Below are 144,179 nucleotides of genomic sequence, written 5' to 3'. Positions count from 1 at the left end.
CATTCCTGAAATATTAAGGATTGTCTGTCTGTCTGTGTGGAGGAGTGCTCTGCTGGCTTTCTTGATACAGCGCATGCTATACCCCCTTTCCTTTAGGCTCGTTGTTAGTTCCTTGCTCTGGATCCTATAGGTTTCATCCTCTGTACAGTTTCTCCTGAGTCTCAGGAACTCTCCTCTAGGTATGTTTTGTATTGTAGCTGGAAAGTGGGAGCTGGTGTTCAAAAGTAGGCTGTTGCTAGCTGTCTTTTTCCTATATAGTTCTGTTGCTAGCATGTCATTGGTGTCCCTATATATTCTTAAATCCAGGAAGGGAATCTCATCTCTACTGATTTCAAATGTCAGTCTTAAATTGAGGACGTTGTGGTTAAGTTTCTTGATGAAATCCTCCAGATGTTTCTCTTCTCCATCCCAGATGATGAATATATCGTCTATATAACGCGTCCATGAGATAATTCTCTTGGTGAACATCTAATTTTCTTCACAAAAAACCACTTCCCTTTCCCACCATCCTAAATATAAATTTGCATACGTTGGTGCGCAGGCTGCGCCCATCGCTGTTCCACGTATTTGTGTATAAAATATATCAGCGAATGTAAAGATGTTCTTGTGGAGAACGAAGTGTAGTAGTTTCAATAAAAATTCATTAAACTCGTTGGGACCTTCCATATTAAGGAAGTATTCAACAGCAGAGATGCCCTTCAGATGGTCAATACTACTATATAGAGATTCCACATCCAGACTCGCTAGAAGGTAGCTATGTTCCAGCTTAACATCATGCAGTTTCATAATGACATCACCAGTGTCTCGTACATAAGATGGCAAGCTTGTGACATGTTTGCGCAAATGTGTGTCAACAAATATACTAGCTTTTTCAGAAACCCCTCCAATCCCAGAGACAATTGGTCTACCTGGGGGATTCTTTAGATTTTTGTGCACTTTGGGCAACAAATAAAAAGTGGGAGTTCTGGGATGTTCCTCTCGAAGAAATTCTCCTTCTTGTTTGGTTATTACTTTTTCAGCCAAAGCTCGTTCGATGATACGATTCAGGGCCAATCTGCAGTTGTCAGTAGGATTGAAGAGAGTTTTGGTGTAGCATAGAGGGTCATTTAATTGCCTCATAGCTTCTTTTACATACATATCCTTGGGCCAGATGACAATGTTGCCCCCCTTATCGGAGGGCTTGATGACCACATCCTCCCATTCACTGATTTCATTCAGGGCTTTCCTTTCTTCGCGTGTCAGATTATCTTTATACCTAACTCTGCGTTTACGAATCCTGTCCAGATCACGGCTTACCATGTCCATAAATATCCTAACATCAGGACAAATCTGGTCCTGTGGAAAGAATGCTGACTTGTTTATACAGATAACACGTCCTGTTATATCAGGATTAGTGTAACTGGTACCTGATAGCTCCTCCAATATTGATATCATGTCATGATCTTGGTCAGTGAGATCTTCCAGAGATGACATGGCCCCAATGTCACGTTCTACCGTTGCTAGTTGTTGAGGCAAGGGCAAATTATCACTTTGATTTGAGTCCCTTTGTGCATGGTATTTTATCAATAGAAGTTTACGGCCAAATAGCCTGATATCCTTCTCCCATTGAAAGCGATTAAAGCTTTTCTGGGGGGCAAAAGAGAGACCCTTCTTTAAAACTGCATCTTGTTCAGGTGTGAGTATGTGGTTTTATAAATTGATTATTTTCAGGAGGGAATCTTCTTTTAGTATTTCTTCTTGTAGTTCACCTTCCTTTTGGAGTATCGGTCTGTTACTGGGGTTTCCCATCTCTGGGATACATATCTGCCTCTTTGTCCCCCTCCTTGTCTTTCTTTTGCGGGCATTCCTCTTCCTCCCCGCTTCCCCCCTAAAAAAGGGTCCTGCTCAAAATTATACTGTTTTCTGGGATCTAATTTCTGAGGTTCATGTGTCTCTTCCCCTCCTGAGGATTCTATCTCTGATGATGTGCATGACTCCTGGAACAAGGGATTTAAGGACCCTAATAGAAAACAGAGATACCAGGAGTCATGCACATCATCAGAGATAGAAGATTCTGCCTTGATAAACTCAAAATGGGTATTAGAGGGGGTAACTTAGAAAGAGAATTACAAAAGATGGAAAGCGAATGGATCCTTAAATTGAATACGATGGCCCCAGGTGGCCTAAATGAGAATATCAATTATAGTGTTTTCCTACCAACATGATGCTTTTCCACTCCAAAGCACTTTTGCACTTATGTGAATCCCTTAATTGGGAGCAACGTTACATGACACACCTCCTCATGAATAACAGGGTCGCTGCACCTACCTGCTGTGTCCTCACATGCAGGTGATCCTACTATACTCGTATTTTCATGCTGCACCCCTACTTGGGGGATTCTATTGTCATCACCAATGAGATCTATGCAATTTAGGTACTTAAGTAAAGCATATCTAAATTATGATATATACACACATGTAAATCTATGAATATCTTTAATTTATTATTGTTTTACGACCTCTATATATCAGTCTGGTCAATCTAATTATTTAAGTCAGACCTCAGTACCAAATAGGATGTATAACAGGTCTTATAAATTACTGCCAAATTAACTTCTGTTAAGGGTATGTAATATCCTTCCTTTGCTTGTATTCTTCTGTTATCACTCGTCACTATTAGTTCTGAGTTTGAATATAGGGACACCATCACCGGTAAATCATCAATTTTACATATACAGATCATTATAAGTTGGGTTTAGCACTCATATAGAGAAGAAAAAGCTCTAAGTGCGTTTGATTTTGATTATCATATCTATATATTAATGACTAACAGAAATAATTCCATATACGGTAGAATTATGTATAGGAAATTAATGCGGTGATTGGTCAATCTGGGCCCTCCCGACTATAAGATATTGGGGCTTTTTCATTAATATACCTTCTCTTAATAATCCTTATTCTCTCCTATATCTCCTATAAGAAGTTGTAATATACTCAGATTGCAACTATTTTTCCTGTACCATATTAACATATTAAATAAATAAATTATACTAATGAGTTTATTTGGTATTGCTGTATGGATATTATGCCATTTGTATACAACTGAATTTTGGGATCTAGCATTCCTTGTAGATGCTCTGTGATATAGCATTACTTACAGTGTTTAATTGATAACATAATTATCCCAAGCTATGGACGTTAATAAATTGTGGACATATAATTAAGAGCGGACTAAGAATATATATAGCGGGGATAAATTTCATAGCATGCGATACAGGATTGTTTATATTTATTTACTTATCAGTTACTCTTAATTTTTCAACCAATCTCTCCTAGTAGTTTAATTAATGCACCTGATTGAAGCCACGCCTGCATTAAGTTACTATTTATACAGCTCTGAATAATGGAGCTGTTAGACACCGATGTGAACAAGCCTTTGTGAAACGTACGTCATCGGCATACCAGACGTACACTGTTTCCGGGGGTGTGGAATCTCAAACCCGACCCGGCGTCTGGTCACGTGAGCGACTCCCTGCCTCAAGCTGTGCATACTCGATATGGTTTTATATACACGCGCCTTATAGGTCTCAGAGCGGCTCTCTCATCCACGGGAATTCTCCCACTGCCTCTGCACTGTGGCGCTCACATCAGAGGGGGGGAGCTTTTCCTCGGGGACAGCAGAAGCAATTTGCACTTTTTTCTTCTGTCCCGGTGCCGGCGGGACCCTGCTCTCATCAATCCCATTCACTGCTAACATGCACATGGGACGACAGTAGAAAGAGAAACCAGCCTTACGGTGTCGGGACGCACTTTTCTCTCTCCAATATTTCCACATTTATATTAGCAACTGTGGCTTGAATTGGCTACTCAACACATGGAAATTATTGTTTAATTCCAAGACAGCTCTTTAGCCTGCCTATAAGAACAATGATATATTATTTCTAAAGTTTGTTGTGGTGGAATTCGGTACTATTGGCTTGGTGAAAAGAGGGTTATATGACAAAATAAGGGTCTTTTTGAAGTTTAAATTGAATTACCTTCATTATACCATACTCTACCGATGAATTTATTTCAATTGACGACATGGTAGTAAATACTATTGCTTGCTATTTGAATTTTGTGATCCTCCATGATCACCGAAGGATATTCCAGTTTATCTATGGATCATTGCGATACATGGTTATGAAGGTATAAATGCTTATTGTCCATGCTTTTCAGATTCGGCAATTTAAGACGCTTACGGTGAATACATATACATTCCAATTGCAGTACCATAGTGTGTCAACTTCAGTGGCTGAAGCACTATACCTAACATCATATTACAGGCATTTCAGGTTTGCCTGTAACCGGTGAAGACTCTCATCAATTAAGGAATGATGGGTGATGCATTTGCTTCTCACAGTTTTATAACAGGTAACTAGATATGCAATACAATTGTTGATGACGCTTTTGAAGAATTACCTATGTTATAGCCGTTTCTGACTTTTGAATTAATTGTTGGATCAACCCCAAAGCCAATTAAGCAATGGGTTGTTATCTAACAGGATAATTGGGACCTTTTAAGGTGCATGTATAATTGGCTATATAATGTGTCTACGGATACAATAATAACAGCATATGTATGTTTCTTGAACAAACAGGGGTTTACTACTTAATTTTGTTTATGGTTTAGTTTTCTCAATATAGTATAAAGACCCCTATATGCACAGTGATTGTAGCCATATCACTCCTATTATTTTTTTCAGGAGATTTAATTATTGAATTTAGAGATATGCGCGCTATTATTGCAGGCAGTCGCCACTAATTGGGTATATCCTTAGTGTGAGATCTAATCAACTTGTGAGAGAGATCTCCTTCAGTTTGGAATTACCCAATTATTAATATAAATTAACAGCAGATATTTTCACTTTTGTTCTCTCTTTTATAATTATGATGTGTCAGAAATGCCTATTGAAAGGTCAAGTTGTATTATGAACGTTATAACTTTGGATTTCTAAAGATTTCTATTCAGTTCAATTCATGTTGTTTGTGTCTTATTGCTCACATTATTTTAATATTTGAAATAAATGTTAAGTTTTAATTCTATAACAATCACTATTCATGTTGAAAAAAAGAGTGCGCCGCAAAGTAAGCCTTCCTTAGAGGACGACCCTCTTGTGGTTCTTCCCCTATCTTTTCCTTTCCTAAATATTGTACCATGCTTACTGGCGCACCTCCAGCGCAACTTAATCTAATGTAGGATATTTTTCCTATCTAATTATCTTTTAAAGGCTGATTCCCCATAACATTATACTAAGGTAATTTTTCCTATCATATTATCAGAACCTGTGCATAGTTCTCTAAACTTTATGTCTTTCTTTTGTTAGCTTACACAGTGTAAGAGCCAAGGGTGGTGCAGGGTTGGTGGCTGACAGCCTAGCAGCGCTAAAAATGACAGATGGTGTGGGACCATTGATGGCGGAAACCCATCTGGTTCTCTGCTATCGATGGTAAAAGTATTCTACATCAGGCATAAACCATCAATGGTTCTGAGTCATTAATGGTCGATGTCCATCTCTAGGCCCTGAACACAGGGCCTAATACAGTGGTGGATGCAAATGTCACTGCCGCTGTGTTTTTGTGCACAGTGACTGTGCGAACATTTGCAAATGGCGTAGGAGTCTTGTGTAAAAAGAAGGCGCCCACTTGATTGCGTCTCTGATATGCTGTCTGCATAAGAAGATGCAGCAGTCAACATCATAACCATCAATAACAGCATCGGACCTCTGAGTAACCCACAGGTTACTCAGGATGTTCAGCAAAACTACACTGCTGGGGCCACTGATACTGTGTCCACGGATGCAGCTACTGGCATCAGCATATCCAGAATACAAGACCAATGCCCTGAAACGATTGCAGCTGGTCAATCAGGCTGCTGCTAACAGTTCACTGCGACCAGAACCACAGCACCATCGCTGGACATACGCACTGCACCTCCTGAAAACATTGGTCAGCTGGAATTGAGACTTGGGCTGAATCAGCCCCAAAATACAAACATATATTGAAGATGGGAAGGACTCGGTGACCACGCAGAACACAGAAGCAGGTAATGAACACTCATTTTTATTCTTTGGGAATGATATTGATTCATATGGGGAATAAATACTGTATATGTACAGAAGTATTTAAAATGTAACATTTTCATATATTTTTGTAGAAATTAAGTATCAGGGCCATTCATTTTAAAGTTAATACAGGAGCTAGTATGGATATCTCCACCAGGAGTGTATCTGGGGGTCCAAGCGCCCCTGGCAAAGTAAAGGACTGGCACCTCCCCCCCCCCCTCCATATTTGAAATAGTGAAGGCACATGTGCCAAAAAAGGGACATGGCCACTCAATAGAACCCCAATTCAAAATACACCACACAGCAGTGTTTCTTACTCACATTACACATCACGGTAATGTCTGTTATTCACATTATGCTACACAGTAGTACCCCTTATACACATTATGACACACAGTAGTGCCCATATATATGGGAAGGTGCGTACGCTCCTGGGAAAGTGGGCATGTCTTCGCAATTTTATATTATGGTATCAAACTATAAATATATAATCACACTCCCCCTACACATGCACACACACAATTAGCAGCCTTACACACAATGGGGGTAATTCCAAGTTGATTGCAGCAGGAATTTTGTTAGCAGTTGGGCAAAACCATGTGCACTGCAGGGGAGGCAGATATAACATGTGCAGAAAGAGTTAGATTTGGGTGGGGTATTTTGTTTCTGTGCAGGGTAAATACTGGCTGCTTTATTTTTACACTGCAAATTAGATTGCAGATTGAACACACCACACCCAAATCTAACTCTTTCTGCACATGTTAAATCTGCCCCCCCTGCAATGCACATGGTTTTGCCCAACTGCTAACAAAATTCCTGCTGCGATCAACTTGGAATTACCCCCAATGCCCACAGTAGTGCTCCTTACAGATAATGTCCCTAGTATAGTGTCAGATACACATAATGTTCCAGTACAGCACCAGGGTGGTCATTCCGAGTTGTTCGCTCGCAAGCTGCTTTTAGCAGCTTTGCACACGCTAAGCCGCCGCCTACTGGGAGTGAATCTTAGCTTATCAAAATTGCGAACGAAAGATTAGCAGAATTGCGAATAGACACTTCTTAGCAGTTTCTGAGTAGCTTCAAACTTACTCGGCATCTGCGATCAGTTCAGTGCTTGTCGTTCCTGGTTTGACGTCATAAACACACCCAGCGTTCGCCCAGACACTCCTCCGTTTCTCCAGCCACTCCCGCGTTTTTCCCAGAGACGGTAGCATTTTTTCACACACTCCCATAAAACGGCCAGTTTCCGCCCAGAAACACCCACTTCCTGTCAATCACACTCCGATCACCAGAACGAAGAAAAAACCTCGTAATGCCGTGAGTAAAATACCTAACTGCATAGCAAATTTACTTGGCGCAGTCGCAGTGCGAACATTGCGCATGCGCAGTTAGCGGAAAATCGCTGCGATGCGAAGAAAAATACTGAGCGAACAACTCGGAATGACCACCCATATGCACATAATGTCCACTGTATAATGCCAGATACACATAATGCCCCCAGTATAGTGCCAGATACATGTAATGTCCCCAGTTTACTGTAGTGTCTGATGCACATAATGTTCCCAGTATAGTTCCAGATGCACATAATGTCCCCAGTAGTGCCAGATGTGCATAATGTCCACAGTATAGTTTCAGATACACATAGGATGAGATTCAAATGATATATCACGCCCAATTTCCTTTCTAAAATGATCTCCGTTATCGTGCATATTGCGCTCATAGGGAGTAATTCCAAGTTGATCGCAACAGGATTTTTGTTAGCAATTGGGCAAACCCATGTGCACTGCAGGGGAGGCAGATATAACATGTAAAGAAAGAGTTAGATTTGGGTGGGTTATTTTGTTTCTGTGCAGGGTAAATACTGGCTGCTTTATTTTTACACTGCAAATTAGATTGCAGATTGAACACACCCCACCCAAATCTAACTCTCCCTGCACATGTTAAATCTGCCTCCCCTGCAGTGCACATGGGGGGTCATTCTGAGTTGTTCGCTCATTATTTTTTTGTCGCAACGGAGCGATTAGTCGCTAATGCGCATGTGCAATGTCCGCAGTGCGACTGCGCCAAGTAAATTTGCTATGCAGTTAGGTATTTTACTCACGGCATTACGAGGTTTTTTCTTCGTTCTGGTGATCGTAATGTGATTGACAGGAAGTGGGTGTTTCTGGGCGGAAACTGGCCGTTTTATGGGTGTGTGCGAAAAAACGCTACCATTTCTGGAAAAAACGCGGGCGTGGCTGGAGAAACGGAGGAGTGTCTGGCCGAACGCTGGGTGTGTTTGTGACGTCAAACCAGGAACGAAACTGACTGAACTGATCGCAGTTGCCGAGTAAGTGTGGAGCTACTCAGAAACTGCTAAGAAGTGTCTATTCGCAATTTTGCTAATCTTTCGTTCGCAATTTTGATAAGCTAAGATTCACTCCCAGTAGGCGGCGGCTTAGCGTGTGCAAAGCTGCTAAAAGCAGCTTGCGAGCGAACAACTCGGAATGAGGGCCATGGTTTTGCCCAACTGCTAAATAATTTCCTGCTGCGATCAACTTGGAATTACCCTCATAGTAATCAGGTTTACTGTGTAAAGGGTTGGATGCCTCGCTACTACGGGGGTAGCGAGCTGAAATAATGATACAACGTCCCTGAGGGCAGAAACAGAATGAGTGTGGAAAGGGGTGAAAAGAACTGAATCCCGCCCATAATGTCCCCAGTATAGTTCCAGTTACACATAATGACCCCAGTTGTGCAGTGCCAGATATACATAGTGCTTCCCACTATAGTGCCAGATACACATATGCCTCCACAGTGTCAGATACACATATACCCCCACAGTGCCAGAAACACATATGCCCTTATAGTGACAAATATACATATGCCCCAGCAGTGCCAGATATACATATGGCCCCATAGTGCCAGATATACATATGACCACATAGTACCAGATACACATATGCCCCCATAGTGCCAGATACACATATGCCCTCATAGTGGCAGATACACAAACTGTCCTCACAGTGCCAGGTACATATATGCCCCCACAGTGCCAGGTACACATATGTCCCATATTGATTTCAGTATTAGAGGCAGCACTTTTAGGTAGATTCTCTTATAGGCAGGTGCTATTTCCCTACCCATGGGTAGTTCTTCACCGGCAGTGAAGCCAGTAACAATCACAGCATGCAGCAGTGGCAGTCACTGTAATTGGTGTCAGGGTCCAGCACTGCACTGCCAGGAGCTCACTGCAACAATGGCTGCTGGGAGGTGTAGTTTATGTAGAGTTTCTTGATTGTAGTGTGGTGCGGTGCTGGACCCCGGTGCCAATTACAGTTGCTGTCATTGCTGAATGCTGTGATCATTACTGGGCTTGCCTGCGGGTGAGGAAGTACACAGGGGTGGGGGGATAGCTGCTGCCTCTAAAAGACAATCTACCTACTGGCCGCGGATGGCCGCGCTGGATGGCGCCCCTCCTTGACTGGCGCCTCTAGCGAGTGCCATGCTGGCCAATAGGTAGATACGCCCCTGATTTCCACTTACCTTTCAGCCCCAATCTGGTTCATCATCCCCATTCAATACAGTAGTATGGCGACTGAAAATCAATAATACGTTTTCAGAGCTTTACAGCGGGAACCTATGACATCTTCAGATAGTGTTGGTTACCGAACCCCCACCCATCCCTATAAGAAGGAGATCTGAGTTAAGAAAAGGGATGGTTTTGGAACCCTCTGCTGGCATTAGCACTGCAGAGTCTAAGAGGTCTATATACAAAGCCTTGGATTAGGATGGCCAATCCCGGGCCATTTTTTCAATCCCAGGATCCAGAATGAAAAATGGTCATTCCCAGGATACCCGGGATTGGCTTTCTTCACTGTGTGTTGGCCCACCCGCACTCTCCCCACCTGCCCTGCAGACAAATCAACTCACCAAACTGTTGGGGCGGGTGGATGAGACACTTCCTCCAGACAACACTGAGGGCAGCGGGCGTGGGGAGACGGTAGGAGCCGGCGGGTGACGGCCACCGCACCATCGTTCTCAGCGGTGGCCGGCAGGTGACTGCGCAGCGTGACCTCAGAGTCAGAGGTCATGCTGCGCAGGGGGAGGAGGGAGCCGGGAAGCGTTTAGAGGTCACACTGCGGCTGCGCAGGGGGAGCCGGGAGGAGGGAGCCGGGCAGCGTTGAGCGTCCTGAGAACGCTCAACGCTGCCCAACATTAAAGGGCTGCCTGTTCCCTCAATCAAGGGGATTGGAGCTTCTAATCCCGAGATTGAATCCCGGCCTATTTTTGGCCTAGATCCCGGGATTGGCCACCCTACCTTGGATGGAGATAAAGTACCAGCCAATCAGCTCCTAACTGTCGTGTCACAGGCTGTATTTGAAAATTGACAGGAGCTGGTTGGTTGGATCTTTATCTCTGAGTACTGTATCTCTATCCAAGGCTTAGTAAATAGACCCCTTTTTTGTGTCACTACTATCAATGCAAGAAAAACTGGAGAGCTGTATCATACAGTGGCGGATCTAGACTTAACTTTTAGGGGGGGGGGGCGGTTTAAGAATTATGACTCCTCCCCCTAATCATAGCCCCTCCCACTTAGTAATGCCCTTCCCGTTCGCTTCTAAATTTCCTATTGTTGCCATTACTAATAAAATGTTGCCAGTTAGTGGAGAGAACCCTGCGCACTGGTGATACAGACTGGCGAATCGCCATTCCTTCCATCAGGGGTGGTAGAGGCTAAGACAGTAGGGCAATTTAAACATGTATGGGATAGACATAAGGATCTCCTTACAAAGATATAAGGATCAGATAAGGTTAGAGATAAAAAATAATGTAAAAAAAAAAAAAGGGGGCAGACTAGATGGGCCAAGTGGTTCTTATCTGCCGACAAATTCTGTTTCTACAGCACACAGAATGAGCCGAAATTCACATTATAGCACACTGTATGAGCTGAAATTCACATTGTAGCACACAGTATGATCCAAAATTCACATTATAGCACACTGAATGAGCCGAAATTCACATTGTAGCACACAGTATGATCCAAAATTCACATTATAGCACACTGTATGAGCCGAAATTCACATTATAGCACGCAGAATGAGCCAAAATTCACGTTATAGCACGCAGAATGAGCCAAAATTCACATCATAGCACACTGAATGAGCCGAAATGCACATCATAGCACACTGAATGAGCCGAAATGCACATCATAGCACGCAGAATGAGCCGAAATGCACATCATAGCACACTGAATGAGCCAAAATTCACGTTATAGCACGCAGAATGAGCCAAAATTCACGTTATAGCACACTGAATGAGCCGAAATTCACATTATAGCACGCAGAATGAGCCAAAATTCACGTTATAGCACACTGAATGAGCCGAAATTCACATTATAGCACGCAGAATGAGCCAAAATTCACGTTATAACACACTGAATGAGCCGAAATTCACATTATAGCTCGCAGAATGAGCCGAAATGCACATCATAGCACACTGAATGAGCCGAAATGCACATCATAGCACGCAGAATGAGCCGAAATGCACATCATAGCACGCAGAATGAGACGAAATGCACATTATAGCACACTGAATGAGCCAAAATTCACATTATAGCATGCAGAATGAGCCAAAATTCACGTTATAGCACACTGAATGAGCCGAAATTCACATTATAGCACGCAGAATGAGCCAAAATTCACATTATAGCACAATGTATGAGCCGAAATTCACATTACAGTACACTGAATGAGCCAAAATAATGCATGGACACATACACTTTAGTTAGGAGAAGAGGGGGGAGACATGGAACACAGGCACTTTAGCTAGGAGCGGAGGGGGGAGACATGGAACACAGAGGGGGCACACACACACACTTACTTAAAGTTTGGAGGGTAGGAGACATGGCTGGCAGACAGTGACACCTGCTGCAGCCAGCAGCATGAGGAGTCGGATGAAGGCCGGGTGCCGCCGCGGCATTGGGAACGAGGTGGAGAGCGGGCAGCACAGCGGGGGATGGGGAGAGAGAGAGAGAGCGTCCTGTCGCGCGTACAGGAAGGAGGGGGGCGTGGTCAGAACAGAGGCCGCTCAGCCGCTGTATGCGCGTGAGGACGCTCTCTCTCCCCTTCCCCAGCCGCGCTGCACCGCTCTCCACCTCGTTCCCAACACCGCGGCGGGACCCGGCCTCCATCCCGGTGCCGGTATGTGTAGGGGGGGGCGTTCGCCCTAATTGCCCCCCCGCTAAATCCGCCACTGGTATCATAATACTCCGTAAAATTAATAATAAATCATTGTTCCCATTTCTATAAATAAAAGGGGAAAAAAGAGAGTAAAATTAAACAATTAAAATAAAATGAAAGTTGCAGGAAGAAATGTACCCAATACAGGAATCTGAAGGCGGAAAACCACTTTAAATATTTTAACGTTGTATATGACAAAATGTGATTAGACACAATTCACATTGTACAATGGCCAACATAATCTATAGGTTTCTTTCAATCACATTTGTCTACTAAAACTCAATTTGTTCCTGAGTATGAAACATTTGCTGTAATATCTAATAAATCTCTGCTATGGAAGATTAAAGTTATCTTTAATTTACAAATGCAGCAATCGCGCTTTTCTGCTTACGCTGCAGTGTTCTCAGAGTTTAGCAAGACAATACCAAGCTTACAATCATTCCTTTAACTAGAATTTTATCTTTCTAAACAGAAATATTCTTAGGAAAGAAGCACACTGTTTTATATAAGCTACAAAGTCCCAGATTTACTAAGCTCCATTAAATCAGTGCATGTAATATGCTGCTTTTGAACTGAAAAAGTTGCTGGTGTCCTCATTCGGAAAGTTAATTTATTATTTCACAAAGGATAAAGAAAGAAAGAAAACTTAAACAATTAAACTTAGAAGCGGTGGAATACCCGAGGTTTGTGCTTTTGCACTTGATGTTGGTGTCATTTACACTGTAATACACACTAAGAAGGTAAGTTACAAAGCATAAAGTTTTGTGGAACAGGATTTGTGGCGCAGTTTCAGTTTACATGGGTTGCGGCGGGGAGACCAGCACTGGGATATTGGCAGCAGAATGCTGACTGGCGGGCTGGTAAGTGAGCGGGATCCCAGCATCGTCATGGTGACCGCCGGTATGCTGAGCGCCAGTCACATGACCGGATTCCGTTTACATGGGTCAAGTGTGTTTTGTCGACTTTCATCATGTGTCCCAGAGGTGCAGCAGATTTACTTACGGCTCCTGAGTTGCAGCAGTGTCTTCTGAGTCCAATGACATCTGATCCAGTGGTGGTGAGTTTGAAAGGGACTTGCGTTGAGGTAAATGGCTCAGCAGGCCCTGGATAGAACCAGAGCCAGATTTACACACAATATACTGTATGAGCCAAAGGATTCATGTGGGCATTATACACAGGTGCAGCAGTATAAACTCCTGGAAATTTGGTGCGTTTTGATCAGAGATGTGAGGAAAAGTTAGCAAGGGGGGGGGGGGGAGGCACTGCCTCACCTGCCATAGAATTTTTACTGCAGAGTTTTGGCTATAAAACTGATTAGAATAATGCAAAGAAGATATTTCAAACAAATTCTTTGTGTTTTCCATATACATTATATAGTCAAAACTCTGGCGCAAACAATAGTATGACAGGAAAAGCTCTGCCTCACCCCACCGCACGTCACTGAACGCTACATTTATCCCTCCCCCTCCCCCGCAGTCTAACCCTCCTCCTAGTGCCTAACTCTCCCCTACCTTTTTGGCATATTCATTATCCTTTAAATGTCACAATTTCTACACTCCCTATACTATAGTATGGGGAGTCTAGAATGTGTAGTATGGGGATGTAGAAATGTTGACATTCATCAAACCCTGGAAAAACATTTTTTCAGGAGTTGCACGTGAAACTGTTCGCCATCCTGAGATGGCAATCAGTTTCCTGATGACCTCCAGCTCCACCTTCTTTTCTTCCTCCTTCCTACAGTAAATCCCCAGTGTTTTATGTTTATGTTGAGGTTAGGTGCCACTGGGCATATAAACACCTGGCAGGTTCAGGAGGAAACCAGCCATTTACCTCATAGCACTATGGTGGGGCAAAGCAGGCAAGTGAGTGTGAGTGAATGGCTCCAGGCAAGGAGGTCCAGCACGTCACTTCTATGTGGAACTCCCCTGCTGGCTGCCATGCACATGTTCACTCACTCATGTTTTTTCACTCAGTGAAAATATGTTACAAATATCGGCAAAAAATAGAGAAGTGATCTAGCAATCAAACCCAATGTTAACGCCTTTTAATATACACTGCTCAAAAAAATAAGGGGGAACACTTAAAAAACACAATGTAATTCCAAGTCAATCACACTTCTGTGAAATCAAGCTGTCCACTTAGGAAGCAACACTGATTGGCAATCAATTTCACATGCTGTTGTGCAAATGGAATAGACAACAGGTGGAAATTATAGGCAATTAGCAACCCCCAATAAAGGAGTTGTTCTACAGGTGGTGACCACAGACCACTTCTCAGCTCCTATGCTTTCTGGCTGATGTTTTGGTCACTTTTGAAAGCTGGCGGTGCTTTCACTCTAGTGGTAGCATGAGACGGAGTCTACAACACACACAAGTGGCTCAGGTAGTGTTATGCACACCAGTGCCTGCAGGAAAGTACTGGTGTCAGGACTGTTATGCACTCCAGTGCCTGCAGGAATGTACTGGTGTTTGAACTGTTATGCAAAACAAATGGACTCACAGACAGACTAGGGAATATGACATAACGTACACAGAAGGTGGTAGGGTAACAAAATACACACAACGTGAACAGAGAAGCCCAGAGGCTAAGGAACTGGGTATCTCCCTTGTATTAGAACTGCTCAGATGTGAAAAGCAAGATGTTGTGTTTTAATACATAGAAAACCCGAAATGCTGTTGCTAAGGGCAACAGCAAAACCCTAAAGGGTTACCAACGGGTGTGGCAGTAAACTCCTTGGTCAGAGATGGAATGATAGACACAAGGAGATTCTCCACAATCCTAATTCTCACTTGCAGTGCACAGGTTCGGTTTACTGCCACTAAACTGACCCCTGACACCTAGCACAGTGAGACAGGATTAGACAGGCAAGTCTTAGAATACAGCCGCAAACTTGCTAAGTTCACAGAGTAGTAACAGAACCCCAGCAAGCTAAACGACTGACTCCAGTCTTACTGCTAGGTCTGGATTGGCAGAGTGTAATACCAAATCCCCAGGCCTATTTGCAGTAAGCAACAAACAAATACAAAGCTACACAGTACTGGCTAACTTTCAGAAACTGACTAACCAACAAAGATTCAGCAGCATCTGCTTACCCTGAAAAGAGGCCTTATAAAGCAGGTGCTGTCCACGCCCCACTCAGACCTCACAGACTGTGAGCACAAAAACCAGCACCGGATCCCCTGCCATGCACAGAGCCTATAACCACTGCACAGCAAAAGACCCGGACCGGAGTATCAGCTGCGCTCAGGTTACTCCGCTAGCACTTGTCTCCCGGTTGCCATGATGACGTGGCAGCACAGGGCAGGAGACCCTAACAGTACCCCCCCTCTGACGAGGGGTCAAAGAACCCCTACCACCGGGTTTATCGGGGAACTGCGAGAAGAAAGAGCGTATCAGTCTGGGGGCATGAAGATCACAACTGCGCACCCACGACCGCTCCTCCGGGCCATACCCCTTCCAGTGCACCAAAAATGACAGCCGACCCCGAACCACCTTGGAGTCAAGAATCCTTTCAACAACAAACTCCCTCTGGCCACGTATCAGAAGAGGGGAAGGTCTTCCACTGGAAGAAGGATTGCTAATCGCCCGTTTTAAAAGGGAACAATGAAATGTTTTATTGATACCCAAAGAACGGGGCAGATCTAACTGAAATGCCACCAGATTGATAACCCTGGTGATCTTATAAGGGCCGATGAACCGGGGGCCTAACTTATGAGATGGCTGTCTCAACTTCAAATTCTTGGTAGACAACCAGACGAAGTCTCCTAATTTGAAGCTGCAGGGTCTTTTCCGCTTATCAAAAACCCTTTTGGTCACTAATGACACAGACACAAGGGCTTTCTTCACTTTCCGCCAAATACCTCTAAGGACCGAAACCACAGAGGAACCACCAGGCGTGGAGTCCAGGGGGTCAAAAGAATTGGCCTTAGGATGATGCCCATACACACAAAGGAAGGGAGAGATCCCTGTAGCAGAGTGAGCCGCGTTGTTATAGGCAAACTCCGCCATGGACAGATGAGCAACCCAGTCAGTCTGACACTTGGAGACATAACACCTGAGGAACTGCTCCAAGGACTGGTTCACCCTTTCAGTCTGCCCATTAGACTGCGGATGGTAGCCCGACGACAAGCTGACAGAAATCTGGAGATCGGAACAAAATGCCCTCCAGAATTTGGCCACAAACTGGGATCCGCGGTCAGAGACCACATCAAGTGGCAACCCGTGGAGACGCACAACATGCAGCATAAATAATTCAGACAGGCGTCTGGCCGATGGCAGCCCAACCAGTGGAACGAAGTGCGCCATCTTCGAAAACCTGTCAACGACAACCCAGATGGCTGTCATCCCCGAGGATTTGGGCAAGTCCACCACAAAATCCATTGAAATGTGGGTCCATGGCTTAGATGGGATAGAGAGTGGATGTAGTGGGCCAACAGGAACCCCTCTAGGAGTCTTATTTCGGGCACAGATGTCACATGCCCGAACCCACTGATCCACATCCTTAGCCACCGAGGGCCACCACACCGCCCTAGATAGCAACTCCCGAGTTCTGGCAATACCCGGGTGACCTGCAGACTTCTTGGCATGGAATTCCAGGAACACTCGCTGTCTTAACCTAGGAGGCACAAACAAAAGACCTACCGGAAGGTCTGGAGGAGCCTGCTCCTGTGCTCTAAGGACTAATGATAAGAGGTCCTGGGTAATGCCCACTTTAATACATGATGGGGAAACAATGGGCAACGGCTCCTCGGTGGTCTCCTGGATTGGAGCAAAACTCCGCGAGAGCGCATCAGCCTTGATGTTTTTTGACCCAGGGCGATATGTTATCAAAAAATTAAAGCGAGCAAAAAACAAAGCCCATCGTGCCTGCCTGGCATTGAGACGCTTCGCTGACTCTAAATATGCCAGATTCTTATGGTCAGTGAGAATTGAGACCACAAACTTAGCCCCCTCAAGCCAGTGTCTCCACTCCTCGAGTGCATCCTTAATAGCCAACAATTCCCGGTTACCCACGTCATAATTCATCTCGGCAGGTGAAAATTTACGGGAAAAGTAAGCACAGGGATGAAGGCGATTATCTGACACTCCCATCTGAGAAAGCACTGCCCCAATACCCATCTCAGAGGCATCCACCTCCACCACAAAAGGACGCTCTGGATCTGGGTGTCGCAGCACCTTGGCCGAAACAAATGCCCTTTTGAGACGGGCAAAAGCCGCTTTAGCCTCACAAGACCAGTGAGCAACATCCGCCCCTTTCTTAGTGAGTGCCACCAAGGGCGCCACTATAGACGAAAATCCAGCGATAAATCGTCTATAAAAATTCGCAAAGCCCAGGAAACGCTGAAGCGCCTTCAAACTAGTGGGCTGCACCCAATCCAGGACTGCCTGTACCTTGGAACCCTCCATTTGGAAACCTTCTGGGGAGATAATATATCCTAGAAATGCGATTTGCTGAACTTCAAATTCGCACTTCTCCAGCTTCGCCCCAAGCCGGTGGTCTCTGAGTTTCTGGAGGACTAAGCGTACATGCTTCCGATGTTCCTCCAGGGAATGGGAGAAGATTAGGATGTCATCTAAGTATACAACTAAGAATCTATCCAAATATTCCCTGAGCACATCATTCATGAAATCCTGGAAGACTGCCGGGGCATTACAGAGCCCAAAAGGCATCACCAAATATTCATAATGCCCCGAGTGGGTATTAAAGGCAGTCTTCCATTCATCCCCCTCTCTTATTCGGATTAGATTGTACGCACCGCGTAGGTCAATCTTAGAAAAACTGGTGGCAGTACGAAGCTGGTCAAACAAGACCGAAATGAGAGGCAGTGGGTATGAGTTTTTAATCGTGATACGGTTCAATTCCCTGAAGTCGATGCAGGGTCGCAACGAACCGTCCTTTTTACCCACGAAGAAGAACCCCGACCCAACTGGAGACTGTGAAGGTCTGATAAATCCCTTAGCCAAGTTCTCCTGAATGTACTCTGCCATAGCCTGAGTCTCAGGACGTGACAGGGAGTACAACCTGCTCTTGGGAAGCTTAGCATTTGGCAACAAATCAATGGCACAGTCATAGGAGCGATGGGGAGGTAGTACCTCTGCAACTTTTTTGGAGAACACGTCCGCAAAATCTGCATAACACCCTGGCAATCCTGGCAAACTTAACTGCGAGAACCTGACTGGAAGGCTCAAGCAACTCCTGAAACAATCAGTACTCCAACTAAGAATCTCCACAGAGACCCAGTCAAATTGAGGATTGTGGGCCCTTAACCAGGGTAACCCCAACACCAATGGGGCAAAAGTACAGACAGTCACATAAAAGGACAATTTTTCAGAGTGTGTGGCTCCAATAAACAAAGAAATCTGGCTAGTGCAAGAGGTAATTTTACCTTGGGATAATGGTTCCCCGTTTAACCCACAAATCTCAATTTCCGATGCCAAGGGTACTAAGGGAACAGAGTGTTTCAGGGCGAATTGGCGGTCCATAAAAACCCCGTCGGCCCCACTGTCCACAAAGGCCTCAGTCTTGACAGTTTGACCGAGGATCTTCAAGGTCACCGGAATGATAAAAGTCTTCTTGGGAAATTCTGACTTCTGGCCTGACAGGATATTTCCCATCACCCTCAGGCCCTGAAGTTTTCCGGCTTTTCTGGGCATGATACTACCACATGACCTTTATTCCCACAGTACAAACACAACCCCTGCTGTCTCCTCCGCATCTTCTCACGCGAGGAGAGGCGGGTAGCCCCAATCTGCATAGGCTCCTCGGAAAATTCCTCAGAGTCTGAGGTTCCCTTGGGAAGGAAGGAAATCTCAGTCTCCCTTTCAAGCCTACGCTCTCTCAGCCGTCTATCCACCCGGATGGATAACTGCATGAGCTGATCCAAGCTATCAGGCAAGGGATGTTGTACCAGTTGGTCCTTTATCTGGTTAGAAAGACCTCTTCGGTACTGGTGTCTCAGGGCTGGGTCATTCCACTGGGTATCATGGGCCAACCTCCGAAACTCCGTACAGTAAACCTCAACTGGCCTTCGCCCTTGCTTAAGGATCGAAATCTGAGCCTCGGCTGAGGCCATCTTGTCAGGGTCATCATACAACATGCCCAGTGCCGTAAAAAAAGCATCAACACTTTTAAGCGACGGACAGTCAGGCTGCAACCCATATGCCCAGACCTGTGGGTCTCCTTGTAGCAAGGAAATCACTATGCCCACCCGCTGAATCTCCGACCCAGAAGACTGAGGCCTAAGCCGGAAGTATAGCTTGCAGCTCTCCTTGAAACAAAAGAACTGCGAGCGATCTCCAGAAAAACGATCCGGGAGATTTACTTTCGGCTCCTTAACCCCTGCAGGTGCTGCTGCTGCGGGAGCTCCGCCAGCAGCCTGGGAGGTGTGCATTTTAATGGACAAATCATTACATTTTTGAGTCAGGACCTGCACCTGATCAACCACCTGTTGCAATGTATTTTGAGGGGTATGCTCCATATTCCCACAAAATTTCAACAGGAGTATTGGGCTGCTGAATATGTTATGCACACCAGTGCCTGCAGGAAAGTACTGGTGTCAGGACTGTTATGCACTCCAGTGCCTGCAGGAATGTACTGGTGTTTGAACTGTTATGCAAAACAAATGGACTCACAGACAGACTAGGGAATATGACATAACGTACACAGAAGGTGGTAGGGTAACAAAATACACACAACGTGAACAGAGAAGCCCAGAGGCTAAGGAACTGGGTATCTCCCTTGTATTAGAACTGCTCAGATGTGAAAAGCAAGATGTTGTGTTTTAATACATAGAAAACCCGAAATGCTGTTGCTAAGGGCAACAGCAAAACCCTAAAGGGTTACCAACGGGTGTGGCAGTAAACTCCTTGGTCAGAGATGGAATGATAGACACAAGGAGATTCTCCACAATCCTAATTCTCACTTGCAGTGCACAGGTTCGGTTTACTGCCACTAAACTGACCCCTGACACCTAGCACAGTGAGACAGGATTAGACAGGCAAGTCTTAGAATACAGCCGCAAACTTGCTAAGTTCACAGAGTAGTAACAGAACCCCAGCAAGCTAAACGACTGACTCCAGTCTTACTGCTAGGTCTGGATTGGCAGAGTGTAATACCAAATCCCCAGGCCTATTTGCAGTAAGCAACAAACAAATACAAAGCTACACAGTACTGGCTAACTTTCAGAAACTGACTAACCAACAAAGATTCAGCAGCATCTGCTTACCCTGAAAAGAGGCCTTATAAAGCAGGTGCTGTCCACGCCCCACTCAGACCTCACAGACTGTGAGCACAAAAACCAGCACCGGATCCCCTGCCATGCACAGAGCCTATAACCACTGCACAGCAAAAGACCCGAACCGGAGTATCAGCTGCGCTCAGGTTACTCCGCTAGCACTTGTCTCCCGGTTGCCATGACGACGTGGCAGCACAGGGCAGGAGACCCTAACAGGTAGTGCAGCTCATCCAGGATGGCACATCAATGCGAGCTGTGGCAAGAAGGTTTGCTGTGTCTGTCAGCGTACTGTCTAGAGCATGGAGGCGCTACCAGGAGACAGGCCAGTACATCAGGAGATGTGGAGGAGGCCGTAGGAGGGCAACAACCCAGCAGCAGGACCGCTACCTCCGCCTTTGTGCAAGGAGGAACAGGAGGAGCACTGCCAAAGCCCTGCAAAATGACTTCCAGCAAGCCACAAATGTGCATGTGTCTACTCAAACGATCAGAAACAGACTCCATGAGGGTGGTATGAGGACCCGACGTCCACAGGTGGGGGTTGTGCTTACAGCCCAACACCGTGCAGGACGTTTGGCATTTGCCAGAGAACACCAAGATTGGCAAATTCGCCACTGGCGACCTGTGCTCTTCACAGATGAAAGCAGGTTCTCACTGAGCACATGTGACAGACGTGGCAGAGTCTGGAGACACCAAGGAGAACGTTCTGCTGCCTGCAACATCCTCCAGCATGACCGGTTTTGCAGTGGGTCAGTAATGGTGTGGGGTGGCATTTCTTTGGGGGGCCGCACAGCCCTCCATGCGCTCGCCAGAGGTAGCCTGACTGCCATTAGGTACCGAGATGAGATCCTCAGACCCCTTGTGAGACCATATGCTGGTGCGGTTGGCCCTGGGTTCCTCCTAATGCAAGACAATGCTAGACCTCATGTGGCTGGAGTGTGTCAGCAGTTCCTGCAAGATGAAGGCATTGATGCTATGGACTGGCCTGCCCGTTCCCCAGACCTGAATCCAATTGAGCACTTCTGGGACATCATGTCTCGCTCCATCCACCAACACCACGTGGCACCACAGACTGTCCAGGAGTTGGCGGATGCTTTAGTCCAGGTCTGGGAGGAGATCCCTCAGGAGACCATCCGCCACCTCATCAGGAGCATGTCCAGGCATTGTAGGGAGGTCATACAGGCACGTGGAGGCCACATACACTACTGAGACTCATTTTGGCTTGTTTTAAGGACATTACATCAAAGTTGGATCAGCCTGTAGTGTGTTTTCCACTTTAATTTTGAGTGTGACTCCAAATCCAGACCTCAATGGGTTAATAAATTTGATTTCCATTGATAATTTTTGTGTGATTTTGTTGTCAGCACATTCAACTATGTAAAGAACAAAGTATTTAATAAGAATATTTCATTCATTCAGATCTAGGATGTGTTATTTTAGTGTTCCCTTTACTTTTTTGAGCAGTGTACAATAACATACATGTTAGATCATGTGAAAGAAACACTATTGTAAATTGTAACCAGTCCATGATACAACATTCACCTTTCAACAATCACCTGGCTGCTAATCTCTTAAAAATCTTGGTTGACTACAGGAATTGTGTAAATCGATTGAAAAATTTGGTGAGGAGATTGCACGTCTGGTGTTCTGATAAAGCACGTTATTTTACAGTAACCCAAAATAAGGAAAGAGCCTCATACCAGAACATAAATGAAGGTATGCTAATTTGTTACTTGTATTTATGTCCTTGTCATAACGTCCACAGAGACCAGTTTGGTCTAAATTAATACAACAGAGAAGATTATATATATGGTGTAATACAGCAGTTTAAGAAAAACATCTCTACTAGATTTTAATTTATCAAATAGGAGCCTCACACTAGATGTACAGCAGTTCCTTATAGAAGCTAACATATGGACATATACCCTAATATGAGAAAAAAAACCCACACACACATATACAGTATAGGGCTGAATTCAATTACTCACAGGTTGCAGTTAATGTGGATTTCATTAAAACAAAAATTACTTGATTATCTCATTGTTACTCTAAGGTAGTGGTTCTCAAACTGTGTCCTGTGAGACCCTGGGGTGCCTCAGGAGTCCGGACACCTGCAGGGGTGCTTTGGATTGGTGGTCTAGGACCATTTTAAATAATTTATGGTCAATGTAAAAGGCACAACCAGTGCTGGTGGCTGTCAATCATAAAATATGTGGACAAACAGAAGCAAATCTTGTCCCTCACCACTCAAATGAACCTAAGGATGACATATGAACACAATTTACATGATTTAATATTTATTTCTAATTTTTTCAATAAGAAACTTTTGACCTAGGGGTGTCGTGAAAAAAATTCTAATACTCTTGGGCGCCATGATTCAAGAAAGTTTGGGAACCACTGCCCTACGGTTACTAAACCTATTCGAACAAGCAGAGAGAGACAAGAATTAAAAGTGTGCAATAATCTGAAAAGTATGATCCAATCCATTTTATCTGGGCTTTATCAGGAGATGACTGAATGTAAGGGTTGGTGAGTTTAGCAATTTCACTCTGCATATGGGGGGTCATTCCGACCCGATCGTTCACTGCAGTTTATCGCAGTGCAGCGATCGGGGCGGATCTGCGCATGCGCCGACACCGCATGTGCGCCGGTGCATGCTGGATGGCCAAAGGCCGTTGTTCCCTAGCGATCGCCTCTGCCTGATTGACAGGCAGAGGCGGTCGCTGGGCGGGAGGGAGCTGGACGGCGGTGCGGTCCAGCCAATGCAGGCGTGGCGGGACCGTTGGGGGGGGGGGGGGGCGGGCTGCAACGGCTGCGTGACGTCACACGCAGCCGCTGCGACCCAGGCAGCGAAGAGGTTCTCCCGGCCAGCCGCAGGAGCTGCTCTGGCCAGGAGTTACTCCTCAAATGCAAAAGCATCGCCGCTGTGCAATGCTTTTGCATTTCTGCGGGGGCCAGCACTGACATGCGGGGCGGACTAACCCTGTGCTGGGCGTCCCCCCGCATGTCTGAGTGCCTGATCATAACTGTGCTAAATTTAGCACAGCTACGATCAACTCGGAATGACCCCCATGGTCCAGTACCAAGCATATGCAAGTGTGAGTGATGCAAAGGCTTATGCATTTCAAGCTCATCTCCACTTGGGTTTGAGGCTACATACAGTAACTGGGTTGTAATGGAACATTCTTATTGTGAAGGTGTGTTGTTGCAATTGTAGACCATGCAGAGCTGGATGGAAATGGAAATATGTTGTGTTTCCAGGCATTATTATTTGCACCAAGTATAGGCTGGTGCAGGTTCCTGCTGCTGATGATAACTGTAAAGTCTCAGACAACTTTGCATACTTTCCCTATTGTCTGCACTTAGTGTTGTTTTGGATTTGTATTTTACTTTGCTATGCCCCTTCTGTGTATACCAGACCTTTATTTACAGTACTAGCATAAATGAACATTTATTTATATAATGGAGACAACTTTTTCTACAGTACGTTTTCGAAGAATAAAAATAATTTAACTGCACTGACTTTGAATGCTTCATATTATTACATTTCTGAGTTTGATATAAATTAATGAAGCCTTCTCTTAATACCAAAAACAATATTTACAACTGTGTATAAACAATATACAATAGAAACATAAAAAACACTAAAATATATATTAAAAAAATTCTGTATGTTTCACATTAATATAGTTAATACTGCAAATCTTATAAAAGTAGGCTGAAATGACAGATAAACAAGGTGATAATGGTAGATATTCTTGTGTCGCCCTATTTAAAAAAAATGCATATAAGGTCAAATGTTTATTACAAGGATAAGTAGAGGAGATTCTATAGGGCCATATGGAGCTCATGTAATTAGTAGAGATGAGCGGATTCGGTTTTACTCGGTTTTACTCGGTTCTCAAAACCGAATCTTATTGGCTATCCAAAACACGTGACATCCGTGAGCCAATTAGATGCCGTTTTGAGAACCGAGTAAAACCGAGTAAAACCGAACCCGCTCATCTCTAGTAATTAGAGGGATAAGCTACAATGATAGTAGCAAGTCCCAATGAATGCAGTCCATTTGTTGAACAGTTCATTCTATTCTCAGGGAAAATGCTGGTCATTCTGGACTGCCACTCCACTATAGTGATAGGCAGCATGTCTGGTATAGTGCAAATTGGTTTAATATGTCTGGTTCACACAGTGATTAAATAATCAAGTTCTGGTTTAATATAATAGTAGGGCTCTGTTCATTAACAGTCAATGGTGATAAGAAGGATACTGTATGCAGCTTGGAATGCTCTTTGTCAACGCGTTTCATTACTTCCCAAAACATTATCAAGACATTTTCTGACTGTTTGGACTTCCTTTTATTTATTTATAGTTGCAATATTGCAATCAGTAGGATCCAATTAAGCTTCCTGCATTCCACATCTTATTGTCAGAGTCTTGTAAATAGGATTTTTAACATGCTGCCATTGTATCCAACAGTATTTAATACAATATTATAAAATAAACTACCATGAGACAAATACAATATATATACAGTATTAGAGATGTGCGGCGGCACTTTGAGTTTTGTGTTTTGGTTTTGGTTCTGGTTCCATGCTCATGTTTTGGATCTGTATTGGTTTTGCCAAAACCACCCTTTCGTGTTTTGGTTTTGGTTTTGGATCTGGTTGATTTAAAAAAAAAAACAAAACATAAAAACAGCTAAAACCACAGAATTTGGGGGTAATTTTGATCCTATGGTATGATTAACCTCAATAACATTCATTTCCACTCATTTCCAGTCTATTCTGAACACCTCACAATATTGTTTTTAGGCCAAAAGGTTGCACCGAGGTGGCTGTATGACTAAGCTAAGCGACACAAGTGTGCGGCACAAACACCTGGCCCATCTAGGAATGGCACTGCAGTGGCAGACAGGATGGCACTTAAAAAAACTAGTCCCCAAACAGCACATTTTGCAAAGAAGTAAAAGAGGTGTAATGAGGTAGCTGTATGACTAAGCTAAGCGACACAAGTGTGCGGCACAAACACCTGGCACATCTAGGAATGGCACTGAACTATTGGCGGATACCGGACGCACGTCTAACACCAGCATAGTTGTTATGGCCTCAGTAATCCGCTTTGCAACAGGGTATATATACGGCAGTACCACTAGAATTATATGGCAGTACCACTGGACATTTACGGCAGTATCACTGGTATTACTGGACTGGATTTATACACCAGTACCACTGGACTTATACGCCAGTACCACTGGACATATACGGCAGTATCACTGGACTGGATTTATACGCCAGTACCACTGAATTTATACGGCAGTATCACTGGACATATATGGCAGTACAACTGGACATATACGGCAGTATCACTGGACTGGATTTATACACCAGTACCACTGAATTTATACGGCAGTATCACTGGACATATATGGCAGTACAACTGGACATATACGGCAGTATCACTGGACTAGATTTATACGCCAGTACCACTGGACATATACGGCAGTACCACTGGACATATACGGCAGTATTACTGGACATATACGGCAGTATCAATGGGCTGGATTTATACGCCAGTACCACTGGATTTATAAGGCAGTATCACTGGACATATACGGCAGTATCACTAGACTGGATTTATACGCCAGTACCACTGGATTTATACGGCAGTACCACTGGACATATACGGCAGTATCACTGGACTGGATTTATACGCCAGTACCACTGGATTTATACGGCAGTACCACTGGACATATACGCAGGATCACTGGAATTATACGTCAGGATCACTGTTCTTATACGGCAGTACTGCTGGACATATACGGCAGTATCAATGGACATATATGGCAGGATCACTGGACATATACGGCAGGATCACTGGACATATACGGCAGCACAGGGACACCACCACTGGACTGATGCAGGACAACACAGCACCACTGCAATGGACTGGACTTATACAGCAGCACTGGACATATGGCAGCAGAGGACACCACCACTGTGACTGGACTGATGCAGCACAACACACCATCACTGGACTGTTGCAGCACAACACAGCACCACTGGACTGGACTTATACAGCAGCACTGGACATATGACAGCAGATGACACCACCACTGTAACTGGACTGATGCAGCACAAGGCACTACCACTGAACTGATGCAGAACACTGAGGACGGAGACACGTCCTCTCGCTACACTCTCCAATGCCAGAGTGAAAATGGTGGCGACGCGCGGATCCTTATATGGAATCCAAACCCCGTGAGAATCCAACAGCGGGATGATGACGTTTTGCCTCGTTCTGGCTTACGGGTCAGATGTTCTGGTTTACGGATCCGGGCTCGGGCAGTGAAGTCCAGTAGGGTTCGGTTCTCAGGGAACCGATCCCGCTCATCTCTAATATATATATATATATATATATACAGTGGCGGATCCAGGGGGGGGGGCACTCGGGCCCGTGCCCCCCCCTGTCATTTGTGGCCTCCCCCCGTCCCCGTCCCCCCCGCGGCGTAGGCGCCGCACAGGGAGATGACGGACGCCCGCTGAGATTGTGTTACCAGCGGGCGCCCGTCTCCCTGCACAGCGGTAGCCGGAGCTCAGTACTGAGCTCCGGCTTCCGGCGCTGTCACTGCGCCGTGCGCTATGGGAGAGACGTCAGTCATGACGTCTCTCTCATAGTACTGAGGAGAGGACGCCAGCCAGGAGGAGGACTGCAGCGGCGCGGGAACGGGGCTCGGTAAGTATTATGTTTTTTTCTTCCTTAATGCAGCGGGGGCATCTCCTGGGGGAAAACTACGGGGGGACATTACTACTGGGGGGGCATCAACAAGGGGCATTACTACTGGCGGGGGGATTACTACTGGGGGCATTATAACTGGGGGCATTATAACTGGGGGCATCACTACTGGGGGGGCAGCTACTGGGGGCATTATTACTGGGGGGCACTTACAGGGGGCATTACTACTGGGGGGTCATCTATTGGGGGCACCTAATGGGGGACATTTTTACTGGGGGCATTATTACTGAGGGGCATCTACTTGGGGCATTACTACTGGGGGGGTCATCTATTGGGGGCAGCTACTGGGGGCATTATTACTGGGGGGGTATCTACTGGGGGCATTACTACTGGGGGGTCATCTATTGGGGGCAAAGTCCTAGGGGGCATTACTACTGGGGGCAAACTACTGGAGGACATTATTACTGGGGGACATCTACTGGGGGCAAACTACTGGGGGGCACCTACTGGGGGCAAGCTACTGGGGGACATTATTACTGGGGGACATCTACTGGGGGCAAACTACTGGGGGGCATCTACTGGGGGCAAGCTACTGGGGGACATTATTACTGGGGGCCAACTACAAAGGTGGTAACTACTGGGGGCATACTACAGGAGGGCATTACTACTGGCGGCTTAACTACAGGGGCATTACTACTTGGGTGCTAAACTACAGGGGCATTACTACTTGGGGGCTAAACTACAGGGGCATTACTACTTGGGGGCTAAACTACAGGGGCATTACTACTTGGGGGCTAAACTACAGGGGGGCCAAACTACTGGGGGCATAACTACAGGGGCCAAACTACTGGGGGCATTACTACTGGAGGCTAAACTATAAGGGGGGCATAACTACAGGGGCTAAACTACAATGGGGCAAACTACAGGGGGGCATTATTACTGGTGGCTAAACTAGTGGGGGCATTACCACTGGGAGGCTAAACTAAAGGGGGGAGGTAAACTACTGGGGTCATAACTGCAGGGGCATTACCACTGGGGGCATAATGACTGGGGGCATTACTACAGGCAACATTACTACTGGGAGCAATACGGGCATTGCATAAAGGACACCACTACTATGGGGTCTATATAAGGGGCACTACCAGTACAGTGGACATTGCATAATGAGGGCTACAACTGTGGGCATTGTATAAGAAGCGCCACCTCACATGCACCGAAGCCGCACGCAAATGTACTTGCCCCTTCCATGGTGCCCCCCCTATCATTTTCTTCTGGATCCGCCCCTGTATATATATATATGTATCTCTATTGTATAAATAGGTCAAATGTTAATTTTACTTAGATCTATTCAATTAAGAGAAGCCATTACTTTTAAAATACACATGAAGTATATGTATAAAAAAATATTATTGTTATATATACAATTATCATCTACTTTTATTTTCCAAAAGGTCACATTAATTAATTCTGTAGTTGGTTTTCATTTATTTTTATTTTATTTTTCAAAAAGGGTTTCACATGAGGAAAGTATTTGATTAAAACCCTATGTTTATATTAATACAAAATTGTGATCTTAGTAATTTATTTTCAGGAAGTATTAAAGTAATATGATTTGTATGTTTATTCTCAATATAGACATTTTTCTCATGGAAAGAGTTCAACTAGATGATGCTGGCAATATGTGAATATACACATTATTATGAATCCAATTAATTTATTTATTCAATCTCTTTGTATTTAAACATCTTGTACAGTGTACTGTACTGTATATAACAGGAAAATGAGGGATGAACATCCAACGTTAAAAGGTTCAACCTATCCTACTATAAAGGAACTAATCCAAAATAATACCAATAAATTAAAGGAAGAAAAAGAGGAACAGTAGCAAAATATCAATGTATGGAGATCATTATGCTTAGCTATAAAAGATCAGATACATTTCTAATTATTTATAACTTATTCTGCATTTAGATTACTGTTGCATATATTTGGAAAATGAGATACCACAGTGATGGATGTCCTCTTTTGGTGACTCAAGCACCAAAAGCGCAAAAATAAAATAGAAATAAGAATGGCTATTGAGATAATAACAAAATGAAAAATGCTTACATGGTCGAATACCAGATCCCTCATGTATCGGACCTAATTACGCACTACATGGTCGAATACCAGATCCCTCAAGTACCAGACCTAATTACGGAGACAAGTGGACTTTCTAATAGAGATGAGCGGGTTCGGTTCCTCGGAATCCGAACCCGCCCGAACTTCAGCTTTTTTTACACGGATCCGAGCGACTCGGATCTTCCCGCCTTGCTCGGTTAACCCGAGCGCGCCCGAACGTCATCATGACGCTGTCGGATTCTCGCGAGGCTCGGATTCTATCGCGAGACTCGGATTCTATATAAGGAGCCGCGCGTCGCCGCCATTTTCACACGTGCATTGAGATTGATAGGGAGAGGACGTGGCTGGCGTCCTCTCCATTTAGATTAGAAGAGAGAGAGTGAGATTGAGACAGAGACACTTGATTTACTGGAGCTTAGGAGTACTAGAGAGTGCAGAGTTTACTAGTGACTGACCACTGACCAGTGACCACCAGTGCAGTTTTATTTAATATAATCCGTTCTCTGCCTGAAAAAAACGATACACAGTGACTCAGTCACATACCATATCTGTGCTCAGCCCAGTGTGCTGCATCATCTATGTATAATATCTGACTGTGCTCACACAGCTTAATTGTGGGGGAGACTGGGGAGCAGTTATAGGTTATAGCAGGAGCCAGGAGTACATACATATTATTAAAATTAAACAGTGCACACTTTTGCTGCAGGCAGGAGTGCCACTGCCAGTGTGACTGACCAGTGACCTGACCACACTGACCACCAGTATAGTATACTATATTGTGATTGCCTGAAAAAGTTAAACACTCGTCGTGTGACTTGTGTGGTGTTTTTTTATTCTATAAAAAACTCATTCTGCTGACAGACAGTGTCCAGCAGGTCCGTCATTATATAATATATACCTGTCCGGCTGCAGTAGTGATATATATATATTTTTTATATCATTATTTATCATCCAGTCGCAGCAGACACAGTACGGTAGTTCACGGCTGTAGCTACCTCTGTGTCGGCACTCGGCAGTCCGTCCATAATTGTATACCACCTACCCGTGGTTTTTTTTTCTTTCTTCTTTATACATACTACATCTCATTATCATCCAGTCTATATTAGCAGCAGACACAGTACAGTACGGTAGTCCACGGCTGTAGCTACCTCTGTGTCGGCACTCGGCAGTCCATCCATAATTGTATACTACCCGTGTTTTTTTTTTTTCTTCTTTATACATACTACATCTCATTATCATCCAGTCTATATTAGCAGCAGACACAGTACAGTACGGTAGTCCACGGCTGTAGCTACCTCTGTGTCGGCACTCGGCAGTCCATCCATAATTGTATACCACCTACCCGTGGTTTTTTTTTTCTTTCTTCTTTATACATACTACATCTCATTATCAACCAGTCTATATTAGCAGCAGACACAGTACAGTACGGTAGTCCACGGCTGTAGCTACCTCTGTGTCGGCACTCGGCAGTCCATCCATAATTGTATACCACCTACCCGTGGTTTTTTTTTCTTTCTTCTTTATACATACTACATCTCATTATCATCCAGTCTATATTAGCAGCAGACACAGTACAGTACGGTAGTCCACGGCTGTAGCTACCTCTGTGTCGGCACTCGGCAGTCCATCCATAATTGTATACCACCTACCGGTGGTTTTTTTTTCTTTCTTCTTTATACATACTACATCTCATTATCAACCAGTCTATATTAGCAGCAGACACAGTACAGTACGGTAGTCCACGGCTGTAGCTACCTCTGTGTCGGCACTCGGCAGTCCGTCCATAATTGTATACCACCTACCCGTGGTTTTTTTTTCTTTCTTCTTTATACATACTACATCTCATTATCATCCAGTCTATATTAGCAGCAGACACAGTACAGTACGGTAGTCCACGGCTGTAGCTACCTCTGTGTCGGCACTCGGCAGTCCATCCATAATTGTATACTACCCGTGGTTTTTTTTTCTTTCTTCTTTATACATACTACATCTCATTATCATCCAGTCTATATTAGCAGCAGACACAGTACAGTACGGTAGTCCACGGCTGTAGCTACCTCTGTGTCGGCACTCGGCAGTCCATCCATAATTGTATACTAGTATCCATCCATCTCCATTGTTTACCTGAGGTGCCTTTTAGTTGTGCCTATTAAAATATGGAGAACAAAAATGTTGAGGTTCCAAAATTAGGGAAAGATCAAGATCCACTTCCACCTCGTGCTGAAGCTGCTGCCACTAGTCATGGCCGAGACGATGAAATGCCAGCAACGTCGTCTGCCAAGGCCGATGCCCAATGTCATAGTACAGAGCATGTCAAATCCAAAACACCAAATATCAGTAAAAAAAGGACTCCAAAACCTAAAATAAAATTGTCGGAGGAGAAGCGTAAACTTGCCAATATGCCATTTACCACACGGAGTGGCAAGGAACGGCTGAGGCCCTGGCCTATGTTCATGGCTAGTGGTTCAGCTTCACATGAGGATGGAAGCACTCAGCCTCTCGCTAGAAAACTGAAAAGACTCAAGCTGGCAAAAGCACCGCAAAGAACTGTGCGTTCTTCGAAATCCCAAATCCACAAGGAGAGTCCAATTGTGTCGGTTGCGATGCCTGACCTTCCCAACACTGGACGTGAAGAGCATGCGCCTTCCACCATTTGCACGCCCCCTGCAAGTGCTGGAAGGAGCACCCGCAGTCCAGTTCCTGATAGTCAGATTGAAGATGTCAGTGTTGAAGTACACCAGGATGAGGAGGATATGGGTGTTGCTGGCGCTGGGGAGGAAATTGACAAGGAGGATTCTGATGGTGAGGTGGTTTGTTTAAGTCAGGCACCCGGGGAGACACCTGTTGTCCGTGGGAGGAATATGGCCGTTGACATGCCTGGTGAAAATACCAAAAAAATCAGCTCTTCGGTGTGGAAGTATTTCACCAGAAATGCGGACAACATTTGTCAAGCCGTGTGTTCCCTTTGTCAAGCTGTAATAAGTAGGGGTAAGGACGTTAACCACCTCGGAACATCCTCCCTTATACGTCACCTGCAGCGCATTCATAATAAGTCAGTGACAAGTTCAAAAACTTTGTCCGACAGCGGAAGCAGTCCACTGACCAGTAAATCCCTTCCTCTTGTAACCAAGCTCATGCAAACCACCCCACCAACTCCCTCAGTGTCAATTTCCTCCTTCCCCAGGAATGCCAATAGTCCTGCAGGCCATGTCACTGGCAATTCTGACGAGTCCTCTCCTGCCTGGGATTCCTCCGATGCATCCTTGCGTGTAACGCCTACTGCTGCTGGCGCTGCTGTTGTTGCTGCTGGGAGTCGATGGTCATCCCAGAGGGGAAGTCGTAAGCCCACTTGTACTACTTCCAGTAAGCAATTGACTGTCCAACAGTCCTTTGCGAGGAAGATGAAATATCACAGCAGTCATCCTGCTGCAAAGCGGATAACTGAGGCCTTGACAACTATGTTGGTGTTAGACGTCCGTCCGGTATCCGCCGTTAGTTCACAGGGAACTAGACAATTTATTGAGGCAGTGTGCCCCCGTTACCAAATACCATCTAGGTTCCACTTCTCTAGGCAGGCGATACCGAGAATGTACACGGACGTCAGAAAAAGACTCACCAGTGTCCTAAAAAATGCAGTTGTACCCAATGTCCACTTAACCACGGACATGTGGACAAGTGGAGCAGGGCAGGGTCAGGACTATATGACTGTGACAGCCCACTGGGTAGATGTATGGACTCCCGCCGCAAGAACAGCAGCGGCGGCACCAGTAGCAGCATCTCGCAAACGCCAACTCTTTCCTAGGCAGGCTACGCTTTGTATCACCGCTTTCCAGAATACGCACACAGCTGAAAACCTCTTACGGCAACTGAGGAAGATCATCGCGGAATGGCTTACCCCAATTGGACTCTCCTGTGGATTTGTGGCATCGGACAACGCCAGCAATATTGTGTGTGCATTAAATATGGGCAAATTCCAGCACGTCCCATGTTTTGCACATACCTTGAATTTGGTGGTGCAGAATTTTTAAAAAAACGACAGGGGCGTGCAAGAGATGCTGTCGGTGGCCAGAAGAATTGCGGGACACTTTCGGCGTACAGGCACCACGTACAGAAGACTGGAGCACCACCAAAAACTACTGAACCTGCCCTGCCATCATCTGAAGCAAGAAGTGGTAACGAGGTGGAATTCAACCCTCTATATGCTTCAGAGGTTGGAGGAGCAGCAAAAGGCCATTCAAGCCTATACAATTGAGCACGATATAGGAGGTGGAATGCACCTGTCTCAAGTGCAGTGGAGAATGATTTTAACGTTGTGCAAGGTTCTGATGCCCTTTGAACTTGCCACACGTGAAGTCAGTTCAGACACTGCCAGCCTGAGTCAGGTCATTCCCCTCATCAGGCTTTTGCAGAAGAAGCTGGAGACATTGAAGGAGGAGCTAACACGGAGCGATTCCGCTAGGCATGTGGGACTTGTGGATGGAGCCCTTAATTCGCTTAACAAGGATTCACGGGTGGTCAATCTGTTGAAATCAGAGCACTACATTTTGGCCACCGTGCTCGATCCTAGATTTAAAACCTACCTTGGATCTCTCTTTCCGGCAGACACAAGTCTGCTGGGGTTGAAAGACCTGCTGGTGAGAAAATTGTCAAGTCAAGCGGAACGCGACCTGTCAACATCTCCTCCTTCACATTCTCCCGCAACTGGGGGTGCGAGGAAAAGGCTCAGAATTCCGAGCCCACCCGCTGGCGGTGATGCAGGGCAGTCTGGAGCGACTGCTGATGCTGACATCTGGTCCGGACTGAAGGACCTGACAACGATTACGGACATGTCGTCTACTGTCACTGCATATGATTCTCTCAACATTGAAAGAATGGTGGAGGATTATATGAGTGACCGCATCCAAGTAGGCACGTCACACAGTCCGTACTTATACTGGCAGGAAAAAGAGGCAATTTGGAGGCCCTTGCACAAACTGGCTTTATTCTACCTAAGTTGCCCTCCCACAAGTGTGTACTCCGAAAGAGTGTTTAGTGCCGCCGCTCACCTTGTCAGCAATCGGCGTACGAGGTTACATCCAGAAAATGTGGAGAAGATGATGTTCATTAAAATGAATTATAATCAATTCCTCCGCGGAGACATTGACCAGCAGCAATTGCCTCCACAAAGTACACAGGGAGCTGAGATGGTGGATTCCAGTGGGGACGAATTGATAATCTGTGAGGAGGGGGATGTACACGGTGATATATCGGAGGATGATGATGAGGTGGACATCTTGCCTCTGTAGAGCCAGTTTGTGCAAGGAGAGATTAATTGCTTCTTTTTTTGGGGGGGTCCAAACCAACCCGTCATATCAGTCACAGTCGTGTGGCAGACCCTGTCACTGAAATGATGGGTTGGTTAAAGTGTGCATGTCCTGTTTTGTTTATACAACATAAGGGTGGGTGGGAGGGCCCAAGGACAATTCCATCTTGCACCTCTTTTTCTTTTATTTTTCTTTGCGTCATGTGCTGTTTGGGGAGGGTTTTTTGGAAGGGACATCCTGCGTGACACTGCAGTGCCACTCCTAGATGGGCCCGGTGTTTGTGTCGGCCACTATGGTCGCTTATCTTACTCACACAGTCAGCTACCTCATTGCGCCTCTTTTTTTCTTTGCGTCATGTGCTGTTTGGGGAGGGTTTTTTGGAAGGGACATCCTGCGTGACACTGCAGTGCCACTCCTAGATGGGCCCGGTGTTTGTGTCGGCCACTAGGGTCGCTTATCTTACTCACACAGTCAGCTACCTCATTGCGCCTCTTTTTTTCTTTGCGTCATGTGCTGTTTGGGGAGGGTTTTTTGGAAGGGACATCCTGCGTGACACTGCAGTGCCACTCCTAGATGGGCCCGGTGTTTGTGTCGGCCACTAGGGTCGCTTATCTTACTCACACAGTCAGCTACCTCATTGCGCCTCTTTTTTTCTTTGCGTCATGTGCTGTTTGGGGAGGGTTTTTTGGAAGGGACATCCTGCGTGACACAGCAGTGCCACTCCTAGATGGGCCCGGTGTTTGTGTCGGCCACTAGGGTCGCTTATCTTACTCACACAGTCAGCTACCTCATTGCGCCTCTTTTTTTTTTTGCGTCATGTGCTGTTTGGGGAGGGTTTTTTGGAAGGGACATCCTGCGTGACACTGCAGTGCCACTCCTAGATGGGCCCGGTGTTTGTGTCGGCCACTAGGGTCGCTTATCTTACTCACACAGTCAGCTACCTCATTGCGCCTCTTTTTTTCTTTGCGTCATGTGCTGTTTGGGGAGGGTTTTTTGGAAGGGACATCCTGCGTGACACTGCAGTGCCACTCCTAGATGGGCCCGGTGTTTGTGTCGGCCACTAGGGTCGCTTATCTTACTCACACAGTCAGCTACCTCATTGCGCCTCTTTTTTTCTTTGCGTCATGTGCTGTTTGGGGAGGGTTTTTTGGAAGGGACATCCTGCGTGACACTGCAGTGCCACTCCTAGATGGGCCAGGTGTTTGTGTCGGCCACTAGGGTCGCTTATCTTACTCACACAGCTACCTCATTGCGCCTCTTTTTTTCTTTGCGTCATGTGCTGTTTGGGGAGGGTTTTTTGGAAGGGACATCCTGCGTGACACTGCAGTGCCACTCCTAGATGGGCCCGGTGTTTGTGTCGGCCACTATGGTCGCTTATCTTACTCACACAGCTACCTCATTGCGCCTCTTTTTTTCTTTGCGTCATGTGCTGTTTGGGGAGGGTTTTTTGGAAGGGACATCCTGCGTGACACTGCAGTGCCACTCCTAGATGGGCCCGGTGTTTGTGTCGGCCACTAGGGTCGCTTATCTTACTCACACAGCTACCTCATTGCGCCTCTTTTTTTCTTTGCGTCATGTGCTGTTTGGGGAGGGTTTTTTGGAAGGGACATCCTGCGTGACACTGCAGTGCCACTCCTAGATGGGCCCGGTGTTTGTGTCGGCCACTAGGGTCGCTTATCTTACTCACACAGCGACCTCGGTGCAAATTTTAGGACTAAAAATAATATTGTGAGGTGTGAGGTATTCAGAATAGACTGAAAATGAGTGGAAATTATGGTTTTTGAATTTAATAATACTTTGGGATCAAAATGACCCCCAAATTCTATGATTTAAGCTGTTTTTTAGGGTTTTTTGAAAAAAACACCCGAATCCAAAACACACCCGAATCCGACAAAAAAAATTCGGTGAGGTTTTGCCAAAACGCGGTCGAACCCAAAACACGGCCGCGGAACCGAACCCAAAACCAAAACACAAAACCCGAAAAATTTCCGGCGCTCATCTCTACTTTCTAATAATTTATTCTAAACATGTATAGACTAAAGCCTCCAACTTAATACGAATCCCACGCATCTTGTGCTTGATTTGTGGAACTCTAGGTTGGCGATGTGACTCTGTAAATCAGTATCAACAAAATAAGATGCATTGGAAGTGTGGGAACCAATACCTGAAATTACAGGACTCCTAGGAGGTGTTTCCAGCAACTTTGGTTTTCACGTGAAATATGGCCCATCTACCATGGCCTCTCCAACATTTTTTTCAATTCCGAGTAATGTTTGAAGGCAGCACCCCCCCCCCCTTCCTCCCTGGTGGGCCCTACTGCCTGTGGGCCCTCCTCCTCATCTAGGGATCATGTTCCAGACTGTGCACTTGAATTATACATTATAAATATGTTACCTTATACTGCACAGGACTATGGTGTATTTTCTACAGTGCCTTCCTGGTACAGTATCATGCATGCATTAGCAGTATTTAATGTATATATTTATCAAGGGGCCCAGCCGATGCACTTTCTACTGGTTAGGCAAACCAATATGGTAGTTGGACGCCTTCCCATTTGGAGACCAGCCACACCCCTAAACATGGGCCCCTACCATTGCATTCCCCCTGTGGGCCCTTCATGCCCCAATCCGACACTGCATTAGTTGCACATCACATACATGAGGAGTTCCATGAGGAGTACAATTTATTCAAACCTGAATTCTTAGTCTTCAACATTATAATTTTTAAAAGAGGACAAATACAATAATTGTTCATCCTAGTTTTCCTTACTGCATAGCATGCAAATAGTTTGGCAGTTTTTTAAACTGCAGGAATCCATAGGGAATCTTTAGTCATACCATAATCCAGAGGCTCCCAAACGCGGTCCTCAAGGCTCCCCAACAGTCCAGGATTTAGGTATGTCCATGGCTCAGGACAGATGGTTAAATCATATTGACTGAGGTGCTAATTAAGTCACCTGTGGCCAAGCATGGATACATTTAAAACCTGGACCGTTGGGGTGCCTTGAGCAGGCCCGGCACATCCCGCTCAGCAAAGGGATGCAAAGCAGGTAGGCGCCTGGCAGGAAAGGCGCTCTATCTGCTCTTCATCCCTGTCCCCCCCTTCTGCTGCTGGCAGCTGCGCCTGTAACACCGTATGTCAGGCAGCGGCGTCGGCAGCTGTGTAGATAGAGAGGACCAGACTACAGCAACCCCCTTCCGCTCACTTCTCCCAATCGGCCGCCAGAAACAGAAAGACCCCAGACTCCTTACAGCGGCGTGTGTCACCACGCAGTCGTGGGCTCAGACGACAGGCAGCGCTGGAGCCAGAAACCCGGCATCACCAGCAGGTGGTCGCGGGCCTTGGCTGTAAGCTCTTGTCACTGAGCAGGCTGCAGGCGTAGGGAACGTGGGGGCAGCAGCCAAGTTAACATATACACAGAGACTCCGGGATCTTGCATTATTGTAGATACCTGGAAGTCTCTCATTAGCCGACAGTCACCAGGTCTCATAGGTAATGGGGGGGGGGTGGGGGTGCGGATTGTCAGGGACACAACAGTGACCTTTTTACTTTGTCACCCCCCACCCTCTGTGTTCTGTCCCAGTCATTGTCACCACCCCTGTGTTCTGTGTCAGCCATTGTCCCCCCCGTGTTCTGTCCCACTCCTTGCCACCACCCCTGTATACTGTCACTATGTCACCCCCCCCACATGTTCTGTCCAAACCATTGTCACTCCTCCTGTGTTCTGTCCCAGTCTTTGTCACCACCCCTGTGTTCTGTCCCAGTCATTGTCACCACACCTGTGTTCTGTCCAGGCCCAGTGACAGGGGGGTACAAAGGGTATACCCCTCCTGGGCCAGAGGAACAGAGGGGCCCCCAGGTATGGAGGGGCACAAAATGAGACAGCTGCGGCTAACTTTTATTTATAATGCATACCACCAGCCATCCATCTGCCGCCACACAACACCCCCTGCTCGCTGACCCCCTCCCCAGCAACTCCCGTCACATACTGTGTGTAGCGCAATGACGCCGCCATCGCGGTATCATGAAATGCTATCCAGGATAGTATTTCATGACACCGCAATGGCGGCGTCATTGCGCTACACACAGCAAGATTCTCACAGCAAGATAGTATGCTGCACCCGTGCTGAAAATCTCCTGTGCCCATTGCCACGGTCAGCATACAGCGGAAGGATGCGACATGTCCAAGCACAAGGAGCAAGCTGCAGGAGCATTGTGTGTCTTCTCCGCACTTGCAGAAACCCTTCCTACCTAGTGTGTGGTAAGCGTATATTGATTTAAATTAAATCCAATGTAATACTGACAACTTTCAGCAGCCATGGGTGCCGCACCACTAATACTGTATCTACCTAACTTTCATGTGAAGGCACCAGGTGTGTGTGTGCATATATACATATAAATATATATATATATTTATTCATTTTACAATGAATCCGGCACTCTGTGATGTCTCCTTAGGGCTTACTTGCTCCTGTGCCCTCCTTAGTAGGCCTGTGTCTCTATAATAGAATACAGAGGCTGGTGAATGGTGTAAAAGTGGATTTAATTAAGTCAATGTTGCCACCTATTCTGAGGTAAGTATATGCACAAAGGTTCTCTTGCACTCAGGATAGGGTTGGTGCTTATAGTGATGATAGCTATTTACAGTGTGACCATTTAATCAGGTGGTGAAGTTCATTCACTAACATGTAGTTGTGTAATAAGTTCATTAAAAGCTAGTTATAATGTTATATGCAAGCAGCCCATATACTAACAAGATCACAGTAGTGTTATTTCAAAATGGCACCTACTGGCTGTAAAATTTTCAGTAACAAGCTGATTAATTAATTAGCTGACTAAGAAGTAATTGTAATGATATGCAGCTATAAGGTTGGCATTCACAATGTCATTAATCCTCATGATGACAACATAATGTCAACAGTTATGACAGGTAAAACGTTGACACCCTCAGAATGTCAACATTTTCACAATGTGAGAATCTTTAATGTCCACTTATGAAATGTCAACATTGTCAAGGGCAGGATGAGCAACCGATTGAATTATTTATGCATTGGGTATCCTGTTAGTTCACTGTATATTCTACCCTTCTATATCTTATCTCCATGTAGTACTTAATCACACATTGTAACCAATGCAGTACGCCCAACATGGCTGCCACGTGTGGTGTTCTGTTTAGAATTAAAATGCATGGTTCTGATGTACTTGCAAGGACCTTGCTTTGTATTTCTATCCCATTATGTGTCATCAGTTCCAAGCACTGCCTACCCTGTCTAGAGTAAGGCCCTGTGGTGCACCCAAAATGACTGCCTCACCTGGATCCACTTCATATGTAGGATGACTAATCCTTGCAACTGATAACCCAAAATGGCTGCCACATCCTTTGTATTATTTCCATGGTCTTTGTATTTTACACAAACTTAAACCTCTCTGTATTATGTTCATGCTATCTGCTAAGTGCCTTGGGTCCTATTGGAGAAACAGCACTATATAAATATTATTATTATTATTATTATTATTATTATTATTATTATTATTATGTTGCAGGACTGGAGGGTTAGGCACTAGGGGAGGGCTAGGGTTAGGCTACAGGAGTTTGGAATTAGAATTAGGGATAGGGGCAATATACTCACCAGAATGCTGGCACATGAGATGACTCCATTGATAAGACATTGCTAGACCACCAAGGATGGTTTATTGGCATTTTATCATATCAACATTTCAGCAGTGTCTACATGATATCTGTTGACATGGTCAATGTCAACATGATGAACTTAATTTTAACATCTGAGCTACTATTAACATCTTATACCATTTATAATATCTGCTTTATGTTATATTAAGTCTGGACCTTGAGGCTGTGAGAATAGGATTAATACCAAGTGCATTTAAGTACTGTATATCAGAACTTGCAGGACAACGTAATAGGAGAGGTTTGATGGAATTGGATGGTATTTACTGTAGGAGATAGTGTTAATTAGACCTCAAACTTTGAGCAGACTTTCCAAACGTGAGACAGAGTGCCTGATGTACCAGTGTTACGCAAGAACTGATTTGTAGGGCCAGATTAAGCTGTGTGGGTCCCCCTCCAATAAATTTGACACCCGCCACCACTATGCCCCGTACCTTGCCCCACTGAGCCCCTCCAATATGCTCCACAGTGCCCCCGCTATGCTATACAGCAGTGACGTGCAGTGAGATGAGACAGGGAGGCAGAGCCTTTTCTGTCCTACTCCAGTATATGCCAAAGTTTTGACTATATAAACTAGCTGTTCTACCCGTTCTTCACACGGGAGTTTCTGATTTTCATGGTTGTAAATATAAATGAGTGTTAAAAATGTGATAAATCTATAGAGATGTAAATTTGAGACGTCTTAATGTAAGAAAATATTAATTCATGGTTCTTGGCGTTACCCAAGGAGCACCCGTAGCAGATACGGTAAAAAATTACAGGGCCATTTTTGTAGTTTATTAAATTCTGGAGGTACAATCACACTGGAGGAACAATCCACATTTGATCCAATTGTCCGTTTGGGCGTTATCATTCCCGCAAAGCAAGCCGCGCATCGGTAATGATGTCATTATGTCAACCTAGGTTTTATATTCTTTTTTAAGTATAAATATAAATTAATAAAGATTAGTTTTTTAATTATTAATTAGGTGGTTTAAGTAAACTGTTTAATTGATTATATGTCATTATCGCTCTTATGATCGTTATCTCAGTGCGTTTTTAATAATATGTGTATGTATCATATATGATGTATTATTTTGCTGTATGATTTTATAATTGTATGATTAATTATGTGGTATATATGGTTATTTATGTTAATTAGTAATTATACATGTAGATCGGTTTTGTAATGCCGCACTAGTATAAATAATCTGATACAACGTTGCCAGCCACACCCCCTGACGAAGTCCCGTGACGAAAAGCGTTGGGCGTGGCCAGCAGGTCGTGTGACGTGAGACCCATTGACCGGAGTACCGGAGTGTGAGGTTGCCGTTTGGAGTCCGTGAGGCTGGGAATCTTCAGCGTCCGTGGTATCTGGGGAGCAGCGGCGTCAATCAGTGTGTGCGATCCGGAGGCCACACTGATTTTCTACTTTGCACCGGTTACCTTGTATTTAAATGTATGTGAGTTTATACTTGTCAGTAAAAGCATTATTGACCTACTACTCACCTTTGCGCCCTCCATCTTTTTCTTTCTTTTATATATATATATATATATATATATATATAAAATACTAAGAATATATTATCAATATCTTCTTTGTATTATTCTAATCATTTTTTTAGTCAAAACTAGGGATGAGCGGGTTCAGTTCCCTGAGAACCCAACCCCTCCGAACTTCACGTCCCAAGCCAGGATCCAAGCCCGGCTCAGGACTTCCCGCCAGACTTGGAAACCAGAACGAGGCAAAACGTCATCATCCCGCTGTTGGATTCTCGCGGGTTTTGGATTTCATATAAGGAGCCGCGTGTCGCAGCCATTTTCACTCCAATCCTGGAGAGTGTAGCGAGAGGACGTGTCTCCTCAGTGTCTGTGCAGGAAAGTGGTGTGGCGCATGGGGTGGCAATCTGCTCTTATGTGTCATTCCAGAGCTGTCTTCTGCTGCATCAGTCCAGTGGTGGTGTCTTGTGCTGCATCAGTCCAGTGGTGGTGTCTTGTGCTGCATCAGTCCAGTGGTGGTGTCCTGTGCTGCCATAAGTCCAGTGCTGCTGTATAAGTCCAGTCCAGTGCAGTGGTGCTGTGTTGTGCTGAATCAGTCCAGTGGTGGTGTCCTGTGCTGCCATAAATCCAGTGGTGGTGTCCTGTTCTGCCATAAGTCCAGTGCTGCTGCTGTATTAAGTCCAGTGCAGTGGTGCTGTGTTGTGCTGCATCAGGCCAGTGGTGGTGTTCTGTGCTGCCATAACTCCAATGGTGGTGTCCTGTGCTGCCATAAGTCCAGTAGTGCTGCCGTATAAGTCCAGGGGTACTTCTGTATGAGTCCAGGGGTACTGCCGTATATGTCCAGTGGTAATGCCGTATAAGTCCATTTGTACTGCCGTATAAGTCCAGGGGTACTGCCATATAAGTCCAGTCCAGTGGTGCAGCCGTATAAGTTCAGGGGTACTGCCATATAAGTCTAGTAATACTGCCATATAAGTCCAGGGGTACTGCCGTATAAGTCCAGTCCAGTGGTGCAGCCATATAAGTTCAGGGGTACTTCCATATAAGTCCAGGGGTACTGCGCATCAGTCCAGTGGTGCAGCTGTATAAGTCAAGGTATACTACCGTATAAGTCCAAGGGTACTGATGTTTAAGTCCAGTCCAGTGTTGCAGCTGTATAAGTCAAGGGGTACTACCGTATAAGTCCAAGGGTACTGATGTTTAAGTCCAGTCCAGTGTTGCAGCTGTATAAGTCAAGGGGTACTGCTGTATAAAACATGGGGTACTGCCGTATAAGTCCAGTCCAGTGGTGCAGCTGCATAAGTTCAGGGGTACTGCTGTATAAGTCCTGTGGTACTGCCCTATAAGTCCAGTCCAGTGTTGCAGCCATATAAGTTCAGGGGTACTGCGCATCAGTCCAGTGGTGCAGCTATATAAGTCCAGGGGTACTTCCGTATAAGTCATGGGGTACTGCCGTATAAGTCCAGTCCAGTGGTGCAGCCGTATAAGTTCAGGGGTACTGCCATATAAGTGTAGGGGTACTGCCGTATAAGCCCAGTGGTACTGCTGTATAAGTACAGTCCAGTGGTGCAGCCGTATAAGTTCAGTAGTACTGTCGTATAAGTCCAGTGGTACTGCCGTATAAGTCCAGGGGTACTGCTGTATAAGTCCAGTCCAGTGGTGCAGCCGTATAAGTCCAGGGGTACTGCCATATAAGTCCAGGGGTACTGCCGTATACTGTAAGTACAGTCCAGTGGTGCAGCCATAAAAGTGAAGTGGTACTGCCATAAAAGTCCAGGGGTACTGCTGTATAAGTTCAGTGGTACTGCCGTATAAGTCCAGTCCAGTGGTGCAGCCATATAAGATCAGGGGTACTGCTGTATAAGTCCAATACTGTGGTGCAGCCGTGTAAGTCCAGGGGCACTGCCATATATGTCCAGGGGTACTGCCGTATAAGTTCAGGGGTACTGACGTATAAGTCCACCAATATTGTACGACATTACATCTGGGCAAATTCCAGCACGTCCCATGTTTTGCACATACAATTAATTTGGTGATGCAGAATTTTTTGAAAAATGACAGGGGCATGCGAGAGATGCTGTCGGTGGCCTGAAAAATTGCGGGACACTTTCGACATTCAGCCACTGCGCGCCACTCCTAGTTGGGCCAAGTGTTTGTGCCGCACATTTCTGTCGCTTAGCTTAGTCATCCAGCTACCTCATTGCACCTCTTTTTCTTCTTTGCATGATGTGCTGTTTGGGACCTATTTTTTTAAATCTGCCATCCTGTCTGACACTGCAGGGCCACTCCTAGATGGGCCAGGTGTTTGTGCCGCACATTTGTGTCGCTTAGCTTGGTCACCCAGCGACCTCGGTGCACCCTTTTTTTTTATCTTTGCATGATGTGCTGTTTGGGACCTATTTTTTAAATCTGCCATCCTGTCTGACACTGCATTGACACTCCTAGTTCTGCCAGGTGTTTGTGCTGCACACTTGTGTCGCTTAGCAAAGTCATCCAGCTACCTCTGAGCAACCTTTTGGCCTAAAAACAATATTGTGAGGTGTTTAGAATAGACTGTAAATTAGTGATGTGCACCGGACATTTTTCGGGTTTTGTGTTTTGGTTTTGGATTCGGTTCCGCGGCCGTGTTTTGGATTCGAACGCGTTTTGGCAAAACCTCCATGAAAATTTATTGTCGGATTCGGGTGTGTTTTGGATTCGGGTGTTTTTTTGCAAAAAACCCTCAAAAACAGCTTAAATCATAGAATTTGGGGGTCATTTTTATCCCATAGTATTATTAACCTCATTATTAACCTCAATAACCATAATTTCCACTCATTTCCAGCCTATTCTGAACACCTCACACCTCACAATATTATTTTTAGTCCTAAAATTTGCACCGAGGTCGCTGAATGACTAAGCTAAGCGACCAAAGTGGCCGACACAAACACCTGGCCCATCTAGGAGTGGCACTGCAGTGTCAGACTGGATGGCACTTTAAAAAATAGTCCCCAAACAGCACATGATGCAAAGAAAAAAAGAGGTGCACCAAGGTCGCTGTGTGACTAAGCTAAGCGACCTAAGTGGCCGACACAAACACCTGGCCCATCTAGGAGTGGCACTGCAGTGTCACGCAGGATGGCCCTTCCAAAAAACACTCCCCAAACAGCACATGACGCAAAGAAAAAAAGAGGTGCAATGAGGTAGCTGTGTGAGTAAGCTAAGCGACCATAGTGGCCGACACAAACACCTGGCCCATCTAGTAGTGGCACTGCAGTGTCACGCAGGATGGCCCTTCCAAAAAACACTCCCCAAACAGCACATGACGCAAAGAAAAAAAGAGGCGCAATGAGGTAGCTGTGTGAGTAAGCTAAGCGACCCTAGTGGCCGACACAAACACCTGGCCCATCTAGGAGTGGCACTGCAGTGTCACGCAGGATGGCCCTTCCAAAAAACACTCCCCAAACAGCACATGACGCAAAGAAAAAAAGAGGCGCAATGAGGTAGCTGTGTGAGTAAGATAAGCGACCCTAGTGGCCGACACAAACACCTGGCCCATCTAGGAGTGGCACTGCAGTGTCACGCAGGATGGCCCTTCCAAAAAACACTCCCCAAACAGCACATGACGCAAAGAAAAAAAGAGGCGCAATGAGGTAGCTGTGTGAGTAAGCTAAGCGACCCTAGTGGCCGACACAAACACCTGGCCCATCTAGGAGTGGCACTGCAGTGTCACGCAGGATGGCCCTTCCAAAAAACACTCCCCAAACAGCACATGACGCAAAGAAAAAAAGAGGCGCAATGAGGTAGCTGTGTGAGTAAGCTAAGCGACCCTAGTGGCCGACACAAACACCGGGCCCATCTAGGAGTGGCACTGCAGTGTCACGCAGGATGGCCCTTCAAAAAAATACTCCCCAAACAGCACATGACGCAAAGAAAAAAAGAGGCGCAATGAGGTAGCTGTGTGAGTAAGCTAAGCGACCCTAGTGGCCGACACAAACACCTGGCCCATCTAGGAGTGGCACTGCAGTGTCACGCAGGATGGCCCTTCCAAAAATCACTCCCCAAACAGCACATGATGCAAAGAAAAAAAGAGGCGCAATGAGGTAGCTGTGTGAGTAAGATAAGCGACCCTAGTGGCCGACACAAACACCTGGCCCATCTAGGAGTGTCACTGCAGTGTCACGCAGGATGGCCCTTCCAAAAAACACTCCCCAAACAGCACATGACGCAAAGAAAAAAGAGGCGCAATGAGGTAGCTGTGTGAGTAAGCTAAGCGACCCTAGTGGCCGACACAAACACCTGGCCCATCTAGGAGTGGCACTGCAGTGTCACGCAGGATGGCCCTTCAAAAAAATACTCCCCAAACAGCACATGACGCAAAGAAAAATGAAAGAAAAAAGAGGTGCAAGATGGAATTGTCCTTGGGCCCTCCCACCCACCTTATGTTGTATAAACAGGACATGCACACTTTAACCAACCCATCATTTCAGTGACAGGGTCTGCCACACGACTGTGACTGAAATGACGGGTTGGTTTGGACCCCCACCAAAAAAGAAGCAATTAATCTCTCCTTGCACAAACTGGCTCTACAGAGGCAAGATGTCCACCTCATCATCATCCTCCGATATATCACCGTGTACATCCCCCTCCTCACAGATTATCAATTCGTCCCCACTGGAATCCACCATATCAGCTCCCTGTGTACTTTGTGGAGGCAATTGCTGCTGGTCAATGTCTCCACGGAGGAATTGATTATAATTCATTTTAATGAACATCATCTTCTCCACATTTTCTGGAAGTAACCTCGTACGCCGATTGCTGACAAGGTGAGTGGCGGCACTAAACACTCTTTCGGAGTACACACTTGTGGGAGGGCAACTTAGGTAGAATAAAGCCAGTTTGTGCAAGGGCCCCCAAATTGCATCTTTTTCCTGCCAGTATAAGTACGGACTGTGTGACGTGCCTACTTGGATGCGGTCACTCATATAATCCTCCACCATTCTTTCAATGGGGAGAGAATCATATGCAGTGACAGTAGACGACATGTCCGTAATCGTTGTCAGGTCCTTCAGTCCGGACCAGATGTCAGCATCAGCAGTCGCTCCAGACTGCCCTGCATCACCGCCAGCGGGTGGGCTCGGAATTCTGAGCCTTTTCCTCGCACCCCCAGTTGCGGGAGAATGTGAAGGAGGAGATGTTGACAGGTCGCGTTCCGCTTGACTTGACAATTTTCTCACCAGCAGGTCTTTGAACCCCAGCAGACTTGTGTGTGCCGGAAAGAGAGATCCAAGGTAGGTTTTAAATCTAGGATCGAGCACGGTGGCCAAAATGTAGTGCTCTGATTTCAACAGATTGACCACCCGTGAATCCTTGTTAAGCGAATTAAGGGCTCCATCCACAAGTCCCACATGCCTAGCGGAATCGCTCTGTGTTAGCTCCTACTTCAATGTCTCCAGCTACTTCTGCAAAAGCCTGATGAGGGGAATGACCTGACTCAGGCTGGCAGTGTCTGAACTGACTTCACGTGTGGCAAGTTCAAAAGGTTGCAGAACCTTGTACAACGTTGAAATCATTCTCCACTGCGCTTGAGACAGGTGCATTCCACCTCCTATATCGTGCTCAATTGTATAGGCTTGAATGGCCTTTTGCTGCTCCTCCAACCTCTGAAGCATATATAGGGTTGAATTCCACCTCGTTACCACTTCTTGCTTCAGATGATAGCAGGGCAGGTTCAGGCGTTTTTGGTGGTGCTCCAGTCTTCTGTACGTGGTGCCTGTACGCCGAAAGTGTCCCGCAATTCTTCTGGCCACCGACAGCATCTCTTGCACGCCCCTCTCGTTTTTTAAATAATTCTGCACCACCAAATTCAAGGTATGTGCAAAACATGGGACGTGCTGGAATTTGCCCATATTTAATGCACACACAATATTGCTGGCGTTGTCCGATGCCACAAATCCACAGGAGAGTCCAATTGGGGTAAGCCATTCCGCGATGATCTTCCTCAGTTGCCGTAAGAGGTTTTCAGCTGTGTGCGTATTCTGGAAACCGGTGATACAAAGCGTAGCCTGCCTAGGAAAGAGTTGGCGTTTGCGAGATGCTGCTACTGGTGCCGCCGCTGCTGTTCTTGCGGCGGGAGTCCATACATCTACCCAGTGGGCTGTCACAGTCATATAGTCCTGACCCTGCCCTGCTCCACTTGTCCACATGTCCGTGGTTAAGTGGACATTGGGTACAACTGCATTTTTTAGGACACTGGTGAGTCTTTTTCTGACGTCCGTGTACATTCTCGGTATCGCCTGCCTAGAGAAGTGGAACCTAGATGGTATTTGGTAACGGGGGCACACTACCTCAAGAAATTGTCTAGTTCCCTGTGAACTAACGGCGGATACCGGACGCACGTCTAACACCAACATAGTTGTCAAGGCCTCAGTTATCCGCTTTGCAACAGGATGACTGCTGTGATATTTAATCTTCCTCGCAAAGGACTGTTGGACAGTCAATTGCTTGGTGGAAGTAGTAAAAGTGGGCTTACGACTTCCCCTCTGGGATGACCATCGACTCCCAGCAGCAACAACAGCAGCGCCAGCAGCAGTAGGCGTTACACGCAAGGATGCATCGGAGGAATCCCAGGCAGGAGAGGACTCGTCAGAATTGCCAGTGACATGGCCTGCAGGACTATTGGCATTCCTGGGGAAGGAGAAAATTGACACTGAGGGAGTTGGTGGGGTGGTTTGCGTGAGCTTGGTTACAAGAGGAAGGGATTTACTGGTCAGTGGACTGCTTCCGCTGTCGCCCAAAGTTTTTGAACTTGTCACTGACTTATTATGAATGCGCTGCAGGTGACGTATAAGGGAGGATGTTCCGAGGTGGTTAAAGTCCTTACCCCTACTTATTATAGCTTGACAAAGGCAACACACGGCTTGACAAATGTTGTCCGCATTTCTGGTGAAATACTTCCACACCGAAGAGCTGATTTTTTTGGTATTTTCACCAGGCATGTCAATGGCCATATTCCTCCCACGGACAACAGGTGTCTCCCCGGGTGCCTGACTTAAACAAACCACCTCACCATCAGAATCCTCCTTGTCAATTTCCTCCCCAGCGCCAGCAACACCCATATCCTCCTCATCCTGGTGTACTTCAACACTGACATCTTCAATCTGACTATCAGAACTGGACTGCGGGTGCTCCTTCCAGCACTTGCAGGGGGCATGCAAATGGTGGAAGGCGCATGCTCTTCACGTCCAGTGTTGGGAAGGTCAGGCATCGCAACCGACACAATTGGACTCTCCTTGTGGATTTGGGATTTCGAAGAACACACAGTTCTTTGCTGTGCTTTTGCCAGCTTGAGTTTTTTCATTTTTCTAGCGAGAGGCTGAGTGCTTCCATCCTCATGTGAAGCTGAACCACTAGCCATGAACATAGGCCAGGGCCTCAGCCGTTCCTTGCCACTCCGTGTGGTAAATGGCATATTGGCAAGTTTACGCTTCTCCTCCGACAATTTTATTTTAGATTTTTGAGTCCTTTTTTTACTGATATTTGGTGTTTTGGATGTTACATGCTCTGTACTATGACATTGGGCATCGGCCTTGGCAGACGACGTTGCTGGCATTTCATCGTCTCGGCCATGACTAGTGGCAGCAGCTTCAGCACGAGATGGAAGTCGATCTTGATCTTTCCCTATTTTTGGAACCTCAACATTTTTGTTCTCCATATTTTAATAGGCACAACTAAAAGGCACCTCAGGTAAACAATGGAGATGGATGGATACTAGTATACTTATGGATGGACGAGCGACTGCCAACACAGAGGTAGCTACAGCCGTGGACTACCGTACTGTGTCTGCTGCTAATATAGACTGGATGATAATGAGATAAAAATAAAATATATATATATATCACACTAGTACTGCAGCCGGACAGGTATATATATATTATGTAATGACGGACCTGCTGGACACTGTCTGTCAGCACTGCAGACTCCTAAAGTAAGCTACTAGTATCAAGAAGATAGAAAAAAAAACCACGGGTAGGTGGTATACAATTTTGGATGGACCAGCGACTGCCGACACAGAGGTAGCTACAGCCGTGGACTACCGTACTGTGTCTGCTGCTAATATAGACTGGATGATAATGAGATAAAAATAAAATATATATATATATCACACTAGTACTGCAGCCGGACAGGTATATATATATTATGTAATGACGGACCTGCTGGACACTGTCTGTCAGCACTGCAGACTCCTAAAGTAAGCTACTAGTATCAAGAAGAGAGAAAAAAAAACACAGGTAGGTGGTATACAATTATGGATGGACCAGCGACTGCCGACACAGAGGTAGCTACAGCCGTGGACTACCGTACTGTGTCTGCTGCTAATATAGACTGGATGATAATGAGATAAAAATAAAATATATATATATATATATATATATATATATCACACTAGTACTGCAGCCGGACAGGTATATATTATGTAATGACGGACCTGCTGGACACTGTCTGTTAGACTCAGCACTGCAGACTCCTAAAGTAAGCTACTAGTATCAAGAAGATAGAAAAAAAAAAAAACACGGGTAGGTGGTATACAATTATGGATGGACGAGCGACTGCCGACACAGAGGTAGCTACAGCCGTGGACTACCGTACTGTGTCTGCTGCTAATATAGACTGGATGATAATGAGATAAAATTAAAATATATATATATCACACTAGTACTGCAGCCGGACAGGTATATATATTATGTAATGACGGACCTGCTGGACACTGTCTGCAGAATGCGTTTATAAAAACACCACACGACGAGTGTTTAACTTTTTCAGGCAGACAATCACAATATACTGGTGGTCAGCAGACAATCACAATATACTGGTGGTCAGTGGTCAGTCACACTGGCAGTGGCACTCTGGCAGCAAAAGTGTGCACTGTACTTAAAATATGTACTCCTGCTATAACTGCTCCCCAGTCTCCCCCACAATTAAGCTGTGTGAGCAGTGAGCACTCAGCACAGTCAGATAATGATATACAGTATTACATATGATGCAGCACACTGGGCTGAGCACAGATATGGTATGTGTGACTGTGTCACACTGTGTATCGTTTTTTTTCAGGCAGAGAACGGATTAATTAAACTGGTGGTCACTGGTCACACTATCAGCAGCAAGTAGTACTCCTCCTAATAATATGCTCCCCAAAATTTGTGTCTCTCTCTAGTACTCTAGTCTAAACGGAGAGGACGCCAGCCACGTCCTCTCCCTATCAATCTCAATGCACGTGTGAAAATGGCGGCGACGCGCGGCTCCTTATATAGAATCCGAGTCTCGCGATAGAATACGAGCCTCGCGAGAATCCGACAGCGGGATGATGACGTTCGGGCGCGCTCGGGTTAACCGAGCAAGGCGGGAAGATCCGAGTCGCTCGGCCCCGTGTAAAAAAACCTGAAGTTCGGGCGGGTTCGGATTCCGAGGAACCGAACCCGCTCATCTCTAGTTCAAAGTTCAACGTTTGTAAATAACAACTGTTTAAATGAAACATATAAATCTACGTTTGAACCTGTTTCACATTTTTGTACCAATTTGACAAAGAGTTGATATGTGACTAATTTCACCATCAGGCCTTGTTGCTTAGTTGCATCATTATGTTTTTCTTTGTGCTATTTACATGATGCCTTCATCAGCTGTTTAACATTTAAATAATGTACAAATAATTATACTAAAGGCTCAGTGTCAAGGCTGTGCATACTATAGAAGAAAACCCACATTATAAACAATGATCAATGGTTAATAATAGAGATGTGCACTTGAAATTTTTCCGGTTTTGTGTTTTGGTTTTGGGTTCGGTTCCGCGGCCGTGTTTTGGGTTCGACCGCGTTTTGGCAAAACCTCACCGAATTTTTTTTGTCGGATTCGGGTGTGTTTTGGATTCGGGTGTTTTTTTCAAAAAACACTAAAAAACAGCTTAAATCATAGAATTTGGGGGTCATTTTGACCCCAAAGTATTATTAACCTCAAAAACCATAATTTCCACTAATTTTCAGTCTATTCTGAATACCTCACACCTCACAATATTATTTTTAGTCCTAAAATTTGCACCGAGGTCGCTGGATGACTAAGCTAAGCGACCCTAGTGGCCGACACAAACACCTGGCCCATCTAGGAGTGGCACTGCAGTGTCACGCAGGATGGCCCTTCCAAAAAACACTCCCCAAACAGCACATGACGCAAAGAAAAAAAGAGGCGCAATGAGGTAGCTGTGTGAGTAAGATAAGCGACCCTAGTGGCCGACACAAACACCTGGCCCATCTAGGAGTTGCACTGCAGTGTCACGCAGGATGGCCCTTCCAAAAAACACTCCCCAAACAGCACATGACGCAAAGAAAAAAAGAGGCGCAATGAGGTAGCTGTGTGAGTAAAGATAAGCGACCCTAGTGGCCGACACAAACACCTGGCCCATCTAGGAGTGGCACTGCAGTGTCACGCAGGATGGCCCTTCCAAAAAACACTCCCCAAACAGCACATGACGCAAAGAAAAAAAGAGGCGCAATGAGGTAGCTGTGTGAGTAAGATAAGCGACCCTAGTGGCCGACACAAACACCTGGCCCATCTAGGAGTGGCACTGCAGTGTCACGCAGGATGGCCCTTCCAAAAAACACTCCCCAAACAGCACATGACGCAAAGAAAAAAAGAGGCGCAATGAGGTAGCTGTGTGAGTAAGATAAGCGACCCTAGTGGCCGACACAAACACCTGGCCCATCTAGGAGTGGCACTGCAGTGTCACACAGGATGGCCCTTCCAAAAAACACTCCCCAAACAGCACATGACGCAAAGAAAAAAAGAGGCGCAATGAGGTAGCTGTGTGAGTAAGATAAGCGACCCTAGTGGCCGACACAAACACCTGGCCCATCTAGGAGTGGCACTGCAGTGTCACGCAGGATGGCCCTTCCAAAAAACACTCCCCAAACAGCACATGACGCAAAGAAAAAAAGAGGCGCAATGAGGTAGCTGTGTGAGTAAGATAAGCGACCCTAGTGGCCGACACAAAGACCTGGCCCATCTAGGAGTGGCACTGCAGTGTCACGCAGGATGGCCCTTCCAAAAAACACTCCCCAAACAGCACATGACGCAAAGAAGAAAAAAAGAAAAAAGAGGTGCAAGATGGAATTGTCCTTGGGCCCTCCCACCCACCCTTATGTTGTATAAACAGGACATGCGCACTTTAACCAACCCATCATTTCAGTGACAGGGTCTGCCACACGACTGTGACTGAAATGACGGGTTGGTTTGGACCCCCACCAAAAAAGAAGCAATTAATCTCTCCTTGCACAAACTGGCTCTACAGAGGCAAGATGTCCACCTCATCATCATCCTCCGATATATCACCGTGTACATCCCCCTCCTCACAGATTATCAATTCGTCCCCACTGGAATCCACCATATCAGCTCCCTGTGTACTTTGTGGAGGCAATTGCTGCTGGTCAATGTCTCCACGGAGGAATTGATTATAATTCATTTTAATGAACATCATCTTCTCCACATTTTCTGGAAGTAACCTCGTACGCCGATTGCTGACAAGGTGAGTGGCGGCACTAAACACTCTTTCGGAGTACACACTTGTGGGAGGGCAACTTAGGTAGAATAAAGCCAGTTTGTGCAAGGGCCTCCAAATTGCCTCTTTTTCCTGCCAGTATAAGTACGGACTGTGTGACGTGCCTACTTGGATGCGGTCACTCATATAATCCTCCTCCATTCTTTCAATGGGGAGAGAATCATATGCAGTGACAGTAGACGACATGTCCGTAATCGTTGTCAGGTCCTTCAGTCCGGACCAGATGTCAGCATCAGCAGTCGCTCCAGACTGCCCTGCATCACCGCCAGCGGGTGGGCTCGGAATTCTGAGCCTTTTCCTCGCACCCCCAGTTGCGGGAGAATGTGAAGGAGGAGATGTTGACAGGTCGCGTTCCGCTTGACTTGACAATTTTCTCACCAGCAGGTCTTTGAACCCCAGCAGACTTGTGTCTGCCGGAAAGAGAGATCCAAGGTAGGTTTTAAATCTAGGATCGAGCACGGTGGCCAAAATGTAGTGCTCTGATTTCAACAGATTGACCACCCGTGAATCCTTGTTAAGCGAATTAAGGGCTCCATCCACAAGTCCCACATGCCTAGCGGAATCGCTCCGTGTTAGCTCCTCCTTCAATGTCTCCAGCTTCTTCTGCAAAAGCCTGATGAGGGGAATGACCTGACTCAGGCTTGCAGTGTCTGAACTGACTTCACGTGTGGCAAGTTCAAAGGGCAGCAGAACCTTGCACAACGTTGAAATCAATCTCCACTGCGCTTGAGACAGGTGCATTCCACCTCCTATATCGTGCTGAATTGTATAGGCTTGAATGGCCTTTTGCTGCTCCTCCAACCTCTGAAGCATATATAGGGTTGAATTCCACCTCGTTACCACTTATTGCTTCAGATGATGGCAGGGCAGGTTCAGGCGTTTTTGGTGGTGCTCCAGTCTTCTGTACGTGGTGCCTGTACGCCGAAAGTGTCCCGCAATTCTTCTGGCCACCGACAGCATCTCTTGCACGCCCCTGTCGTTTTTTAAATAATTCTGCACCACCAAATTCAAGGTATGTGCAAAACATGGGACGTGCTGGAATTTGCCCATATTTAATGCACACACAATATTGCTGGCGTTGTCCGATGCCACAAATCCACAGGAGAGTCCAATTGGGGTAAGCCATTCCGCGATGATCTTCCTCAGTTGCCGTAAGAGGTTTTCAGCTGTGTGCGTATTCTGGAAACCGGTGATACAAAGTGTAGCCTGCCTAGGAAAGAGTTGGCGTTTGCGAGATGCTGCTACTGGTGCCGCCGCTGCTGTTCTTGCGGCGGGAGTCCATACATCTACCCAGTGGGCTGTCACAGTCATATAGTCCTGACCCTGCCCTGCTCCACTTGTCCACATGTCCGTGGTTAAGTGGACATTGGGTACAACTGCATTTTTTAGGACACTGGTGAGTCTTTTTCTGATGTCCGTGTACATTCTCGGTATCGCCTGCCTAGAGAAGTGGAACCTAGATGGTATTTGGTAACGGGGGCACACTACCTCAAGAAATTGTCTAGTTCCCTGTGAACTAACGGCGGATACCGGACGCACGTCTAACATCAACATAGTTGTCAAGGCCTCAGTTATCCGCTTTGCAGCAGGATGACTGCTGTGATATTTCATCTTCCTCGCAAAGGACTGTTGGACAGTCAATTGCTTGGTGGAAGTAGTAAAAGTGGTCTTACGATTTCCCCTCTGGGATGACCATCGACTCCCAGCAGCAACACCAGCAGCGCCAGCAGCAGTAGGCGTTACACGCAAGGATGCATCGGAGGAATCCCAGGCAGGAGAGGAATCGTCAGAATTGCCAGTGACATGGCCTGCAGGACTATTGGCATTCCTGGGGAAGGAGGAAATTGACACTGAGGGAGTTGGTGGGGTGGTTTGCGTGAGCTTGCGTGAGCTTGGTTACAAGAGGAAGGGATTTACTGGTCAGTGGACTGCTTCCGCTGTCGCCCAAAGTTTTTGAACTTGTCACTGACTTATTATGAATGCGCTGCAGGTGACGTATAAGGGAGGATGTTCCGAGGTGGTTAACGTCCTTACCCCTACTTATTACAGCTTGACAAAGGCAAAACACGGCTTGACAAATGTTGTCCGCATTTCTGTTGAAATACTTCCACACCGAAGAGCTGATTTTTTTGGTATTTTCACCAGGCATGTCAACGACCATATTCCTCCCATGGACAACAGGTGTCTCCCCGGGTGCCTGACTTAAACAAACCACCTCACCATCAGAATCCTCCTTGTCAATTTCCTCCCCAGCGCCAGCAACACCCATATCCTCCTCATCCTGGTGTACTTCAACACTGACATCTTCAATCTGACTATCAGGAACTGGACTGCGGGTGCTCCTTCCAGCACTTGCAGGGGGCGTGCAAATGGTGGAAGGCGCATGCTCTTCACGTCCAGTGTTGGGAAGGTCAGGCATCGCAACCGACACAATTGGACTCTCCTTGTGGATTTGGGATTTCGAAGAACGCACAGTTCTTTGCGGTGCTTTTGCCAGCTTGAGTCTTTTCATTTTTCTAGCGAGAGGCTGAGTGCTTCCATCCTCATGTGAAGCTGAACCACTAGCCATGAACATGGGCCAGGGCCTTAGCCGTTCCTTGCCACTCCGTGTGGTAAATGGCATATTGGCAAGTTTACGCTTCTCCTCTGACAATTTTATTTTAGATTTTGGAGTCCTTTTTTTACTGATATTTGGTGTTTTGGATTTTACATGCTCTGTACTATGACATTGGGCATCGGCCTTGGCAGACGACGTTGCTGGCATTTCATCGTCTCGGCCATGACTAGTGGCAGCAGCTTCAGCACGAGGTGTAAGTGGATCTTGATCTTTCCCTAATTTTGGAACCTCAACATTTTTGTTCTCCATATTTTAATAGGCACAACTAAAAGGCACCTCAGGTAAACAATGGAGATGGATGGATACTAGTATACTTATGGATGGACGAGCGACTGCCGACACAGAGGTAGCTACAGCCGTGGACTACCGTACTATTTCTGCTGCTAATATAGACTGGATGATAATGAGATGAAATTAATATATATATATATATAATATCACTAGTACTGCAGCCGGACAGGTATATATATTTATTATGTAATGACTGATGACGGACCTGCTGGACACTGTCAGCTCAGCAGCACCGCAGACTGCTACAGTAAGCTACTATAGTAGTATGTATCAAGAAGAAAGAAGAAAAAAAACCACGGGTAGGTGGTATACAATTATGGATGGACGAGCGACTGCCGACACAGAGGTAGCTACAGCCGTGGACTACCATACTGTGTCTGCTGCTAATATAGACTGGATGATAATGAGATGAAATTAATATATATATATATATATATAATATCACTAGTACTGCAGCCGGACAGGTATATATATTTATTATGTAATGACTGATGACGGACCTGCTGGACACTGTCAGCTCAGCAGCACCGCAGACTGCTACAGTAAGCTACTATAGTAGTATGTATCAAGAAGAAAGAAAAAAAAAACACGGGTAGGTGGTATACAATTATGGATGGACGAGCGACTGCCGACACAGAGGTAGCTACAGCCGTGGACTACCATACTGTGTCTGCTGCTAATATAGACTGGATGATAATGAGATGAAATTAATATATATATATATAATATCACTAGTACTGCAGCCGGACAGGTATATATATTTATTATGTAATGACTGATGACGGACCTGCTGGACACTGTCAGCTCAGCAGCACCGCAGACTGCTACAGTAAGCAACTATAGTAGTATGTATCAAGAAGAAAGAAAAAAAAAACCACGGTTAGGTGGTATACAATTATGGATGGACGAGCGACTGCCGACACAGAGGTAGCTACAGCCGTGGACTACCGTACTGTGTCTGCTGCTAATATAGACTGGATGACAATGAGATTAAATTAATATATATATATATATAATATCACTAGTACTGCAGCCGGACAGGTATATATATTTATTATGTAATGACTGATGACGGACCTGCTGGACACTGTCAGCTCAGCAGCACCGCAGACTGCTACAGTAAGCTACTATAGTAGTATGTATCAAGAAGAAAGAAAAAAAAAACCACGGGTAGGTGGTATACAATTATGGATGGACGAGCGACTGCCGACACAGAGGTAGCTACAGCCGTGGACTACCGTACTGTGTCTGCTGCTAATATAGACTGGATGATAATGAGATGAAATTAATATATATATATATATATAATATCACTAGTACTGCAGCCGGACAGGTATATATATTTATTATGTAATGACTGATGACGGACCTGCTGGACACTGTCAGCTCAGCAGCACCGCAGACTGCTACAGTAAGCTACTATAGTAGTATGTATCAAGAAGAAAGAAAAAAAAAACCACGGGTAGGTGGTATACAATTATGGATGGACGAGCGACTGCCGACACAGAGGTAGCTACAGCCGTGGACTACCGTACTGTGTCTGCTGCTAATATAGACTGGATGATAATGAGATGAAATTAATATATATATATATATAATATCACTAGTACTGCAGCCGGACAGGTATATATATTTATTATGTAATGACTGATGACGGACCTGCTGGACACTGTCAGCTCAGCAGCACCGCAGACTGCTACAGTAAGCTACTATAGTAGTATGTATCAAGAAGAAAGAAAAAAAAAAAACACGGGTAGGTGGTATACAATTATGGATGGACGAGCGACTGCCGACACAGAGGTAGCTACAGCCGTGGACTACCGTACTGTGTCTGCTGCTAATATAGACTGGATGATAATGAGATGAAATTAATATATATATATATATAATATCACTAGTACTGCAGCCGGACAGGTATATATATTTATTATGTAATGACTGATGACGGACCTGCTGGACACTGTCAGCTCAGCAGCACCGCAGACTGCTACAGTAAGCTACTATAGTAGTATGTATCAAGAAGAAAGAAAAAAAAAAAACACGGGTAGGTGGTATACAATTATGGATGGACGAGCGACTGCCGACACAGAGGTAGCTACAGCCGTGGACTACCGTACTGTGTCTGCTGCTAATATAGACTGGATGATAATGAGATGAAATTAATATATATATATATATATAATATCACTAGTACTGCAGCCGGACAGGTATATATATTTATTATGTAATGACTGATGACGGACCTGCTGGACACTGTCAGCTCAGCAGCACCGCAGACTGCTACAGTAAGCTACTATAGTAGTATGTATCAAGAAGAAAGAAAAAAAAAAAAACACGGGTAGGTGGTATACAATTATATATATATTATATACAATTATATATATATATATATATATCTATATATTAAACTGGTGGTGATTAATTAAACTGGTGGTCAGGTCACTGGTCACACTATCAGCAACTTGCAAGTAGTACTCCTAAGCAGACAATCACAATATATACTGGTGGTCAGTGTGGTCACAATGGCAGTGTGGCACTCTGGCAGCAAAAGTGTGCACTGTACGTTAAAATATGTACTCCTGCTCTCAGACTCTAACTGCTCCCCACTGTCTCCCCCACAAGTCAGATATACAGTCACACTATCACTTCAGCAAGTAGTAGTACTCCTCCTAATGCTCCCCAAAATTACTAAAGTAAATACTGTGTCTCTCTCTACTCTAGTCTCACTCTCTTCTCTATAAACGGAGAGGACGCCAGCCACGTCCTCTCCCTATCAATCTCAATGCACGTGTGAAAATGGCGGCGACGCGCGGCTCCTTATATAGAATCCGAGTCTCGCGATAGAATCCGAGCCTCGCGAGAATCCGACAGCGGGATGATGACGTTCGGGCGCGCTCGGGTTAACCGAGCAAGGCGGGAAGATCCGAGTCGCTCGGCCCCGTGTAAAAAAAACTGAAGTTCGGGCGGGTTCGGATTCCGAGGAACCGAACCCGCTCATCTCTAGTTAATAATACAGCAGTGTATTAAAGATATTATTTTCTTTTAAACTCAAATGTATTGTGTATTAAGCGGGCCACACACTTTAAGATTTTGGGCCTAATTTAGATCTGATCGCAATTGTGCGCAATCGCAAACCGGCCAATCACCTAATGACCGCGGCCCTCATTCCGAGTTGATCGCTCGCTGACATTTTTCGCAGCGCAGCGATCAGGTTACTACTGCGCATGCATATGCACCGCAATGCGCACGCTCGTCATACGGGTAGAAACAGCATCGTTGCTGTGCAATGCTTCTAGCGATGAATCCATTCACACAACCGATCGCAAGGAGATTGACAGGAAGAGGGCGTTTCTGGATGTCAACTGACCGTTTTCTGGGAGTGGTAGGGAAAACGCAGGCGTGTCCAGGCGTTTGCAGGGCGGGTGTCTGAAGTCTATTCTGGGACCGGACAGGCTGAAGTGAACGCAAGGGCTGAGTAAGTTCAGAGCTACTCAGAAACTGCAAAAAACTTTTTCGTACCACTCGGCTGCACATGCGAACGCACACTTGCAAAGCAAAAATACACTCCCCCGTGAGCGGCGACTATGCGTTTGCACGGCTGCTAAAAGTAGCTAGCGAGCTATCAACTCGGAATGAGGGCTGTAATGCGCAGGAGTGAGGCCAAACTGCAAAAAAAATCCTGCGTCTTTTTTGATCGCTAGGTGTTCGCAGAGTGATCGACAGGGATGGTAACTGGTCATTTTCTGGGAGTGTCAGGAAAAACACGACCGTTCCAAAGCGTTTTCAGGGAGGGTGTGTGACGACGTCAGCACCAGTCTAATCAGCCTGTTTGTATCGCACTGTAGGGATAGGTCCTGGGCTACGCACAGACTGCACAGACTGGAAAAATCATTCTATGGTGAGTGAGTTGCGAATAGATTTGCAGCTGATCGGTGTATGCAAAGCTTTTCACACGGCATACACAGACTTGCAGGGTTTTCACTCTGGCTGAGCGGCGACTATCCAATCTCAAACCTCTGCGAATTCGCAGAGGTGCAGTCAGGTCTGAATTAGGCCCTTTGTGTCCAATCAACCAATTTTGCTGGTTGGAACTAAAATCTGGTAATATATGGGAGCAGCTTGTCATTCAGACAAATTGGTTAAATCTGTTTTATTTAACAGAATAGCAGCACTTGGGAGCACTAATACACAGATGAAATTGTTTTGAACTGAAGGTTCAATAAATATGGGGGATGATCCCCAGGAAAGTCTGTTATATTGCAGCACCATGCTTGTACTTCCAAAAAAGCCTAATAGCTGAAAGTTATTGCATTGAAGATCCAGCAATTAATAGGGAATCATTTTACCAATTCCTTGTCAGGAGGCGTCCCATAGGAAAAGATTTCCTTTGCAAAGATGCCACTCTCCTTGAATCCTTTGATGTGTGCTGATTAGATTAGCTGAAGGCTGCAAAAGCCTGAGGCCATATAAGAGCCCAATTTTTTGTGATTGGTTGTTTATGACTAAGCAATTGCTAGGTAGATTAGTGTTTTCTCGGGTATTTTTCCTATAGGATTATAGGGCTGTCCATCAAGGGTTCAGGGGTTGGTCTTGGAATAATATATAAGCCATAGTCATGTGCCTCAGACTTCCTCTTGCCATTTTGGAATGTACTGGTGTGCAGCGTGTGTCAAGTCTGTGTTGCTGTATTTATCACTTTCTGTACTCTATTTGTATTTTTTTATTGGTACTTGTTATTCCCACTGTACTTGTATGGCATTTGCTATTGCCCCCCCCCCCCCCCCCCCTTCTTCCTGCTCTCCCCTCATCCCGGTCTGTGCTTTAGTCTTTCCCCAGCGTTGGGTGATACCCCGCCCACGTAGAACTGCTCCCCCCCGCCACCTAGCCGAGGCTGCTGGCCCGCTTTCCTCAGCGGGTTATCGTCGGCCTCGGGTGCGGGTGGTCCCTGCTGCTGACGCCTGGCCTGCGCCGCCCGCCGGACTGCTGCCTTTTACCGCTAATGGTGGCCGTTTCCTCCGTCACGGCTGCAGCGTCCGGCTGTGGGCGCGGCCGCAGGTACATGTACACTGGGGACAGGGCTCCGTCCCCGGATATGGGTGCGGCTTCCGCCACTTGGGGTCAGAGTTTGGGCGACGGGTTTTGCGGTGCCGCTGTCAGCGGCGCTGGGGCCCCCCTTTTCAGTGACCAGCTCCCCTGCGGGTGCTTGGCTGCTGGACGATATCCCTCTCCTCTCCCTGGGTCTGGATGCTTCGGGCAGGGGGCGGGGGGGGGGGGGTCAGCTGCCGGGCCGCCCGTGCCTCCTGTAGGGGATCCCAGTGCGCTGCTGTCCTGCGTCAGTCCCCCTGCTGCTGCCTTGCAGCCCCTTTTTGGTCAGGCATCAGGTGATGCGGCGGGTCAGGATTTGGGTGTACGCTCGGGGGCACTACCGGTGTCCCAGGTCCTGCTGCCGCCGTCCAGCAGCCTGTGGCTAGGAACGGTTGCGCCTCCTGCTGGTCAACCCAGTTTACTGCAGGTGGTGTCTGCACACAGTGCTGTCTCCTCTACGTTTGCCGGGCCGGTTAGCTTACCGCCGGCAGCTCCGGCGGTTTTCCTGACGACTCCTTCTGTGTCGGCAGCCTGGTCGGGGGTTCCACAGTTTCCCGTTATGAGTTTGGCCGTTCTCGGGCCCCCTTTTTTCTACTTATTTGCCTGCATCGTTTCCGCCATCGCAGAGCTCTGTCACATCATGAACCGTCTCTGGGGGTCCGGTGTTACCCCCCTTTGCTGGGCCTTACGCCGGGGGATTTTCCCATGGGGCCCTTCCACAGACCCCCTATTGGTCAACGCCATTCCAGCACGCCCCTTCCGCATGGCACACGGGTTACGTCGCGCAGGCTCCCTGTCCTCCCGCCTTGGGTGCGGCCGTTAGCGCGGCACTCACAGGCCCCGTGACCGGGCCAGTTTCCCCTGCCCAGCTTCCCCTGTTCTCCCCCGTCCTTTACCTCCTGTCTTTTCCCCCGGCTCCCGCCGGGTTTGTTCCTCCCCTGCCCCCTTCTTCTGTTTCCCTTTTAGGAGTCGGGTCCCCGAAGAGGAGCTGTCCGGCCACGTTGACGCTTCCGGAGAGGCGGGAGGTCCTTCTGGAGCTGGTATCTGCGGGTCCGGGGGAGTCAGGCATTCGCTGCGGAGGGACCGGAGGTCGAGGAGGGGTGCGGCTGCAGCGGCAGCGGAAGACGCATCGCCGGGGTCGGTGACGGTGGAGGCGGCTGATGGTGTTCCAGGTCCTTCAGGCACCGGTGAGCATGCTGTTGTTTTCCTTATTGTTACGGTATTTCTTTAACCTGCTATAGTGTTCCTCTGGTTCTCCTTGGCGCCCGCGTTTAGTTGGCTAGGCTCTATGCGCGGCGCGTGGCGTTAGGCGTCTCGGAAAGGCAAGGCGGCTGCTGTTCCCTCCGCCCCCTGCGGTTCGTGGAGAAGGCAGATGGGGGGGGGCATGGGGGTGACGGCTTTCCGTACTTTCATCTGTGGTTCCGGTTTTTGGATTTTACGCTTCTTTTTTGCGCTCCTTGATCTTCCCCGTGGGGTTAGTGCTCAGGGACCCCGGGCTAGTTCCGCCTTATCCTACATTGGTATTATCTTCATGAGGTTTTCTTTTTATGCTCCATTTCCGAGGCCGTGCGCGGGGTGAGTGTCGGTCTTTTATGGACTCTGTGTTTTGTTTCGGGAATATGGGCTGGGTACCTTCCTTTTGGCTGACTTATACGTCGGGTCGTGTTTTCCCCTCTTCTCCTGCGCCCCTATCCTCGGAGAGTTGTCGGGCCTCGATTAGGTGCCAGTTTTATGCTGACAGGTGGGTGCCCCTGGGTTTTCTGTCTCATGTGCCTTTTTTTGAGGTATTGGGAGGCATTTCGGTTTGCAGTTATCCTTCTGTAGGTTGCCGGGTCTTTGTTCGGGGTCCTAGGTGTTCCCGTTGCCCCGGTACGCTGCTTGGGCCCTACCGGTTGCCTGGATTTTTCAGGGGTTTTTGCGCTGGGCACAATTGCGGGTTGCTGTCGCCTTCCCGCTGACAAGGTACCGTCACTTTTGGGTTTTAGTAACGCCTGCTTGGGGTAACGCGACGTTCGGCTTAAGCGGGTGCAGTCATTGTTAGCTCCTCCCCTTTTGCGAGCAGGATTTATCCCCATGGGTGGCATAGTTTGCAGGACACCTACGGGCCGCTGCGGGGTCGTCCGGGTAGCGTCCCGCAGTTTCCCTTCCCTCGAGATCAGGGATGTTTTGGTGGATTTGGTCTTCTTTCCTATGGTCTTTTTACGGGGAGGTTTTTGGGCCTCCTCCTCCTTGGTCCCTCCAGTCCCCACAGGTTTTGCGACTGTTGCGACATCTGCTTGTCTGCTGGCGGCGTGGTTTTCCCATCGCGCTCCCGGAGTCGGACTGGGTTAGCAGATGCTTTATCTCATTTTCGGTTTGATAAGTGCCGTGAGTGGGTCCGTGGGTGGGGACATAGGGTTTCTCATGCCCGTCTTTTGTCGGGCAGATAGTACAGGTGGGTTGGCTACTCGGACTAGGCATGCGTTGGCTCCTCCCTCGTTTGGGGCGTCTGCTGCGTCCTGGTGTTTTTTCAGTAGGTTGGATACAGCGGGTGTGTCCCTGGTAGACGGTTCGGTGGGTTTTGTGTTCGAGCGTTATCTGGGAGGTAGGTCCTAGGCGGCCATGTATCCTTCCTTTGCGGGCATTTCCTTCCGTTCTGGGCTGCGCGGGCTGGTGGACCCCGCCGGGTCTTAAGTGCCTTTCATGAGCGAGTTAGGGTTGGGCTAGGGTGCGCCCCGCGCCTGCTCCGTGGCAACTTTTGGCGGAGTTGCTGGGTGTGCTGCCTCCTGTCGCCAACTCGGTGTGGAGGTGGCCCCTGTTTGGATTAACCTTTGCTCTTGCTTTCTTCTGGGTTTTGCGGGTAAGCGAAGGGTGGCGAGTAGCAGGCAGTTCGGGATCCCGGGGCCTCCTCTGTAACGCGGGTTGCAGGATGGTCGGTTGCTCGGCAGGATGGTGTGATCCACATCGGTTCAAGCGGCTGGGGGTCGCTGGGTGTCCCTGGAGGCCCAGGAGGTGGCGGGTGGCTGCCCACTGAGCCTGGCGCATGAGTATAGCTGGGCCTCCGTGGGGGGCGACCAGTTGCCTATACAGGCGCTCGCTGGTCCTCTCACTAATTGACAGTTTGCTACTGTGTTTGGGGTTGGTACCAATTCCTTGCGGAATGGGGCGGCTGAGCATGCGGCAGCCACGGGGTTCTCCACGGCAGCTGTTCGGGAGCTGGGCCGTTTGGATGTATACTTCTTAGGTCCTATTCCTTGCGGATTGGGGTGGCTACCATGCGGCAGCCACGGGGTCCTCCACGGCTGCTGTTCAGGAGCTGGGCCGTTGGCGGTATTCTTCTTAGGTACTATTCCTTGCGGTTTGGGGAGGCTGCCATGCGGCGGACACAGGGTCCTCCACAGCAGCTATTCAGGAGCTGGGCCGTTGGAGATATACGTCTTAGGGCCTTTTACTTGCGGATGGGTGTGGCTTCCATGCGGCAGCCACAGGGTCCTCCACTTGCTGCTGTTCAGGAGCGGGGCCATTGGGGGTATGCTTCTTATAGGTCCTATTCCTTGCGGATTGGGGCGGCTGACCATTCGACAGCCGCAGGGTCCTCCACGGCAGCGGTTCAGGAGCGGGGCCGTTGGGGGTATGCTTCTTATAGGTCCTATTCCTTGCGGATTGGGGAGGCTACCATGCGGCAGCCACAGGGTCCTCCTCGGCAGCTGTTCCGGTGCTGGGCCGTTGGAGGTATACTTCTTAGGTCCTGTTCCTTGCGGATTGGGGAGGCTGCCATGCGGCAGCCACAGGGTCCTCCACGGCGGCAGTTCAGGAGCTGGGGCATTGGAGGTATACTCCTTATAGGTCCTATTCCTTGCGGATTGGGGTGGCTGCCGTGCGGCAGTCACGGGGTCCTCCACGGCAGCGGTTCAGGAGCTGGGGCGTTGGGGGTATACTTCTTAGGTCCTATTCCTTGCGGATGGGGGTGGCTACCATGCGGCAGCCACAGGGTCCTCCGTGGCAGCTATTCAGGAGGTGGTCCATTGGAGGTATACTTTTTAGGTCCTATTCCTTGCGGATGAGGGTGGCTGCCATGCGGCAGCCATAGGGTCCTCCTCGGCAGCTATTCAAGGGGTGGTCCGTTGGAGGTATACTTCTTAGGTCCTATTCCATGCGGATGGGGGTGGCTACCATGCGGCAGCCACAGGGTCCTCCACGGCGGCTATTCAGGAGGTGGTCCGTTGGAGGCATACTTTTTAGGTCCTATTACTTGCGGATGGGAGTGGCTACCGTGCGGCAGCCACAGGGTCCTCCACGGCAGCTATTCAGGAGGTGGTCCGTGGAGGGATGCTTACTATAAGCCTTCTGCATGTGGATAATGTTTAGTTGCGCCTGTTGCGCTAACCCAAAAACTTGTTTACCCATCGGTTTTTGAACGGGTAGCGTTCAGGAATCGAGGGTGTGAAGTGAATTTTTCAATTTTCCTCCGAGGGGGCCTAATTACAATTGGCTCATCAAAGGTCCACGGGAGGTTTTTTGAGTTTTCTCCTTCACTTGGGTTAATTCTGTTCTCTGTCACTTGGTTTTCCTATGTGATGTATGTCAGTGTGATGATTTTAGGGTGTTTTTCTTTTGCAGCCGTCGATGGTTTGAACAGGAGTGGCTGGTTGGCCACTCTTAAATTTTTGGGCGGCAGGGCATTACTTGGCGCGTAGGACAGCTGATATTTTGGTCAGGGTGGTTTGTTGGTTGGGTGTCCGTGGTTAAGGGTACTGCGGGTTGTTGGTACAGCTCCTTTGCCACCGTGAGCATAGTTGGGGTCGTCCTGGCGGTTTTGTCCTGCGTTTGTGGGCGGGGCTGATATGGGTCGCGTTGACAGCATCTACCTCAATTTGTTCATTAAGGCTGATTTCATGGGCCACGTTGTCACTGGCCGGAGCTCCGTTTTGTGTGGTCAATTAGTCCAGCGTTTTTTCCTTGGTGGTGGCGGTGCTTTTCGCAGCTATTGAGAAAGCCCGCCAGATGGTAATTCTGCTGTTTCGTTGTTGTTATGGCTTTTAGGTGGTCAGGCATCCTCTGCTTGTACTGCGTCAGCTGCAGTGCGACAAGGAGGATGGGGTTCGTCTTCTCCGGCTGGAGTTTTCGGGTTTTCTTAACTGGGGTTTTTTGGTCCTTTCCGTTAGCGATCTTGTTTTCCTGGTTTTTATTGGTTTGGATGGCAGGGCGGTTTGTTAAACCTTTGTGGCGGGAAGTCACTACCAACCAGCGGTCAGATGGGCATAAGTGGTCATTGTGGGGCACCCTCTTTAGAAGGACGGCAGGTGTGTCCTTACCTTGCGGTTGGACATTTAGACGTTCCCCTGCGGGAACCGAACGTTTGCCAGGTGGTGTTGTGGTTTAGTCCCCTCCTCAGTTTTTGTGTTTCAATCTAAGTGACTGGAGCTGGTGTCTGGTAGCGACTTTTCCTTTGCCATCCTCCAATATAAAATCAATTCAATTACAATTATAGTTTAAAGAACAGATCAGCGATCAATAAATATCGTCTGACCTTTAACTACAGCTAACCGTGTCCGTGTCGTTATTTTAGTGTGTCGTTATTTTAGTGGTAAGCTAGCTTAAAGAAGTGTTTATGTCAATCGCAATAAAATTATGGGCGCCTTATAGGGTGCAGTGCTACTCCGAAGCAAGCACCTTCAGGCAAGTGTTCCTACTTTTACTTAACGCTTTTTCCTATGGAAATCCCACAGCATCGTCAGGGGTGTATAGAGAGTCTTTTATGGGAGATTAAAGGGCACATTTATAAAACCTTGGAGAGAGATAAAGTGGGGAGAGGTAAAGTACGAACCAATCAGCTCCTAACTGCCATGTTACAGTGTGAGGGAGGAAGGGAAGGGAGGGAGAAAGGGAAGGGAGGGAGAAAGGGAAGAGAGGGAAGGGAAGGAAGGTGCCCCAGAGAGACCTGTGATTACATGCAATCTACAATTATTCCAGTGATCCTTCACCACTGGTGAGCTGTATGACACCCCACTACATTCAAGCTCCTCTCCATGAGAACCAGTGTGTAACAATGAGTACAGCTGTACCTATCAATAAACCAATGCCACTGGTTAAATAACTGGACTCATACATGCATCATTTCCAACAGATATCACGGTCTTGGAAAAATGAAATCAGCTTGAAGGAATATCTTTGTGTTGTAGAGTCATTTGTGGTGACTTACCTGTAAGCCCTGGTATGAGGAGGTTTTATATCCTGTGTGGTGTGGCCTCTAGTCAGAGAGTGAGAGGGTGAGACTCCTCTTTCTCCTTGTCCAGGCGTGTATGAAAGCGGGGCTGTGTGATTACTTGCACCTGTTAGCAGGGCAGCCATTGTTTTGTTCATATGTTTGTAAATCCAGTCATCAGGACACAGAGACATGTGAGTTCACTGCTGTGCTGTTTATTCCATCACCAACTCCAGACACACTGCACACTGGACCACCCACTTCCCAGCATCCCCCTGGTCCCAGGGACCATCACTGAAGATTCAGGCTTACACATATTAGTAAGGGAGTGTCTACAAATATTAAGCATTCTAATACACTAACATCACAGCCATCAGGGGGGGGACTGTAGGGACTGGTGTCCCGGGCCCTTACAGAGAGGGGGGCCCACCCCTGGCTCTAACCGCAAATACCTGGAGAGCTGCACCAGGCTGTAAAACAATAGTTGGCTGGTGCACAGGGATGACTTCTTAAAACAAGTCTTCTCTGTGCATCAGCTCTCTGTGAACCATTCCTGTTGGTCCGCAATGCTCCACCTATATGTAACATCACAATATATGACATCACATAGGGGTGGAGAGGAATCTTTTTTTTTCGGGGGGAGGGACCCTGTCTATTTTGTCAGTCTCGGGCCCCACAATTCCTGATGACAGCCCTGCCTGTTAACATTTTTCATGTCTAAGCAGACGGTCTACTCTTTGATTGAATTGAGCTGTAGATAACAGAATGGTTACATGTCTTTGATAACTTAGGTGGTAAGATCCAAAACAATGAGTAGGTTTCCTAATTACAGTATGAAACAAAATAAATGTATAATCCAAAATATTGGTGATAGGTAGGTGCAGATTGTTGGACTAATGTCAGAATGGACAATCATTTTTGCTTGTGTAAAATAAGATATTACAAACTGCATGTGCACCAACAATGCATAAGCATACTGTACATCTATCTGCAGGTTTGGTCACATCTTACACTTCCAACTCCTCACAACTGTTGAGACTTGGGTTAGGTACTGATGTTACTGGCGTATCTATAATGGGCCAAGGTGAGTGATGCCCACACACCACACACCCTGCACCCATTTAATTATACTCACCTCTCCGTCGACCCGGCGCTAGCTGCACAGCGGCAAAAATCACTTGGAGAATGCCTGCAGCAGCTATTTTCCGGTGATTTGAGCATGTGCAATAGAGATGTCACCGTGAACGCGGCATGGGCGCCATGTTCCCGGAGACATGCACATACGCAGTTGGCTCTGGCACTATGCCAGAGTCTACTGCGCCGCCAGAGAGGAGGGGTTCCAGTCGGAGACTGCACACTAGAATAGACTTGGATGCAGGTGCCTACATATGAGCCATAGCTGAATGACTGGTGCAGCGAAACACAATGCATTACCAAGCGCCTCTGATTGGCCGATAGTACTTAATTCTCTAATGTGGCTGCTGGATTATAATTTGCAGCCATCTATTCACATTAATTAATTGAAATTTCCATTTGCACTGCGTCAGAAAATATATTCCTTTTTAGATTTTTAATGGGGAAAACCAGATGTTTGTATTTCATTTTGTATTTGTATGTTCTAGTTGTTGTTCTTTCATTTCATTACAATTTATATGGTAAATACAATTTTCTCATTTATTAGTAATGTCATCAAGACGACTTTCAAGGTTATACTAACAATTAAGCCACATCTGTATGGTATCCTATCCTTGCACTTTCACTGTGCTATTGTGGTGCATAAGACAGACTTGTAACTCCTTATGTAAACCTGGAAGTAACCTGACATGCCTGACAACCTACAGTATGCACGTTTTCATGTCTACATCTAGCAATACAGAACTATGGGGGTCATTCCGACCCGTTCGCACGCATCGGTTTATCGCTGCGGTGTGAACGGGTGCAGAATGCACATGCGCGGTGGCCACTGTGCGCGTGCGCGACATTGCCCGACGACAGAGGTCGCCGGGTTTCGTTGCGTCTAAAGAAGAAAGCGGTCGCAGGATGGACTGCAAAGAAGATTGACAGGACGGAGGCGTGCCAGAGCGGATCCGGTGAGTATAACGCAGGTGTGTCCAGCAGAACGGAGGGTGTAGGAGTGACGTCAAAGCCGGGCCCATCATCGCTGGATCCATCGCACAGGGTAAATATGTCCAGGACTAGTCTAGTTTTGCTTTAAAAAAAATTTGCTTAGCAGGGCTGCACAAGCGATCGCAGCCCTGCTAAGCTAAAACACACTCCCCCATAGGTGTCTACTAGTTGATCGCAGCAGCAGCAAAAAGTTGCTGGCTGCGATCAACTCGGAATGACCACCTGTACTCAGCAAAAGTTGTACTCATTTGCACTACAGCCTCAAATATCTCTATAAATACTATATCTTCACCTATATATTTGTGACTTTCAAAAGATTTTATATAAAACAACTTGAGTTTTAAGATTAGTGGTCCTCTACTACATGAAATAATAAGGTGTACTGTACTATACAAAAATGAAAGCTGTCATTTCTCAAGCAGACAGCAAACAATACACTAATGCTCCAGTTGTCCATAAAACCACTTAATGCAAGACATTGGCTACCCTTTGGCAGTAATTTGGAAGATCTCAGGTCATTGCTGAGCCAGGAACATTCGAAATCCCATTCTGCTACTTTCCTTTCCAAGTCAGTTGATAGGCTACACTATACCTTTCTTGCCCTTTTCTGTGACCTTCTTCAGTCACACTGTGAGTATCTCTAATAATAGGTATACATGCAACAAAACAAAACAAAAATATATGAATGCCATTTTATAGTAAGTGACACATCTGAAAGAAAGAAGAATAAATACAGTATGTGCTAAATCTAGGGTTTGTCTACAAGACAGAGGCAGAAAATGGCACAGTCCTCCAGACAGAATATGATATGAAAGTGTAACACAAAAAAAAGTTTTTAAATGAGAGAATACAAAAAAGAATGCCCCAACAGGAAATGACTGCAGTGTACTGGAATTAACAGGTGGTCTTTCTTCTTCTCTTTTTGTGTGATTGGTTGAATTCGTAGTTGCATCCATTATTACAGGGATTGTCGCTTTTTAGACAGTCACAGTCATTAAGTTCTATTATTATATAACATATGGGGATGGACTATACTTTGGGAGCAAGAGCCGGCTCACGCAGAGCATGCTAGCTAGTGCAGTTAGTGTGGCTCGCAGAGCTGGAACACAGGACCTACAGTACAGTCCTATTCAACAGAGCATTTGAAGGTGATGAAGAAACTGTTGGATTGTTGGCATTCTTGTGCCCATTCTTACACCCACCCAGTCCAGCCAAATCCTGTGTAATTAAGTTTATCTGATGTCTGACACAGGGGAATATCCAATTAGGCACAGGGTTTACTGTGCAGGGAAACGCTCTGGATTTCACACCTAGAGCTATTCAATTAGTCTGCATTTTCACTGCATGGTTAACCCTGAGGTAATGCACAATAGCCATAGATTCCATGTAAAATGCAGTCTCCGTGGGTTTCCCAATGCACTGAGGAGGTATTTATTAAAACATGGAGGCAGAGATGTACTAAGAAGGCGGAATACATACAGCCAAATATCGCATTGATACTAATCGCATAAGTATGTGATTAGTATTGCAATGCGATAAGAGCTGCCCCTTGTGAAGCCTGCACCACCGGGTAATAGGGTATATGGGGGTGTCCTCTATCTCCTATCACTGTAGGTGATGTCTGCAGGGAGTTCCTCCTCATCCTCATCCCTGCAGCTGGAAGGATAGCTAGCTGAGTTGCAGGAGGAGGAGTTTGTGGGATCTGGGAGTGGGCAGGTGAGGAGGGGGGGTGGAGTGAGCAGTGCTGGGTGGCAGAGGCAGCTGAGGTGGCGTGATGCGGCAGGATGCAGTGGGATGCAGAAAAAAGCCCATAAGCTTCTATAGGGTATGACCAGAAAAAGCTGGCATTACCTTCTGTATTGGTAAACTGGCGGCCGGGGGTTAGTACATTTGAAAATGCATTAAAAACCCTGAAAACTGTTTTTTTACTGCATTTTTCCTTTAGTGCATCCCAGCCAGAGAGAGAGAGAGAGAAAAAATGTGAGAGATAACGTAGCCAATTAGCTTCTGTCTTACATTTTACAGGCTATGATTGAAAAATTACAGTTAGGAGCTGACTGGTTGGTACAGTACTTCATCTCTCTCAATTTTATCTCTCTCCAAGCCTCGACAAATACTGTCCAAGTTCGGATCTTCCAGTGGTTCAGAATTCAGATTTATGGATTCGGGGGCTGATTCAGGTCACATCGCAAAATCAGCAACGGGATCACGCGTACACATGCGCAGGTGCCATCCTGCATATGTACCCGCAATTAGTGTGGGTGGCCTGCATTAAATGCGAATGCCTTTGCCTGATTGACAGGCAAAGGCATTCGCGGGGTAGCAATGCTCCATTTCCAAGGCGTAGATGGAGCATTGCGAGGGCATGGTGACATGAATGGGGGCATGTCGGTGGCATTTTTGGGGCGGCTACGCGTCGTCACACACAGCCGCTATGAACAAAAAAATTACGGCTGGTCTCCTGACATCACAGCCAAGCTGCGCCGGCAGGAGGCTTCCATAATTTCTGCGATCACGCAATTACAGCATGATCGAAGTGGGTTGATGGTAGAGATGAGCGCCGGAAATTTTTCGGGTTTTGTGTTTTGGTTTTGGGTTCGGTTCCGCGGCCGTGTTTTGGGTTCGACCGCGTTTTGGCAAAACCTCACCGAATTTTTTTTGTCGGATTCGGGTGTGTTTTGGATTCGGGTGTTTTTTTCAAAAAACCCTAAAAAACAGCTTAAATCATAGAATTTGGGGGTCATTTTGATCCCAAAGTATTATTAACCTCAAAAACCATAATTTACACTCATTTTCAGTCTATTCTGAATACCTCACACCTCACAATATTATTTTTAGTCCTAAAATTTGCACCGAGGTAGCTGTGTGAGTAAGATAAGCGACCCTAGTGGCCGACACAAACACCGGGCCCATCTAGGAGTGGCACTGCAGTGTCACGCAGGATGGCCCTTCCAAAAAACCCTCCCCAAACAGCACATGACGCAAAGAAAAAAAGAGGCGCAATGAGGTAGCTGACTGTGTGAGTAAGATAAGCGACCCTAGTGGCCGACACAAACACCGGGCCCATCTAGGAGTGGCACTGCAGTGTCACGCAGGATGTCCCTTCCAAAAAACCCTCCCCAAACAGCACATGACGCAAAGAAAAAAAGAGGCGCAATGAGGTAGCTGACTGTGTGAGTAAGATAAGCGACCCTAGTGGCCGACACAAACACCGGGCCCATCTAGGAGTGGCACTGCAGTGTCACGCAGGATGGCCCTTCCAAAAAACCCTCCCCAAACAGCACATGACGCAAAGAAAAAAAGAGGCGCAATGAGGTAGCTGACTGTGTGAGTAAGATAAGCGACCCTAGTGGCCGACACAAACACCGGGCCCATCTAGGAGTGGCACTGCAGTGTCACGCAGGATGTCCCTTCCAAAAAACCCTCCCCAAACAGCACATGACGCAAAGAAAAAAAGAGGCGCAATGAGGTAGCTGACTGTGTGAGTAAGATAAGCGACCCTAGTGGCCGACACAAACACCGGGCTCATCTAGGAGTGGCACTGCAGTGTCACGCAGGATGGCCCTTCCAAAAAACCCTCCCCAAACAGCACATGACGCAAAGAAAAAAAGAGGCGCAATGAGGTAGCTGACTGTGTGAGTAAGATAAGCGACCCTAGTGGCCGACACAAACACCGTGCCCATCTAGGAGTGGCACTGCAGTGTCACGCAGGATGGCCCTTCCAAAAAACCCTCCCCAAACAGCACATGACGCAAAGAAAAAAAGAGGCGCAATGAGGTAGCTGACTGTGTGAGTAAGATAAGCGACCCTAGTGGCCGACACAAACACCGGGCCCATCTAGGAGTAGCACTGCAGTGTCACGCAGGATGGCCCTTCCAAAAAACCCTCCCCAAACAGCACATGACGCAAAGAAAAAAAGAGGCGCAATGAGGTAGCTGACTGTGTGAGTAAGATAAGCGACCCTAGTGGCCGACACAAACACCGGGCCCATCTAGGAGTGGCACTGCAGTGTCACGCAGGATGGCCCTTCCAAAAAACCCTCCCCAAACAGCACATGACGCAAAGAAAAAAAGAGGCGCAATGAGGTAGCTGACTGTGTGAGTAAGATAAGCGACCCTAGTGGCCGACACAAACACCGGGCCCATCTAGGAGTGGCACTGCAGTGTCACGCAGGATGTCCCTTCCAAAAAACCCTCCCCAAACAGCACATGACGCAAAGAAAAAAAAGAGGCGCAATGAGGTAGCTGACTGTGTGAGTAAGATAAGCGACCCTAGTGGCCGACACAAACACCGGGCCCATCTAGGAGTGGCACTGCAGTGTCACGCAGGATGGCCCTTCCAAAAAACCCTCCCCAAACAGCACATGACGCAAAGAAAAAAAGAGGCGCAATGAGGTAGCTGACTGTGTGAGTAAGATAAGCGACCCTAGTGGCCGACACAAACACCGGGCCCATCTAGGAGTGGCACAGCAGTGTCACGCAGGATGGCCCTTCCAAAAAACCCTCCCCAAACAGCACATGACGCAAATAAAAAAAGAGGCGCAATGAGGTTGCTGACTGTGTGAGTAAGATAAGCGACCCTAGTGGCCGACACAAACACCGGGCCCATCTAGGAGTGGCACTGCAGTGTCACGCTGGATGGCCCTTCCAAAAAACCCTCCCCAAACAGCACATGACGCAAAGAAAAATAAAAGAAAAAAGAGGTGCAAGATGGAATTGTCCTTGGGCCCTCCCACCCACCCTTATGTTGTATAAACAGGACATGCACACTTTAACCAACCCATCATTTCAGTGACAGGGTCTGCCACACGACTGTGACTGATATGACGGGTTGGTTTGGACCCCCCCCAAAAAAGAAGCAATTAATCTCTCCTTGCACAAACTGGCTCTACAGAGGCAAGATGTCCACCTCATCATCATCCTCCGATATATCACCGTGTACATCCCCCTCCTCACAGATTATCAATTCGTCCCCACTGGAATCCACCATCTCAGCTCCCTGTGTACTTTGTGGAGGCAATTGCTGCTGGTCAATGTCTCCGCGGAGGAATTGATTATAATTCATTTTAATGAACATCATCTTCTCCACATTTTCTGGATGTAACCTCGTACGCCGATTGCTGACAAGGTGAGCGGCGGCACTAAACACTCTTTCGGAGTACACACTTGTGGGAGGGCAACTTAGGTAGAATAAAGCCAGTTTGTGCAAGGGCCTCCAAATTGCCTCTTTTTCCTGCCAGTATAAGTACGGACTGTGTGACGTGCCTACTTGGATGCGGTCACTCATATAATCCTCCACCATTCTTTCAATGTTGAGAGAATCATATGCAGTGACAGTAGACGACATGTCCGTAATCGTTGTCAGGTCCTTCAGTCCGGACCAGATGTCAGCATCAGCAGTCGCTCCAGACTGCCCTGCATCACCGCCAGCGGGTGGGCTCGGAATTCTGAGCCTTTTCCTCGCACCCCCAGTTGCGGGAGAATGTGAAGGAGGAGATGTTGACAGGTCGCGTTCCGCTTGACTTGACAATTTTCTCACCAGCAGGTCTTTCAACCCCAGCAGACTTGTGTCTGCCGGAAAGAGAGATCCAAGGTAGGCTTTAAATCTAGGATCGAGCATGGTGGCCAAAATGTAGTGCTCTGATTTCAACAGATTGACCACCCGTGAATCCTTGTTAAGCGAATTAAGGGCTCCATCCACAAGTCCCACATGCCTAGCGGAATCGCTCCGTGTTAGCTCCTACTTCAATGTCTCCAGCTTCTTCTGCAAAAGCCTGATGAGGGGAATGACCTGACTCAGGCTGGCAGTGTCTGAACTGACTTCACGTGTGGCAAGTTCAAAGGGCATCAGAACCTTGCACAACGTTGAAATCATTCTCCACTGCGCTTGAGACAGGTGCATTCCACCTCCTATATCGTGCTCAATTGTATAGGCTTGAATGGCCTTTTGCTGCTCCTCCAACCTCTAAAGCATATAGAGGGTTGAATTCCACCTCGTTACCACTTCTTGCTTCAGATGATGGCAGGGCAGGTTCAGTAGTTTTTGGTGGTGCTCCAGTCTTCTGTACGTGGTGCCTGTACGCCGAAAGTGTCCCGCAATTCTTCTGGCCACCGACAGCATCTCTTGCACGCCCCTGTCGTTTTTTAAAAAATTCTGCACCACCAAATTCAAGGTATGTGCAAAACATGGGACGTGCTGGAATTTGCCCATATTTAATGCACACACAATATTGCTGGCGTTGTCCGATGCCACAAATCCACAGGAGAGTCCAATTGGGGTAAGCCATTCCGCGATGATCTTCCTCAGTTGCCGTAAGAGGTTTTCAGCTGTGTGCGTATTCTGGAAACCGGTGATACAAAGCGTAGCCTGCCTAGGAAAGAGTTGGCGTTTGCGAGATGCTGTTACTGGTGCCGCCGCTGCTGTTCTTGCGGCGGGAGTCCATACATCTACCCAGTGGGCTGTCACAGTCATATAGTCCTGACCCTGCCCTGCTCCACTTGTCCACATGTCCGTGGTTAAGTGGACATTGGGTACAGCTGCATTTTTTAGGACACTGGTGACTCTTTTTCTGAGGTCTGTGTACATTTTCGGTGTCGCCTGCCTAGAGAAATGGAACCTAGATGGTATTTGGTACCGGGGACACAGTACCTCCAACAAGTCTCTAGTTGGCTCTGCAGTAATGATGGATACCGGAACCACGTTTCTCACCACCCAGGATGCCAAGGCCTCAGTTATCCGCTTTGCTGTAGGATGACTGCTGTGATATTTCATCTTCCTCGCAAAGGACTGTTGGACAGTCAATTGCTTGGTGGAAGTAGTAAAAGTGGTCTTACGACTTCCCCTCTGGGATGACCATCGACTCCCAGCAGCAACAACAGCAGCGCCAGCAGCAGTAGGCGTTACACGCAAGGATGCATCGGAGGAATCCCAGGCAGGAGAGGACTCGTCAGAATTGCCAGTGACATGGCCTGCAGGACTTTTGGCATTCCTGGGGAAGGAGGAAATTGACACTGAGGGAGTTGGTGGGGTGGTTTGCGTGAGCTTGGTTACAAGAGGAAGGGATTTACTGGTCAGTGGACTGCTTCCGCTGTCACCCAAAGTTTTTGAACTTGTCACTGACTTATTATGAATGCGCTGCAGGTGACGTATAAGGGAGGATGTTCCGAGGTGGTTAACGTCCTTACCCCTACTTATTACAGCTTGACAAAGGGAACACACGGCTTGACACCTGTTGTCCGCATTTCTGTTGAAATAGTTCCACACCGAAGAGCTGATTTTTTTGGTATTTTCACCAGGCATGTCAACGGCCATATTCCTCCCACGGACAACAGGTGTCTCCCCGGGTGCCTGACTTAAACAAACCACCTCACCATCAGAATCCTCCTGGTCAATTTCCTCCCCAGCGCCAGCAACACCCATATCCTCCTCATCCTGGTGTACTTCAACACTGACATCCTCAATCTGACTATCAGGAACTGGACTGCGGGTGCTCCTTCCAGCACTTGCAGGGGGGGTGCAAATGGTGGAAGGCGCATGCTCTTCACGTCCAGTGTTGGGAAGGTCAGGCATCGCAACCGACACAATTGGACTCTCCTTGTGGATTTGGGATTTCGAAGAACGCACAGTTCTTTGCGGTGCTACTGCTTTTGACAGCTTGAGTCTTTTCATTTTTCTAGCGAGAGGCTGAGTGCCTCCATCCTCATGTGAAGCTGAACCACTAGCCATGAACATAGGCCAGGGCCTCAGCCGTTCCTTGCCACTCCGTGTGGTAAATGGCATATTGGCAAGTTTACGCTTCTCCTCCGACAATTTTATTTTAGGTTTTGGAGTCCTTTTTTTACTGATATTTGGTGTTTTGGATTTGACATGCTCTGTACTATGACATTGGGCATCGGCCTTGGCAGACGACGTTGCTGGCATTTCATCGTCTCGGCCATGACTAGTGGCAGCAGCTTCAGCACGAGGTGGAAGTGGATCTTGATCTTTCCCTAATTTTGGAACCTCAACATTTTTGTTCTCCATATTTTAATAGGCACAACTAAAAGGCACCTCAGGTAAACAATGGAGATGGATGGATACTAGTATACTATTATGGATGGACTGCCGAGTGCCGACACAGAGGTAGCTACAGCCGTGGACTATTGTACTGTACTGTGTCTGCTGCTAATATAGACTGGATGATAATGAGATGTAGTATGTATGTATAAAGAAGAAAGAAAAAAAAAACCACGGGTAGGTGGTATACAATTATGGACGGACTGCCGAGTGCCGACACAGAGGTAGCTACAGCCGTGGACTACCGTACTGTGTCTGCTGCTAATATAGACTGGTTGATAATGAGATGTAGTATGTATGTATAAAGAAGAAAGAAAAAAAAACCACGGGTAGGTGGTATACAATTATGGACGGACTGCCGAGTGCCGACACAGAGGTAGCTACAGCCGTGGACTACCGTACTGTACTGTGTCTGCTGCTAATATAGACTGGATGATAATGAGATGTAGTATGTATAAAGAAGAAAAAAAAACCACGGGTAGGTGGTATACAATTATGGACGGACTGCCGAGTGCCGACACAGAGGTAGCTACAGCCGTGGACTACCGTACTGTGTCTGCTGCTAATATAGACTGGTTGATAATGAGATGTAGTATGTATAAAGAAGAAAGAAAAAAAAACCACGGGTAGGTGGTATACAATTATGGACGGACTGCCGAGTGCCGACACAGAGGTAGCTACAGCCGTGGACTACCGTACTGTACTGTGTCTGCTGCTAATATAGACTGGATGATAATGAGATGTAGTATGTATGTATAAAGAAGAAAGAAAAAAAAACCACGGGTAGGTGGTATACAATTATGGACGGACTGCCGAGTGCCGACACAGAGGTAGCTACAGCCGTGGACTACCGTACTGTGTCTGCTGCTAATATAGACTGGTTGATAATGAGATGTAGTATGTATGTATAAAGAAGAAAGAAAAAAAAACCACGGGTAGGTGGTATACAATTATGGACGGACTGCCGAGTGCCGACACAGAGGTAGCTACAGCCGTGGACTACCGTACTGTACTGTGTCTGCTGCTAATATAGACTGGATGATAATGAGATGTAGTATGTATAAAGAAGAAAAAAAAAACCACGGGTAGGTGGTATACAATTATGGACGGACTGCCGAGTGCCGACACAGAGGTAGCTACAGCCGTGGACTACCGTACTGTACTGTGTCTGCTGCTAATATAGACTGGATGATAATGAGATGTAGTATGCATAAAGAAGAAAGGAAAAAAAAACCACGGGTAGGTGGTATACAATTATGGATGGACTGCCGAGTGCCGACACAGAGGTAGCTACAGCCGTGAACTACCGTACTGTGTCTGCTGCGACTGGATGATAAATAATGATATAAAAAATATATATATATCACTACTGCAGCCGGACAGGTATATATTATATAATGACGGACCTGCTGGACACTGTCTGTCAGCAGAATGAGTTTTTTATTTTATAGAATAAAAAAACACCACACAAGTCACACGACGTGTGTTTAACTTTTACAGGCAGACATTCACAATACAATATAGTATACTATATACTGGTGGTCAGGTCACTGGTCAGTCACACTGGCAGTGGCACTCCTGCAGAAAAAAAGTGTGCACTGTTTAATTTTAATATGTACTCCTGGCTCCTGCTATAACCTAACTGCTCCCCAGTCTCCCCCACAATTAAGCTGTGTGAGCACAGTCAGATAGTATACATAGATGATGCAGCAGCACACTGGGCTGAGCACAGATATGGTATGTGACTGAGTCACTGTGTATCGTTTTTTCAGGCAGAGAACGGATTATATTAAATAATATAAAACTGCACTGGTGGTCACTGGTCAGTCACTAGTATAACTAACTAATACTATCAGCAAAATTCTGCACTCTCTGTCTGAGTACTCCTCCTAAGCTCCAGTAAATGAAGTGTCACTGTCTCACTCTGTCACTAGTATAACTAACTAATACTATCAGCAAAATTCTGCACTCTCTGTCTGAGTACTCCTCCTAAGCTCCAGTAAATGAAGTGTCACTGTCTCACTCTCACTCTCCTATCTATTTCTTCTCTAAACGGAGAGGACGCCAGCCACGTCCTCTCACTATCAATCTCAATGCACGTGTAAAATGGCGGCGACGCGCGGCTCCTTATATAGAATCCGAGTCTCGCGATAGAATCCGAGCCTCGCGAGAATCCGACAGCGTCATGATGACGTTCGGGCGCGCTCGGGTTAACCGAGCAAGGCGGGAAGATCCGAGTCGCTCGGACCCGTGTAAAAAAACATGAAGTTCGGGCGGGTTCGGATTCCGAGGAACCAAACCCGCTCATCACTTGTTGATGGTGGCCTATATGCTGGGCGGTTTTGCCCTGCGATGGGCGACCCCCAGCGTGCGAAAACAAGGATTGTAAATTCTGCTGTTTAGCATAATTTACAATCCTTACTGAATGAGGTCCTCCGTTTGTATTGCGAATATAACATGATTTTACCTGTGTTTTTTTTTTTTTAAACATTTTTTAATCCGGATCCAAAAACAAATAAGCAGTTTTAGCAAAACCACAACTGTCGGGCGAATCAAAACCAATATCAGCAAAAAAAAATCTCCAGTATAAACCCATAACTTGCTAGAGAATGGTTGTTCACCGAAGCACTAGTGCCTTACTGTATATTGAGAGTTATCATTAATAAGTGATTAAAGTGATGTTTTGAATATTAGTAACACAGAGATTTCCTATACCTGTTATTTTCCAACTGTTAGTTATCATTTGCATATGAGAAATATAGAAGTCTTACTGTATTGTAAGACTACTATTATTCTGCTGCTGGGTCAAAACTTCATGTTATGGGCAATGAAAATGAATCCAGAAGTTTATGTAGTCTTAACCCTGTGTCACTTGTTTCACTTCAGGTGTGGAACCCTTGCCTCTCTGCTGTACCATCAGCCTGTGGAATCCTATCTTACACTACTTTTGGGATGCATACCATTCTCTTCTTTACTCACCCATTATAGATATGTCATTGTGTTGTGAATATTATTATATATAAGTTGTCTCCTTGTATTTCATGTTTATAAATACTTAAAATAATTTTATGTTACTTCCTGTGTACTATTTCAAGTACAAAGTTTTCTAAATTGTTTTGGTGCAGCTCTCATATTTAGCCGAAAGTCTGCTCCATTTCCTTTGCTGAATCTGAATATCGTGTTTCCTACACACTGCAATGTTTGTGGAACTAAATAAGAAAAACTATTTAATTTTAAAAAATGTTTGCTTTGATCTCAATATTTCTCTCCTTTTACTACTTCAAAAACACTAATGGAGAAAAGTTTAGCACTGAAGTTGAACTAAATGAACATATTACATAGACAGGACTCCTGCAAAAAGGTTTAAAAATAAATGTTATGTTTCTTATCTAACACAGTTCCAGGTTGGAGGATCAGTATGAAATACCTACAATCAAAATTTCCATATTTTGACCTTGTCAGTATTGTGAATGTCAGTATTTTGCCCATGTCTGTATTTTGACCTTATCGGTATTTTTTTTTTTTTTAACATCAATAGTTTTTATTGAATTTTATATTGAATGCAAACAGGGAAGAAAAAAGGAGGGGGTACAGAAAAAAGAACAGGGTGGGGAGGGATGTACACGTCAATAAAATGCAACATACATATAGAACAGATTGCATAACACTAAGTAGGTATACAGGTATCCTAGACATGTTAACAGTTTGAAATGTGCATAGCTAATTCAATATGGTTTCTCTACTCCGTCTCTAGAATCCGGTGGGGATCGGTTGATAACATTATAAATGTAATATCTAGTAAAAACTAGAGATGAGCGCCTGAAATTTTTCGGGTTTTGTGTTTTGGTTTTGGGTTCGGTTCCGCGGCCGTGTTTTGGGTTCGACCGCGTTTTGGCAAAACCTCACCGAATTTTTTTTGTCGGATTCGGGTGTGTTTTGGATTCGGGTGGTTTTTTCAAAAAACCCTAAAAAACATCTTAAAACATTGAATTTGGGGGTCATTTTGATCCCATAGTATTATTAACCTCAATAACCATAATTAACACTCATTTTCAGTCTATTCTGAACACCTTACACCTCACAATATTATTTTTAGTCCTAAAATTTGCACCGAGGTCGCTGGATGACTAAGCTCAGCGACCCTAGTGGCCGACACAAACACCGGGCCCATCTAGGAGTGGCACTGCAGTGTCACGCAGGATGTCCCTTCCAAAAAACCCTCCCCAAACAGCACATGACGCAAAGAAAAAAAGAGGCGCAATGAGGTAGCTGTGTGAGTAAGATTAGCGACCCTAGTGGCCGACACAAACACCGGGCCCATCTAGGAGTGGCACTGCAGTGTCACGCAGGATGTCCCTTCCAAAAAACCCTCCCCAAACAGCACATGACGCAAAGAAAAAAAGAGGCGCAATGAGGTAGCTGACTGTGTGAGAAAGATAAGCGACCCTAGTGGCCGACACAAACACCGGGCCCATCTAGGTGTGGCACTGCAGTGTCACGCAGGATGTCCCTTCCAAAAAACCCTCCCCAAACAGCACATGACGCAAAGAAAAAAAGAGGCGCAATGAGGTAGCTGTGTGAGTAAGATTAGCGACCCTAGTGGCCGACACAAACACCTGGCCCATCTAGGAGTGGCACTGCAGTGTCACGCAGGATGTCCCTTCCAAAAAACCCTCCCCAAACAGCACATGACGCAAAGAAAAAAAGAGGCGCAATGAGGTAGCTGACTGTGTGAGAAAGATAAGCGACCCTAGTGGCCGACACAAACACCGGGCCCATCTAGGAGTGGCACTGCAGTGTCACGCAGGATGTCCCTTCCAAAAAACCCTCCCCAAACAGCACATGACGCAAAGAAAAAAAGAGGCGCAATGAGGTAGCTGACTGTGTGAGAAAGATAAGCGACCCTAGTGGCCGACACAAACACCGGGCCCATCTAGGAGTGGCACTGCAGTGTCACGCAGGATGTCCCTTCCAAAAAACCCTCCCCAAACAGCACATGACGCAAAGAAAAATAAAAGAAAAAAGAGGTGCAAGATGGAATTGTCCTTGGGCCCTTCCCACCCACCCTTATGTTGTATAAACAAAACAGGACATGCACACTTTAACCAACCCATCATTTCAGTGACAGGGTCTGCCACACGACTGTGACTGAAATGACGGGTTGGTTTGGACCCCCACCAAAAAAGAAGCAATTAATCTCTCCTTGCACAAACTGGCTCTACAGAGGCAAGATGTCCACCTCATCATCATCCTCCGATATATCACCGTGTACATCCCCCTCCTCACAGATTATCAATTCGTCCCCACTGGAATCCACCATGTCAGCTCCCTGTGTACTTTGTGGAGGCAATTGCTGCTGGTCAATGTCTCCGCGGAGGAATTGATTATAATTCATTTTAATGAACATCATCTTCTCCACATTTTCTGGATGTAACCTCGTACGCCGATTGCTGACAAGGTGAGCGGCGGCACTAAACACTCTTTCGGAGTACACACTTGTGGGAGGGCAACTTAGGTAGAATAAAGCCAGTTTGTGCAAGGGCCTCCAAATTGCCTCTTTTTCCTGCCAGTATAAGTACGGACTGTGTGACGTGCCTACTTGGATGCGGTCACTCATATAATCCTCCACCATTCTATCAATGGTGAGAGAATCATATGCAGTGACAGTAGACGACATGTCCGTAATGGTTGTCAGGTCCTTCAGTCCGGACCAGATGTCAGCATCAGCAGTCGCTCCAGACTGCCCTGCATCACCGCCAGCGGGTGGGCTCGGAATTCGGATTTGGGATTTCGAAGAATGCACAGTTCTTTGCTGTGCTGCTTTTGCCAGCTTGAGTCTTTTCATTTTTCTAGCGAGAGGCTGAGTGCTTCCATCCTCATGTGAAGCTGAACCACTAGCCATGAACATAGGCCAGGGCCTCAGCCGTTCCTTGCCACTCCGTGTGGTAAATGGCATATTGGCAAGTTTACGCTTCTCCTCCGACAATTTTATTTTAGGTTTTGGAGTCCTTTTTTTTCTGATATTTGATGTTTTGGATTTGACATGCTCTGTACTATGACATTGGGCATCGGCCTTGGCAGACGACGTTGCTGGCATTTCATCGTCTCGGCCATGACTAGTGGCAGCAGCTTCAGCACGAGGTGGAAGTGGATCTTGATCTTTCCCTAATTTTGGAACCTCAACTTTTTTGTTCTCCATATTTTATAGGCAGAACTAAAAGGCACCTCAGGTAAACAATGGAGATGGATGGATTGGATACTAGTATACAATTATGGACGGACTGCCACGGTTAGGTGGTATAAAAAAACCACGGTTAGGTGGTATATAATACAATTATGGATGGACGGACTGCCTGCCGAGTTCCGACACAGAGGTAGCCACAGCCGTGAACTACCGCACTGTACACTGGTTGATAAAGAGATAGTAGTATACTCGTAACAACTAGTATGACACTATGACGACGGTATAAAGAATGAAAAAAAAAACCACGGTTAGGTGGTATATATTATAATAATAATACAATTATGGATGGACGGACTGCCTGCCGACTGCCGACACAGAGGTAGCCACAGCCGTGAACTACCGCACTGTACACTGGTTGATAAAGAGATAGTAGTATACTCGTAACAACTAGTATGACACTATGACGACGGTATAAAGAATGAAAAAAAAACCACGGTTAGGTGGTATATATTATAATAATAATACAATTATGGATGGACGGACTGCCTGCCGACTGCCGACACAGAGGTAGCCACAGCCGTGAACTACCGCACTGTACACTGGTTGATAAAGAGATAGTAGTATACTCGTAACAACTAGTATGACACTATGACGACGGTATAAAGAATGAAAAAAAAACCACGGTTAGGTGGTATATATTATAATAATAATACAATTATGGATGGACGGACTGCCTGCCGACTGCCGACACAGAGGTAGCCACAGCCGTGAACTACCGCACTGTACACTGGTTGATAAAGAGATAGTAGTATACTCGTAACAACTAGTATGACACTATGACGACGGTATAAAGAATGAAAAAAAAACCACGGTTAGGTGGTATATATTATAATAATAATACAATTATGGATGGACGGACTGCCTGCCGACTGCCGACACAGAGGTAGCCACAGCCGTGAACTACCGCACTGTACACTGGTTGATAAAGAGATAGTAGTATACTCGTAACAACTAGTATGACACTATGACGACGGTATAAAGAATGAAAAAAAAACCACGGTTAGGTGGTATATATTATAATAATAATACAATTATGGATGGACGGACTGCCTGCCGAGTTCCGACACAGAGGTAGCCACAGCCGTGAACTACCGCACTGTACACTGGTTGATAAAGAGATAGTAGTATACTCGTAACAACTAGTATGACACTATGACGACGGTATAAAGAATGAAAAAAAAAACACGGTTAGGTGGTATATATTATAATAATAATACAATTATGGATGGACGGACTGCCTGCCGACTGCCGACACAGAGGTAGCCACAGCCGTGAACTACCGCACTGTACACTGGTTGATAAAGAGATAGTAGTATACTCGTAACAACTAGTATGACACTATGACGACGGTATAAAGAAAGAAAAAAAAATACCACAGTTAGGTGGTATATATTATAATAATAATACAATTATGGATGGACGGACTGCCTGCCGACTGCCGACACAGAGGTAGCCACAGCCGTGAACTACCGCACTGTACACTGGTTGATAAAGAGATAGTAGTATACTCGTAACAACTAGTATGACACTATGACGGTATAAAGAATGAAAAAAAAACCACGGTTAGGTGGTATATATTATAATAATAATACAATTATGGATGGACGGACTGCCTGCCGACTGCCGACACAGAGGTAGCCACAGCCGTGAACTACCGCACTGTACACTGGTTGATAAAGAGATAGTAGTATACTCGTAACAACTAGTATGACACTATGACGACGGTATAAAGAAAGAAAAAAAAATACCACGGTTAGGTGGTATATATTGTAATACAATTATGGATGGACGGACTGCCTGCCGAGTTCCGACTGCCGACACAGAGGTAGCCACAGCCGTGAACTACCGCACTGTACTGTGTCTGCTGCTAATATAGACTGGTTGATAAAGAGATAGTATACAATACATACAACAATATACTACTATACTGGTGGTCAGGCACTGGTCACCACTAGTCACACTGGCAGTGGCACTCCTGCAGCAAAAGTGTGCACTGTTTAATTTTAAATTAATATAATATTATGTACTCCTGGGGGCTCCTGCTATAACAACCTGCAGTGCTCCCCAGTCTCCCCCACAATTATTATAAGCTTTGCCTTTTATACATTGATGTGCAGCACACTGGGCTGAGCTGAGTGCACACAGACTGAGTCACACTGTGTGACTGGCTGCTGCTGTGTATCGTTTTTTTTCAGGCAGAGAACGGATATAGCAGAGAACGGATATATTATATTAAAATAAATAAAAGTTAACTAACAACAACTGCACTGGTCACTGTGGTAAACTCTGTCTGACTCTGCACAATCTCTCTCTCTCTTCTAATCTAATTTCTAATGGAGAGGATGCCAGCCACGTCCTCTCCCTATCAATCTCAATGCACGTGTGAAAATGGCGGCGACGCGCGGCTCCTTATATAGAATCCGAGTCTCGCGAGAATCCGACAGCGTCATGATGACGTTCGGGCGCGCTCGGGTTAACCGAGCAAGGCGGGAGGATCCGAGTCTGCTCGGACCCGTGAAAAAAACATGAAGTTCGTGCGGGTTCGGTTTCAGAGAAACCGAACCCGCTCATCTCTAGTAAAAACTAGAGATGAGCGGGTTCGGTTTTACTCGGTTTTACTCGGATTTACTCGGTTCTCAAAACGGCATCTTATTGGCTCACGGGTGTCACGTGTTTTGGATAGCCAATAGAAAAAATCCGGATAAAACCGAACTGGCGTTAATTCTGGCGTTAAATCCGAACCCGCTCATCTCTAGTAAAAACCAGAGGGGAAAGTATGGGATATAGAGCACTCAGGAAGCAGAAGATTCCTCATTCAGGCTGAATTGTAAAGGGGACGACATCCCCGGGTGTGATATGAGGGTAGAGCCTTCCCCCTCCGTGACGTATTCATGCCAATGGAACCATTTCACCATGGGAGAGGAAGCAGAAGAGGAATAAGGCATACATTCGGTTTCCATAGTATAATGGAAATTAACTTTATGAAACACCTTTAGAACAGGGAGGACCGCCACCTGCTTCCAGGCTTGGGCCAGGGTTGCCCTTGCCGCTATACAGATGTGTCCCAACAGGTACCTCTGGGAGGATGATACCTCCAGGGGATACATATGTAGGAGAGCCAGATCTGGAGATGGGCTTAAAGATAGGCCTAGAACTTTATTTATTAGCGTAAATACTTCTGCCCAGAAAGTTTGGAGAAGGGGACATGACCAGAAAATATGGTATACATGCCCTATCTCTCCGCAATTTCTCCAACATAGTGGTGAGCAGGAAGGCCAGAAGGTGTGCAGTCTGTCTGGGGTCAGGTATAATCTATTCAGTAGTTTAACATGCATTTCTGAATGATTTAAACAGCGAGACATGCAAAATGTTAAACGGTATAATTTCTCCCATTGTGACTTTGCTATGGGAATACCCAAGTCCCCCTCCCAGCGCCTCTGAGCATTAGACTTTTGGTATGGGACTAATGAGATGAGTGTGTTGTACCAATAAGTTATATCTTTAGTTGATGAAGATAATACCATGCGGGATCGGATAGACTGAGCCAGAGAGCTGGGGGGAGTTTGTACTGTGGGTAGACTTTGGAACCAGTGTCTGATCTGAAAGTAGTGAAACAGTTCAGCACTTGGGAGGGAGAATTTATCGTGCAATTGGGCGAATGAAAGGAAGGTAGTTCCATCTAATAAGTCTCCAAGGGTATGAATATTACAAGCAGTCCACGTAGAGATATGTAAGTTGGGAATTAACTTACTCACTGCTTTAAGTGAAAGGGTCGTGTGGGGGGTAGTAATGCTAGGAAGTTTACTCATCAAATTATCCCATATTCGTAAGGAAGAAGCCGTAGAGGGAAGAACATTCAAACCATTGGGACGGAGGACCTTAGGAGTCCACAGCAAATCTGCTAAGGGGTATCCAATGCACCCGACCTCCTCAATGTGAGCCCAGAGGGGTGCGGGATTGGATATGTTCCAAGATTTCAGTTGGGCAAGCACACATGCTTCCTGATACATACTTAGGTCAGGCAATGCGAGGCCTCCTCTGTGTCGGGGAAGAATCATTCTAGCATGTGCCAGTTTTGGGGGGTGCGATTTCCACAGGTATCTCGTCAGAACAACTCTGCATTTATCGAGGTACGGTTTGGGAAAAGAATAAGGTATAGTGCGAAATAAATACATGAGTTTGGGTAATAAGGACATTTTAAAGGCAGATAAACGTCCCAGCCAGGATATCTCATACAGCAACCACGAGGATGTCAGGGTCTGGAGAGTGAGTATCAGGGGGTGGAGATTTAAATCGAACACAGCCGAGGAGGTAGGGGGGATATGTATCCCGAGGTATGTAAGTGAGTTGAGTTTCCTTTCCAGTTGTATGGATATTGAGAACGTAAAGCGGCCGTGAGTGTATCGGGTAATTGGACAGGTAAAGCATCGGTTTTAGTTGTATTCAGTTTGTAGTATGATGCCTCACTAAAGTCGTGTAATATGGAATGTAGTTGCGGGAGAGAAGAGGAGGGTTGAGATACGAAGAGGAGAACGTCGTCGGCAAAGAGACACAATTTATGGGAGAGTCCGCCATGGGTCAGGCCGGGGAATGCAGCATCTGCTCTAATTTTAGCTGCCAGGGTTTCAATACCAAGAGCATATATCAAAGGTGAGAGAGGGCAGCCCTGGCGGGTACCATTAGTGATTGGGAAGGCGTCCGACAAGAGTCCATTACTAAAAACTCTTGTTGACGGTAAGGTATATAATGCTAAGATTGACGCCAGAATCTGGGCCGAGAAGCTAAATTTAACCAAAACAGTACGCATATATAGCCAATTCAGTCTGTCGAACGCCTTCTCAGTATCCAATGAGAGTCCTTATCGGTATTTTGACCGTAGGTTAATGGTTGTCTGTATTTTAACCTTCGGGATTTTGATTGTAGGTAAATTGACTGCATCCCCCAGGTTGGAGCTTCTGGTATTAGTACAATTGTCCAAGGATGAAATAACAGTAATAAAGAATAGTAATTTACGGAAATGTATATATTCACTTTGCAACAGTGTGGTAAAATGTCTTAATATAGAGCAGATGTACTGTAATTAGGTCAGCAGCTTCATTAATGTAGTTGTTATATGCAAATAATTTCCGTACTAGCTGATGCTCCGGCATTACCTGATGTTGTTTCGCTCTCTCTCTCTCTCTGCACCCTTCATATATCTCTCTCTCGCTCTCTCTCTGGGCAGGATGTATTAACATACATCGCCGCCCCTCGCCGCTTATCACAGCGATGTTGATCGCATATGTACTAACATATGCGATCAATATCGCAATGCGGTGACGGAGGCCCCCCGCGATATCTGTGAGGTGGTCTGCGGGGGGTCTCCGTCACCTCCCCGGGATCTTCCCACTGCCTACACGCCGGGAAGCAGCAGCAGGCTGCACCCGGCGCCTCCTCCTCCCCCCTGCAGCCAGAAGGAGGGAGGAGGAGATTACCTTCCGGTTCCAGGGCTGTCTGGAGGAGGGTATGCCGGGGGGAGGGGGGGAGGTGACTGTGGCGGGTGCGGCGGAGGTGGCGGGTTGCGGCGGTCAGCGATAAGAAGGCCATAGGCTTCTATAGGGTATCGCTATCCAGAGATGGCGATACCCTGGATGGCAAAAAAACGGTGGTAGGGTCTTAGTACATTTGAAAATGCGGTAAAACACCCATTTTTGGGGGCTTTACCGCATTTTCCCTTTAGTACATTCTGCCCTCTCTCTCCCTTTCTCTTCCTCTCTCTCTCTCTCTCTCTCTCTTGCACTCTCTCTTGCTGTGGGGCGCTCACTGGATTATAAACATGTTTGTAAGTAAAGTAATCTACAATATATCATATCAATAGTCACTAAACATAGCTCTGAATGACTCACACTCAATGGGTGATCTCACCTCTAGACTTCACCAATAGCAGTGGGGGAGATTATGAGTCACTCTTCTTAATTTGACTACCAGTTCGTCTTTTGTATTGCATTCCACCCCCTCAATACTGCTTGGTCTTCCAAAGGAGTTGTGTCTACCTTAACTGTCTAACTGCACAACTTCTTTCAAATGTTTTTTTTTTTCCATTCAGACCATGTAAATGGCACACCCCAACAAGGTCTTTGTCCCCAGAGAGAAAAATTTTATACATGCCCAGTTAAAGGGTCCATTTTTTCTGAGTGGAGTGAGAGGCAAGCCACTAGAAACAAAGACAGATGCGGCCAATTGCTAACAGTACATGGTGGACTATCACCAATCACAGATAGATGGTTCCAGTTGCAGAAGGCTTGATCTGCACTACACAGAAACCACTGGAGTTAATGACAGGAGCCGAGAAGAAAGTGAACGTATGGAAGGATGAGAAGAGAGACCTGCTGCCTAGAGAGCCACCGCAGAGCATTCGGCTTCATGCCGGTTTTGGTGGCCCCACCCCCTCATCATGACATCACATATGCAGGGAACATCACAGAGCACATTATCTCCCTGCTATGGTACCGATGTGCTGGAAGTGTATTTAGCAGTATCATGTCACTAGTTATAGTTTGCGGAAGTAGAATGTGGTGGTGCTACCATTAGTGCACGTAGAAGTAATATAGTGTAATGAAAGTATTATTAGTGTAGTTGGTACTAGTATGTGGTTGCATTAGTGTTTGTGATGTACTACACCATTCATAAAAATAAAAGTCCACCTTTATCAAAATGCAAGAACCCATGTGGGGGGCAGTTACAGTATTAGGAGATTTTAGTAAGGTTTATAACAGTAGGCAATGAGGTGGGACAAAGCTTGAGAGCAGGGCTGCCAATAGCTCTGCCCGGCCCTGGTACTTTGAGGGGCTTGGCCAAATCAGAGAGGTGTGGCTAGGCCCGCTTCTTGTTAAGATGCTAAAAATACAGTATGTGTGCACCTGTGAAGCAGGTTGGATGGTCAGCCATGGGCGGATGGGGGTGGGTTGAAGAATGCAATGACTCCACACACACCCCCCCCCTACACATATACCGCACATCGAGCAGGGAGAGGACTGACTGCTGTTGCAGCAGCCTCTCTCCCCAGCCCAACCCAGCACACGGCAACGTGTGCTGGGCTGGGGAGAGTGATGGCTTTATTTACTAGTCCCTACACATCAAGGTACTGTACACAATACAAAACATCAAGTTTGGCCTCAGTTGAAAGTGTAGCTAAAATAAGAATTTACTCACCGGTAATTCTATTTCTCGTAGTCCGTAGTGGATGCTGGGTACTCCGTAAGGACCATGGGGTATAGACGGGCTCCGCAGGAGACTGGGCACTCTCAAAAGAAAGATTAGGTACTATATCTGGTGTGCACTGGCTCCTCCCTCTATGCCCCTCCTCCAGACCTCAGTTAGGGAAACTGTGCCCGGAAGAGCTGACATTACTAGGAAAGGATTTGGAATCCAGGGTAAGACTCATACCAGCCACACCAATCACACCGTACAACTCGTGATAACTATACCCAGTTAACAGTATGAACAATAACTGAGCCTCTCTCAACAGATGGCTCATACAATAACCCTTTAGTTAAGCAATAACTATATACATGTATTGCAGAGAGTCCGCACTTGGGATGGGCTCCCAGCATCCACTACAGACTACGAGAAATAGAATTACCGGTGAGTAAATTCTTATTTTCTCTGACGTCCTAGTGGATGCTGGGTACTCCGTAAGGACCATGGGGATTATACCAAAGCTCCCAAACGGGCGGGAGAGTGTGGATGACTCTGCAGCACCGAATGAGCAAACAAGGTCCTCCTCAGCCAGGGTATCAAACTTGTAGAATTTTGCAAAAGTGTTTGAACCCGACCAAGTAGCAGCTCGGCAAAGTTGTAAAGCCGAGACCCCTCGGGCAGCCGCCCAAGAAGAGCCCACATTCCTCGTGGAATGGGCTTTTACTAATTTAGGATGTGGCAGTCCAGCCGCAGAATGTGCAAGCTAAATCGTGCTACAGATCCAGCGAGCAATAGTCTGCTTTGAAGCAGGAGCACCCAGCTTGTTGGGTGCATGCAGGATAAATAGAGAGTCAGTTTTTCTGACTCTAGCCGTCCTTGAAACAAAGTTTCAGGGCCCGGACTACGTCCAGCAACTTGGAATCCTCCAAGTCCCTAGTAGCCGCAGGCACCACAATAGGTTGGTTCAAATGAAACGATGATACCACCTTAGGGAGAAATTGGGGACGAGTCCTCCATTCTGCCCTTTCCATATGGAAGATCAGATATGGGCTTTTACATGACAAAGCCGCCAATTCTGACACACGCCTAGTCCAAGCTAAGGCCAAAAGCATGACCACTTTCCACGTGAGATATTTTAGCTCCACGGTCTTAAGTGGCTCAAACCAGTGGGATTTTAGGAATCCAACACACGTTAAGATCCCAAGGTGCCACTAGAGGCACAAAAGGGGCTGAATATGCAGCACCCCTGTAACATCGTCCGAACTTCAGGCAGTGAAGCCAGTTCTTTTTGAGAGAAAAAGGGATAGGGCCGAAATCTTGGCCTTTATGGATCCTAATTTTAGGCCCATAGTCACTCCTGACTGTAGGAAGTGCAGGAATCGACCCCCCTGGAATTCCTCTGTAGGGCCTTCCCGGCCACACACCAAGCAACCTATTTTCGCCATATACAGTGAAAAAGTCTTGCTGTCACGTCTTTCCTAGCCTTTATCAGCATAGGAATAACTGCATCCGGAATGCCCTTTTCCGCTAGGATCCGGCGTTCAACCGCCATGCCGTCCAACGCAGCCGCGGTAAGTCTTGGATCAGACAGGGTCCCTGTTGCAACATGTCCTGACTGAGAGGCAGAGGCCATGGGTCCTCAGAGCATTTCTTGCAGTTCCGGGTACCGAGTCCTTCTTGGCCAATCCGGAGCAAAGAATATTATTCACACTCCTCCGTTTATTACAATTCTCAGCCCTTGGGTCTGAGAGGAAGAGGAGGGAATATATAGACCGACTGGAACACCCACGGTGTTACTAGTGCGACCACAGCAATTGCCTGAGAGTCCCTTGACCCAGCGTAAAACCTTTTTTATCTTTTTATTGAGGTGGGACGCCATGTAGTCCACCTGAGGCAGTTTCCATCAATTTGCAAAACTGCGTGAAGACTTCCTGATGAAGTCACCACTTTCCCGGGTGGAGGTCGTGTCCACTCCCGGAATGAACACTGCTGACAGTGCGCTTACTTGATTCTCCGCCCAGCGAAGAATTCTGGTGGCTTCTACCCTCGCCACCCTGCTCCTTGTGCCGCCCTGGCGGTTTACATGAGCCCCTGTGGTCTGACTGGATCAGAACCGGTTGGTCGCGAAGCAGGAACTCCGCTTGACTTAGGGCGTTGTATATGGCCCTTAGTTCCAGGATATTGATGTGAAGGCAAGTCTGTTGGCTTGACCACAAACCTTGGAATTTTCTTCCCTGTGTAACTGCCCCCCACCCTCGGAGGCTTGCATCCGTGGTCACCAGGACCCAGTCCTGAATGCCGAATCTGCGGCCCTCGAGAAGGTGAGCACTCCGCAGCCACCATAGGAGAGACACCCTGGCCCTGGGGGATAGGGTGATTAACCGATGCATCTGAAGATGTGATCCGGACCACTTGTCCAGTAAGTTCCATTGTCCTTGCATGGAACCAGCCGAAGGGGATGGCCTCGTATGATGCCATCATCCTTCCCAGGACTCGAGTGCAGTGATGCACTGACACCTGTTTTGGTTTTCAATGGATTCCTGACCAGTGTCATGAGCTCCTGAGCTCTCTCTATCGGGAGATAAACCCTCTTCTGGTCTGTGTCTAGGATCATGCCTAGGCGAGCCAGATGAGCTGTAGGAACCAACTGCGACTTTGGAATATATAGAATCCAGTCGTGTTGCCGTTTCACTTCCAGAGAAGGTGATACGCTGTCCAGCAACTGCTCTCTTGATCTCGCTTTTATGAGGAGATCATCCAAGTATGTGATAATAGTGACACCTTGCTTCCGCAGGAGCACCATCATATCCGCCATTACCTTGGTGAAATTGGTAATGACAATCCCGTTCCGCAATTCTGAGGTACGCCTGATGAGGTGGATAAATGGGGACACGAAGGTATGCATCCCTTATGTCCCGATTCATTTCAGGCTTGCAATGACCGCTCTTAGCGATTCCATCTTGAACCTGAACCTTTTCAGGTATATGTTCAGGGATTTTAATACAATATGGGTCTAACCGAACCGTCTGGTTTCGGGATTATAACATGGTCGAATATAACACCCTCTTGTTGAAGGAGGGGACCCTTGACCACCACCTGTTGAAGATACAATTTACGAATTGCAGTTAACACTGGCTCCCTCTCTTGGGGGGAAGCCCGCCGTGTCTTCGGTGAGGGGGCATCTTCTCACAGTCCAGCCTGTATCCCTGCGATACAATTTCTATTGCCCAGGGATCTAACAGGGAGTGAACCCACTTGTGGCTGAACTTACGAAGGCGTGTCCCCACCGGGCCTAGCTCCGCCTGTGGAGCCCCAGCGACATGCGGTGGATTTTTGTAGAGGCCGGGGAGGACTTCTGTTCCTGGGGACTAGCTGTGTTGTACAGCTTCTTTCCTCTGCCCCCGGCTCTGACAAGAAAGGACGCACCTCAGACTTTCTTGTTTCTTTATTCGAAAAGCTGCATTTAATAATGTCGTGCTTTCCTAGGCTGTGCAGGAATATAAGGCAAAATATCAGAATTACCAGCTATAGCTGTGGAGACCAGGCCCGAGAACCTTTCTCCACACAATCCTCAGCCTTCCATATGCCTCTTAAGTCGGCATCATCTGTCCAATGTATATTCTACAGGACACGTCAAGCAGAAATCGACATAGCTTTTGTCTCTAGGACCAAGTATACTCATGTCCCTTTGGGCATGCTTTATAATTATATATCTATCTATCACTTAAGACAGCATCTTAAAATATTTATATGCATACTAGGGTCTCAATCTCTGCTGATAAGGTACCTGTCCACGCTGCCACAGCGCTATAAACCCATGCCGACACAATCGCCGGTCTGGGTGGTATACTAGAATGTGCACGCTATCTGCAGGATCCCTGAGAATAGCTAGTGCAAACAGGACACCCAAGGGGAAGATTCTCAACACATCCTGGCCCTAGTGGGGAAAGGATACAGCCTGAGAATTCTCTTGTGGGAAGCTGCCGTCTCTTGTCTGGAGATTCCCGCTCTTTTTCCTCATGAGAGGAGGGAAATTTACCTCAGCATTCTTCCCCTTAACATGTGTACTCTCGTGTCAGGGACAGATGAGTCATCAGTGATATGCAAATCATCTTTTATTCCAATAATCATATATTGAATATCTTTTAGCCCTCTTGGCTGTAACTTTGCATTATCGTAGTCGACAGTGGAGTTAAACTCTGTGTCGATACTTTGTTATTTTGGATAGTGAACATAGAGAGACTCTGAAGGACTCTGTGACATAGGGACAGACCAGGGTAGATTTCCTTTCTGTTCCCTAACCTTTTGTGCAATAATTTTACCTCAGCACTTACACATATCCAAACAGGTGTCGGCGTTGTCGACGGAGACCCCCTCCCACACACATATCCGCTCTATCACCTCCTTAGAGGAGCCTTTTACCTCAGACATGTCGACACACGCGTACCGACACACCACACACACAGGGGATGCTCTATTTGAAGACAGTTCCCCCACAAGGCCCTTTGGAGAGACAGAGAGAGAGTATGCCAGCACATACCACAGCGCTATATAAAACAGGGATGTACACTATACTGAGTGATTTTTCCCCTATAGCAGCTTATATACACAGTTTTGCGCCTAAATTTATGTGCCCCCCCCCTCTCTTTTTTACCCTGTGTGTACCAGGAAACTGCAGGGGAGAGCCTGGGGAGCTTCCTTCCAGCTGAGCTGTGAAGAGAAAATGGCGCCGGTGTGCTGAGGAAGAAGGCCCGGCCCCCTCAGCGGCGGGCTTCTGTCCTTTTATGTACTTTAATGGCGGGGGTTTATGCACATATACAGTTTATCAGACTGTATTATGTGCTTTTCGCCAAGTAAGGTAATCTAATTGCTGCCCAGGGCACCCCCCCCAGCGCCCTGCACCCATCAGTGACCGGAGTGTGTGGTGTGCTAAGGGAGCAATGGCGCACAGCTGCAGTGCTGTGCGCTACCTTAATGAAGACCGGAGTCTTTAGCCGCCGATTTTCAACTTCTCTTCGTTCTTCTGGCTCTGCAAGGGGGACGGCGGCGCGGCTCCGGGACCGGACGACCGAGGACTGGGCCTGTGTTCGATCCCTCTGGAGCTAATGGTGTCCAGTAGCCTTAGAAGCCCAAGCTAGCTGCAAGCAGGTAGGTTCGCTTCTCTCCCCTCAGTCCCACGTAGCAGTGAGTCTGTTGCCAGCAGATCTCACTGAAAATAAAAAACCTAACAAATACTTTATTTTCTAGGAAGCTCAGGAGAGCCCCTAGGGTGCATCCAGCTCAGGCCGGGCACAGATACTAACTGAGGTCTGGAGGAGGGGCATAGAGGGAGGAGCCAGTGCACACCAGATATAGTACCTAATCTTTCTTTTAAGAGTGCCCAGTCTCCTGCGGAGCCCGTCTATACCCCATGGTCCTTACGGAGTACCCAGCATCCACTAGGACGTCAGAGAAATACAGTATACTGAAAATTTAATTTATCTGGCTTCTCTGAGTTTCTATTAGCTGAGTGGCTCTATCTTATGAAAACCACCCGTTAGGGTTCCTGAATTTGCCCTTACACATTCTGTATACAGATGATTACTAAAACATATTGCACTATAGCTTATTCTGTTATTGCAAATTGTGCAGAAAAAGAGAACGAAGGACATTTCATATGGCTGTAGTGACATAAAATTCTGAGTAGTAGGCTGAATGAATGAAGGTCAGGTGGAGGTGTCCATGGTAACTGCTGGACCTATGAGATGGCTGAGGAATCTGGTGATGGGAGGGGCTTAGCCCTTATGAGGAGAGGACTGATTAGGTTCTCCCTCTTTTCCTCAGGAAAACTTGAACAGTGAAGTGCTCTGCGTTTGTGTTGTACTTAACTGTGTATAATTGTGATTTTGTGGTATTTTCTTTTAATTTCTTTTCAATCTTTGCTACTCTATAATCTTCTCACTCCCTCCTATTCTGTGAATCTTTCTTTATCTATCTATTCTATCCTTTAACATGCCAAGGCCCAGTCGTGCTGCGGGTCCCCCTATCCGTTTTATTGAAAGCAGTGAAAGGGTTGCTGCTGAGTCAGTGTCAGGTAGGGACAGCTTATTTCAGCACAAGAAGGGCGGCAAGTTATATTTAATGTGGGTAATTCCGCCACCAGGGGTCGGGCTCGACCGCCTGAGAGGGCTTTGGCGGGCAAAGTTGCGTCACGCAGAGGCCGGGTGAACAGTTGGTCTGGGTCACGCGCTGGTGATGCAATTCGTGCTGTGGGTATTAATTCTTTGGAATTACATACTGAGGGTGCGATGTCTCGCAGCGTGGGTGCTATGGTGGAGTCACAGAACAGGGTGATGTGGAGAGCGGTAACATCAAGAGGAGTTACCTCAGGAATGCATGTGCCGGAGGTGCGCCGCGGTCGTCCCGTGGGCCAGCGGGGGACCGTGGCTGCCAGAGGTGCTCGTCTTGGTACTATTCTTTCCGGAGGTGAGCAAAATGGAAGGGGAACAAATGAACAATTGGTGGTGCAAGGAGTGGGAGCACCTAATAGAGGATTTAGCAGGGGATGAGGGCGCAGACCCAGTTTGAGGGGTACCGGTGTAAGCAGGGATGGAGTTGGTCAGCACACGGGTACCTTGGGCATGGAAAATGCTGGTGGGCAGCAGGGAATGTGCTTGCTAAATCGAATATCAGGGGTAATAAAGTGGCGTCTGAGGTAAATAGTTACAGGCGCGCAGTTGCTGGGCGGTCATATGCAGACGCTGTGCGTTTTGGGTGAGATGGTGCTGGCTGGAACTCGTCTGAAGTAGCGTCTATATGCACTTCAGTAATATCAGCTCTGGTACCTGTGCTTACTGCAGGTCATGCTGAAGGGAGAGTTTTGAGGGAGCAAAATTACGCCATGTTTAGTGAGGAGAGTGTAAATTAACCAGCGGCCGCTGGTTCATGCGCCAGGACACGCTGAAAAAGAGGGTGTAATACGATAAGTAATGAGTGTATGGTGGATGTTTCTCCTTGCATTTCTCCGGCAGAATCCTTGGTTGTCCCCGAATTACAGGAGGATTCAGGGCAGTCATCAGCTGTGGTTGAATCTGCTCTGGACGAGGGAGATCATTATGGTGAGTCTGTTGTCCACCCTATAGCGGGTCAGGAGGATGCAGTAGCCAGCTCAGGCAAAAAGATATTGGTTAAGGAGAAATCATGCAAGCAAAAAGCTGTGCATAAAAGTAAGCATAGACATAGGAGTGGCAGGGGTTCATCCACATCTTCCTCTGCGTTCTCAGATTCAGTTGACAGCAGCTGCAGTGGTTGCAAGAAAAGACACAAAAGAAGGTGCAGACACAGCAGTTCTAGTATGTCCTCGGAGGAGGGTCCTGATGATTCTTTGTAATACTGCTGTTTTGAGAGGAGTACGGCCCAAAATTAGGGATCGTATACGAGAAGGCAGATTTGTTAACATGTTTGCATTAACTAGCAAAGCGAAGAGAGCATTAGCTGCGGCTAGAAAGAAATCGGGTATAAGAGAGGAGGTGTATAAATCTTATTCTAACTGGCAAAAAGGCATGCTTATCTTTGCGGCTTGCTATTTAGAGCCTAGACCTCAAGAACACATGAATATAATTAAACATGTATTTGTTACATGAATTGGCGAGATCAGGGCACGGAACAGCTTGGAGGTAGTATGATGAGGAGTTTGGCAGGAAACAGAATGGCAAAGCAGTTATAGATTTTGGTTAAAAAAAATTGGAGATTTTTGTAGCTGTTACACAACCACTAAAGAGTGGTTCAGAAGTTACTGGTGAAAAACGTGGTAGTACCAGTAATAGATGGATAGCAGGTAAGAACAGCCAAGGCAGGTGCTATGCTTTTAATAATAGCCTATGTACCCTAGGGTACAGGGGTCGTTTTCGGCATGTTTGTATCCGCTGTGGGGGATCACATCCCGTTAAAAACTGCCCGCGGCCTTTGGAGGGTTAGAGGAAGTTTCCACAGACAGCAGAACCGCGCTGGATAGCAGGTAAGAACAGCCAAGGCAGGTGCTATGCTTTTAATAATAGCCTATGTACCCTAGGGTACAGGGGTCGTTTTCGGCATGTTTGTATCCGCTGTGGGGGATCACATCCCGTTAAAAACTGCCCGCGGCCTTTGGAGGGTTAGAGGAAGTTTCCACAGACAGCAGAACCGCACCCCAGCAGTTGCTTGTGCCAAGTAGGGCCCCTACTCCTGTGAGTTTGGATAAATTATCATATTGGCTAGATTATTATCCAAATAGAGAGGATGCTAATTTACTAAGGTTAGGTTTTTCTAGAGGTTTCCCGTTGCCTATAAAGGGCCTGGTTAATTGCGGTTCTGTTCGTAATTTGCGCTCGGCTGAGCAGTTTCCTATAATTTTGAAAGAAGAAGTTGATAAGGAGGTTGCCTTGGGTAGGATGGTAGGGCCTTTCAGTTATCCTCCTGTTCTGAATTTAATTTTGTCCCCAGTGGGTGTTGTCCCAAAAAAGACTCTTGGTAAATTTAGATTAATTCAACATTTATCCTGTCCAAAGAAGACTTCAGTTAATGATGCAATTCCTGAGTCTTTGTCCATGGTAATTTATCAATCTTTTGAGGATGCGTTGGCTAAGATTAGATCATTCGGTCATGGAGCATTGATGAGTAAAATTGATATAGAGTCGGCTTTTCGTCTTTTGCCCATTGATCCGGAATTTTTTTGTTATTTGGGTTTTGCCTGAATGATGGTTTCTATGTTGATAAATATCTCCCGATGGGTTGTTCTATATCTTGTTCATATTTTGAAAAGTTTAGTAGCTTCTTACATTGGCGCATTTCAGAATATTCATGTCAGTCTGGAATTGTTCATTATTTAGATGATTTTTTGTTCACGGGTCCAGCTGAGTCTGATATTTATCGTAATATTTTATCAAACGCCTTGTTATTGTGTAAGGAATTTGGGGTTCCTGTAGTGGAGGAAAAGACGGTGGGTCCTATATCGGTGTTGACCTTCTTGGGTATTGAAGTTGATACTATTGAGGGTTGCTGCCGTTTGCCCATTGAAAAGATAGCTAAGCTGAAGGAGGAGATAATCGTGGCATTGGCCAATGGCAAAGTGACATTAAAACAAGCACAATCATTATTGGGGTCTCTTAATTTCGCTTGCAGAGTGATCCCTATGGGTAAGGTCTTTAGCAGGAAGTTGTAAAGAGCGACAGCGGGTGTTAAAAAACCTGGTCATTTTATACGATTATCCAAAGAAATTCGTAGGGATTTACATATTTGGGAGGAGTTTTTGTCAAATTTTAATGGTGTTCGCATTTGGCAGTCTGTACCCAGATCCAATGTTGAGCTGCAATTATTCACAGGTGCATCTGGTTCTATGGGTTTCGGAGCATATCTAGAGGGTAGGTGGTGTGCTTCCCCATGGCCAAAAACATGGTTTGATGAAGGCCTCACTGGGAATCTGTTATTATTAGAATTGTTCCCTATTATGGTAGCACTAGATTTATGGCATGAAGTTTTGGCCAATGTTTCAGTAGTTTTTTGGTGTGACAATTTGGGGGTAGTTCATGGGATAAATAGACAAAAAGCTGCTGGTCTTCCTGTGCTGCGATTGTTGGGTCAGATTGTCCTGCGTTGCCTTCAATCGAATATACATTTTCGCGCTAAGCATGTTCCAGGCATTGAAAATGGCGTGGCAGATGCGCTTTCACGTTTTGAGTGGCTCAGGTTCAGGGTGCTAGCTCCGGATGCGGATGTATCTGGTGACCCTTGCCAGTCTTATGCCTGGCAGGTGATACGCCCGGATTGAAGGGCTTAGCTCTAAGATCCTTGGCACCCTCTACCCTTCGGGGGTACAGAACTGCAATGAGAGAGTGGGAGAGATATGTCCACTTACATCAGGACCAAGGTAAGAATGATTATACCATGTTATTGAACTAAGGGGGTAATTCCAAGTTGATTGCAGCAGGAATTTAGTTAGCAATTGGGCAAAACCATGTGCACTGCAGGGGAGGCAGATTTAACATGTGCAGAGACAGTTAGATTTGGGTGGGGTGTGTTCAATCTGCAATCTAATTTGCAGTGTAAAAATAAAGCAGCCAGTATTTACCCTGCACAGAAATAAAATAACCCACCCAAATCTAACTCTCTCTGCACATGTTAAATCTGCCTCCCCTGCAGTGCACATGGTTTTGCCCAATTGCTAACTAAATTCCTGCTGCGATCAACTTGGAATTACCCCCTATGTTTGGGAATGCTTTAGCGCAGGAAGGTCAAGAGGATTTGTAACACATTTACTGTCTGCTTTATCTTACTTCATGAGACTGGAAGGCTGGCATGATTTCACTAAATCTTTCTTTTTAGCGAGAATACTTAAAGGGTGGGCAAGAGTAATGCCCCCTGTACAGGACGCACAAAGGATAATAACCATTTCAATGTTGCGGCGCATGGCGGTCGTGTTGCATAAGGTCTGTTCACCTGACTATGAAGCACTAGTATTTAAATTGTGTTTCGTGATGGCCTTTTTTGGGGCTTTTAGAGTGAATTGGTGGCCGCTTCAAAAACAGTGATGTCACCTATGCTTCGTGAGCATGTGGCACTGGAAGAAGGAGGCTTATGGTGCAAAGTACAACATTCCAAAACAGATCAATTAAGTAAAGGTTGTTGGGTGGTTTTGACACGTGTTGATGATATGGAGATTTGCCCGGTGTCTTTGGCAAAGGTATATTTGGAAGCAAGGGCCGATATTCAAGGTCCATGGTTGCAGCATATGGATGGTATGCCAGTTACTCAATTCCAATTTAGATGGGTGATGGAACATTGGCCCTCATTCCGAGTCGTAGTTTAAGTAGTTTGTAATCGCAATATTGCGAATACATCGGCCCTCATTCCGAGTTGATCGCTCGCAAGGCGAATTTAGCAGAGTTGCTCACGCTAAGCCGCCGCCTACTGGGAGTGTATCTTAGCATCTTAAAATTGCGAACGATGTATTCGCAATATTGCGATTACAAACTACTTAGCAGTTTCAGAGTAGCTCCACACTTACTCGGCATCTGCGATCAGTTCAGTGCTTGTCGTTCCTGGTTTGACGTCACAAACACACCCAGCGTTCGCCCAGACACTCCCCCGTTTCCCCGGCCACTCCTGCGTTTTTTCCGGAAACGGTAGCGTTTTTTCCCGCACGCCCATAAAACGGCCTGTTTCCGCCCAGTAACACCCATTTCCTGTCAATCACACTACGATCGCCGGAGCGATGAAAAAGCAGTGAGTAAAAATACTATCTCCATTGTAAAATTACTTGGCGCAGTCGCAGTGCGAATATTGCGCATGCGTACTAAGCGGAATTTCACTGCGATGCGATGAAAAATACCGAGCGAACGACTCGGAATGAGGGCCATCGTTCGCAATTTTAAGATGCTAAGATACACTCCCAGTAGGCGGCGGCTTAGCGTGAGCAACTCTGCTAAATTCGCCTTGCGAGCGATCAACTCGGAATGAGGGCCTTTGTATTTTCACAATGGGTTTACCAGTATCCAAATATGGTACCTATTCTTTTCGTATAGGTGCGGCGACAACAGCGGCCGCTGAGGGCTGTTCAAGCATGCAAATTAGAGCTCTTGGAAGGTGGAAGTCTGATGTATTTCAAAAATATATCAGGTTTTGACCTGGTGGATACAAATCAGACTTGAAGTCTCAGCCACTCGCCATATTTGGGGGTCTTGAGGAATTTTTTATCCTGTCAAGTGCCTTAAGCTGTGGGGTTAACATCCGCTTGGCAGGTGTGTTTTTCGCCTCTCGTCAAGTCTGATTATTCATACCCTCCCACTTTCCTACCCTCTGCCTTTTCAAAATTTTTCACCTTAGAGTCCAAATTAAAATAGTTAAAAAAAAAAAAAACACGATAGTAAGGTTATAATATTTTGGTGTAAGGTTGTATTGTGAATGAGGTGGTTTCTGGGTATTTTTATTTGAAGGTTCTGTGAATATTGTTTTTGCATTTCCAGATTGGCGTTTGGATGAGTGTCCGATATGGATTGTTGGGTATTCATATGTGTATCACAGTTAGAGGTCTGGTGTAGAGTGCCTTCAGTGCCCTGAAGCTAAACTGATTAGGTGGATCGGTGTGAGAGGCCTACGCTGGGAGCAAGTCATGCCCCTTTTCTGGCAACAGATGGAGAGGTCGGGATGCCCAATGAGAGTGGTGTTCCATGCTGGAGGAAATGACTTGACCAAAAGGACGGGTCTTGACCTTCGGAAAACTATGGTTAGGGATTTAGTTAGTTTACAAAACAGGTTATCTTTCCTTAGCGTGGGATGGTCTGACATCATTCCACGTTTGGTTTGTAGAGGTGCGGATAGACCGGCTGCCATAGAGTTGGTCCGGCGCTGGATCATTTCTGTGGTGGGCCAGGCTGTGAGTGAAAATTGGGGGTTTGTGGTCCCGCATCCCTACATTTTGGTTTCTGCCCTTCAACTTTACAGGGCCGACGGTGTTCATCTGAATTTGATGGGCATGAAAATCTTTCTGGAGGACCTGTTGTTCTCAGTTTGTAGTCAGGATTTTTATTAGGAAGGTAGAAGGAGTTTTAGGAGTAGTGAGAGGAGTTTTTTAAGATTGAGGTATGGTGGCGGGGTTTTGTTGAAACTGTGGCGGGTTGGGACGGCCTGAAATTGTGGCTGTAGTTGAAACAGTTTTTATAGGTGCTCAGGAGATGAGAAGGAGGTGGAGTTTGATACATTATGGGGCCGGAGTATCATCGGACCAGGTGGGCTTCGGTCTCCGGTGGAGTTGGTACACACCTGAGCACCTTTTGGGTTTGGAGTTGGGGAATACCTTGAGTGGAGAGTTGGCCACGGTATCCCTGGTAAAGATCAATTAACACAAGGGGTGGCAAATGGCACCTTATGGCCCCTTGTGATGTGATGGGGGCTGGGCTGAAATTGGTCCCTTAAAGCCAACTTGTGATGCGATGGGGGCTGGGCTGAAATTGGGCCCTTAAAGTCCCCTTGTGATGCAATGGAGGCTGGGCTGAAGTTGGGCCCTGGCCTCTTCTTGTGTTTGGGTCAGCCACAATTAAAAAGGTTTAAATCTAGTATAAATAGGGACTTGATTAAATAGGTCATCCCTCCTTGCCACCATACCATCTTGTGTTATAAAAGCTGACAATTTTATTGGCAAAAATGAATTCTGGTGTCGGTGTCAGTTATTTCTTTAGACTATGTTTGAGTATGCATGTGAATGAAGAATAGTCTACGATAGACATTTTATGACCCTTTATATAAATATTCCCATATTTATTCTCTGGCATGTCCACTCACAGCAATTAGATAGAGGAGAAAATATGCAATACCCCTACATCTCATACACAGTTCATTCTAATTATTAAGAGAAGGAATAGAATGTAGTACACCCATTTCACAACTCATAGATGGTACATTGGAGGGTTTTGTGGAGCAAGTCACTACTATCAATAGAAGCATACAAAATAAAGGGTTCTATCTACCAACATAAACAGAGCTACATTCCTTTCTTGAAGTAGTGGGGGACCATAAGTAGTATTTATTTATTACATATATAATGCAGTTCTGCTGAAAAACAGGCCAGAGGTGGCAGAGGATTTGGGAGTCCAGAGGATTGCAGAGAGCAATATACATGTTTCATGCTGTGCCAGATTAAACCCTGTGGATGCCCCTAGGCAGTCAAAATCTTGGGTCCCCCCTCACAAATTATCTCCTAATATCGGGAATCCCCTCACAAATTATCTCCTAATCTCAGGGCCCCGCTCACAAATTGTCTCTCAATACATTTTTAATTATACCAAACAACAGTCTGCAATCTGGAAGCTGTAATTTTAATCCAATGTCTGTGGTTGATGTATGTTAAATTGTTAATGGATACATTGCATTAATACAGTATTTTCTCTCATTTTATTTCAGTTGATAATTTTTTTCTACCTTTTGGAAACTATTTAAGAAAGCTTGATTGTCATTTTCTTTGAAGATCAAATCAATATTTGTTAGGGTCTCCTGCCCTGTGCTGCCACGTCGTCATGGCAACCGGGAGACAAGTGCTAGTGGAGTAACCTGAGCGCAGCTGATACTCCGGTTTGGGTCTTTTGCTGTGCAGTGGTTATAGGCTCTGTGCACGGCAGGGGATCCGGTGCTGGTTTTTGTGCTCACAGTCTGTGAGGTCTGAGTGGGGCGTGGACAGCACCTGCTTTATAAGGCCTCTTTTCAGGGTAAGCAGATGCTGCTGAATCTTTGTTGGTTAGTCAGTTCATGAACGTTAGCCAGTACTGTGTAGCTTTGTATTTGTTTGTTGCTTACTGCAAATAGGCCTGGGAATTTGGTATTACACTCTGCCAATCCAGACCTAGCAGTAAGACTGGAGTCAGTCGTTTAGCTTGCTGGGGTTCTGTTACTACTCTGTGAACTTAGCAAGTTTGCGGCTGTATTCTAAGACTTGCCTGTCTAATCCTGTCTCACTGTGCTAGGTGTCAGGGGTCAGTTTAGTGGCAGTAAGCTAAAACCTGTGCACTGCAAGTGAGAATTTGGATTGTGGAGATTCTCCTTGTGTCTATCATTCCATCTCTGACCAAGGAGTTTACTGCCACACCCGTTGGTAACCCTTTAGGGTTTTGCTGTTGCCCTTAGCAACAGCATTTCGGGTACTCTACGTATTAAAACACAACATCTTGCTTTTTCCATCTTAGCAGTTCTAATACAAGGGAGATACCCAGTTCCTTAGCCTCTGGGCTTCTCTGTTCACTTTGTGTGTATTTTGTTACCCTATCACCTTCTGTGTACGTTATGTCATATCCCCCAGTTTGTCTGTGAGTCCATCTGTTTTGCATAACAGTTCAAACACCAGTACATTCCTGCAGACACTGGAGTGCATAACAGTTCTGACACCAGTACTTTCCTGCTGGCACTGGTGTGCATAACATATTCAGCAGCCTAATACTCCTGTTGAAATTTTGTGGGAATATGGAGCATACCCCTCAAAATACGTTGCAACAGGTGGTCGATCAGGTGCAGGTCCTGACTCGACAATTTAATGATTTGTCCATTAAAATGCACACCTCCCAGGCTGCTGGCGGAGCTCCCGCAGCAGCAGCACCTGCAGGGGTTAAGGAGCCGAAAGTAAATCTCCCGGATCGTTTTTCTGGAGATCGCTCGCAGTTCTTTTGTTTCAAGGAGAGCTGCAAGCTATACTTCCGGCTTAGGCCTCAGTCTTCTGGGTCGGAGATTCAGCGGGTGGGCATAGTGATTTCCTTGCTACAAGGAGACCCACAGGTCTGGGCATATGGGTTGCAGCCTGACTGTCCGTCGCTTAAAAGTGTTGATGCTTTTTTTACGGCACTGGGCATGTTGTATGATGACCCTGACAAGACGGCCTCAGCCGAGGCTCAGATTTCGATCCTTAAGCAAGGGCGCAGGCCAGTTGAGGTTTACTGTACGGAGTTTCGGAGGTTGGCCCATGATACCCAGTGGAATGACCCAGCCCTGAGACACCAGTACCGAAGAGGTCTTTCTAACCAGATAAAGGACCAACTGGTACAATATCCCTTGCCTGATAGCTTGGATCAGCTCATGCAGTTATCCATCCGGGTGGATAGACGGCTGAGAGAGCGTAGGCTTGAAAGGGAGACTGAGATTTCCTTCCTTCCCAAGGGAACCTCAGACTCTGAGGAATTTTCTGAGGAGCCTATGCAGATTGGGGCTACCCGCCTCTCCTCGCGTGAGAAGACGCGGAGGAGACAGCAGGGGTTGTGTTTGTACTGTGGGAATAAAGGTCATGTGGTAGTATCATGCCCAGAAAAGCCGGAAAACTTCAGGGCCTGAGGGTGATGGGAAATATCCTGTCAGGCCAGAAGTCAGAATTTCCCAAGAAGACTTTTATCATTCCGGTGACCTTGAAGATCCTCGGTCAAACTGTCAAGACTGAGGCCTTTGTGGACAGTGGGGCCGACGGGGTTTTTATGGACCGCCAATTCGCCCTGAAACACTCTGTTCCCTTAGTACCCTTGGCATCGGAAATTGAGATTTGTGGGTTAAACGGCTAACCATTATCCCAAGGTAAAATTACCTCTTGCACTAGCCAGATTTCTTTGTTTATTGGAGCCACACACTCTGAAAAATTGTCCTTTTATGTGACTGTCTGTACTTTTGCCCCATTGGTGTTGGGGTTACCCTGGTTAAGGGCCCACAATCCTCAATTTGACTGGGTCTCTGGGGAGATTCTTAGTTGGGGTACTGATTGTTTCAGGAGTTGCTTGAGCCTTCCAGTCAGGCTCTCGCAGCTAAGTTTGCCAGGATTGCCAGGGTGTTATGCAGATTTTGCGGACGTGTTCTCCAAAAAAGTTGCAGAGGTACTACCTCCCCATCGCCCCTATGACTGTGCCATTGATTTGTTGCCAAATGCTAAGCTTCCCAAGAGCAGGTTGTACTCCCTGTCACGTCCTGAGACTCAGGCTATGGCAGAGTACATTCAGGAGAACTTGGCTAAGGGATTTATCAGACCTTCACAGTCTCCAGTTGGGTCGGGGTTCTTCTTCGTGGGTAAAAAGGACGGTTCGTTGCGACCCTGCATCGACTTCAGGGAATTGAACCGTATCACGATTAAAAACTCATACCCACTGCCTCTCATTTCGGTCTTGTTTGACCAGCTTCGTACTGCCACCATTTTTTCTAAGATTGACCTACACGGTGCGTACAATCTAATCCGAATAAGAGAGGGGGATGAATGGAAGACTGCCTTTAATACCCACTCAGGGCATTATGAATATTTGGTGATGCCTTTTGGGCTCTGTAATGCCCCGGCAGTCTTCCAGGATTTCATGAATGATGTGCTCAGGGAATATTTGGATAGATTCTTAGTTGTATACTTAGATGACATCCTAATCTTCTCCCATTCCCTGGAGGAACATCGGAAGCATGTACGCTTAGTCCTCCAGAAACTCAGAGACCACCGGCTTGGGGCAAAGCTGGAGAAGTGCGAATTTGAAGTTCAGCAAATCGCATTTCTAGGATATATTATCTCCCCAGAAGGTTTCCAAATGGAGGGTTCCAAGGTACAGGCAGTCCTGGATTGGGTGCAGCCCACTAGTTTGAAGGCGCTTCAGCGTTTCCTGGGCTTTGCGAATTTTTATAGACGATTTATCGCTGGATTTTCGTCTATAGTGGCGCCCTTGGTGGCACTCACTAAGAAAGGGGCGGATGTTGCTCACTGGTCTTGTGAGGCTAAAGCGGCTTTTGCCCGTCTCAAAAGGGCATTTGTTTCGGCCAAGGTGCTGCGACACCCAGATCCAGAGCGTCCTTTTGTGGTGGAGGTGGATGCCTCTGAGATGGGTATTGGGGCAGTGCTTTCTCAGATGGGAGTGTCTGATAATCGCCTTCATCCCTGTGCTTACTTTTCCCGTAAATTTTCGCCTGCCGAGATGAATTATGACGTGGGTAACCGGGAATTGTTGGCTATTAAGGATGCACTCGAGGAGTGGAGACACTGGCTTGAGGGGGCTAAGTTTGTGGTCTCAATTCTCACTGACCATAAGAATCTGGCATATTTAGAGTCAGCGAAGCGTCTCAATGCCAGGCAGGCACGATGGGCTTTGTTTTTTGCTCGCTTTAATTTTTTGATAACATATCGCCCTGGGTCAAAAAACATCAAGGCTGATGCGCTCTCGCTGAGTTTTGCTCCAATCCAGGAGACCACCGAGGAGCCGTTGCCCATTGTTTCCCCATCATGTATTAAAGTGGGCATTACCCAGGACCTCTTATCATTAGTCCTTAGAGCACAGGAGCAGGCTCCTCCAGACCTTCCGGTAGGTCTTTTGTTTGTGCCTCCTAGGTTAAGACAGCGAGTGTTCCTGGAATTCCATGCCAAGAAGTCGGCAGGTCACCCGGGTATTGCCAGAACTCGGGAGTTGCTATCTAGGGCGGTGTGGTGGCCCTCGGTGTCTAAGGATGTGGATCAGTGGGTTCGGGCATGTGACATCTGTGCCCGAAATAAGACTCCTAGAGGGGTTCCTGTTGGCCCATTACATCCACTCTCTATCCCATCTAAGCCATGGACCCACATTTCAATGGATTTTGTGGTGGACTTGCCCAAATCCTCGGGGATGACAGCCATCTGGGTTGTCGTTGACAGGTTTTCGAAGATGGCGCACTTCGTTCCACTGGTTGGGCTGCCATCAGCCAGACGCCTGTCTGAATTATTTATGCTGCATGTTGTGCGTCTCCACGGGTTGCCACTTGATGTGGTCTCTGACCGCGGATCCCAGTTTGTGGCCAAATTCTGGAGGGCATTTTGTTCCGATCTCCAGATTTCTGTCAGCTTGTCGTCAGGCTACCATCCGCAGTCTAATGGGCAGACTGAAAGGGTGAACCAGTCCTTGGAGCAGTTCCTCAGGTGTTATGTCTCCAAGTGTCAGACTGACTGGGTTGCTCATCTGTCCATGGCGGAGTTTGCCTATAACAACGCGGCTCACTCTGCTACAGGGATCTCTCCCTTCCTTTGTGTGTATGGGCATCATCCTAAGGCCAATTCTTTTGACCCCGTGGACTCCACGCCTGGTGGTTCCTCTGTGGTTTTGGTCCTTAGAGGTATTTGGCGGAAAGTGAAGAAAGCCCTTGTGTCTGTGTCATTAGTGACCAAAAGGGTTTTTGATAAGCGGAAAAGACCCTGCAGCTTCAAATTAGGAGACTTCGTCTGGTTGTCTACCAAGAATTTGAAGTTGAGACAGCCATCTCATAAGTTAGGGCCCCGGTTCATCGGCCCTTATAAGATCACCAGGGTTATCAATCCGGTGGCATTTCAGTTAGATCTGCCCCGTTCTTTGGGTATCAATAAAACATTTCATTGTTCCCTTTTAAAACGGGCGATTAGTAATCCTTCTACCAGTGGAAGACCTTCCCCTCTTCTGATACGTGGCCAGAGGGAGTTTGTTGTTGAAAGGATTCTTGACTCCAAGGTGGTTCGGGGTCGGCTGTCATTTTTGGTGCACTGGAAGGGGTATGGCCCGGAGGAGCGGTCGTGGGTGCGCAGTTGTGATCATCATGCCCCCAGACTGATACGCTCTTTCTTCTCGCAGTTCCCCGATAAACCCAGTGGTAGGGGTTCTTTGACCCCTCGTCAGAGGGGGGGTACTGTTAGGGTCTCCTGCCCTGTGCTGCCACGTCGTCATGGCAACCGGGAGACAAGTGCTAGTGGAGTAACCTGAGCGCAGCTGATACTCCGGTTCGGGTCTTTTGCTGTGCAGTGGTTATAGGCTCTGTGCACGGCAGGGGATCCGGTGCTGGTTTTTGTGCTCACAGTCTGTGAGGTCTGAGTGGGGCGTGGACAGCACCTGCTTTATAAGGCCTCTTTTCAGGGTAAGCAGATGCTGCTGAATCTTTGTTGGTTAGTCAGTTCATGAACGTTAGCCAGTACTGTGTAGCTTTGTATTTGTTTGTTGCTTACTGCAAATAGGCCTGGGAAATTGGTATTACACTCTGCCAATCCAGACCTAGCAGTAAGACTGGAGTCAGTCGTTTAGCTTGCTGGGGTTCTGTTACTACTCTGTGAACTTAGCAAGTTTGCGGCTGTATTCTAAGACTTGCCTGTCTAATCCTGTCTCACTGTGCTAGGTGTCAGGGGTCAGTTTAGTGGCAGTAAGCTAAAACCTGTGCACTGCAAGTGAGAATTTGGATTGTGGAGATTCTCCTTGTGTCTATCATTCCATCTCTGACCAATGAGTTTACTGCCACACCCGTTGGTAACCCTTTAGGGTTTTGCTGTTGCCCTTAGCAACAGCATTTCGGGTACTCTACGTATTAAAACACAACATCTTGCTTTTTCCATCTTAGCAGTTCTAATACAAGGGAGATACCCAGTTCCTTAGCCTCTGGGCTTCTCTGTTCACTTTGTGTGTATTTTGTTACCCTATCACCTTCTGTGTACGTTATGTCATATCCCCCAGTTTGTCTGTGAGTCCATCTGTTTTGCATAACAGTTCAAACACCAGTACATTCCTGCAGACACTGGAGTGCATAACAGTTCTGACACCAGTACTTTCCTGCTGGCACTGGTGTGCATAACAATATTACAGTAGTTTGATCTATTATCACGGGGCCCCTGTAAGGCGCGGGGTCCATAGACCAGTACCTACTCTACCTATTTAGTAATCCAGCACTGGCTGCATGGTAATGATAAATATACATAAGTGTATTTGCTTTAGTTCTGCCCCTACCTCTATGGGCAAGTAATAAGGCAATATCTGCCTTATAACTTAGATCCCCTAGTATTTAATAGCCTGATAAGGACATCAGAATGTCTGAAAAATAAATACATATTAAACAAAATTGAAAACGATCAACTTCAAATAAATAAAATAGATGAATAAAGCTGTTGAAAGGCCGCAAGGAATAATAGGTCTAAAAGTCTAAAAGAACACAGTGATACAACAGTTCCAGAACATTGAGAATTCATTCACAAGATAACAACGTAGCAGCAAAGAAATAGAGGTTTCGTTAATGTATTTTATTATAACAATAATGCTATACACAACGTGTATTTATAATTCTACAGTAGCAAATGAATAATTACCTGGTCTACTTCACTCTCTTGTAGCTGTTTGCGAATGCAAGATGAGCTGTAATACACGGAGACAAAGAAGTTTGATGAAGCAAAAAACATTCAGAAAAAAAGATGTTGCATAATTTGTTTTCTAATCCTCATGAAGAAGACGCCTACATGACAAGATTGCAGTACTTTTAATTATAATACATCTTCGGTTATGTTGCCACTCGGCAAAATACGTGATGGGGTCTGATTGAGAGCCAGCTTCTGTTTGTAACGTACTATGACTACTGAGCATCTGAATTTGAATGAGTCTAAAAGAGTAGGTTTTCATTGTAACCTGTTATACCTCCAATGGGTAATTTGAAGTGGCACAATATAAATATTCCAGTAGTACTGCCATGAAATCACAAAGGTCTTACTACTGGCCATATAAAACAATATGTGTGGTAAAATGCGTCAGTAGTCACTTATTACATTGTGGAAAACAAGAGAGGTGGCTATATACAGTTGTCACTTATTACATTGTAGAGAGCAAGAGAGGTGGCTATATACAGTTGTCACTTATTACATTGTGGAGAACAAGAGACGTAGCTAAATACAGTTGTTACATATTACATTGTGGAGAACAAGAGACGTGGCTTTATACAGTTGTCACGTTTTACATTTTGGAGAACAAGAGACGTGGCTATATACAGATTTCAAATATTACATTGTGGAGAACAAAAGACGTGGCTATGTCACTGGCATGACTGACGAGTCCTCTCCTAACCGGGATTTCTCTGGAGGATCCTTGAGTGGTACGCCTACTGTTGCTACTGCCGCTGCTGCTGTTGTTGCTGCTGGGAGTCGATCGTCATCCCAAAGAGGAAGTCGGAAGACCACTTGTACTACTTTAAGTAAGCAATTGACTGTCCAACAGTCCTTTGTGAGGAAGAAGAAATATGAAAGCAGTCACCCTGTTGCAAAGAGGGTTACTGAGGCCATAACAACTATGCTGGTGTCAGACGTGCATCCGGTATCCGCCATCAGTGCAATTGTATTTAAACAGTTGATGGACGTATTGTGTCCCTTGTACCAAATCCCGTCCAGATTCCACTTCACTAATCAAGCTATTCCCGGACTGTACAGGGACATTAAGAAAAGTGTCCTCAGTGTCCTCAAAAATGCGGTCGTACCCACTGTCCACTTAACCACGGACATGTGGACAAGTAGAGTAGAGCAAACTAAGGACTACATGACTGTGACAGCCCACTGTGAAGATGTATTTCCTTCTGCAGTAACGACAGCAGCAGCATCTCACAACGCCAACTTGTTCCTAGGCAGGCTACGCTGTGTATCACCTGTTTCTGTAAGAGACACACCGCTGACAACCTCTTACGGAAACTGAGGGACATCATTGCATAATGGCTTACCCCACTTAGACTCTCCTGGGGATTTGTGATATCTGACAACGCCACCAATATTGTGCATGCATTACATCTGGGCAAATTCCAGCACGTCCCATGTTTTGCACATACAACTAATTTGGTGGTGTAGAATTATTTGAAAAACGACAGGGGCGTGCAGGAGATGCTGTCGAAAAATTGTGGGTCATCAACAGCATCTCTTGCACACCCTGATCGTTTTTAAAAAAATTCGACATTTGACATTCAGTGACTGCATGCCAAAGATTGGAGCGCCAGCTGAACCTGCCCTGCCAGCACCTGAAGCAAGAGGTAGTAAAGAGGTGGAATTCAACCCTCGATATGCTTCAGAGGATGTAGGAGCAGCAAAAAGCAATTCAAGACTATACATCCACCTATAATATAGGCAAATGAAGAGGAATGCACCTGACTCGAGCACAGTGGAGAATGATTTCCGTACTGTGCAAGGTTATCTAACCCTTCAAACTTGCCACACGTGAAGTCAGTTCAGACACTGGGGGTTATTCAGATCTGATCGCTGGGCAGCGATTTTTGCAGCCCTGCAATCAGATAGTCGCCGCCTACAGAGGGAGTGGGTTTTCGCTGTGCAGGTGTGCGTTCGCAAGTGTAGCAGGCTGATTTTGTGCAGTCTCTGCTCAGCCCAGGACTTACTCAGCCGCTGAGATCACAACATGCTGATCGGGGCCGAAGCTGAAGTCAGACACCCTCCCTGAAAATGCTTGATCCCGCCTGCGTTTTCCCTGACACCCCCAAAAAGCGGTCAGTTGCCACTCACAAACGGCTTCTTCCTGTAAATCTCCTTGCGATCACCGTGCAAATGGAATTTTCACACTATCCCGTCGCAGGGCGCCAATGCCCATTGCAGCCGTGCGCCGCATCAGCACAGTGCAGTGCATACGCATGTGCAGTTCGGATCTGATCGCCCACTGTGTGAAAACACACAACAGCGATCAGATCTGAATTACCCCCACTGCCAGCTTGAGTCAGGTCATTCCCCTCATCAGGCTTTTGCAGAAGCAGCTGGAGAAATTGAAGGAGGAGCTAAGATAGAGCAATTCCGCTAGGCATGTGGGACTTGTGGATGGAACCCTTCATTCGCTTTGCCAGGATTTAAGGGTGGTCAATCTGTTGAAATCAGAGCACTACATTTTGGCCACCATGCTCGATGCTAGGTTTAAAGCCTACGTTGTATCTCTCTTTCCAGCAGACACAAGTCTGCAGAGGTGCAAAGACCTGTTGGTGAGAAAATTGTCAACTCAAGCGGAACGTGACCCGTCAACAGCTCCTCCTTCATTTTCTCCCGCAACTGGGGCTGCGAGGAAAAGAAAAAAAATTCCTAGCCAACCTGCTGGCAGTTATGCAGGGCAGTCAGGAGCAACTGTTGACATCTGGTCCAGACTGAAGGAGCTGCCAACAATTACTGACATGCCTACGGTCACTGCATATGATACTGTCACCATTGAAAGAATGGTGGAGGAATATATGGGTGACTGCCTCTAGGTGCCTTCCTACCTATGACTGTTTGTTTATTACCCAGTTTTGTTGTATCATTGTGTGCAATTGTAAAGTGCAACGGAATTTGCTGCGCTATATAAGAAACTGTTAATAAATAATAAATAAATAAATAAATAAGTAGGCATGTCAGACAGTCCATACAGTATGTATGCTGGCAGGAAACAGAAGCAATTTGGAGGCCATTGCACAAACTGGCTTTACTTTACCTAAATTGCCTCCCCGCCAGTGTGTACTCCGAAAGAATGTTTAGTGCAGCCAGTAATCTTGTCAGCGATCGGCGTAGGAGGTTACTTCCACAGAATGTGGAGAAGGTGATGTTCATCAAAATGAATTGTAAATTCCTTCAGGAAGACCTTTACCAGCAATTGCCTCCAGAAAGTACACAGGGACCTGTGATGGTGGATTCCAGTGGGAACGAATTAATACTCTGTGTGGAGGAGGATTTACACAGTGAAAGGGGTGAGGAATCGGAGGATGAGGATGAAGTCGACATCTTGCCTCTATAGAGCCAGTTTGTGCAAGGAGAGATTGATTGCTTCTTTTTTGGTGGAGACCCTGTCGCTGAAATGATTGGTTTGTTAAAGTGTGCATGTCCTGTTTATACATCTTGCACCTCTTTTTCTTCTTTGCATCATGTGCTGTTTGGGGACTAGTTTTTTTAAGTGCCATCCTGTCTGTAACTGCAGTGCCACTCCTAGATGGGCCAGGTGTTTGTGCCGCTCACTTGTGTCGCTTAGCTTGGCCATACAGCTACCTCATTGCACCTCTTTTTCTTCTTTGCATCATGTGCTTTTTGGGGCCTATTTTTTAAATCTGCCATCCTGTCTGTAACTGCAGTGCCACTCCTAGATGGGCCAAGTGTTTGTGCCGCACACTTGTGTCGCTTAGCTTGGCCATCCAGCTACCTAATTGCACCTCTTTTTCTTCTTTGCATCATGTGCTGTTTGGGGACTAGTTTTTGAATAGTGCCATCTTGTCTGCAACTGCAGTGCCATTCCTAGATGGGCCAGGTATTTGTGCCGCACACTTGTGTCACTTAGCTTAGTCATACAGCTTCCTCGGTGCAACTTTTAGGCCTAAAAATAATATTGTGAGGTGTGAGGTGTTCATAATAGACTGGAAATGATTGGAAATGAATGTTATTGAGGTTAATAATACCGTAGGAGCAAAATTACCCCCAAATTCTGTGATTTTAGCTGTTTTTAAGTTTGTTTTTTTTTAAATCATCCAGATCCAAAACCAAATCCAAAACACGAAAGGGTGGTTTTGGCAAAACCAAGCCAAAACCAAAACACGAAAGTGGAATTAGAACCAAAACCAAAACACAAAACACGAAAAGTGCCAGCCGCATATCTCTACATATTACATTTTGGAGAACAGGAGACGTGGCTCTATACAGTTGTCACATATTACATTTTGGAGAACAAGAGACGTGGCTATATACAGTTGTCACATATTACATTGTAGAGAACAAAAGATGTCAAATATACTAACATGAAGACAAATATAACTGGGCTTTATCAGTTTTAAACATATTATTATTATTATTATTATTATTATTATTATTATTATTATTATTATTATCATTATCAACAACAACAACAACAACAACAACGAGATAAGTTGTCTTTCTCTTTCCTCACGGATTCATTATATTCTTTGCCAGACCAGCCACAAGTACAATGGCGTTGGTTTGACCCGATTATGCCACTGGTGTCATTCATGGGACATCAAAATGTTGCATGTTCTCCAGAACTTTACCATACAGTAAGTGTTCTGTGTGGAATTCTATTTAGAATAGGTTCCCAATTTCCCAACTTCTCATTTATTCATCTCTTAACCACACCACAAAACAAAATGAATGGATAGTGCTGCTGTTCCAGACCTGTCTATAATGTAGTACTTCAGCAGAAATTTAGAAATGCAGAGAGTCAGAGACTCATATTGTGTTGGACAGAAATGCAATTCACACTTTTTTTTTTACCAGCAAACTGCTTTTTTTCATCTGCACCAAAAATTCTTATGTATCTGTTCCCATGCTGGTATTTTGCACTTACAACTCCTTGTACTGAATGAATATTAAAGGGGGTGTTTAAGTTAGTGATGAGTGGGTTCGGATCCTCGGGATCCGAACCCCCCCGAACTTCACCCTTTTTTGCACGGGTCCGAGCAGACTCTGATCCTCCCGCCTTGCTCGGTTAACCCGAGCGCGCCCGAACGTCATCATCCCGCGGTCGGATTCTTGCGAGATTCGTATTCTATATAAGGAGTCGCGCGTCGCCGCCATTTTTCACTTGTGCATTGAGATGATCGTGAGAGGACTTGGCTGGCGTCCTATCAGTTTCTATGTTCAGTGGACTGCAAATATCTGTGCTCAGTGTGCTGCAAATATCTGTGCTCAGTGTGCTGCAAATATCTGTGCTCAGTGTGCTGCAAGTGCAAATATCTACGTTCTCTGCCTGAAAAACGCTCCATATCTGTGCTCAGTGTGCTGCAAATATCTGTGCTCAGTGTGCTAATTGCTTTATTGTGGGGACTGGGGACCAGCAGTATTATATAGTAGGAGGACAGTGCAGAGTTTTGCTGACCAGTGACCACCAGTATTATATGTTCTCTGCCTGAAAAACGCTCCATATCTGTGCTGCATTGTAGTATATAGTAGGAGGACAGTGCAGAATTTTGCTGACCACCAGTATAACTATATATATATAGCAGTACGGTACAGTAGTCCACTGCTCTACCTCTGTGTCGTCAAGTATACTATCCCATCCATACCTGTGGTGCATTTCAGTTTTGCACAGTTTGCTGACCACCAGTATATAATATATAGCAGTACGGTACAGTAGGCCACTGCTCTACCTACCTCTGTGTCGTCAAGTATACTATCCATCCATACCTGTGGTGCATTTCAGTTTTGCACAGTTTGCTGACCACCAGTATATAATATATAGCAGTACGGTACAGTAGGCCACTGCTCTACCTACCTCTGTGTCGTCAAGTATACTATCCCATCCATACCTGTGGTGCATTTCAGTTTTGCACAGTTTGCTGACCGCCAGTATATAATATATAGCAGTACGGTACAGTAGGCCGCTGCTCTACCTACCTCTGTGTCTTCAAGTATACTATCCATCCATACCTGTGGTGCATTTCAGTTGTGCGTAGTATATATAGTAGTAGGCCATTGCTATTGATATATTACTGGCATATAATTCCACACATTAAAAAATGGAGAACAAAAATGTGGAGGGTAAAATAGGGAAAGATCAAGATCCACTTCCACCTCGTGCTGAAGCTGCTGCCACTAGTCATGGCCGAGACGATGAAATGCCATCAACGTTGTCTGCCAAGGCCAATGCCCAATGTCATAGTAGAGAGCATGTAAATTCCAAAAAAATAAAGCTCAGTAAAATGACCCAAAAATCTAAATCAAAATCGTCTGAGGGGAAGCGTAAACTTGCCAATGTGCCATTTACGACACGGAGTGTCAAGGAACGGCTGAGGACCTGGCCTATGTTCATGGCTAGTGGTTCAGCTTCACATGAGGATGGAAGCACTCATCCTCCTGCTAGAAAACTTAAAAGAGTTAAGATGGCAAAAGCACAGCAAAGAACTGTGCGTTCTTCTAAATCACAAATCCCCAAGGAGAGTCCAATTGTGTCGGTTGCGATGCCTGACCTTCCCAACACTGGATGGGAAGAGGTGGCGCCTTCCACTATTTGCACGCCCCCTGCAAGTGCTGGAAGGAGCACCCGCAGTCCAGTTTCTGATAGTCAAATTGAAAATCTCACTGGTGAAGTACACAAGGATGAGGATATCAGTGTTGCTGGCGCTGGGGAGGAAATTGACAAGGAGGATTCTGATGGTGAGGTGGTTTGTTTAAGTCAGGCACCCGGGGAGACACCTGTTGTCCGTGGGACGAATATGGCCATTGACATGCCTGGTCAAAATACAAAAAAAATCACCTCTTCGGTGTGGAATTATTTCAACAGAAATGCGGACAACTGGTGTCAAGCCGTGTGTTGCCTTTCTCAAGCTGTAATAAGTAGGGGTAAGGACGTTAACCACCTAGGAACATCCTCCTTTATACGTCACCTGGAGCGCATCCATCAGAAGTCAGTGACAAGTTCAAAAACTTTGGGTGACAGCGGAAGCAGTCCACTGACCACTAAATCCCTTCCTCTTCTAACCAAGCTCCTGCAAACCACACCACCAACTCCCTCAGTGTCAATTTCCTCCTTAGACAGGAAAGCCAATAGTCCTGCAGGCCATGTCACTGTCAAATCTGACGAGTCTTCTCCTGCCTGGGATTCCTCCGATGGATCCTTGAGTGTAACGCCTACTGCTGCTGACGCTGCTGTTGTTGCTGCTGGGAGTCGATCGTCATCCCAGAGGGGAAGTTGGAAGACCACTTGTACTACTTCCAGTAAGCAATTGACTGTCCAACAGTCCTTTGCGAGGAAGATGAAATATCACAGCAGTCATCCTGCCGCAAAGCGGATAACTCAGGCCTTGGCAGCCTGGGTGGTGAGAAACGTGTTTCCGGTATCCACCGTTAATTCACAGGGAACTAGAGAATTGATTGAGGTACTGTGCCCCCGGTACCAAATACCATCTAGGTTCCATTTCTCTAGGCAGGCGATACCGAAAATGTACACAGACGTCAGAAAAAGAGTCACCAGTGTCCTAAAAAATGCAGTTGTACCCAATGTCCACTTAACCACGGACATGTGGACAAGTGGGGCATGGCAGACTCAGGACTATATGACTGTGACAACCCACTGGGTAGATGTATTGCCTCCCGCAGCAAGAACAGCAGCAGCGGCACCAGTAGCAGCATCTCGCAAATGCCAACTCGTTCCTAGGCAGGTTACGCTTTGTATCACCGCTTTCCATAAAAGGCACACAGCTGACAACCTCTTACGGAAACTGAAGAACATCATAGCAGAATGGCTTACCCCAATTGGACTCTCCTGGGGACAACGCCACCAATATTGTGCGTGCATTACATCTGGGCAAATTCCATCACGTCCCATGTTTTGCACATACATTGAATTTGGTGGTGCAGAATTATTTAAAAAACGACAGGGGCGTGCAAGAGATGCTGTCGGTGGCCCGAAGAATTGCGGGCCACTTTCGGCATTCAGCCACTGCGTGCCGAAGACTGGAGCACCAGCAAACACTCCTGAACCTGCTCTGCCATCATCTGAAGCAAGAGGTGGTAACGAGGTGGAATTCAACCCTCTATATGCTTCAGAGGATGGAGGAGCAGCAAAAGGCCATTCAAGCCTATACAGCTACCTACGATATAGGCAAAGGAGGGGGAATGCACCTGACTCAAGCGCAGTGGAGAATGATTTCAACGTTTTGCAAGGTTCTGCAACCCTTTGAACTTTCCACACGTGAAGTCAGTTCAGACACTGCCAGCCTGAGTCAGGTCATTCCCCTCATCAGGCTTTTGCAGAAGAAGCTGGAGAGATTGAAGGAGTAGCTAAAACAGAGCGATTCCGCTAGGCATGTGGGACTTGTGAATGGAGCCCTTAATTCGCTTAACCAGGATTCACGGGTGATCAATCTGTTGAAATCAGAGCACTACATTTTGGCCACCGTGCTCGATCCTAGATTTAAAACCTATGTTGTATCTCTCTTTCCGGCAGACACAAGTCTGCAGAGGTTCAAAGACCTGCTGGTGAGAAAATTGTCAAGTCAAGCGGAACGTGACCCGTCAACAGCTCCTCCTTCACATTCTCCCGCAACTGGGGGTGCAAGGAAAAGGCTAAGAATTCCGAGCCCACCCACTGGCGGTGATGCAGGGCAGTCTGGAGCGAGTGCTGACATCTGGTCCGGACTGAAGGACCTGCCAATGATTACTGACATGTCGTCTACTGTCACTGCATATGATTCTGTCACCATTGAAAGAATGGTGGAGGATTATATGAGTGACCGCATCCAAGTAGGCACGTCAGACAGTCCGTACGTATACTGGCAGGAAAAAGAGGCAATTTGGAGGCCCTTGCACAAACTATCTTTATTTTACCTAAGTTGCCCCCCCTCCAGTGTGTGCTCCGAAAGAGTGTTTAGTGCAGCCGCTCACCTTGTCAGCAATCGGCGAACGAGGTTACTTCCAGAAAATGTGGCGAAGATGATGTTCATCAAAATTAATTATAATCAATTCCTCCGTGGAGACATTCACCAGCAATTGCCTCCTGAAAGTACACAGGGACCTGAGATGGTGGATTCCAGTGGGGACGAATTTATAATCTGTGAGGAGGGGGATGTACACAGTGAAAGGGGTGAGGAATCGGAGGAAGAGGAGGAGGTGGACATCTTGCCTCTGTAGAGCCAGTTTGTGCAAGGAGAGATTGATTGCTTCTTTTTTGGTGGGGGCCCAAACCAACCAGTCATTTCAGTTACAGTCGTGTGGCAGACCCTGTCGCTAAAATGATGGGTTTGTTAAAGTGTGCATGTCCTGTTTATACAACATAAGGGTGGGTGGGAGGGCCCAAGGACAATTCCATCTTGCACCTCTTTTTTCTTTTCTTTTTCTTTGCATCATGTGCTGTTTGGGGACTATTTTTGGAAGTGCCATCCTGTCTGACACTGCAGTGCCACTCCTAGATGGGCCAGGTGTTTGTGTCGGCCACTTGTGTCGCTTAGCTTAGCCATCCAGCGACCTTGGTGCACCTCTTTTTTTCTTTGCATCATGTGCTGTTTGGGGACTATTTTTTAAATCTGCCATCCTGTCTGACACTGCAGTGTCACTCCTAGATGGGCCAGGTGTTTGTGTCAGCCACTTGGGTCGCTTAGCTTAGTCACACAGCTATCTCATTGCGCCTCTTTTTTTCTTTGCATCATGTGCTGTATGGGGACTATTTTTTTTAAGTGCCATCCTGTCTGACACAGCAGTGCCACTCCTAGATGGGCCAGGTGTTTGTGTCGGCCACTTGTGTCGCTTAGCTTAGCCATCCAGCGACCTTTGTGCACCTCTTTTTTTCTTTGCATCATGTGCTGTTTGGGGACTATTTTTTAAATCTGCCATCCTGTCTGACACTGCAGTGCCACTCCTAGATGGGCCAGGTGTTTGTGTCGGCCACTTGGGTCGCTTAGCTTAGCCATCCAGCGACCTTGGTGCACCTCTTTTTTTCTTTGCATCATGTGCTGTTTGGGGACTATTTTTTTGAAGTGCCATCCTGTCTGACACTGCAGTGCCACTCCTAGATGGGCCAGGTGTTTGTGTCAGCCACGTGGGTCGCTTAGCTTAGTCACACAGCTACCTCATTGCGCCTCTTTTTTTTCTTTGCATCATGTGCTGTTTGGGGACTATTTTTTTGAAGTGCCATCCTGTCTGACACTGCAGTGCCACTCCTAGGTGGGCCAGGTGTTTGTGTCGGCCACTTGGGTCGCTTAGCTTAGTCATCCAGCGACCTCGGTGCAAATTTTAGGACTAAAAATAATATTGTGAGGTGTGAGGTGTTCAGAATAGACTGGAAATGAGTGGAAATTATGGTTATTGAGGTCAATAATACTATGGGATCAAAATGACCCCCAAATTCTATGATTTAAGCTGTTTTTGAAGGTTTTTTGTAAAAAAACACCCGAATCCAAAACACACCCGAATCCAACAAAAAATTTTCATGGAGGTTTTGCCAAAACGCGTCCGAATCCAAAACACGGCCGCGGAACCGAATCCAAAACCAAAACACAAAACCCGAAAAATGTCCGGTGCACATCACTAGTTTAAGTGAAAGTGAAATAATGATGATGATGATCAGAGGCTGGTTTTCATTGGCTAAGTGCATCTGAACCTCTCACACTTATTCTAATATTATAACATTTTGGAAAAATAGACAATTTTTAAAAGGTTGTCTCTGCCTGGGGGGGACAAACAGAGATGGCTCCACTCCCTCAAGTAAAAGTCTATATTAGTGGTAGCCCTTCTAAATATTACCCTTACAGAAACTGTGAAGGTTTTTAGGAATTAGGATTTCTAGACATGGATTGATCCATTAGCCCATGTGATACTGTAGGTAAGTTTATAATTTTAAAATAGGATAGAATGGGCATTGTTTGTGAATAACATTACACAGCTCCAACAATGTCTGGATGAGGCCCTGTTGGAGAATTTTGAAACACATCAGCGCTTAGAGTGTTGTGTGTCAGCACTATACAGATCCCCACGTATTCTGGCTTGTAATCTCTGTCCACGTGTGCAATTAATTTATTTTTTGTAGTTTTTAAAAACATTTTTTCTGTTTAAAACAGAAATAACACAATTGTAAATTGATTTACAGTAACTAAAATTAATCTTTTTGTCAAATAATTTGCATAATTTTGTATACTTGTAGACTCTTTTGTCTCTGTAATTATTCATACAACGATTACTTCTTTTTTATACAGGATGCGACCACTTCATTGCAACCTTTTGATCATAATATTCATCCTTTCACTTTCATATTTTTTAGTACATTTATTTTTCTTGATTTATATAAATATAATTAAATTTAATTTAATTGATTAAATCTAATCTTCCTCATGTGGTTTAATCTGAAAAACAATTATACTTAATGTGACATATAATTCATTTATAATTATTACCAATTTAACATTGGGTTATACAGTGATTGTTATATATTTTACTGCCTTCAGTATTAGTGTTTTATTATTATTTATGTCTGCTTTATATTATTTTTAAAGTGGTCCTGTCTACTCTCCACTGAAGGGTTTTACACAGCCTATAGCTAAAGAGAAGAAACAGTTTTAAAATTGTTCAGTAAAGTTTTTCAGTATTTGGCCACTAAATGTGCCACGTTTTGCTGTGAAATTTGTCTTAAAGTTTTCCCAATCTTATTCCATCTGCACCAAAATGAATTGACCATCATCATCCCAACTCAGGAAAATGCACATTTTCAGATATACAGTAGGGCTTAAATACAAATTGGCAGCAAATGCTCCCAAAGTAGTGCACATAAAGAACTTCACCGCTAATGGGGAACAAATTATGTACACTAATATTATTATCACTATTTATATAGCGTCATCATACTATGTACCACAGTTTAGAGAATATTTAATCATTGACATCAGTCCTTGCTCCAGTGGAGATTGGGGGTAAATTTAAAGAAAGGTGAGTTTCCAGGATGTTTTAAGACCCCAAGCACCAAACTCATTAATTTACTATTCCAACAGTTTTTATACGCTTTTGTGTACCACAAATGTCCGTCGGTTTTACAGTGGCATAGTTGTGGATATTTTCCTGGTGTTTTGACCAATCCACCAGCAGTTTGATGAAACCCCCCCCCCCCATCCCCCCATAAAAAAACAACAACAAAAACACCACAATTGTTCCGTTAAACTGCTGCATCTACCTGGCCAATCAGAAGGAAAGGAATCACATTCACAATACACTTGCAATGAGTACAATCATTATGTATTGCATAAAACCACAGATAACATTGATAAGCCCTGGTTTTGTGGTGGTTTCTAAACCCACCACTTAGTAAATCAGTACACCCTCTAAACTTGCACCAGCCCTATGGCAGATGCAGATGTAGTTCTCTGTCCAAGTATGGCATCCTACAGTACTTTTTGTGAGCAGTTGGGTGTCTCTATTTGTGACCACTATCACCAGCAGGCCTGATACATATCCAAAACATGCCTATAAAACATACCATCTCTGTATATGTGCTAAGCAGTGGTGTAACTACCGAGGGTGCAGGGGGTGCAGATACTATTGGGCCTGAGCTGCTTTCAGAGCCCACTGCATCCCCTGCACCCTCTCCCATGGTGAGAACAGTTACCACAGCAGAAAGCAGACCCCCCCCCCCTCCTCCGCAGGCTGCAGGAGGATGTAGGGGACCCTTCCTGGCCAGTTCCAAGTTCCGGCTGCCGGTGCCGCAATTTGCGGGTATTTAGGGTGTGTGGCCTAGTTCTTTGAAGTGCCTGTGCCCATCAGAGACCTCTGCTGTGTTTAGGACGAACAGGCAATGTATCTCCTGCTTGTTCCCACCCCTCTCTCTCTCCTCTCTCTCTCTCCCTTGCTTCTCTCTCTCTCCTTCTCTCCCTGACACATTCTCAGTCTCTGAGACTCTCTCTCGCCCTGATACTGTCCTATTCTCTCTCTCCCTGACACTGTTGCTTTCTCCCTCTCTCTCCCTGACAGTTTCTTTCTTTCTGCCACTATCTCTTCCTCTCTTTCTCTCTCTCTCTCTTTCCCTTATACTGCCCCCCTCGCTGACACACTCTCTCTCTCACACACACTCTCTTCCTCTCTCTCCCTGATACTGTATCCACCCTCTGTGTCTCCCTGACACTGCCTCTCTCTCTCCCTGACACTTTATCTCTCTCTGACACTGTTTCTCTCTCTTTCCCGACACTGTCTCTCTCCCTGATACTATCACTCTCTCTCCCTCTCTGACACTATATTCCTCTACCTGATACTGTCCCTCTCTTCCTCTTTCTGACACTGTCTCTCACTCTCTCTCTCTCTCTCTCTCTCTCTCTCTCCCTGACACAAGATTTTGCTATGGAGCCCCCGAAGTTCTAGTTACGCCCCTGGTGCTAAGCCACCTCCAAGTAACCGCCCATCCCTTTTCCAAGACATTTCTGATACCATATGCCTCAATCACAACACACCTTTATCCATACTCTCAGTGTTCCGCATGGCCATAGGAGTTGTCATGGATTTTCGTGCATGTGCAAAAGCAAATAAACGCACAACTACGTGAACAACAACATCGGCCCACAATCTCCAAATTATTTCTCTCTTTTCTGTCAAAGCCTGTTTGATGAAGAGAAGCTCTGTCCCTGATATTAGCATGGTAATCAGTTTGTATACCATGCTCATAGATCTGGCTAGTATACTAAACAGCCTGACCAGCATGCTAATTGCAATAACTGCTGTCCACCTGCTCCACTTCATTGTGCTACACCAGTGAAAACATTGGCATGGAGCAGGGGGTTGGTGGAGGAGGTACAGTATGCTAGTAGAAAACTACTGTAAGCATGGTTTTATTGTCTCTCCTGGGTGAAACAATGATGGTAGGGCAGGTTTACTCCAATGTTCAATGCAATATAAACTATCTTTAATAAATGGTTTTCAGTAAATAAAGACATTTGTAAGTAAGTTTTATATTTGCATAAATTTAGAAAATATATTTTCATGTATTCTTGTTATAATTGAACTGTAATGTATTTTATGCATCTATAGGGATATTTCATAAACATAATTATCTCATAAAAGTTGGAAAATTTTTAGATTTATGTTTTCTGGAGATGGAGATAGGTTTATTTAAAAAAAAAGGAGATAAATATCTTTTCTCTAGTGGCAGTTATAGTGCAGTTTAAATTTCAAATAGGGGAGCCGTACAACTGCCATTGAAACCCGGCATGCGATGTTTGACAGAGTTTTGGGTGGCAGTTGGTGCGACTACCCTATTTGAATTTTGGACTGTGCTGCAACTGCCACTAGAGAAGAGGTAGGTTTATTTTTTTTAAAAAAAAGGAGCTAACTATCTCCATCTCCAGAAAACATAAATATAAAAATTTCCAGCTTTTATGATATAATTATGTTTATTAAATATCCCCCATCATTTTTGCCACTGGTTTATAGATTGTGTAACCATCAGTTGAGGAAAATAAATGACTCCCTCACCTCCTAACATTGTGGGGCCCTCACTTTCCATAATACCCATCAAACCCCACACATGAAGACTTCTGATCCAGGCAGAATCCATGTTATAGACTAGCAGCACCTGTATGGAGGCCGGCGTTCTACTGTAAGTCAGCAATTTTTTAGATTTATTTAGTAAAACCAATTTACGTTTGACAAATGGGAGCAGGCCTCTGCTGAGTAAAATATTGACATGGGTTGTAAGCATCATTTCTGTATTAACTCCCAGATTAAGGCTCTAATCTTTTATTACAAAACTGTAGAGTTGAGTTTGAAAAAGAAAACCAGTTCATTAATGAAATATATTGCAAGTTTAATTCTTATCGCTTATGAAGTAATTTTCTGATTATGACAACCCCATGTACTGCCATCTCCAATGTCTCACCTTTGCCTGACTGCTTAGATGATGGTACATCTTTCCATTGTCAGCCTCTAGCAGCCACACATATAGTGTAAGTCATTTACATATACTCATCTTTGTGTAGATGTGTGCCTTACTGGGAAGCTTCAATGAATACAGAACAGGAAATACAGCTGTAAACTATTGTTTGCAAAATGAGATACACAATGCCAAAACACAGATTTACATTCACATAATAATATACTACAGGTGATGGGTATCTGATGTTAGGGCAAATATTCCAGTCTGGTTTAGCTCTTGATAATATAACTTCTTTTTTTTTTATCCTTTAGGTAATCTCAACCCTTTTTGAACCTTAATTCTTTGTAAGGCATATGAATATTCTTACAAAGAATTAAGGTTCAAAAAGGGTTGAGATTACCTAAAGGATAAAGGGGCAGACTAGATGGGCCAAGTGGTTCTTATCTGCCGTCAAATTCTATGTTTCTATGTTTCAGTATGCAGAATGCTGAATGAATAAGAAAAGCATCAGCTAGAAAGATTTAAGAATAGATGAAGAAAAGTTTGTTCCTGTTATTACACTTTATTAACTCTGTACCCAAAGTCTAGGGGCTAAGAGGAAGAAGAGCCCTGGTCCTATTGGCACTAGTACTGGTGACCCAGGAGTGGGGGCTTACACACATAATTGCAGGCCCCACTTCCCTTGGAAAACTTTGGAGGCAGCCAGTGTCGTAACTACACATTTTAGCTCTGTGTGCAAGAAACAGCATCGTGTCCTCCCCACCATATACAAAACAGGGCCAGTGGGCGCCATAGGCGCACGCCAAAAATATAGAAGGGTGGCTTCATGGGGAAGGGGTGTGGCAACAAAATAATACCAGTTTATATTATACTGTACAGAAGTCTCCATTATTCAAATTACGCCGCACAGTAGCGCCACTTACACACATTACACCAGGTACAGCCCCTTTAACACATTACGCCAGGTATAGCCCTCATCACACATTATGCCAGGTAGAGTCCGCTTGTACACAGTACAGCAGGCAGAGTACCCTTTTACACAGTACGGCAGGCAGAGTCCCCTTTTACACAGTATGGCAGACAGAGTTCCCTTTTACACAGTATGGCAGCAGAGTCCCCCTTTTACACATGACGCGGCAGAGTCCCCCTTTGTACACATAACGGCAGACAGAGTCCCCTTTTTCACATAATGGCAGGCAGAGACCCCCTTTTACACATTACAGCTGCCATGTCCTCCTTTTACACATTGCGGCAGCAGAAACCCCCTTATTTACACATTACAGCATGAGAGTCCCCCTTTTTTACACATTAGGCAGACAGAGTCCCCATTTTTACATATTACAGTAGCAGAGTCCCCTTTTTTACACATTAGGCAGCAGAGTCCCCCTTTTTACACATTACGGCCTCAGAGTCCTCCTCTTTTACACATTAGGCTGGCAGAGTCCCCTTTTTTACACATTAGGCTGGCAGAGTCCCCTTTTTTACACATTAGGCAGGCAGAGTCCCCCTCTTTTACACATTAGGCAGACAGAGTCCCCCTTTTTACACATTAGGCAGGGGGAGAGAGAGAGGGAGGGAGGGATGGAGAGAGAGAGAGAGACTTGCCTGCCATCGGGGGAGCCGCCACTCTTCCATTGAGCACAAAACATGGGGGGAGTCACCGCTCCCAGAGTCAAGTGCACCATGGGACAACAACATGGGGGGAGCAGCTACTCCTGTCACAGTGGGGGAGACCAGTATGGAGACCACAAGCTACTGCACCCAGCAACCAATCTACAGTATATCACATGCTGACAAGGTTGCCGGGCACTGCAGCTTGTCGGCTGCACGCTGGTGTCCCTTGTGCAGCGTGGCCCTATGTGGTATGTGAGTGCCAGTGGATGCACCCACAGTGCAGATGCGCTGTGGGTAATGCACAACTGGTACACACCCAGTTATGGCTATGGTGCCAACTAGCCTGGGGCTGGTATGAAGCTAAGATGGGGGGGACCACACCACTGCAGATAACCAGTCAATGCTTCAACCAGCCCAGGCTGGCAAAGCCCAGTGCTGTATATCCTGAAACAGGGGTAACCCCACGCTGTTTTTTCCCCTCATTCTGGGGTAAACAGCACTGGGCTGAAAGCACCTGGGCTGGTTAGAAAAGTCTGTGTGTTTAGAGAACAAGACATGCATTATTTTATAATTATTTCATTTTCTCCAGTCTTTACATGCAGAAGTAGACAGACAGTGCCCATCTAATTCTGCAAAATCAGCACAATATCATTGAAAAATACCAAATTGACCAAACTCAACTGTTAGTAAATTCAATCTATACAGTATTTGGAGGAGCTGGGTGTGAAACAGCCTGACCCCTGAATCCAAAACAGAAGAGACTGAAGTCTCACCATCAAACCACCTACCGCAAGAAAGAGGAAGAAGAGAGTGGCAGCAATGAATCAGCTGTGGCATTTGCTTTGCTACTGTAGCTAAAGATAACAATTATGCTGCAACTTCCCAACAGAGTAGAGGAGGGACACTCCTATTTTTGGGTTCAGTATGATATACCGGCGGTCGGGAAGCCGGCCGTCAGTATACCGATAACGGCATCCCGGACGCCAGTATGCCGGCAGCACGGTGAACGCAAAGCGTCCTCTTGCAGGTCCGTGGCTCACTTAAATCACCACGGGTTCTATTCACACTCTATGGGTGTCGTGGACACCGATGAGTGTGAATAACCCCTGTTAGCTGAGATTCCGGTTAGTGGCTTTGTCAGCAGTCTGGGTTCCTGAGTCGGTATCCTGACCGCTGGAATCCTGACTTCTGGCTACATAACTGCATCCCCTATTTTTCTCAGTTTGTACTGTTAAGTAAATTTGAAGTGTCACCAGTGTCATCACCATCAAACTTTTCAGAATCCATTTAACTCCCATCAGCACACAAGATCCCACCTTACAAGCCACTTTACTATCAATTAGACATGATAACACTAGGATTAACGGGATCTTGCTCTGGCATAAGGCAAAGAAAAATAGAATGAAAGTAAAATGACTAGTTTTCTAATTTATCACCAGGAATAAACATGTTGGGGTGATCCATAATCAGATGAAAGATGTATGCTCTAGGGGGTAATTCAGACCTGATCGCTAGCAAGCAATTTTTGCACAGTTGCGATCAGATAGTCACCGCCCACAGGGGAGTGTACTTTAGCTGTGCAATTGAGCGAACGCATGTGTAGCAGAGCTGTACAAACTGATTTTGTGCAGTGTCTGCGCAGCCTAAGACTTACTCAGCCGCTGCGATCACTTCAGCCTGTCCGGGACCGGAATTGACGCCAGGAACCCTCCCTGCAAATGCATGAACAGGCCTGCGTTTTTCCAAACACTCCCAGAAAACAGTCAGTTGCCACCCACAAACGCCCTCTTCCTGTCAATCTCATTGCGAACGCCCATGCGAATGGATCCTTCGCACAAACCCATCGCTGAGCCGGCGATCCGCTTTGTACCCGTGCGACGTGCCTGCGCAGTTTAGACCTGGTCGCCCGCTGTACGAACACACAGCCTAGTGATCAGGTCTGAATTACTCCATATGTTCTGTAGATGTATGCTTAGCTGCCAAGTGTACTACGGGGATCATTCCGAGTTGATCGCACTTAGTAACTTTTTGCAGCCCGTGCGATCAACTCAACGCCGTCTATGGGGGAGTGCTTTTTTGCACAGCAAGGCTGCGAACACTTGTGTAGCCCTGCTATGCAAAAAAAGTTTTGTGTGGAACTAGACCAGGGTAAGAGTTACTTACCCTGTGCGATCGATCCAGCGATGCAGGTCCCGGAATTGATGTCAGACATCCGCCCTCCAAACGTCTGGACATGCCTGCGTTGGACTCACCACTCCCAGAAAACGGTGAGTTGACACCCCGGAATGCCTTCCTGCTGTCAATCTTCTTGTGATCGCACCAGCGATCGCTTTCTTCGCTCTTCTGGTCATTGCCCGGCGATGGCCGTCGCTGGGTAATGACACACGTGCGCATTGCGGCCACCGTGCAGGCGCAGAACCGACCCAGTCGCACAGCTGCGACAAACCAGCAGCGTGTGAATGGGTCGGAATGACCCCCTATGCAAGATACAATCTTCTTCGTGTTTTGGTAGTAGTAAGCCTGGAAATCCCATCTAATGTTATGGGGCATGGTAGCATGGTCATAAAGTTTACAAAGGAGGTAATCTTGTGAGTTTGCATTGCTCATGCATGATGAGTTTCTACAAACTGCTGCCCATTTCATGTTGTCGCTTGTACTGTCTTGTTGTAGGGCATTATTTTGTCTGTTCCAATGTATTGAATATGTTCTAAATACAGCTGCTTTGGTTTATATATCCTTTCACCCCGATTTGCATTGTCATAGCTTCCAGTGTCCGTTTGTAGACCCGCACAATGGGATTGACACAGGTTGAATCACACTGCTTGGTAGGAGTCTTCTGCTGTTCTTCTTGTACTGATTGCAAAAAATACAGTTTAGCGACTACGATGCTTAAGAGGGTCCTGTGTATTATATCTTCTTTTATTCTACAAAATAATATTTTAAAATAAAAGTCAGTCCATGAGTTAATTTGGCAGCATGTTCTATAAACCACCGTCAATTAAACATTTTAATATCATTCATATGCGCAATCAGTAAAATTGTCAATCCTAGAGAGAAAAAAATCAAAACAATTAAATGGTATTAAATAAATCCTTGTCCAGCTGTCATACGTTCTCCGATGAACACTCTTCACTCACTTGTGTCATCCTGTCAAAATTATAATGCCGTTATCAGTTTGAGTGACACCATAAATTAAACCTCAGTGTCTGATTGTGATGTGAGGTCTGAAAAAAAGATGTACGGCTTGTTGAATACATGAATACATTATTCACACTCATCATTTAAACAGGTTATAATTATATTTAGTTATAAAAAAAAATAGTTTACCAAAGTGCAGATCAGTTGAAGTACTAAAGGTACACCTCTATTTCTGTAGTATTGCTGCAAAGAACACATGCATATTTCCATGGGGTGGGGTTTATAGTATCAACATTCATCGTGTCAACATGAGAATGTCAATATAGTCATTATGTCGACATACAGCAGGTCTACATGCTTCGCATGTCAACAGTGATCAAGTTGCTATTCACCATGTTGACACTGAGGAAATGTTGACATGGTTAGAATGTCGACAAAACTTCTCTGGTAGTCTAGTGGTGACTTACTGTACCAGGAACATGGTTCAGCGGTGATGTCCTGATGACTTCCAGTTCATCATGCAGCATTTCTGTCAGTGAGTATAATCGCAAATCGCTTTGTCTCACTCTAGTGCATAACCCCTTCCCCTAGTGTAGGGGTGGGCAACATGCGGCCCGCGAACCGATTCTGCCTGGCCCGCTGTCCCATACCACTGTGCAATGACAAGCGGCCCGGCTGAGCCGCTTGTCACTGCGCTACGAAGCTCCGAGATGCGGCGCCGCTGAGGAAATACCCGGTCTGCTGACCGGGATTTCCTCTGTGACATCAGGCGCTGGGCGGAGCCACGGCAAGAGTGCAGAGGGCAGCGGGTAGCAGCAGCGGCTCTGCGCAGCGCAGCGGATCTGGCAGAGAAGGCGGTGGATAATCTGGGCAGCAGATCTGCCACAGTGAAATAAAAACATCAAAGGTAAAGCTGCTATATGGGTCCGGGGAGGGGGGGGGAGGGGAGGGGAGGGGGGGGGGGGAGAGAAGGAGGAGGGAGAGAGGAGAGGAGGGGGGTAGAGACTGCTGTATAGTGTCAGGGAAAGGGAAGTAGAGACTGCTGTATAGGTTCAGGGAAAGGGAAGTAGAGACTGCTGTATAGGTTCAGGGGAGGGGGTGAAGGGGGGTAGTGACTGCTATATGGGTTCAGGGGTGGGGGAAGGGGGGTAGAGACTACTATATGGGTTTAAGGGAGAGGGGAGGTTTGAGACTGCTATGTGGGTTCAGGGAAGCGGGTGGGGGGAGCTAGTAACCAGCTGTGAATACGATTGATAACAGCATTACACAGGATGCTGTTTGTTTGTTTTCAGCAGTTTTTTATTTTTATTTTTTTATTACTGGATGTGTTTTTTAAGCCCAGTACCCACGGGCCGATTTGGGAGAGATGTGTGCTGAGCGAACCGCTCAGCACACATCTCTCCTGCCGCTCAGCACAGCGCGATCTGTGCTGAGCGTGCAGGGGGAGACGGGGGGGGGGGCGCTCACTTCACCCAGCGGGTGAAGTGAGCGACCCGCTAGATTGGCCTGCATGCAGGCCAATCTAGCAGCAGCGATAGCGATGTGCGGGGCTGAGCATCGCTATCGCTGAGGGGGCTACACACGGAGCGATCATGCCGATATTCTAAGCAATCTAGTCAGATTGCTTAGAATATCGCTCCGTGAGTACCCCCCTTTAGACATTTGTATTATGCCTGTAAAAAACTACGTATGCGGTGTAATGTATATTGTGGTGTGTGTGTTTTTATAGAGATATATATATATATATATATAATACTATGTTTTTCTAGTTATAGTTTATATATATATATATATATATATATATATATATAAAACTATGGGCCTAATTCAGATCTGATCGCTAGGGTGTGATTTTTGCACTGCTACGATCAGGTAGTCGCCGCCTACAGGGGGAGGGGGTAATCGCTGTGCAGGGGAGCGATCGCATGTGCAGGAGAGCTGCAGAAACAGAAGTTTGTGCAGTCTCTGCACAGCCCAGGACCTACTCTTCCAATGCGATGATCGGGGCCGGAGCTGACGTCAGAAACCCTCCCTCCAAACGCCTGCTCCCTCCTGCATTTTTCCGTGCACTCCTCTAAACCGGTCAGTTGCCACCCACAAACGGCCTCTTCCTGTCAATCACCTTGCGATCACCTGTGCGATCGCTTTGTTCGCACCATCCCATCACTGCCTGACGCTCCCCAGCGCGGTGGACCGATGTGCCTGCGCACTGCAATGCATGCGCAGTTCAGACCCGATCACCCGCTGTGCGAAAATACACAGCAGCGACCGGGTCTGAATTGGGCCCTATAACGGGTCTTATTTTGCAGCAACTGCTGACTAAGGGGCTGATTCAGACCTGATCACTGTGCTGCAAATTTTGCTGTCCTGCGTTCGGGTAGTCGCCGCCCCCAGGAGGAGTGTAAATTCACCCGTGCAAGTGTACGATCGTATGTGTACTGTCACGATCCGGGTATCTGGACGCCATTTCTTACCCATCAGATGCCTCCTAAGGCTGGCTCAGCGCTCCAGGACCGGATCCCATCTGTTATCCTGATGTGTACATTCCTGTATCCTCTCCTGTCACTCTGGGACGCTGTCACAGTAAACGCCATATTACACCTGGCATGGCGTCTCCCGCGGCCTCCGCCGCCGTCCCTGAACTTCTGCATGCAGAGTGTCTGAGTGGCGATTACGTCAGCCGCGGCCTCCGCTGTGTCCGCGTGGTTGGATGTGCATCTGTCAGCCTGGCGCCTCCTGTCTCCGGTGGCCGGCGCCGCCATTACTGTTTTCATTACCACATGGATTACAAACCAAACTTCCCTCCAAGTGTCTGCATGGGCGCAGCCATCTTGGATTCTGTCAGCTGATCATTTCCACCAATCTGTTCTCAGTATTGATAATCTGCATAATTGCCTAGCCAATCCCTTCCTTGCTGCAGGTATAAATACACTGTGCCTGAGCAAGGAAGGCGTCAGTGCTTTGGTTGTCAAACCTAGTTCCTGTTTGTCTCTCTCCTGTGATTGTCTTCCAGGTTCCAGCTCCTGTCTCAAGACTTCCACCATAGAGACCCGCACCAGCATTCCACCTGCGGTGTAGCCTGACTCTCCAATCCATTGTGGATTCATCTGTTTCCAGCTACAACATTACCTGCTTCCAGCTCAGCTTCCAGCAGAGTACAGCTTCCCTTAAAGGGCCGGTGTCCTTTCTACACTTTACCACTCTCCACCGGTATTATTATTTCTCCGCTCTCAAGTTCTACATTTCAGTTCATATTTCATCGCTCCCAAGTTCATTTATTATTTAACTGGTTCCAGCCAGTATCCACTCCGTGCTAACAACAGTCTGGTTCCAGCCAGTATCCACAGCAGCTGTTTTACCTTCAGCAACCCAGCTTTTCCTGGAACACCAGCTGGCACAATCCTGGGTTATCTCCATTGCTACAGTCGGGCCTGGTAAGGACTTTCCATCTAGAAGATCATAAGAACTATCTCACACTACCAGTGCCCTGTGGCTCCTGCCATCCTGTAGTACCCAGGAACTGTATTTATTATTTGCTGACTTTTACGTTTTCTTTTACTGCTGCTGTGTTGCGGAGTTGTCATAATAAACATCATTGACTTTTATCCAAGTTGTCGTGGTCACGCCTTCGGGCAGTTATTATTCATGTTACTTACATGTCCAGGGGTCTGATACAACCTCCCAGGTTCCGGTACATCTCAGCCCCTACAACTGAGGCTGCCTCCCGTCAGCTCAGGCCCTCAGTTGTGACAGTAAGCACTGACCTAATGAATCCAGCCGGAGACCAGGATCAAGCGGCCAGGCCGATGCAAGAACTGGCAGCCCGACTAGAACATCAGGAGGCTGCACAGGGCCACATCATCCGCTGTCTCCAGGATCTCTCTACTCGGCTGGATGGGATTCAGACAACTCTCCGTGGATCAGGCGCATCTGGTGCGTCAACCACAGTGACTCCAGCTATAACCCCACCCACCTTACCCATTTCTGCTCCACGTCTTCATCTTCCAACGCCAGCAAAATTTGACGGATCTCCAAGATTCTGCAGGGGATTTCTCAACCAGTGTGAGATTCAGTTTGAGCTACAACCTGGCAATTTTCCCAGTGACCGTACAAAAATTGCCTACATCATCTCTCTTCTCAGTGGCTCCGCCCTTGACTGGGCATCACCGTTATGGGAGAGGTCCGACACCCTGCTATCTTCTTACACTGCATTCGTGTCAACATTCAGGCGCATCTTCGACGAGCCAGGCCGGGTAACCTCAGCTTCATCCGAGATTCTCCGTTTACGCCAGGGGTCACGTACTGTAGGACAATATCTGATACAGTTCCAGATCCTGGCATCCGAACTGGCATGGAACGACGAGGCCCTGTATGCTGCATTCTGGCATGGCTTATCTGAGCTTATTAAAGATGAGTTAGCTACCAGAGACTTACCTTCTAAGTTAGATGAGCTAATCTCACTCTGCACGAAAGTTGATTTACGTTTCAGAGAGAGAGCAACTGAGCGTGGAAGATCATCTGCTCCAAAATCTTCTGCTCCTCCTCCTCGTCAACTGTCACCATCTAAAGATGAGCCCATGCAAATTGGCCGTTCCCGTTTAACTCCTGCTGAGCGCCGAAGACGTCTCTCTGAGTCTCTTTGTCTTTACTGTGCAGCTCCGTCTCACACCCTCAATGCCTGTCCCGAACGTCCGGGAAAACTCCAAACCCTAGCTCGCCCAGGAGAGGGCCGGCTAGGAGTAATGATCTCCTCTCCATCTCCTCATGATTGTAATCTCCCAGTCTCGCTTCAAGTTGCTCAACGTTATCGGAACGTCATTGCCCTCCTTGATTCCGGAGCAGCTGGGAACTTTATTACTGAAGCCTATGTTAAACGGTGGTCCCTACCCACCGAGAGACTTCCTTCCTCCTTTTCCTTAACTGCCGTGGATGGCAGTAAAATTTTTGATACTGTTATTGCTCTAAGGACTCTACCAGTTCGTCTGAGAGTGGGAGTTCTTCATTCCGAACTTATTTCACTTTTAGTGATTCCAAGAGCCACACATCCTGTGGTCCTGGGCCTTCCATGGCTCCGTCTTCACAATCCTACAATTGATTGGACGACTACGCAAATCCTGGCATGGGGTTCCTCCTGTGCAGAGACATGTTTGTTTAAAGTATTGCCTGTCTGTTCTTCCTCCCCCAGGTCGTCTGATGTTCCACCTCCTCCATATCAAGATTTCACGGATGTGTTCAGTAAAGCTTCTGCTGATATCCTTCCTCCTCATAGAGAATGGGACTGCCCGATTGATCTCGTTCCAGGGAAGGTTCCACCTCGAGGCCGAACTTATCCGTTGTCTCTGCCTGAGACGCATTCTATGGAGGAATACATTAAAGAGAACCTAGCAAAGGGGTTCATTCGACCTTCTTCTTCCCCAGCCGGCGCAGGCTTCTTTTTTGTAAAAAAGAAAGATGGTGGTCTGCGGCCGTGCATCGACTACAGAGGTTTGAACGACATTACCATCAAGAACCGTTATCCTTTACCCCTGATTACTGAGCTCTTTGACAGAGTTAGCGGAGCTACCATCTTTACAAAGCTGGACTTGCGAGGTGCATACAATCTCATCCGGATCCGTGAGGGTGACGAGTGGAAGACCGCCTTTAACACCCGTGACGGACATTATGAGTACCTCGTCATGCCCTTCGGATTGAGCAATGCTCCAGCTGTCTTCCAGCATTTTGTCAATGAGATCTTCAGAGACATTCTATACCGTCATGTCGTGGTCTATCTAGACGATATCCTCATTTTTGCCAACGATTTAGAGGAACATCGTTTTTGGGTTAAAGAGGTTCTGTCCCGTCTCCGTGTCAATCATCTCTATTGCAAATTAGAAAAATGCGTCTTTGAAGTCAAGTCCATTCCGTTTCTAGGGTACATTGTGTCTGGTTCCGGACTAGAGATGGATCCTGAGAAACTACAAGCAATCCAAAATTGGCCGGTACCCTTAACCCTCAAAGGGGTCCAGAGGTTCTTAGGGTTCGCCAACTATTACCGAAAGTTTATACGAGACTTTTCCACCATTGTGGCACCTATTACTGCTTTCACTAAGAAGGGTGCTAACCCGTCCAAGTGGTCTGAAGAAGCCATGCAAGCATTTCATCTTTTAAAACAAAGGTTCATCTCTGCGCCTGTTCTGAAACAGCCTGACATCGACTCTCCTTTCATCTTAGAGGTGGATGCCTCCTCCGTTGGAGTAGGAGCGGTGTTATCTCAGAGGGCTAAAGATGGCCATTTACACCCTTGCAGTTTCTTCTCCCGGAAGTTCTCCCCAGCTGAGCGCAACTATGCCATTGGCGACCAGGAGTTGCTAGCCATCAAGCTCGCTCTAGAAGAGTGGAGGTATCTGTTGGAGGGAGCTTCTCATTCAATCACCATACTTACAGACCACAAGAACCTTTTATACCTGAAGGGCGCACAATGTCTCAACCCTCGTCAGGCCAGATGGGCACTTTTCTTTTCCAGGTTCGACTTTAAACTCCAGTTCTGTCCGGGCTCTCAGAATCGCAAGGCCGATGCCCTTTCCCGCTCATGGGAGCAAGAAAATGAGTCAGAGTCTTCAGACAAGCATCCTATTATAAATCCGTTGGCATTCTCCACGGTAGGGATGGACTCTACGCCCCCATCAGGGAAAAGTTTTGTGAAGCCGATGCTAAGGAAGAAGCTCATGCATTGGGCCCATGCTTCCCGTTTTGCCGGACATACAGGTATCCAAAAAACCCTGGAGTTTATCTCTAGGTCCTATTGGTGGCCAACTCTGAAAAAGGACGTCTTGGAGTTTATTGCATCTTGCCCAAAGTGTGCCCAACATAAAGTATCCCGCCAGTCGCCTGCGGGGCAACTGGTTCCACTATCCGTTCCCCGTCGACCATGGACCCACTTGTCGATGGATTTCATTACAGACTTACCCATGTGCAACAAGTTCAATACCATCTGGGTGGTAGTTGACCGGTTCACCAAGATGGCACACTTCATTCCTCTCACCGGTCTTCCGTCAGCTTCCAAGTTGGCTCAAGTATTCATACAAGAGATCTTCCGACTCCACGGTCTTCCTGAAGAAATTATCTCAGATCGAGGAGTTCAATTCACAGCCAAATTCTGGCGAAGTTTATGTCAAGTCCTCCAAGTCAAGCTAAAGTTTTCCACGGCTTACCATCCTCAGACCAATGGTCAAACCGAGAGGGTGAATCAGGACTTGGAGGCCTTCCTCCGCATCTATGTGTCCTCCTCTCAAGATGACTGGGTTCAATTACTTCCCTGGGCCGAGTTCTGTCATAACAACCAGTATCATTCTTCATCTGCTTCAACACCATTCTTCACTAACTTTGGATTCCACCCTAAAGTCCCTGAGTTCCAACCGCTTCCAGCAACTTCTGTTCCCGCAGTGGATATCACCTTGCATCAGTTTGCCAATATCTGGAAGAGCGTACGATCAGCTCTGCTCAAGGCATCGTTCAGGTACAAGAAGTTTGCGGATAAGAAGCGTCGAGCAGTTCCTGCTCTCAAGGTGGGTGATCGGGTATGGTTATCCACGAAGAATTTGAGGTTAAGAGTTCCCAGTATGAAGTTTGCACCTCGCTATATCGGTCCTTTCAAGATTGAACAAGTCATCAATCCTGTTGCTTACAGACTCCAGTTGCCTCCCTTCTTAAAAATACCCAGGACATTCCATGTTTCCCTGTTGAAACCGCTGATCTTGAATCGGTTTCATTCCTCACTTCCTCCAACTCCGAAAGTCCAAACTCAACGAGGCGTTGAGTATGAAGTGGCCAAGATCCTGGACTCACGTCACCGTTACGGTCAACTACAATATCTTATTGACTGGAAGGGTTATGGTCCTGAGGAACGTTCATGGACCAATGCTTCTGATGTCCATGCTCCTGCCTTGGTCCGGAGATTCCATTCCAAGTTTCCTCAAAAGCCAAAGAAGTGTCCTGGGGCCACTCCTAAAGGGGGGGGGGTGCTGTCACGATCCGGGTATCTGGACGCCATTTCTTACCCATCAGATGCCTCCTAAGGCTGGCTCAGCGCTCCAGGACCGGATCCCATCTGTTATCCTGATGTGTACATTCCTGTATCCTCTCCTGTCACTCTGGGACGCTGTCACAGTAAACGCCATATTACACCTGGCATGGCGTCTCCCGCGGCCTCCGCCGCCGTCCCTGAACTTCTGCATGCAGAGTGTCTGAGTGGCGATTACGTCAGCCGCGGCCTCCGCTGTGTCCGCGTGGTTGGATGTGCATCTGTCAGCCTGGCGCCTCCTGTCTCCGGTGGCCGGCGCCGCCATTACTGTTTTCATTACCACATGGATTACAAACCAAACTTCCCTCCAAGTGTCTGCATGGGCGCAGCCATCTTGGATTCTGTCAGCTGATCATTTCCACCAATCTGTTCTCAGTATTGATAATCTGCATAATTGCCTAGCCAATCCCTTCCTTGCTGCAGGTATAAATACACTGTGCCTGAGCAAGGAAGGCGTCAGTGCTTTGGTTGTCAAACCTAGTTCCTGTTTGTCTCTCTCCTGTGATTGTCTTCCAGGTTCCAGCTCCTGTCTCAAGACTTCCACCATAGAGACCCGCACCAGCATTCCACCTGCGGTGTAGCCTGACTCTCCAATCCATTGTGGATTCATCTGTTTCCAGCTACAACATTACCTGCTTCCAGCTCAGCTTCCAGCAGAGTACAGCTTCCCTTAAAGGGCCGGTGTCCTTTCTACACTTTACCACTCTCCACCGGTATTATTATTTCTCCGCTCTCAAGTTCTACATTTCAGTTCATATTTCATCGCTCCCAAGTTCATTTATTATTTAACTGGTTCCAGCCAGTATCCACTCCGTGCTAACAACAGTCTGGTTCCAGCCAGTATCCACAGCAGCTGTTTTACCTTCAGCAACCCAGCTTTTCCTGGAACACCAGCTGGCACAATCCTGGATTATCTCCATTGCTACAGTCGGGCCTGGTAAGGACTTTCCATCTAGAAGATCATAAGAACTATCTCACACTACCAGTGCCCTGTGGCTCCTGCCATCCTGTAGTACCCAGGAACTGTATTTATTATTTGCTGACTTTTACGTTTTCTTTTACTGCTGCTGTGTTGCGGAGTTGTCATAATAAACATCATTGACTTTTATCCAAGTTGTCGTGGTCACGCCTTCGGGCAGTTATTATTCATGTTACTTACATGTCCAGGGGTCTGATACAACCTCCCAGGTTCCGGTACATCTCAGCCCCTACAACTGAGGCTGCCTCCCGTCAGCTCAGGCCCTCAGTTGTGACATGTACGCAGAGCTGCAAAAATCTACTTTGTGCAGTCTCTGCGCAGCCCAGGACTTACTCCTACAAATATTTGTTATTCATATTAGTCCCCACCCTTGTGTGTGGCCCTCGAACATTCACTGGAAGTGTTAAGCGGCCCCCCAGCTGAAATAATTGCCCACCCCTGCCCTAGTGCCTGACCCTAACCCTCTTCTCCCATAATCTAACCCTTCTCTCCCATAGCCTAACCCTAACCCTCCCCTCTAGTAGCATAACCCTAACCCTCCCCTCTCGCAGCCTAACCAACTCTCTCCTCCTGCAGCCTAACCCTAACCCTCCTCTCCCATAGCCTAACCCTAACCCTCCCCTCTAGTAGCATAACTCTAACCCTCCCTTCTCGCAGCCTAACCAACGCTCTCCTCCTGCAGCCTAACCCTAACTCTCCTCTCTCATAGCCTAACCCTAACCCTCCCCTCTACTCCCCTCTAGCAGCATAACCCTAACCCTCCCTTCTCGCAGCCTAACCAACGCTCTCCTCCTGCAGCCTAACCCTAACTCTCCTCTCTCATAGCCTAACCCTAACCCTCACCTCTCATAGCCTAATCCTAACCCTCCTCTCCGGCAGCCTAACTAATCCTCCTCTCCTGTAGCCTAACCCTTCACTCCTGTAGCCTATCTCTAACCCTCCTGTCTCATAGCCTAACCCTAACCCTCCCCTTTTATAACCTAACTCACACATTCTTCTCCTGCAGCCTAACCATAACCTCCCCTCCTGCAGCCTAACCATAACCATCCCCTCTCGTAGCCTAACCCTAGTCCTCCCCTCCTGCAGTCTAACCCCAACACTCCCCTCTCATAGCCTAACTCACACCCTCTTCTCCGGCAGCCTATCCCTTACCACCTAGTCTCTGCAAAATGTTGACATTTCACATGTTGAATTGTTAAATATTGCGACATTCTGCAGATGCTGACATGTTCAAAGTCAACATTTCAACAATGTTGACATGACTGTCACAAATGTGGTGTCAACATTTTGAATGATGACATTGTAAATGTTGACATTATAACTATAGAGATGGAAGAAGATCTATTCAATTAGCGAATGTGTTTACTTATAAATAACCCAATCTCTTGGATATTGATATATTTTTTAGAGCAACATTTGTGAAAACACATATTTAAGTCATATGCTTAATCCACCAAAACCATGCCCTGATTCACCCAATCCACACCCATTTGCCACGAGACCACACACTCTTTTCCATCAGTACACAAGTTTATGAACTACTGTATGACCTAAAAAAATCAACAAGGATTGTTTGAAGGTAGTCTTACAACAACCACTGGTGAATAATGTTTTTTCTCATCTCCATTTCAATCATTGATCAACAATAAATGAAACATTGTAAACCTTGTCTTTGGAACCTACCTTTCAACCAGCTATCTTGATTGGTAATATGACCAAGCAAATTTAGAAAAAAATTTTTGGCTCAGTGGTCAACTTCATCACTGTTTCTTCATCATTGTCATAGGCATCATCCTCCTTATCGCTGATGGAAGAAGATCATCATCTTCTTCCCCAAATATTAACTTATCTCCACTGGAATCTAGACTTACATCCAGAGCCAGTGCAACCCAGGTGGGGAAGGCACCGGACTACTCTGCTGTTGCAGGTCTGCTACACCTGTCAAACTGTATGACATGCAGCGGCACTGGCATCATGAGGGGTGGCTCTTCCTACGTAGCTGCAGTACCTTGCACAAAATGGTAAGCTGCTCAATCAGATTGTGATGTCACTCAGGTGCTAAAAGGGAGGGGTAATTCTGTGTAGGAAAAAACAATGTGTTCCCTAATGCACACCGAGTGAAAAATATTACTACATAATAGTCAGATAATACGGAGATCTTAGTTGCGTATATCTGCAGATATAGGGTTAAGCCCCCAGGCCGATCGACAAGGCTTCTCCGTCACTGGGGGTCCCAAAGTGTTGTTTGTACCTTGTCTTTTCCTAGAAGGGTGACACTATTACCAATACCTCGAACCTCATACTATTCTCTTCCACAGGTCTTGCGGAGTATACTTCCCAAGTTGCGTGGATGTGAAGAGACACGACAGTTCCCCTGATGTACCATGGCATGGGCGATCTACTTGTGATGTGAACCTGAACCTCCGCCATGTAGCAGACAACCCCCCTCAGGTGAGATGTATTGCCCAAAACTCCCTCTTGTCCAAGTGTGGCATCCCAGGAATTCCTGGCCTTTTTCTCAAGTGAGCATCAGGTTGCAGAGTTGTGACATCAGCAGCCCCTGCCTGCCTGCTATTGGATGACCCCTGAACTCACAGGTGGGGGTCTGAGGAGGACAGAGGAAACAGCATGTGTGTGGGAGTTTTGGGCAGAGGAGAGCCAGGTTGGGAGAGGGAGAGAAAAGTCCCTGAGAGCAGGGCTGAAGATGGACTGCTGTGTGAAGGAGCGCAGGCATCAGGGAGCAATCACAGACGGGTGCAGGGACGAGCGTGTGTTGCAGCAGAACGCCGTTGCGGGTGAAAGCTGGCACACTGAAGCAGCCATCTCAAGCAGAGACCTGAGCAGCGCTGATCGGAGGATCGAGGACCCGGGGAGTTGGATGCCGTGTGCTGCAGCAGAGAGCCGCTGCGGGCAACAGCTGGCACACCACAGAGTACCCACCGTGATTACAGGAGCAAAGCCACCGAGAGCGACCAGCCGCTGCTGATCGGGCACGGGTAAGCTATGAACGCACATTGACTCTGCTGAGGCTGTGCGCTATCTGTTATTTGCTCACTGCTTCATTCACCCTCTCCTGGACATTGTACTGCTTCTCCCACTCCTGTACTCTGTTTATCATTCCATTTACGATATCACTGAACATTGCATGGCTTGCTAGTGATCATTCAATTTACCCTTTCCCTGAACATTGATTATAACTGCTGCCTTGTCCCTTTCCCCCCATTCTGTACATTGTGTGATTTCCCCCACTCTTCAAGCCAGGACTTTTATGACTCTGTCTCCAACTTTATGACCCTGCAGCTTGTTCAATACTAGCCCTTACAAAAACTAATGCAACACTGCCCCCTTGGGGACAGGTCAAGAAAGTAATTGAACTGAAAGTAAAAGTAAATGATCTGCTCTGTGTAATGAACCAATTGGCTTTAGCTTGATGTATGTCAAATGTACTAACTGTATATTGCCTAGAGATGTGCACCGGAAATTTTTCGGGTTTTGTGTTTTGGTTTTGGGTTCGGTTCCGCGGCCCGTGTTTTTGGGTTCGAACGCGTTTTTGGCAAAACCTCACCGAATTTTTTTTTGTCGGATTCGGGTGTGTTTTGGATTCGGGTGTTTTTTTCAAAAAACCCTAAAAAACAGCTTA

The sequence above is a fragment of the Pseudophryne corroboree genome, chromosome 5 (genome assembly GCF_028390025.1).
Source record: "Pseudophryne corroboree isolate aPseCor3 chromosome 5, aPseCor3.hap2, whole genome shotgun sequence".
Taxonomy (NCBI): domain Eukaryota; kingdom Metazoa; phylum Chordata; class Amphibia; order Anura; family Myobatrachidae; genus Pseudophryne; species Pseudophryne corroboree.
Note: the sequence above shows the minus strand (reverse complement) of the source record.